We start from the raw sequence: 140,240 nt of genomic DNA, 5'->3' as shown, positions 1-140,240 counted from the left end.
GGCCGAGACCCTGCGAATTGGCTGTAGAGCCGCACACACATCGATTAATCACACACTTCCCACATCATGCCTGTAATGGCAAGTAAAGAGTAATGGCAGATGATTTGCTGGTGCCCTGAGTCCTGCTATTTGCGGAGAGAAGGTCTTGGAGGGTTTTCCTCCCGATGAGCTGGCCCTGGCAGAGCCTCTCCTGACAGAGCGAGACGCAGCTTTAATTAGGAGAGCTTTCTCTGGCACGTCAGTGGGGACATTTTAAAGTTCAGCCTGCGTGTGGAACAGAGCTTCCTCTGTTCAGCTCCGGCCTCAATTAAATCCTCATGTTGCTCTTCCCCAGACTGGGAAGGGGCGGAAATCAGGAAGACAGGGAAGCTGTGGAGAGGGAGGGATTCGTAGTTGGTGTGAAATCTGGTAGCAGTACTCATCAGCTCATGAGCCCTCTTCACGAAAACTGTGTCTCGTGTTTATAAAAAGATAGCAGGCTGTGTGACATCGTAGGATTTGGCAGTCGAGGCCTGCTGTTGAAAAACTTTTGGGTGGGGATTCTGATCAATTCCAGAGTTTCCTCCGTGTCTCTTTTTGATTGCAAGTGTGACTCTCAACAGCGAGAGTTTCTCCATTTGGTCTTTTTTCAATCCATCGTCTCTTATTCCCTTCCAGGCCTATTTCTGACAAAGTGTCCCTCTAGGGCCCGTGAGATACCTTGTCCTGTTTATTCTTCCCAGATTCCCAGGTGGCTCTGTGGCTCAGGATCTGCGCCTGTGGCTGGAAAGTTGCCAGTTCGTATCCCGCGGCCGGCAGAGGAATCCTACTCTGTTGGGCCCCTGAGCAAGGCCCTTAACCCCAACTGCTCCAGGGGCGCTGTACAATGGCTGACCCTGCGCTCTGACCCCAAGCTTCTCTCCCTGTCTGTGTGTCTCATGGAGAGCAAGCTGGGGTCTGTGGAAAGACAAATTCCTAATGCAGGAAATTGTATATGGCCAATAAAGTGATCTTATTCTTGTCCTGACTTGACAGGGCCTTTGTGTCATGAGTGTAATTTTGTGACTGGCTCACTGGTTACTTTTATCCATCAGCATGTATTTGAGCCATCGATTATGGTGTCATCTGGGGTCCTTCAGCCCTATTTTGGTCACACGCACAGGTCTGTGGGCCAAAAAAACGGTCAAGTGTCCCAGCAGGCCAGCAGTGGCTCCTTTACGGGCCGAAGGGTTGTGTCAATGTATGAACCCTTTCCTTTAAACACAGTTTTGAAATCTTTTGATTTTCTCTTGCTTTTCTGGACTCCACTGTAAGAGAAGGGAGAGTGAGGCCTGTGTAATGGACCGTACAGGGGGAATGCAAAGGGTGTGTTTCTTGCCTCTAGTGCTGGCCTTAATTCAATTAGCACTGGAGCCGTTTAAAAGGCCACTGATGGCAATGAATCAAAGAGCAACAGCCGTTTATCATCAGCCAATGAGTTTGTCGGGGAGATGGACTCTCGCCCCTTAGCAGTGTAAATATTTAATGTGGCTCCTTGCAAGCTGGGCTCCTTATTAATTCCTGAAAATGGCAAATCCCGAGCTAGGGCGGTGGGATGTGACAAGTGGTCATTAGCTGGTTATTCTTGCAGGTAATTTGGACAGCAGAAGTGACGCCGGATTTTTTTCCCCCTGGTTGCTGTGTTTCTCGTTAGGGCAGGCTGTCTGGGCAAATGACGGCCATGCAGCCTGAAACCGCTCAGATATTCTTGTTCTATCTCTCTCTCTCTCACACACACTCACTCTTCGGCCCCCTAGTGGCTGCTGGCTGTCCCTGCAGCGAGACTCCGGTCTCGTAGTCTCATTGGTCTCGTAGCATCAAGTCTGGGTCTTCAGCAAGTCACGAGGCTTTTGTTAATGGTTACAGTTACATCCCCGCATGCAGCGCAGCACGGGTTCGAGCCGCCAGCGCTGGCGTGTTGTCAGACATCTAAAGGCACTTTGCCTCCTAATAATCCCCATCTATGTATTGGCTTTACTTCTCTGCTCTCCTCCCCACTGATAGCTGGTGTGTGGTGAGCGTTCTGGCACACTATGGCTGCTGTCGCATCATCCAGGTGGGGCTGCACATTGGTGGTGGTGGAGGGGATCCCCATTACCTGTAAATGTACCTGTGTCTGTGTGTCTGCCCTGTGACAGACTGGCGTCCCATCCAGAGTATATCCTCCCTTGCAGTAAAAAATCCCACTCCCCTGCGATCCTGTATTGGATAAAGCCATTACACAGTGCATGGATTCTTAAAAATGGAATGTCTAGATATACAAGCTAATGCATTCCTTTCAGAAATGTGTGGGCTGCTTTTAGTCTTGTCATCAGGGTCATACATATACGTGCAGGGTTTGCACAACTGCTTGGCCAATCCATCCACGTATCTATTTTTGAAGTGCACTCTGGGTAAGTTATTAGCAGTGGTTAAGTGGATTCTGTGGGCTTCGTGCTTCAGAGCATTTCAGCAAATGCGGTCACAAGATCCTATTGGAAAGGGCGTTTCCACTGACTTACATTTCATGCCTGCTGTAATATATTCTATACAGAGCACCATCACACATCTGCAACCTCCAGCACGGTGCTGTCAAGGACAGAATGATTTTTGCTTTTCAGGGGGCTGTTATTTCCAAAACTGTGGAGCCCCGGAAATCCGGCACCGCAGAACCTCGGCAGGCTGTCCCACCAGCGCTCTGCTCTGCTCTGCTCGCTGGAGGGGGTGATGCTCGGAGGCTGAGTGTGTGGAGAGAGCTGTCAGAGTGGAGCGGAGGGGTGGTAATTGGGCCTGTCAGCCTATTTCAAGCAGCCAGGAGAGATATTAAACAATCTGACCTCTTCACAGTGCAGTCACAGAGCATTAGCCGAGACTGAGATGTTTTAAACTCACACACAAGAATATAAGAAGAGCCAGCAAGACAGATGCCTGCCAGTTAAAGGGAAATAAATGGCTCTTTTGTTTAAACCATCATTTACTTAGCAATCTAGAGGCCCACCAGGCTTAGAAGAGCCAAATGGCTTCTTGGATTTTGTGCCTTTTCTTGTGTTTTTCTCTGCTTTTCTTTCCCTGGCAGACGAGAGTGGACTAGACTAGCCAGAAGCCATATCACCCCGCAGCTCACAGCTCACAGCTCACAACTGGCAGCCCACTGGAGCTCAGCAGGTGTGAGCCTGGCCAGCACCTGGATGGGAGACCTCCTGGGAAAAACTAAGGTTGCTGCTGGAAGAGGTGTTAGTGGGGCCAGCAAGGGGTGCTCCCCCTGCGGTCCATGTGGGTCCTTATGCCCCAGTATAGTGATGAGATGTAAAACCGAGGTCCTGACTCTCTGTGGTCATTAAAAATCCCAGGACGTTTCTCGAAAAGAGTAGGGGTGTAACTCTGGCGTCCTGGCCAAAATTCCCATTGGCCCTTAGCAATCATGGCCTCTTAATAATCCCCATCTCTGAATTGGCTTCATCAATCTGCTCTCCTCCCCACTGAGAGCTGGTGTGTGGGGAGCGTTCTGGCGCACTATGGCTGCCGTCGCATCATCCAGGTGAAAGCTGCACATTGGTGGTGGTGGAGTGGTGTCCCCGCTTTGAGTGGAGTGTCCAGAAAAGTGCTATATAAGTGTTAGCAATTATTATTATTATTATTATTATTATTATTATTATTATTAGACAGAGCAGAGGTTGCTGGGACAAGAAAGGCTGCTTCTCAGCAGGGAGCAGCGAATCCGTTACTCTGAGCAAGAGAGGCACACTTGCTAATTGCAAGAATTTCAGAAGCAGCACATTCTTATTCATACAGAGCACTAACAAATAAAAAAATAATCTGAAATGAAATTTAAGAAAACATCTCACTGCTTTTTAAACTCTGCGAAGGTTGAGCCTCTGGTTCCGGTTCGTGGTGTGTTATTAACTGACCTGCGACGGGGGTTCCCCATATCCAGGCTTCAGAGGGTCAGGCATGTTGCCCGTTTGAGTGCTTCACACACCGGGGGTCTGGATCCTCTTAGCTCTGCCGTTGTGGGGCTCACACTGTGGACAGGAGAGCTCAGTGAGGTGGGGTGCATCTCGGGCGTCACCTCCCTGCAGGCACAAGAGAGGCAAGGGTGAACCACACAGCCCCTTGAGAACTGTCGATGCCAAATTTGAGAGAAAAAAAAATATTCTAATTTTATAGGAAACAATTACGCAATACACACCTCCCCCTACACTCTGCAAAGGGGCGTGCAAGCTGTTGTGTGTGTGGAAATCCTATTTTAGTGGTAAAAATCGTTGTTTTTTGACTGAAGTCACATCACATCCCACGTTCTATATCAGTCTTGGCCCGAATGTAACTTCCTCTTTAGCAAAACATCTACCTGGAATTCGTAATATTTGGAATATTAATGCTTTTGTTGCCTCTTACAAATGCTTTTTTCTGCAACCCGTATGTACGCTGGTTGACCTTCCTTACTAAAGGAGAATATTTTCTGAATTGTGTTTGTTCTATGGGTTTTTTGTTTGAGTTAAAGAGAAAGGCTGCACTGTAGCTTCTGTGCCAGAAGAGTCCTTTAAGAAGTCTGATGGTGACTGATCTCATTCAGCTGAATCTTAGGTATCCATGTCAAAAGCTTGTTCCAGACCCCTGCCTCCCTGTGTGTAGAAGCTTTCATGGAGAAATGACACCTCCGTTCTGCAGCACTGCGGGTCACTGCAGGGCCGAGAGGTCAGTCTTGAGATCAGGGATAGAAGAGATTCTGACCTCCCAGATCCAGAAATCACCCCTGCTGGCCTGGTTACTGTGCCTTCGGAGAGCAGTGGGCGGGTTCTCCAGCTGGCAGGGATCTGCATGCGGAGGAGTCCTGGGCCTGATCTCAAGGCAGTTTGTCTCCAAACACTCCCCCTTCCCTGGGCGACGTATTAATAGCCTGTCCTCCTACAGAACAGATGACCTGAAAGCAGCATTCTCTGCAGTCTCTCCTGGCAGCAGCGAAGCCCCTTCTGGGTGACCGCGCAGGGCGGTCCTGTGGAGAACTGACTCGGAGTTGGGAGAAATACGGAGAGCATACAAGATACTGTGCAATCATAATTGCTCTGTTATGTTTTCGAGATGCTGTGCTTGCCATCTTAGTCTCTGAAACCTCACACTTATCCTGTCCGCTTGCCTTGTGGAAACTTTCGGCAGACTTATTAGCTGAATTCTGCAGACGAACAGCCCTAATACATCTGAGACTTCCAAGACGTTTTTACACATTCATTTTTTTTTGGCATTTTGAAATTCCCATTAAGCTGCCCACCATTCATGTATGATTCAGTGATAATTCTGCAAATGAGAAAGGCATTCTCTGAAGGGAGTGCATTTTTAAAAGGGTACAACTTATCAGAATTGCTCAGGTCCACATATTGTCTATGCTGCTTTGTCTGAAGGATTAACTTGTCATTTTCTTAGCCCTTCAGAACCATGTAGAACTGTAATACTTTCTAGTCCGTGTTAATCCATTTGAACTTTTTCTGAACACGAAATATCTGTCTTAAACACCTTTAGCATGATTTTGTAAAACCTTTCCATCCCTGGGAAGGCTCACTGTGTATGCATACTGTTGTAGCAAAACAGCCTAAATGCCAATACCTTTGCAAACAGAGCTAGTTTCACGTTTCTGGAAGATAATGTTCTGATTCATAGAGAAGAAACTAATGAGCAGGGCCGTCCGGCACAGAGTCGCTTGGCACAGGTCTCAGTTTGTGTGTTAAAGGTTATGTACAGTAGGTGCAGAGTGTGGTTGTAGACCTTGACTCTATTATCCTTGGTTCGTCCCTCTCTCTCCCACCCCTCTGTCTGCCACAGTCCTGTCTCTGTTCCCCCTGTTCCTCCTCATCCACTCTCTCCTCTTTTCCTGCCTCTCTATCCACCTTCCTGTACTGCTGCCCAGAAAATAAAATCAGCGATGTGGAGCCACAGCCGCTGGGATTGGATTTGAGACTGCAGCACTGCGGGGGTTAAAAAAAATTTTTTTTTTGCCTGCTGCAGTTCAGCAGGGCTGAAAACTCCCCTGGGAATGACTGCGAATCCAATTCGCCTCCATGATGAGGAAGCGGAGAGAGCGGAGATGTAAAAGCAGAGGAAAAAAAATGTTTCCGAACGGAAAAGAAAGACAAAAATGCCCTTCAGAGTCTGTGTTGCAAGCCACATCGGGAGAAACACAGACAGCAATTTGTCCGTCTGTGAACCTCGTTTGAAATAAATGCAATGGTGGGGACTATTATAATGCCATCTGCCAAGTCATTTAATATGATTCCTCCTTGTGATTCAACTAATGCTAAAAACATGAAACATGTCTGCTTCACACCATGAAAAGCTGGCCTGGGCTTCAATGATCTGCTGTGAGCTGCAAGATCTAACACTTACACTATCCCAAAATGGAGATTTCAGACCTCCGGGAGAATCTTTGAGTCACCCCAGCTGAACGACGAATTCATTCCCACAGAGAGGTGTTTACCTGGCTGACTGGGCGCATCTACAGATGCTCAGATGGGCTTGGCAGATACCTGGGAGTGAGACGCTGCTGTGCAGGGCTGCAGTGTCTTGTCAGGGCTGAGAGGGAGGGGGGCTGCATGTGTGACGAGTGCATTAGAAACTCTGACGTTACACTGACACAAGAGAACAGCTGGAGGGGACGGTAAGAGCCTGTTTGGCTCATCCTGATACCTTAATTACTTGGAGCGAATTAATCCAAGGATCTCTTCGGCTGTCTGCTGAAATCCAGTGGACTGAGGCACGGGCTGGGCAGCTTCTTCCCAGCGCCCAAGACTCTTCATGAAGTTTGTAAAGTGGAACTGGGTGCATAAAGTGTGCTGGCTGCAGGGACGGAGTGGTGGCTCTGTGGCTAAGGATCTGCGCCTGTAGCTGGAAGGTTGCCGGTTCAAATCCCGTAGCCGGCAGAGGAATCCTCTGGGCTCCTGAGCAAATGGCCCTTAACCCCAACTGCTCCAGGGGCACTGTACAATGGTTGACCCTGTGCTCTGACCCCCAGCTTCTCTCTCCCTGTCTGTGTGTCTCATGGAGAGCAAGCTGGGGTCTGCGAAAAGACAAATTCCTAATGCAATAAATTGTATTGGGTTAATAAAGTGATGTTATAAAGAACTGAAAATAAAACAGAGAAATTGTGAATAACCAGGCCAGCAGTTATACCCTTCACTCTTGAATCCATCAGAATTCTTGAATCAATTAGTGCTTGGCAGCCAAATGAACGTACAAAATGTACAAATGTACAAAATGCTCTTATATTGTTTATCATCGATTCTTATATTATTATACTCGGCAATGTAAGTTATTGAATAGTTGTGAACTGCACCGTGGTATCACTTTTACGGTGTAATAATTTTACAAAGTGTTAATGTTAACTTTGGGAATTTCTTGCAGTTAAAAGTGGTTCTTTCTGGTGCACAGCATATAAAACTGTTTATACTTTGAGTAACAACAAAATTACCTCTACACACCACTGATTATGGAAATATTATCACAGAGAAACACTAATTGCTAGTATTATTAAAGCATACTCAACAAAGTGCAGCAGGGAATTAGCTTCTGTGCAGCGGTAACCCGCTTGTATTGTTTGTTTTCAGCACTGTTTTGTCTTTCCTCTCGCACACCTGAGGCAATACAATCATCCACAGTGCAAGTATCGAAGAAGTTCACACAGGCAGCTGCGTCAGCATGTGTAGGCTGCAGATGAACAAGTAAAGGTTTATTCCATGCTGAAAAGAAAAGAGACACAATGGTTTGGCTGTGGAGCCTTCTTCAGGTGTGGGGGAGAGAGGAAAACCGGCAGCTGATAAAGCAGGGGAGAACAAAAGCCAGGAGAGGAGAGGAGGCGGGAGCAGGAGAGAAGCAGTATCGACACTCAAGTGGTGTGAAGTTGAGAGAGGTGAAGAGAGGTGTGAAGTCAAAACCTGCAAGTGAATAGAGAGGATTAGAAGGAAACGAGTCTGTCGTTGAGAGAAGGGGGAAGGTGTGATCCTAGTTTCAGAATAATTTTGGTTTCGGATGCCTTTCTGCAATAGGAGTTACAAAACCCCTCTGTGAGAACGCAGACAGAGAGATCAGTGTGATCGTGGCCTATAGAGGTGAAATGAGAAACTATGGACGTGAAGAGACCTTGATCCTCACAGCCCTGAAGTGTTCCTGAAATGGTCTCCCAGTCTCCTTACTGTCTCACTAATGCAGATAGCTGGGTATTTCCTGCAAGAGATGCAGTAGATAAGGTTGCTGGAAATACAAGATGTCACCTGAGTGATCTGGAATTGTCTAGAGGGGCCTGTATTTGCAGGTGATGCAGCGAGTTCTGTTGCAGGGGAAAGTGCCTGGCTTGGATGATTGCAGAGGGTGGTCAAGGGAGCTGTGAACAAAAAGGTTAAGCAGATGAGGTGGTCGGCAATACGAGATGATGGGGCAGTCAGAAAAAAGGGTACCAGTTGAAGGATCATCCTGTAAGATGGGGAAGTTGCCATTAATGGTCCTGGGGATAGGAAGGGTTTTAGGGTGGTAATTTTGTTTTGAATATCCTGGGGCTATTTATAGCTCGGGAATAACGTGGGTGGGGTATCCTCTGTTGATGAAAAAAGACTTTGAGGGCTTGATTATGGAAGTCCATGTTGTCACTGCAAAGTTGTCGGAGGCTGAGGAACTGTGAAAAGGGGAGAGAGTTTTTAGTATGTGTGGGGTGCAAGAAGCTGTAATGGAGATAGGTGTGTGAATCTGCAGGTTTGTAATAGACAGAAGTAGAGAGTCGTGGATAGTTAATCGATAGGTTTATGTCCAGAAACAGAAGAGTAGTGAAAGATATGTTGACTGTATATTTGAGGGATGGATGGAAGTTGGTGAAGTCATGCAGGAAATGCGCTGGTCATTTGAGCATGTGGGGGCACCAATGCAGTCATCAATGTATCGTCTGTAGAGGACAGGGGCAAAGCGAGTGTTGGAGGTGAAGAGGCATTCTTCTACCCAGCCAACAAAAATATTGGCATAGCTAGGTCCCATCCTGGTGCCCGTGGTGACTCCACTAACCTGCTGATAAAAAAGGTTATTGAACGAGGAGGCACTCAGTGTGAGGACCAATTCCGCAAGACCTGGGGGCTTGTTCAGTGTGTGCTTGAGGGCTGTAAGACCATCCTTGTGGGGAGCGACGGTATATAAGGATGTGATGACCATGAGAAAAATGTTACATTCTAGGCCCTGAAACTGGAAACCGTTAAAAGGTTGGAGAGCATAGTGAGCATCCTTAATAGATGAAGGAAGCCCTTCAACCAGCGGTCTCATAAAGCTGCCGAGGAAGGCCGAGATGTGAGCTGTGGGACAGTAGCATGTCGCACACAAGAGAGCAACTTACCCAAGCGGTGACTGAATCCTAACTCCTTAAATTAACTTGAACCCAGCCTGATTCCTAACTTCATAAATTAGTTTAAACCCCAGCCTACATCTTTAAATGTTCTGGGCGAAAGCAAATTTGCCAGCAAAGTTCACTTGTGCCGTCTTAGAGATAATCTCTACTCAGCCTTTACTGAGACGCTAAAACATAAAAGCGTGAAAATCTATTATTTTCCCATCCGTGGTTTAAATGTTCCCCTGCTCGTGTTTAAATGCTCAGTGATTCAACTAGAGAACTACAGATGCATGCTTTTAACTTCAATGCTTAAAGTAGCAAAGTCTATCAAGATGATATTTTCCACAAGCGCCTTTATTAATTAAAGCGACTGCACATCCCCAAAAACCCTGTGCTGCGACCTCAGCCACAGAAAAAAACATGTATTGTGCGAGTTTTCGTTCTGTAAAAGATGGCTCCTTTCTTTGATTTGCCCTGTTTTTAATCTTAATGACCTACGATTGCACAAATAGTCTCCAGGTCGCAAGCTCGTTTTATTTAAGGGTGGCTCTGTCAAGGTGCACAGGAAGTAGCACGGTGTGGAATAGCAGTAGGAAAGCCATGTATCGCTAGTGGTCTGCGCCTATAAAATATAGATTCTGGCTCATTTTTCATTTTTTTTTTAATTCCTTCAACTGTACTTACAGGAAAACCATTCTCCATAGATGCCGAAGTGGAAGCAAGCTCAGTCCAGTATGATTTTGCTGTATATGTGACGAGATAAGGAATCAGTAACCGTAAACGTTTATAGGAGGGAAAAGGTTGCTTACCTACAGCCATCTGTCTCCACTTCTGCCTCTTTTTCCCAGAGCAAGAGGATTCATGTCCGCTCGGGGAATGGGTCAGTGTACATATACTGTTACACTCGCACTTGTAGGTGACTTGTAAAAAAATCAAACCATCTTGTGCCATTTTTACATCCCCTGATTGTTTTAGGACTGGGCCATTGACTCTTGTGATGCTTCTTTTCCAAAATTGCGAAGCTTCCCAGAAGATATCCCTAGAGTTCTCAGAAACCGGCTTGTTAATGCGCCCTGTGCTGCCATAGGGGGTCAGGGTGTTTCTGGACACCACTGTAAGCTGGTCAATGTTATGAGGGAGGCTGAGGAATCCCCAAAATCAGTCAGCCAGGCAAGCTTGTATTTCACAGAGTCATCTCTTCCTTCCTGACCTCCTTTTCACAAAGACCCTTGTCCCTGCAATGCTTTTAGAAACCCCCTGCCTTACGCAGTCTGGACGTACTGTAGTTTAGCTGTGTTAGTTATTGTAGAGGTTGTGCTGTTAGAATGTTTGGGGCTTTAATGCTGCAGACGACCAAATACCAAAATCTGACCACATACTGTTCTGTGAAGAGGAGCTGACTGGACTGGATTTCCACTGGAGGATGAGACACATCTCTCCGGGGGAGACCAGCCTCCAGAAGGCAGGCTGTTGTCGGTTGCATAATAGGGTAATAATCTTCTAGATTCTGTTTCCTCAAATTTTGCTTTTGAAAGAGCTCATGAGCCCCACTGAGCTCCTCTCTTTGATTCAGAAGAAATTCTAATTGAGTACCACTGGGGTTTTGTCACATAACATGAGATGAGTAAATACTTTTCTGTTTAAGTTTAGTGTGTGTGTGTCTGTCTCTGTGAGGGTGTTCAAAGATTTCTTAACTATAATATTAATGTTTCGTTTTCCCATTTCTTTTCAAAGGCTGTTAGTCGAATTTTAATACAGTGTAGAGTAAACACTGCTGGGGGTTCTTTACTGTTTGTCTGCTCTGCACCAGCTCAGCAAGATCTTAAACAGCCCCTTGGTACTTACTGTGGGCTGCAGGTGAGATTTGGAGCACATTTTATCTGAAAAGCCTTAATAAGCACCTTTTTTATTTGTGCTTTGCATGTGTTAATGGTTTGGTTTTTTGGGCTGTGTTGCCCCTCCAGCGATCTCCTAACTCAAGAGTTACAAACATGATTGACTGGCGCCAGTGTTTCCTCTGGGTCACGATCTGCTGGCATTTCTTGACTTTTAAAATATTCTACCTTTTCAACCAGACGGTTCCTTCTCTGGGAAGCCCATGCCCACAGTGTCAGAAGAGACAGAATTCATCTAATTAATTATTTCCTATATCACCATGGAACAAAGCTGAATGTTTCTAAATGATCATTTCTTTAACTACAAAATTATTTAAAATTATATTTTGGGGGCTGTTGAGAGGGTGGACATAATTTATGTCCAAGTTAATTTAACAGTTTGGACATTTCGTTGCAGGTATTGGTGAGATAACAAGAGCTGAAAAAAGAAACCTACATACAGGCTGAGTCAAGCTGTTTCGGTAGGTTAGTTTCATAGTCGAGTGAACACCCGAGTATTGTTTGGGAGTGTACTATTCCTAGACTTGAGACAGGGCTTGTTAAATGGTCACGTGAAACAAGAAGAAGACTTCCTTGTACTGTTTAGACAAAAGCAGAAACAAAAACCAGTGAGGTTTTCAGGTGTTTAGAATCAGGATCATTTCAACGCGCATCGTTTTCCCACGGGTGGGGGCAATGATGGATTGACGGTGCTTGTTGAAAGGTTAAAGGTCAAAGGCATAGTGCAGACAGCAATAGTCAGCAGTCAGCATTTCACCCCAAAAAGTTCGTTTGTCTACATTTCTTTTTTTTCCCCAGAACTGTAAGTATAGCCAGGCTGGAATATGGCTTCAGAAACGTGATAAAAACACATCCGCAGCTGTCAAAGTGAGTTTACCATCTCCCTGCGCGTAAACAGGTCGGTACCGCCGGGAGCGGAGGGGTTCACGGTCTCCCTGCGCGTAAACGGGTCGGTACCGCCGGGAGCGGAGGGGTTCACGGTCTCCCTGCGCGTAAACGGTTCCAGATGTTTTCAGTGCTCGGCTTCAGAGAGCGTTGGGTGATCGTTGCTTGAAACTGTAGGTTGAAATGCTTCAGTAAAGGGCGTTTGCTGTCCAGTTTGAGCTGCGCTTGGTGCGGGTCATTTTTGACTTTTCTGGCAGTTTTTAGGCGTTATATTCAATCAGTCCCAACTAGAAGTTCAGGAGAAATTTCACAGTATAGCCAAAAAAACTGGAGCCGTTTAAGTAATGTTATTTACTTGCTAAAGCACACATTTTTCTTTGATCAAACTGTCATAGTACACTAACCTTCGACTCCAGATACAGCTTTAGTACCCCAGATCAAAACCCGTATTAAAACCCCTGTTGGTTGATCCAACTTCTTACAGTGGTGTCCCTCAAGAGATTCCAACACCAAATTGGTTTGTTATAAAGTACTATAGCGCTACGCGCACACAAGGGTGGCTGAGAACAGCGCCTGGGGCCTCTTCCCTGTGTGTGTGTGTGTGTGTTAGTGAAGGTGCAGCGCTGTAACCCCTGTCCCTGTGTGTGTACCTTTCCCCGGTTCGAGTTCATAAATGTGTTTTTCAACCCCATTCCTTGAGTCCCATGCCTGCTCCATTCCGTACCGAAACCCGCGGTCGTTCCAGTACTATCTTCTAGTCTAGAAACAAATTTTAACTATGGGTGCTAGGGTTAGACCATAAAAATGTGAGTAAAACCTCTGTTTCAGGGGTGTCTGTTTTGAGTTAAGTTAGTAGTTTTGGTACGACAGCATTCTAGGGTGGTTATTCTTATCTGGTGCAATAATAATATGCAAGCCTGCACAAAAATCAATGGCAGGGACAAAAGTCTACTCAAACTGTATTTAAATGAGTGTTATCAATTTAAGTAAATGTATTTTATAGCATAGAAGTGGGGTTCTGGCCAAAATGGGAGTGTGTTGAGAGGGCATTGATCTGACTGGTGGAATTGGGCTGAGACAGGTTTAGGATGAGGGAAAGTATAAGGCTTGTTGTGTTTTACATCCTGGAATTAAGGGAGTGTGATGGCCCTTTTGAATGTTGCTTGTAGTTTTGCCATGAGTGCATTTTGGGGTGTTGCTATTACTAGGTATTATATAAATACAAGCCTGCACTGCACAAAACTCAAAATTTACAGACTGTACATGTATTTCAGTATGATTTTCTATCTTAAAAGTCAGTTTCTTAGAATAACGAAAGGGTATTAATTATCTGTTATGTGATACATCTATTATCTGATGTGCATTTGTATTGCAGAATGCACATATTACAGTTTGAAAACATTTTGAAAAGAAGGCAAAATTCTTTGTGTTTCCATCATAGCCAGTCATAGAGTTGCTGTTGTTTCAAAGCATGTAACCATAAATGAAGCTGCCTCAAACCCTAATACACTTTAATCAGATTTAATATTCTTTAAAATGTTATTTTCTGGAGATTGCCCTTCTGCAAGGTGATAGCTTTTTTTATACCCTAAAAATAGGTAAACCGGGCTGCAGTCACAGCTATAGTTTGCAGTATGGTTTTTTTTTTATCAAAGGTTATCTTTAAAGATCAGGAGATTTCCGACCCAACCACCAATACAGTTATCCTGTAAACTCTACTAAAATCAAATTTAATTCATTCACCAAAATTCTGTAAAAGAAAACTGCAATCGAATGCGATTGTCGTCCTGTGAAGAAGCTGCATCATATCTGCAACTGCTTCAGTTTTCCTTTCTGGGTTTTTTTTACGGGTTGTACCCTGGCAGCGTCTCGCGAAGTCCTGCCTTTCTCCTCCTTGTCTTTCCCTGCTGTGTTTTCCCCTTTGTCAATTGAAACGTCCTGCTCTGGGTTGAGTCGGTTGCTGCCTGTTTGTTGAGACAATCAAACTTTAGCCCTCTGCCGGAGTGGGTCTGTGATCCAGGCTCCAGGGCAGGTGCATCTTCACGGCCGCTCCAGGGCGGGCCTGAGACTTGATCATAGTCACGCGGATACCCTCTGCTACTAGTCTGTGCACTCAGCGGTCCTGCACGGTGAGTTAGCTGCGACAGCACCATCACACCTTACAGTTCTGCTTTTTATTGATGATCAGTACTAACAGCGTTGATTGTAATCATATAGTTCAGTGGGATTGTTTAATCCTGCTCCCTGGTGGGAAATAGACCCTCTGTTCTTGCCCCAGCCCCAGAGACTCGGCCCCCATGTGTGCCCCCCTCTCTGTGGTGCCCGCTGCAGATTCAGGCACCAGGAAAGAGTTGAGATGCGCCCCCTGGTGGGAGTTTGTTGGGGTGGGCTAGGAGTGTGGTGGACCTTCCGTAGCCTCAACTTGCAGTCTCATTCCTCTGAAGAAGGGCGGAAAACATACTCCTCTGATCATACATGAAAGCTGTGTGCTCAATCACGAGACCCACATGCCTGTGTTAGATATGAATTGTTTACATTAGCCGTGTGTTAAAGACGTTTTTTTATTTACAGACCCCTCTCTTAGCTCTTGATCAGCAGCAGGGTTTTAATTCGGTAGAGTCTTGGTGAGGCAAGGTGCTGGCAATTAAATTTAATTAGCATGTTCAAGACGCAAGGCCTAGCACAAGAAAGGAGATCTACAGGGGCTTCTTATCTGGAACAAGCATATTTGTCATTCAAACAATGGCTCTTGCAGCATGCCCGGGCCTTTATTTCTGCTGTAATGGCTGGCACACGCATTGAATCGCATTGTTTTACACAAGCACTTTGTACCTCCTCAGCCTGCTCTGAAACAGCCCTGGAATTTTAACTGTTTTCAAACAGGTGTTTCAAAAGTTCAACAACAAAGGCCTGGTAGGTGAAATGTCGAACGTGTAGCATGTTTTGAATTTCGCCGTAGCCTTTTAATAAATTATTGGCTAATTATTCTGCCCTGATTATCCCAGCCATGTTCAGAATGCAGACGCCAAGAAAGCAGGAAGCGAATTAACTGTCACACAGGGCTCTGAACCCTATTGATAAATGACTGAGCAAAGTCACTGCTTGTTTTCGTCTCCACCTCACGGGCTCCCTTTTTTTTCTTGCGGAGTAGAAAAGCTTTTTTTCCAGACTAAAAACAGCCGCAGGGAACCACGAAGGACACCAGCACTAGGACGAGTTGCAATTAGAAAGAAAAAAGGTGATATAAACTGCCCCTGTCATATCAAGGGACTGCAGTGGGCTGTGCATTACAAGATGATTCTACAGCTGTATCTGACCTTGAGGGTCAGTGGGTTCCTGTTCAGAGCTGACCGTAGTGCTTGAGACTTGTCACACTTAGTGCAGACCTGCTCCGGACCCTCAGGGGAGGCCAGGGCAGGAGGGTCCCAGAAGAGTGGTGATGAGGAAGGGCAGAGACACCGCGAGGTTCCAGAGATGGAAAGCTAGAGCAAAGAAAGACCTTGGAAAGCCTGCAGTGCAGAGAGTTCCTGAAAGTCACTCTTGATTTGGCTAATTACTCAGCACTGTAATTTGCTGATAAGCCCTGGCTGGGCCAGAGTGGTTACTGGCACTCTTAAGGACCGTGTGTATCAGCCTGAAGAAAGGTAATCGTATCCCCTCCTCCACTGGGTTGGTTGTGTGCTTTCTGATATACCACAGGTTTAAAAAAGTCTATAAACATCTCGCATCTGCAAAAAGCAGCACAGTTCTAAGGAAAACTTCTCTCGGAGAGGATCATAGGTTAGGAATTCAGCCTCCTTCGCAATCTTATCACTTGCTTCACAGGTCTCTCCTTCTTAGCTGTCAGGATTGTGCAGGTCGGGTAATGTTTTTGGAAAATATTTGGATGGCATCTTGGCCCGCATATTCCTTATTTTTCTCATCAAGCAAGTATAAAATTCAATAAAATGAAAAATGCATGCTGCAGACCGCGGCCGCAGTGCTACTTTAAAGGTTTTCAGGCAATTTCTCAAGGCATTGGAGAAGAAAGTATTGATTTCTACGTGCACAGCGATACGTTTTTGTGAGAAAATCTTATTAACCCCTGACAAAGTGGATGGTGGCATTATTAACCAGCATTTCCGGCAAACCGTGAAACAAGCGACGCAAGGCTATGGATGTGGCTTCCCTTTAAATTAAACTCGCTCTCAGATGGGAGTCTGCAAGATACGTTCAGCTTCACGTTTAAATAAATATGTGATGGTGTGTGAGAGAAATCGAGGAGAAACAGAGATTTGTCAGCTTTCTTTTTTAGAGAGGGATGTTGATCGTCTGCGTTACTCTTTGCTGACATTGGGTGTTTGAAAATGACAGCCCTGAAAGACACTACCATTCTTGAATACTACCACTGAAGCGTGTAACACAAAATTAGATGGAAGCGGTAAATGGCGAACTGGGTCGATATGTGTTGATAGACTGGGGCTGGAGGTTGGTTTGGGTTAGGGTTTGGCTAGCAATTGAGTTTGGCCTTTGATTCGGGGCTGGGATTAGGCCTGTTAGATTTAGAAGGTCTGTTGTATGGTGGCATTCTGGTTAAAGTTCATGTTGGAGTTTGACAGAGGACAAATGAATGGCTATGGTCAACCTTGGCCTAGGGCAGAGCCGTGCCTAAAGTTCGGGACAAAGTTGAAAAGGAGTTAAAAAGCAGAAGGCTTAGGTCAATGGGTTGAAATGATCCGAATCAGTCTTGAGCAGAAGGGCCTTCCAGGGGTCTGTTTCCTGAATCCTGAAATGCAGTGATGTGCTAAACCCTTTCCACAGTCTGTACTGAGCAAAGCAAGAACAAAGAGGCAGTTTTGCAAGGATTGAGAGCAGGAGGCAGCTTTTTACACAAAGAGCGGCGGGTGTCTGCTGCAAGCTGGCCAAAGCAGCTTGTTGAGGCCAGACCCGCGGATCGACCCATCTCTAGCAACCAAACAACCCCGGCCAGAGTAGTGGCTTCGGCAAAACACCTGGGCAGCTTGCTCCATACCCCTACCACCCTTTGTGTAAAGGAGGGTGGGTTGGACAGCTTCTGGGTCTTCGCTTTCCATGACTGTCACATTGAGGGGAGATTCTGGGGTGGCTGCTACTTGTTGCAATCAAACAGCTTTTGACAGCTTCAGTGAGAGAATTACACACAACAGCAGATTTCACAGTGTGGGAAGAAAGTATAAAAAAAGACATTTCACGATGACAGGAACTCCTTCACTCCTTATATGGCCTGAGGGAAAAATGCTCAATAACAGTCAAGCTTTTAAAAAACAATAAGCAGGAATTGATGGAAGGCTTTCGATGTTTATAGTTACCGTGGCAACTGCAGTGTAACGAGTAAAGTAGTGCACTGAAAGGCCGAACTGAAATCGGTGCCCAGTTTAATCATGGTAGAATCACTGCCACCACCTGCCGAAAAACCAGTGCGCTGATCTTTCAGCAGCTCGTGTTTGTGAGTTTGGGCAGAAAACACAGTAACCCGAATCTTTTGAACAGTCTTTACTCTCTTTACAGTTGTTTCACAGACGGTACTCAGACTTTGCCGTGCTAGATCTGAGAGAAATCTGTCAGGCGCAGTCGGCGTGGGTGTGTGGTTTTGCTTTTCTTGTGCGAAGAGTGGAGTGATTCGACTTTTGTTGAGCGGAGTAGTTGTTTGCACTCAATTCCTTGTGCATTGTGGATCACTGAGCCAGTAGGAGCAGCGATATATTCCTTGCAGCAGTACAGCTGTCCTGCTCATTTGATTGCAGGGGTAGGTGAGGGTGACCGGTTGTAAATGGCGTTCCTAAAATCAGCTGAGCCCTTCCTGTCAGTTCCCTCTATAGGATTTTATTTTCAGGCTGTCGCACTTTCAATTCATATAGCTTTGTTCTTTGGGATTTCCAGCTCCACGGAGCTTTGAAATACAATTACTGTATTGTAAAGTCACTAACCATTTTTTATCCCTCAGTGGAATTAGGTCAAGCTTGAAATGGTAACTGAAATGAATAAAAATGAAACCCCTAATGTCAGCTGGAAGAAATTTGATTCATGACTTCCAGTGTCACTCACGGTTGGGAAAATAGCCCCTTCTGTCGCGGCGGTGACAGTGATCCATTGTAAAAGGATTGAGTAGGTGGGCACACACACACACACCTACGTCGATTCACTTCACTTGCACGGTTCTAGCGCCTGATGCCCGAGTGTATATTAGTCTCTGACGAGACGAGCATCGTTCCTCTCGGAGTTCAGCATTTGGCATTTTTGCACAATTTTCCAAACGGCAAGCTCTGCGAGGTGGGAGCCGGCGCTCCCGGTGTCATTGGAACGGGCCGATGAGCTGGGTTGGAACCGGATCACTCGATTTCCATTGCCGTGAGGAGGGAGGCGTGAGGTTCTGGTGCCATCGCTTCTCCTGACTCCAGTGTCCAGAGGGCTGTGAAAACCGCTGCCCAGCACTTCGCTAGGTCTGCCAGTGCACAAGCATTCCCTGTGTGATGTGTGGACTCTCCGAACCGATCATTCCTATTTCGCACTGGGATGGTGCTGTGGAAGAAGCCGGGACGGTCCAGGAGTATTTTTCATATCATCTTCAGTTCTAAGCGTGCAGCTCTGACTGTGTTTGATGTGTTCAGGAGAGGAATGGTTCAAAGCACTGTTACACCAGGGCTTTACATCTGAGCACAGCAGTATTTGCAGTGTCGCGTCTTCTTACTAACCATGCTGTGCTTCAGAGAGCCCTCCTGCATTTGTCTGTTTTTGGGGAGGATTTGAAGTCTTGCTCCCTTGTGGTTAGAAACAATGTTCTCTTTCTTCGGGGCATTCAATCTTAGTGGACAGTCTTCTGATGCCTCAGCGTGGCTTGGCGCCACCTTAGGTGAAGATGTCTGATACCTGATACACTGCAGAACAGGATAATGGATTGAAGAAAAACTAAATTATGGGTATGGGCAGCTTAACGGGAAGAATTTCAATCTGTTATAAAATACACAGTGCTCTAGGACCTGATTTATAATATTGGGCACAGATTTGCTCAATGTGTTATGAGAGAGATATTGCTGCTATTTTGAATGAGTTCAGAAAAGAGCGACCACATACTATTCTGGACCGACAGGCTAAATGGATAGAGTCTTGATAACAGAGGACTGTTCATATGAAACAAGAATCAGGGGGCTCCAGCAGTATCTACAGCGAGGTGCTTCTTTACACTAAGGCTGGTAGGGGTGTGGAGCAAGCAGTTCAGCTTGGTTTGCGAAACCACTGCCTTGGCTAAATGGTTGTACCAGTTAATGGCTAGCAACCCAACAAGCACGATGGACAAAATGACCTCTCTTTCTGTGCGTCCTTTACATTTCTCGTTTCGATGTCTTCGCGAAAGGAGGTCACGTGCCCACACCGTTTGCGGCACATTCTGCCACATGAAGATCTTTGATGTGCTCAAAAGCAGCATTTTAAAAGAGCAAAAACCCAGAAAGGCCCCAGTCGCGTTGGCAATTAGAACAGAGATTAGAAAAGAGACCGTCGTGGTAATTTATGATGTCAGGTTCCAGGAGGGAGGGAGGGAGCACCCTTTGCATTAAGGGGTGGTGGAGGTGTGGAACAAATGACCATGTCACATCGCTGTCTCTGAGTCGGTGGATCAGGCAGCCAGAGGTTCTGAAATAAGCATGAGTAATATGGGTTCGTATGTCCTCCTAATCTTTTTACCTCTTCTCTCCCCCCGTTCTGACAGTGGGGTGGACGGCAGTGGGATCCTGTTCCCTGCGGGGAACAGCAGTAGGAAGGTAGTGTCCTCATTACTCCCGAGTCCGGCGGGTATCATAACTCTCTCATTTACTCAGATTATAGTGGCATCAGGTAATCTCTCTTGTGTCTCAGTGAGCCTTGTTTTTCTCACAATCTCCATAATAGCTGCTTATTTGTATTCTTTATGCCTGAGATGAGATGTAAATTCTATTATACGCAAACCTTCAGCGCTCCTTGAGAACTCCCGAAGGCAGGGAGATTCTGCGCATTTATTTTTTGCTGAAAGCTCTATTTTCCTTAGATGGTGCATAAAATTAGTCGTGTGTCTAGTCCTCCCCCAGCATCTCCCTAGCATGCGCGCACTCACTCCTCTCTCTACGTTTCTTCATTTCCTTCCAAGTATAGGGTGTTTTTTATCCCCGAAGATCGTGCAGCACTTTTCACAGACACCAAGCAGGTAGGACCTTAGTTTGATACTTCATCCAAAGGGAAACACCTCCTAAAGCAGAGTGTGCCTGGTCACCCTACTGGGGCATCGATTTGGATATTCTGGTATAGGAAGGGTGCCACCTACTGGTCGGCCAATGCCATTTGTAGCCGCAACCTGCTATTTTCCTTGTAGCTCTCCCATCCCGGTACCGACAGGGCCCAGCCTTGGTGTTTATAAGTAGACCTACTGGATTCTGGAACCTCAGGATCGAAATGGGAAATGTTTGGTTTGAAGCCACGTCACTCTGTACACAAAGGGTTGTGGGAGTGTGTAACAAAGTGGTTCTGGCTGGTTGGCTGGATGAGATCCTTGGATCAATTAGGCACTAATTAACTGCCAGATGGCCCAGAAGGGCTTCCTCTGGTTGGTAACCTTTCTTAAGTTCTTGTGATTTAATAAGCAATTGGCCGTTTGGAATCTGGTGGGTATAAAACAGGATAATTGGCAATTACAATTTCAAAAGAAAGTATAAGAGATTTGACTCGTCAGAGAAACTTTGTCGCAGATCAGCTCATACAGCTAGACAAGCAACCCACAGAGCTCACTGCAGAAGAGCAGGTTTCTCGTCCGGCTGGGAACGAGCGATGAGTTGAAGGTGGAGAGTGCGACCTGTTGAATAGTTAACGACTCAAATGAGATATTTCTGTCTCCGAGGAGAGGAAATTTCACGCTGCAATTTGTGAGATTTGGAAACTGGGGGAAAAAAAAAACCATAGCTTTCACGTGGGATGATGGCATTCAGCTCTTTTTCTTCAGATGTTTGTCTGAAGATTGATTGCTTTCTGCACTTGGCTTGTGAGGGCCTCTGTTTTGCATGCGGCAGGAAAGGTGTCTCTTGCTGGAGTCTTTCAGCTGCGCGGCGCAACACAGACGCTGGCGGAGAGGAGTCGCGGTCTTTTGTGCCGCTGGTAACCACAGAGCCTCTATTCACACATCTCCAAGCACCTTCCCCTGCCTCCGCTGCACGCTTCCTGCGCCTTTGTCACTCACAGTCCTCCTGCAATTAGCAGCTTTTAGGAATAGATAATTAACCGCTAATACTGCTTTTTGTCTTTGTATTCTGAAGACACGGTAAGGCTGATACCAGCAGAGAAGACTTCAGAGAAGGAACAACACAACCCCTCCCTCCCATCTTAAAAAGGAAGCTACTTTGTGTGCAACTTCTTTTTGTATATCAAGATTGACATACAGTATTCAGTATTTTTATTTCATTTTATGTAATACTTTAGCATGTCAGGAGCTACATTTTTAGTAAGGAGTTTCATGTTCTTGTTCAGAAAGGGATAAAACCATGAAGCTCTCTACCCAAAAGGGGTTGCTCCCTGCCCGTCAAGTGTGTTTTAGCCTGAGGGAGTAGTAGCCCCAGCCCGGGCTGTCCAGCAGCGTACACCGAGCAGAAAGTACTGTACAGGTGAAGCGCAAATACACAGCCAAATCAAAAAGGAAAAAATAGTGAAAATGCAGAATGCTGGTAAAAATTCAAAGGCGATCCTCTTCGCTCTCCTGAATAGAGCTCCGTTAGGGAATTGTGACATCTTAGTTTTCAATCTTGTACTGTGGCCAGCTCCCACTGCGAGCCGCACAGGGGAGCTGACGGAGCTCCCAGCCTGCTGTACGCAATTCCTGGTGCGTCGACATTTCCACTCTAAACTAGTGCGTCTGTGTCATGTGGAAGCTGCAGAGAGCAGCGTTGATTGCGCGTGTCCCAGGGAATAGCCAGATGAATGGTGCAGCAGGCTTTCCGTTTGTTAAGAGAAAGCTGAGCAGGGACCTTTCATCGGCTCAGATCTGTAATAAAAACATTGGCAGGGCACTTTTCCATTAGGAAGAAGGGCAGAGGTTCCAGGGTGGGTCAGCAGTTCAGTCCCCTACCCCACATCGCCCTCGTTTTGGAATTGGATTCAATAATAAGCCCGTTTTGAGCAAGCATTGCTCCCAGTTTGGTGCTGACGTGCAGAATATTACAGTAGCCATTGATCTCTCTTTAGAGGCACTTCCTCAGGAAACAACACATTTGCTACTGTTGGTTCGTAGCGCAAATGTTGAGATCTAATCAGCATCCGAGAGGTTTTTGAGAACATGGAGTCGCTTGTCATTTGAAGCACACTTTTCAGGTTGCTGTTCAACAGCCCATGCATTAATCTGTCTTTCTGTTCAGTTTTTGTATCCCAAAATAGCCAACAACTCTGTAAATCCAATTTCGATTTGAGCAGCCTCGGGGGTGGGCTCGGCTGGGGCCGAGAGCAGTTCATATTTCTTGATTTGCGCGCATTTGCAGGGGCAGGAGAAGGGAGGGCTGGATAAATGAAGAGTAATGTCACCTTCAGAGTCATCAGACAGGTAAATGGGCCCCAGTCTTGCGGCTGACAAACAGCCTAATTTACAGTCGCCGCTCCAGATCGGCAATCAGCCCCCGATTGTCATCCGCCGGCGCGATGAGAGAAAAAGCCTTTTGTTGGTGCCTCACTCCCCAGCCGTCTCCTGTTTCCGAACGAAGAAGAGAGGCAATCAAGGGAGTCCAATCAGCAACACTTGTGTTCTGGAATCGGGACTGGCGCGCACACCCGGGCCGGGCAGGCAGGAGAGCACTGGGGGCCACCAGGGAAGGCTACCCTCTTCCGACATCTCCCTGGGCCAGACTGCTCTGGTCATCTCTCATCCCCCCTCTGCTAACGGGCCGCGGTGCTCCTCTGCAGAGCTTTTGATCAGGGTTCGGAGGCGATGCGCCTGGGGCCCGGCGTTCAGCCGCTGTAGTGTTTCTCCAACAGAGCGGCGCTGTCCCACAGAAATCGGCAGCTCGGCGAGAGGGCGTCGCAGCGAGGTCCAACGACAGGTGCTTCTCTGCCGTGCGATGGAAGGTCCTGTCCTGCGGGGAGAGGATACGTGGGGAAACGTGGGGAAATGAAGATGCCGGCCGCTGCTGTCCCGATGAGGATGTGCGTCAAGGCGCTCGATAGACACAGCGGTGTCTCTCTCCCGGATCGATCCGCCCTGCCCCCCCGCTGTCCATGTGTCTCCGCTCCCGAATCCGCAGGAGTCAGCCGGCGAGAGAGAAGGGTGCTGTAATGCCGCCTGGCAGCGCGGTGCCCCCGAGCTTGATTGATCGCGCTCTTCTCCAGTCGTCTTCGGGCCCTCCATCACCGCCGCCGCGCCCCGGCTGTTCCAGAGCCACGCGCTCTTCATCATCTCTGACACGGCCCTCACGCACACCGGTCCCGCTGCCTTTCATAATATTGGATTGTTTTTTATTATTCCTCCCCCATCTGGCTGAGTGAGTCTGAACACGGGCCTCATAAATTCTCTTCCAAAAGGGAAAAACAAATAAAGGCCCCAGAGAGCCGTGGAGGGGGGACGGTGACTGAACGCATGCCAGGGACGTGAAATGCACCATCCTGTTGGAAGAGCAGCGCGGGGGATAGTCTCTGGGCTGCGCGGAAGGATGAAGCGATCTGAGCTTTGGAGTGGCGTTTGGGAACGCACTCGTCCCCTGCTTGGCGACTGTGGCAGGATTTGGCACACGAGGCTCTGACGAGGATGGTACAGCTGTACCCACGTCCCCCGGTAATGAAACTGGAAGGCCTGGGAACTTCAGAAAGCAAGGAAAAGCCTTTGAGCTTCGCTGATGCATCAGCTTAAGCGAGGAACCCGAAAGGCTTTGTGAGGCAGCAGGAGATGAAAGTGGACAGCTGGGCTTTCCCCCGACAGGAGGGCCGGAGGTCTCGACAGCAGCGGCCGTTTTCCGTCTTTGTGGTTTTGTTGTCGCCTTGCCGTTTCGGCGCCTGCAGTCCATCCGTCGCCACAGGCGTGTGCCTGTCCCACGCCCAGGTCTGCCTTACAATCTCGTGCCCAGCGGCCCCTTGATGCTTCCGGGATCGTGGGAGCCTGTGGGCGTGCGTGCATGCGTGTCCTTTTCTCGGCTGCCTCGGCCGGGTCGGAGCACTCCAAGCGCTCCCGACCGCGTTTAAGTCAGAACTTGCTTTCCGGATGAGGATTCGCAGACGTGTTCTAGCGAGGCCCGCGCACAACCGAACAAAGAGACAAAAGCATCGATATCCTCAAGTAGGATAACTTTGCTCTCGTCAGGTGGAGGATCAGAGAACATTGTGACCAGCTGATCAGAATCTTCCCCCAGCAGATGGGGGTTGCAGCCCGTGTGAAAGGCTTTGTGTGGTGTGAGGCCGTTCATCCCTTCCTGAAAGGGATCCCAGCAAATCGTCTGTTCCAGACACCCACCACCCTGTGTGTAAAGTAGTGCCTTTTGTCTTCATTTCTCAATGCCTTTATTTTCCTTTGTCTTCGTGTGTTTAATACACAAGAGATGAAAAAAACAGACAGGGCATAAGGTCAAAACTTTTTTGAAACCAAAATAATGAAACATTAGTGGGCTGTGGGAGTATGGAATACTCCGCGGATGTGCATTTATAATCGCGATCAGGAGGCACATCTTTACACAGAGGGTTGTGGGAGTACGGAACAAGTTACCCAACCATGTTGATAAGAATGGAATCATTCTAATAATAATAATAATAATAATAATAATAATTGCTTACACTTATATAGCGCTTTTCTGGACACTCCACTCAAAGCGCTTTACAGGTAATGGGGACTCCCCTCCACCACCAATGTGCAGCCCCACCTGGATGATGCGACGGCAGCCATAGTGCACCAGAACGCTCACCACACATCGGATATCAGTGGGGAGGAGAGCAGAGTGATGAAGCCAATTCATAGAGGGGGATTATTAGGAGGCCATGATTGGTAAGGGCCAATGGGAAATTTGGCCAGGACACTGGGGTTACACCCCTACTCTTTTCGAGAAGCACCCTGGGATTTTTAATGACCACAGAGAGTCAGGACCTCAGTTTTACGTCTCATCCGAAGGACGGCGCCTGTTTACAGTATAGTGTCCCCATCACTATACTGGGGCATTAGGACCCACATGGACCGCAGGGTGACCCCCTTCTGGCCCCACTAACACCTCTTCCAGCAGCAACCTTAGTTTTTCCCAGGAGGTCTCTCATCCAGGTACTGACCAGGCTCACACCTGCTTAGTTTCAGTGGGTTGCCAGTTGTGAGTTGCAGGGTGATATGGCTGCTGGCTAATAATTCTGTTGCACTTATCAAAGTGCTCTTTGAAATGTTTCTTGAAAGCTGGACTTTTAGCAGGGGAGATGGATGAGAGAGAGATGGAAGAAAAAGGCGTGCGAGGTGTGAACTTCTTTTCCTTTCACTTCATTAACTTGTCATCTTTACCTTTTAATTGGAAGTTATGGTGCTGCTGATTCGGACTTTCAGATAGCTTAAGTCCTGCCTTTGAGTAGAAAGCTTTAAGTGCCCCGATGTCAGTGATGCCACTAGAGTTGTCAAAGATGTTGTCTAACAGATATCGGGAAAGCCTGGGGAAAAAAAATCAGCCGCAGTTTATCTCATAGGCGCCCTGATTTCTGTCGCCTGGTAGGAAGGCGGCGGGGTCGGTGGTGCAGGCGCACGAGGAGAGGCGTGTCCGCAGCAGAGTGGGTGCAGTAGCAGGGCGTCCGGGGTTGGCCTTGAGATCAGAGCCGTGTCCCCCTCGGAGGGGAAGCGAGAGGGGGCTGCCTCCGGGGACGCCAGCGCTCCTGTCCATTTATTCCCAGGAATCTGCTAACAGTCGCCTGTCTCTTTATCCGTCCGCAGGGGTAAGCGCCACATGACCGTGTCTCTAAAAGCCCTCAGTGTGCTGGACAGTCCATCTCTTCCCTTGCCCCACGACCATAACCACGTCCCTGGAGCCGGCCCGGTGCCGCCGAGCTCATTCCCGCGAGCCGACACTCGGCCCGTCCCCGGTTCGAACCCGGGCGGTGTGATTGCACGGGACACGGGACACACAAACGATTCTTTAAGTCCAGTGTGTTCCTCATGGTCAGCTGCGTGATAGTTGCCCTGTCAATGATGGAGGTTCATCGGGCCGTGGCCTCAGGGCAGCCTGCCTGCTCTTGCTCTGGCTCAGGTGCGCGGGTCCCCGGCTCTCCGAGCATCCCGTCCTGTCCAGTGGGAATCGGGCCATCTGCTGATCTGCAGGCACGATTCCCACTGGACCTCGTCCCTGTCAGAGCATCGCAGGGAAGCAAGACCCGAGATCTTTCCGCTCAGATGGAGTTTCAGCTCAGGCACATGTGGGCAGGGGTCAGCGGCTTCATCTGATGAGTGTTCATCTCGCAGAAAGCAAGACAGAGGTCCAAACACAGCAACAAAGAGTCCAGATTGAAATGTCCTTTTCTCTCCCCTTAACTTCCGAGCAGTCCCATCTTTGAGGCAGCTGGGATTGGTGTTCCTTGGCCATGTCCCATGCCACAGTCGGTTCCCGATTGGTGTTAGGGAAAATTTAATCTCCAAAAAAGCACAGAGTTTTCTAGTAATGCATTCCTCAAAACGGGAATCAGTTGTAGGTTCTGTCTCCATAAGGTGCACGTTCAGTTCTCTGAAGCAGGGTCTGTCAGGAGTTTCAGGAGCAGGAAAACGATGTTGTTTGGAATAAGGCAGTTGTCAGGGTTCTGCTAAGATCTCACCCCCCTGAATATATCACTCAGCAGGCCATAAAGTGCAGTTCTCCTGTGTTTGTATCCGAAAGCAAGTTTCTCTCCTCTGATCCAGTCCTCTGCTCTCTGGGAACACGCAGTTTCTCTCAGAGGGTTCCTCCGAGCCGGAAGGCTTAACTGGGGAAAATCAGAAAGGACAATTCCAGGATCACCTCAGCACCACTGGAAGTTTGTCTTCCGATGTTTTTCCCCTCCACGCCTCACCGGGGCTGATAAGCAAGAGTAGGACGCAACGTCTTACTTGGCCTTGAAAGTAAATGAAGTCCTCTACGCGCAACTTGGAGCATGCAGATTGTCCTGACGGGTTTAAAAATAACTTGCTGCCTGGGCCCGAGAAACCTGCTAATTAGTTTAATGATCTGGCAGAATAGGAAGAATGTCTGAGGTTTCATCTAATAAGGGTAATTTCATCTTGCCTTAATGGCGGGTTGTCACACGATGAGCCATTGAGCGTCTCTCAGCCTAGGAGAGAGATGGTTCGGTGTCGAGGTCTGGGACAGCGCTCGGAGAGGCCGGGGGAGACCCGGAAAACGGCTGGGATATTGCATTACTGATTCAGTGGGTTTTGTTTTCCACTCTTGGCCGGCTCCTGGCTTTAAAACTGGGGATCTCCGTGTCTGCGGGAGGTGGGAAAATCCAGCGTGAAGGGCAAAGGTCAAGCATGAGATGGCATCGCCAGCTGCTGCGTTTCCCAGCTCCTGCGGGCCAGGGCGCAGGCTCGGGTCTGTGCACAAGACTGGTTCAGTCCGGAGCGGGCCAGGGCGCAGGCTCGGGTCTGTGCACAAGACTGGTTCAGTCCGGAGCGGGCCTGGGCACCAGAGCGAGCTCCTTCCCAGACAGAGGCTGCCCAGTCACAGGTTGAAAGAAAATGTTGTGGTTGTGGCTGTAATACTGCTTCCCAGGTGGAAAAGATAACGTACATTCTGCTGGAGCTTCAGACCTGCAGCTACTCTGTGGTGAGCATGAGGAACATATGAAAATGAACCTGGCGGTTAACCCATCTAAGGATCTCAAGCAGCTGTTTCTGGAAAGAAGCCTCCCACATACTCATACTCCCACAACCCTTTGTGTAAAGTAGTGCCTTCTGTTCTTAGTGTGTTTTTTAAAGTGTTTCATTTCTGTCTGGTTGTCTTTGGCAGTGTCTTTGAAGGTTTTGTATACTTGTATTATGTCTTCCTGTAGTGTTTACTATTGAAGATAGTTTCAGGGAAGGAGAGAATCTCCTGGAAGCAGGCGAGAGAGCACAGTGAAGCAGTGGTGATGTTTACATGTTGTTGACCAATTCTTGTCAGCTTACTCCCCTCCCTCACCCTCTGTCCTGCTCCTGTCTGCAATCCCTGACAAGAAACTGTAATCGTCTTTGACTTTCAAGTCATTTGGGTTTTTTTTTGCTCATGAAGAGAGGAGAATGAATCCTGAGCACGGAGTAAATGACTGCCGCCCATGTTCTGATCATGAATGCCGGTGATTCTTTTGTCAGCAGCAAAAGCAGGTTACTTACGGCTGCCATTGATCCATTTGTTAGAAGAGCCTGCAACTGTGAAATTGTTAAAAAAGCACCATCTGGCGTATGTGCAAATGTTTTGCCGCTAAAACCAGATCGAAGGTTAAGGGCAGCTTTTGTGAAAAGCTGCTGAGCTTTTATGGAAAGAAACTTCTTTACACAAAGGGTTGTGGGGGTATGGAACAAGGTGCCCAGCCACTGAATGCTTGGTTGGATGAGATTCTAGATTCAATTAGCTTCTAATGACCAAGCCAGTTAGACAGACAGGATGGCCTCTTGTTCATCACCTTTCAGTGTGCTGCTCTGGCATATTAAGGCATCACTAAACAAATTTGTTCATTTGCGTCTTGTTAATGACGAAGAAATGGAAAATAATTCACCTGCAAAATCTGGGGTAGAGTTTGTCTTGCCTCCCGCCTTCTAATGATGGAAAAAGAAGAAACTCTTTAAGGAGACAAGTTTAATTAAAAGGTGTATTTGAATTTAAAACCACCACTAAGCACAGTTTCTCAATACTTCAAAGGCACTGAAGTGAAAAAGGGATCAAAGATGCTCTGCAGAAAGGTTTACTCTTAATTAAACCAATTAAATTGGAAAAAGAGCTGTGAGTTTGATTTGAATTAACCAACTGTTTGGGGCAACAGAAGTAAAGTTGTTCAATTAGCGGTCGGTCACAGCCACAGCGTTTCTGAGTAACAGAATAATAGAACTCCGCACAATTACTGTACATCATCTGGGCGGGCCTGCAAAAGCCCTGTTCTTACGAGTGTGCTCTGCTGCTGTCCTGTGAGTCCGAGAGAGGAGTTGATCAGCATGACAGCAAGCAAAAGCTTGTGTCTGTGCTTATGTTCCTGTACCTAGTGCAGAAAACAGTTTGCGTGTCTTTAAACCAGTGCACTGCGCTGGAAGAAGATGTGGCTAACTTGCGTGCCCGACACTACTGAATTGTCCCTAATCCTGGGTCAGTGCCGTCAATTCTGTCCGTTTTGCAACGTAGCAGAATCTGATCCGTGAGTTGTCCGAGCTGCCTGTTTCTCCTACGTGAAGACTGCTGGTGACTTAGCTGTCTGAGAAGCAGGGTGTGACGGATGTATGATTCCTCTAATGTCTGGAGCACTGGGGTTTTGTCTTCCCGAGGGGGAGTCTGCACACAAGCGCCAGCGGAACATAGCCCCTGTCGCTTTGTTTTCAATTAAATTTTGATAACTTAATTTGTTCGATTTCCGGGTGGATGGATTTCTAAAGCGAGGCAGACAGGTCTGTAGCATTATTTTCAGGTGATTGTGCATGTTGCCAGGCAACCGAACGCCAAGCCCAGCGTTCGTGCTGAAGCGGGTTTGGGGGGCGACTGAGGAAGACAGTCGGGGTGAGTTGTGGCCCAGGCAGAGGGACTCGCGTAACCCCATGAAGAGATGAGGGGCGCGCTTTGCTCTGGGCGCGTGACGTCATATGGAGACGCTCCATCACATTGGATGGCTCACATGGATTATTCAGCAGTCCAGGCCCCTGAGTGTTCGAGCGGTACAGCGCGATTGCGTGATCGAAAGAGGCCAAATTCAGAAGCGGTTTCCAAAACGTTTCCTGAAAGTTGAGGTACGCAACCGAAGATCTGTATTCTTTCTCTGAACTAAATGTCACCAAGCAAAATCCTTCGCAAAGGCATGCAGCGATGAGACAGTGTTGGAAGCACAGTTTACAAACTGCTTCTGCCATCTCCTTTTTTTCTTCCTCTGTTGCTAACGGGGCTGTATAAAATGTCTTGCCACACACAGTCCGGTTGCACTACTTGAACGTCAGGCAGAGGGAGTGTCGTCAATGTGACCGGTTTATAAGAACAGTGCTCCCTCAACCCTTTATGTGAGGTAGCGTCTCTTGTTTTTGGAATTGAAAAGCACTAACATGCAGTTTTCAGTCGTGCCCAGTCAGTCAGTCCAGGATTGGGAATACATGTATCAGCTCTTCTCATGATCTCCTCTGCTGAAGACTGGAGAAATCTGGTTCTTTCAGACTGTCAGTGTAGGACATTCCTTCAAGGCCAGGAATGTGTTGATTGCTCTTCTGTGGACTGATTCCAGAGCAGCATTAAATATCTGTAATGAGGCGTTGATCTTTACCAGGCAGTGAGGAGGAACGTGATGTTACGTGAACGTTATGTAGAGACTTCACCATGACCTTTGGTTTGCATGAATTGGAAACCTTGGAGTTGTGAAGCTTGCTTCTTGCATCAGGCTGCTAATAAAGCACAGTGCACTAGTTTGAGTTCAGGAGACGTCTTCTCTGCAGTGATTAATGAAACCCGGGATTCTGCTGTGATTTGTGTAAAGGAACAGACATCATAATAGTTCTAACTTTTTTGTTTTTTGCCTCCGTGACCTTTGCCTTTGGGCTGTTTTTAATTCTTCCATAGGGCATCCTGGTTTTCGCTCCTGCGTTTTTTAATATATATGTTAATGTGGCCAAACCAAGGAGGAAAGCAGTGTGTGTGAAGGTCTCTCCTCTGGAACAGTCACACAGCACTGGGTTTCAGCACTCAGGGCCCGTTTCCCCTCGAGGGTAGCCAGACGGGACAGAGCTGTGGACGAAGTCGAAGAAGGCCGGGGGCTGTAGCCTCTCCCCATGGTCCCCCTGCAGCAGGGGTGTCCTCACAGCCGCTGTGCAACAGGGAAGCCAGCTGTCAGGCTGGCCGTACCTCTCCAGCCACCTCCTCCGTTCCGAGCCGCAGCTCGGGTGAGCGGAGGACTTCACTGTAGGGAGAAATCGGAGTGCTAAACACTCGCTCCCCCTTCCCTTTGCTCCTGGCGGTACAGCTGTCTGTGTGGAGGGAGGGAAGCAGTCGGGACGGGCGCAGATCACATCCGGCTTTGACTCGGGAGGCTCCAGAGACCGGCGTGCGTGTGCGCCTCGAGGGGCAGGCGGTATCCGGCTCTGATCACCCGCCGACGTGCCAGGAGAGCATCAGCGAGACAAAGGCGCTGCAGGAAGAACCTTTTTAATCAGTCTGGTGGCAAACTGTCTCGTAAGCTGCACGCCGAGCGCTCCAGAGTCCAGTCACGTACAGCATTTTCTCTACCTGTTGCCGCTGCACAGGGAATTCCACAGTCAGACAGTCTTTCTCCTCTTTCTGAAACTCTGCTGCTGCTAGTTGTTTTGTGGTTTCGAATAATCTGACCCTGGTTGTACTGCACAAGCCCTTGGCTTTGCCTCAGTTTCCCCCGAATTATACACCTTTCTGCACCCGTTGACTGCACCCAAGCCACCCAGGGGGACCGGCTGGCTTTGGAGCAGTGGTGAGGTCTCCAGTACTGTGTACATAAGCAATTGCCTTATTGGTAGAACACAGGAGTGTTGCAGAAAATGAAAGGGCAGCGGTGCAGCTGTGTAAGGAATAGGGCGTTCTCTACGAGCAGAAGCAGGTGGAAGCTCGTACCGGCTCGTGATGTAGCCTGCAGCCCGTTCCTCTCCTGGCCTGTGTGCCAGGGGAAACGCCAGAAGCAGGAGTGGCTCAGTCGGGCTCAGCGGGGCTCGGCAGGGCAGGCTGTCCAGACATCAGTCCATCCCTGGCACCCTCCTCTGCCACCGAGCAGCCCCCTGCCTCCAGGGCACAGGTTCAAGTATCGGCCAATGCCCCGGCTGCCTGTGCCCAGGGTGAGAGGGCGATCCTGGCACTAGGTCATGGAGGATGGAACCAGATCAGGGCCATCCAGCGAGGAAGGGTTTTGCATGTCCGTCTGTGAACGTGTAGGATGGCAGTTATTGTGTCTGTATTTGTAATTGCCGGTGTGTGGGAGGCTTTCTCCTTCAATTATATCCACTGCACCCTTGTGAATCTGTGTGCTTTTGCCTACATCTGCAGCTTAGCGTGCAGAGAATGTGTCCTTTTCTCCCCTCTTCCTTACGCCTGAGCCAGTAGATTTTGTGGGGAGTCACAGTATTTTGAACACAACAGGGGTATGGGTCCATATACGTCTGCTTTCTCGTTTCTCCAGCAATGAGACTTTAGAAATGTTTGAGTTGAAATGATTTAAATGATGGTCTAGATTGTGGAGTTTTCAGCAGAAGCCCCACGGAGGGGAATTATCTGGGGTGTGATCTCCATCCCTGGTCATGGAGAACCATAATCCTCTGCGTTTTCTGTGTGTCCCCAGGCATTGGCTGAAGATTGGCATAATCTTTGCTTATTAAGTCACTAATTGCTGTAATTACGCAACATAATCAGCTGCTGTGTTGGAATGAAAGCTTGAAGGCCCTGTAGCTAGGCGAGACGAGGAAGCATGTGGCGGAGGCTGTGACTTGTCTTCCTGTCGACAGCAAGGGAAAGATGGAGCCTTCGACAGTGTTGGGGGGAGTGGTACAGAAGGCTGTCGGTGTGTGTCCAGCGCCCCGGGGAACGCAGCTGTGACTCCGGGGAGCCGAGGCAGGTAGAGAGGGAGGGAGTCGGGACAGCAGGTAAGGGCCGGAAAGGTTGCAAAAGAGAGGAGACCCTTCCCTGACATCCCAAGTGACTCAGGGGTCTTTAACTCGTGTCCTGTGGTTCACATTTCACTGTTGGTGCCAAAGAAGCACCCGGTTTGGTGCCGAAGAAGCACCCGGTTTGATTTTCGGGGTGGCATTGGGGGATTTTGTGTACTTGAATGGGGTCCCTTTTGTAGTCGTCTCTTAAAGACTGAAGAGTTTATTGCTTTTAGCCGTTCAGAGCGGGTGATTGATTGAAGCCTGAGAGTGTATGGTTTCGTTTTTCTGTGGACTTTGTCCCAGAACAGCTGCAATGTGGTGACAGGCAAAATAGAGCTCGGGGCCCTGTGGCCGTTGGCCTGCGCAGGCTGCAGTTACGCAGGACAGCCACTAGAGGCTTCCTAGGAGTTACTCGGCAGGTTGACCTGTAGTCAGTCGTGGTGATTGTGGTGATCAGTGCACAGGTGGAGGCTTGAACATAATTGTGAGACACGGCGAGAGAGGGGTGACGAAAGCAGAGCAAGCCAGAGCGTGGCTGCAGAGGCAGAGAAGCTGTCCCAGATAGAGGGGAAAGGGTGTCATGGCTGTGGGTGGCGCGGGCAGAGCTGCCTGCTGCGCGGGTGCTGATGCTGTTTATTTGCATACCCGCCCAACTATAAACCCGTTTGACAGCAACACTGCCGTCCCTTCGGGCTGGCCCTGCGGGGGGGCCTGACGACACTGTGGATCTGGAGCGCTGGTAAGCGTTCCGGGACCAGACTGTACTCGGAATGCGAGTCCGGACGGAGGAATTCAGGGGATCCAAACATGAGATGACAGGAAGAGCTGTTGTTAGCTGTTAATCGTTCCTCGGGGTTTAAATGGTGTGTGAGGTTCTTGACGGGGTTGAGACGCCCGGCCTGATCTCGTTAGAGAGGGCCCTGACGAGCTCCTTGCACGTGTGGAATGCGCCGCGGTGATGTAGGAGCACTGGAGCACGTCGGGGCATTACAGCTGTCGCATGAGCTGTTTGCAGCAGCGGCAGGAGGGACGCAGCCCCCAGTCCCTGGCGCTGCTGGCTGAGCACAGACGAGAGAAGAGTCAGGCGTCTGACAGCAGACAGGCGGCAGGGACTGACAGCCCTGGAGATGGGCGCTTTGAAAGAAACGCGTTTGTGCTGCCGGCTCACCGCCCTGTCAGGCTTCCCAGGACAATCTATATTGATGTATTCATAAAGCAAGAGCAGGTGTAGAGAGATCTATTACAGCCAAGGCCGGCTACTGACGGCGGTGGCTGTGCAGTCAGCCGGGCTACAGTGCTCACGGTAAGCAGTAATGGGTGGAGGTGGAGAACATGCAAAGTCCACAAGAAGGTACTTCCATCAGGCTGTGAACAGGGTACATGAGAGCTGTGAGGCTGCAGTTGTTAGCACAGTGCCACTGCGCCACGCTCATCTGTGACCTAGAGATGGGCTTGTACCTGTACAGGTACAGCATGAAGACAGTGAGCATCCAGTCATCAGCCAGCACAGTTCTCACTGCTGCTCTGTTTGTTGGAACTCTGACGGTTCATTTGGTCTCGGGAGGGTGAAACTGTGATTGGAGTTGGAAACATGCCTTGGTTGATTGGAGTTGGAAACATGCCTTGGTTTGGGCAAAGAATGAGCTCATGGCCACAGTACCTCTTGTAGAAAAAAGGTTGTCTGTAATAGGTTGGGGTAGGCATGGGCTTTTCTCCCTCTTTCAAACAAACTTGGTCTTTTGAAGAGCTGTCTCTCACTTGACACATTTTTAATTGATGTCGGTCTGCAGCTCCATGCAGGTCCGTGTTTGTGTGCCTTGTCTGGTGTTCTCTGCAGTCTGTAGGATGTCATTGTAGCTCCGGTTTTCCCTTTAGGGCAGGGACGGCCTGCATTCTGTTGCCGATTCCCGGTGCTTTCTAACAGAGGGAGAAGCTCTGTGATCTTGAACTGGTTTCCAGTTAATTTTCACCTGCAATTAATTCTGCACCACTTCTGTTTCTTATTTCCCTGCTTTCTGTGCTGTCATAGATTATTGATTAAAATCTAATCTTGACCTCTCACGTGATCTTGCTTGTAAAACAGTTGATTAGGCCTCCTCTGCTCTGCCCATGAATAATGGATCCAGCCTTGACCTTGCTCAGTACTGTATCCCATTGCGTCTTCTTTCCCAGAACTCCAATCACGCGCTATAAATACATGCATATCGCCTGTCGGGAGCAGTTTCTCTTTTTTTTTTTTACCTCCACCGCTGTCACAGTTGTGGTGGGAACTTTGTTCTCAGTCACACTGAAGGATCTGCGATGAAAAGATAATGTGACAAGAAGCAAAGCCAGTGCTTTGTATTTATTTCGTTTTCACCACAGAGAACGTGCGTCCATCGCTGTTGTGCTCAGCTGTAATCCCTGGGGTGTAACAGAAAGCCAGACCCAGCTGTTGAACTTGTGAGCTGTGTAACCCTAGAGCCGATGGATGTATTATTATATTATCAGTGTATTATTTTCCTGCAGTTGAAGATTCTTTGGAAAAAGATATTATTCATATTTATAGGATGTGTATTGAATTTTTGCTGAAAGGTCAGAGGACGAGCAGTAAAAAGGGCAGGTTCTCGCAGGACATGGAGCCCACAGGTGACAGACCGCGCAGAAACATGTCAGGTACAAATGAATCAAGTCCAGTCCAGTGGGAGACAGCTGGCTCTTCCCAGGATGGGACGTCTCTGAGCAGTGCTGCGTGGAGATGGATCCCCTTGCTTTGCTCCTTTGCTGTTGCGCCCATTCAGACCTGACATGTCCCGGCCAGCAGCTGGGGTTCAGGACCCCCGGACTGCGAGGGGCTGGAGGTGGGGGGCAGCAGTCAGGGCGTTCAGGCCGCTCAGGTGAAATGTCCCACTAGAGAAGTAAGATAAGATAAGATCACTTTATTGGCTGTGTACAATTTCTTGCATTAGGAATCTGTCTTTTCACAGACCCCAGGTTGCTCTCCATGAGACACACAGACAGGGAGAGAAGCTGGGGGTCAGAGCGCAGGGTCAGTCATTGTACAGCACCCCTGGAGCAGCTGGGGTTCAGGGCTTTGCTCAGGGGCCCAACGGAGTAGGATTCCTCTGCCAGCCACGGGATACGAACCGGCAACCTTCCAGGCACAGGCGCAGATCCTGAGCCACAGAGCACCACCCCAAGTGGGTGGAATTCTGGGAAGCGCACACAGCCGAGCAGCTTGGAATGATGGGAAGGACGTGCAGCGTGTGTATGTGGGGGATTTCAGTGGACTGAGAGCAGCAGATGAGCATCGTCTGCGTCAGTACAGCACGGGGGAATGTTGCACCTTTTTTTCCTTTAATTAAAAAAGGACTCACAGAGGCCCAAAGTGGCTGAGTTTTTAAAGACACACGTACGGAAACGCTACTTTTCCAGTAAGGCTTTGTTCACCAGCTGGAACAAAAACAGATGACTCACTGTTAATTGCGTAGATATCATTCAATTAATGAAAGACTAAACACATTCAACAAATAATGATCGATAGCAGCCCCTTGATTTACTGGAATTGTAACGCTCAGTTTATTCTTAAAGAACGGTATTTTTAATAGCCCTTTGCGCCTCTAGATTTAATTTTTTCAGTTTTTCTTGGCACAAATGGGAAAGATAATATTTAATTTGAAGAACATTAGCTTGATGAAAAACCCCGCTCTGTTTTGCAGCGTGCTCCTTTCATTGCTGGTGTTAGTGTTAACTCTATTGTTCTCAAATAAGAATTTCTTGCCAAGTTTATTATCTTTCCCCATGGCAAGTAATTACACTGTTTTTTTTTGTCTCTGTTTTAGTCATAATTTTCTTATCTTGAAATTGGAATGAAGGTCAAACAGAAAAATAAGAAAGTGTAAGCATGCCTGAGCACAATTTGACTAGAGAATTGTATTAGCACGACCGATGTTTTTGGAATGGAAAACAAATGAATTGGTTTCTATTTGGAGTTCTAGTGTCTTTATAGGGAAGGAGGCTGATAAAGAGGGAAATTGAAGTCAATATATTTGGATAAGAGGAGAGAAAGAGCGATGGGGTATATGGACAGACAATAGTCATAAAAGATGTCGGGTTCTGTTGTGGGCGATGGGTTTCTCTAGCTGACACAATTATCCTGGGACAGGGCAAGTAAAACAGGAGACAGGGCTGTAATCTTTCTGCCTGCCCTTTCTGTGCTTTCACTGCAGTGACCGAGGCCTGGTGACCATTCTCTATGTCCGTGTCATTTATCGGCCTTGATCAGAGAGGGAGCGTCGCGCTGTGATCTGACTGCTGCTGTCGGGGGTTGTTTCATAGGAAAAAGAAGAACAAAGAAAAGAGAAGGCAAACGAGAAGGATTTATTTCCCCAGACGCTCGAAAATTGAAAATGTACGCCAGATGAAACCCCCTTCGCTCCTCATAATGGGGTTTTAATAGGGCTAAACCAATCTTGTCTTGTTCTGACACGAGCAACCCTGGTAGATGAAGAGTCTGAGCACACGTTCTTAGAAAACCATAAGAATGACAGATGATGCACCGTATGGGGTGAAGGCGTACAGATCATTTACTTGTCGCAAAATTGCACAAGACGGGGAAACGGGCTCATTTCCAAATGTGGCGTGGGTTTAAGGTATTGATTTTGGGACACTCCTCATCTCTTTGTGGTCATGTGATTTTCATTTTCAGTTTGCTTCTCATCTGCCATCCTGTGTGAGGACTGGATACCCAGCATCCTCTGGAGCCTGTTTTAGTGGTGCTCACCGCAGGAGCCTGGGTTGGCATGAGGGGACTCTGGGCTGGGATCTGGTGAAGGCCAGTGTCAAGTCTCTCTTTGGGAGTTTTGTAGCCTTTGTGGAAGTGAGTATTCCTGTGTATTAGAGAGAGAAATAAATGCATTGGTGTGTTGAGGGATGGAACAGACCCTACCATCTTTAGTTTTTCCTTGGACATGGTTTCAATGAGATTCGGCTGTAGCTCAGACAGATGCACTGAAGTGACTCTTTTTGACATCTTGAGGTGAGGAAGGGGAGCAGTTTATTCCAGCAGTACAGGTGGTACTGTGGGATATGCAGACTGTCTCGGAGGCTGCAGGGTCTCGTTACCTTGCTCATCTCGCTGGACAGTAAGTATGTCCTTTTGCTGTTAAGGCTGTCTGAGAGTATCGGCCAGAGTTGTTGGAACCTCACATGATTGGCCCAATCCAGAGAGTCGTGAGAGTACAGCACGTTGACGAGGCTTTCGTGTGGCTTTCCTCTCACAACAGCATCCTTGCCTTCCCGCCGGTCGGCGGAGAGAGACTTTGTGTAGCACTTCATACTTCCCCCCCCAAGAACAGTGGAGTCCAGGTTGTCTGGAAGAATGTGCTTCTTACCATGTCTAAGCTGTTACGTCCCAGTGTGTGATCTGTGTGTGTTTTTGTTGTTATGTTCCACACTGCTGACCTTTGATGGTTCTCCCTTCCCCATTGGCCCACCATTACACCACTGTTCCGTATGACATCATCATCAATCAGCCTCTCAGCCAATAGGAACACATCTTATTCAGCGTATAACATGGAGGTTTTCTGAAGGAAGAGGCCTTTCGTTTGACTTCGGTCCTGTTTGGTTTCGCTTCGCTTCGTTTCGCTTTTGGTTATTGCTTCGGCTTTGTTGTTTTGTTGGTTTTCTGTAAGTTTCTTTGTACTTCCGTTTGTTTGTGTGTTTATCCTTGCTTTGCCATTGCCTTGCCCTAACATGTTACATGTTCAACTTTTGTGTTCTTTTGTACCCTATTCCTGTTGATTACTCTTGTTTTCCCTTATTTGTATTCCTGGTTCACTTGTGTTTTTGTGTGAACTTTTGTGTATAAGGTTAGTTTAGGTTGTTGGGTACATTCTACACACTTAGTTGATTTTGTAATAGTAACACTAGTTTAGTACGGGTGAGTGCCGTTTGTCTTGTATGGTTTTGGGTAGTCAGTGGAGGTTAGCTAGGGTGTTGAAGACGCTGAAGACCGTGTGTTTCGGGTTTTCTTTTGCAGTCAGGTTAGCTTTCCCTCACTTTGCTAGCCAGCTCCATTTTGTTGTTATTTTCTTTTCTTTGGCACCACTCTAGTTCCCTTACCCTTGTTATCACACTTCCTAGTCCCTCATCAGAACCCACCTGCTTCCAAAAGAATTATCCTAAATGTTACACCCCTTTACCCCTCGTCACTTGGGGTAAAGAGCTGCTGTTAGAAGCACATGGAGCATTACCATGAGGGTGACATTGGGTCAATTGCAGTGAAACAGTGTGGCTAATACAGAGCTGTGTAGCAATGCGGGTGTGATTAATAGGTAATCTAGTACTCTCTGGGGATCCTCCCCAGCTGCCTGCTCAATTGCAGTGAAATTGAAGGGGACTGTGATTCGGAATATTTGAACAATGTGTACCAGTAAGCTAATACATGGGCTGGCTGTGTGACCATGTGTATACAATGGTTATGATATTGTAATCTCGGGTTTTACTAAACAAAGAAAAAAGTAGGTAAGGTAAAGTATTCCTGATGAAGCCACATAACATAGCTACGTGTTAGTCTAACATTCGGAAGGATCCAGGAACCAAGCAGCTGTCTGGGTTAGAACTGGACCACGTGGATTTTCACAGTGGGTTGAAGTTTCATTGTGGAAATGATACCGAGACACTTGAGATGGTCAGGAGAATACACACACCTCCTTTGGTTGTTTTGATTGGCTTAGGCAGTACAGATGTGTGCAAAAACCTGTCACGGTACACCTTAGACACTTTTATATGCTACATTTGTTGCACTTTATTTGAAAGCGTGTTTTCATTTCTGTCTGTGCATTTGGTCTCTTCAGAGTAACTGGGTTTCTGCGGCTCTGACAGTGAACAAAGCTTCTAGAAGGGAGTAGGCTATGGATTCAGCTGTGACCCAAAGTATCTTCCTTTTCCAGTATTGAAAAGACCACATTGTTCCCCCACCCCTGCTCCCCAGTTCCTCAGTGTCCTTGCTGCTGCCCTCAAAGAACCATCAGCGTGGGGCCCTCCCACCAGAATTAGCTGAACCAATACTATGTGACCCCCACATCAGTCACATCAGTTTGACGATATGCATTTGACTAGGTTTCAGTTGGCTTCCCTTCCCAGAATGCTGATCTCTAGAAATATGTCAGGAGTCAATATACAGACTCTACCGTACGCGCATCTGTATGTGTGACACAGATCCCACCTTCCTGCAAGGTTAGAGCCTGAGGTGGTGGTCTGGTTGGAATGCATTTGGAGTTGAAAAGTACAATTCATTTCACAGTGATTGATGCCAAAAATCATCACGTTACTGGTGTACCTATTTTCCTTATATGTAATCATGTAATCATTATCATGACTGCATTAAGAACTTTCTGACACAATGCAGTGTTCAGGTCCTAAAATGCTGAGTCTATAGCTAGAGGTTGTACTGACTGTGTTGTGCTGCAGTATCCACTAGAGGGCAGCAGCTGTGATGCTGTTTTTTTTTTGCAAAGGAGAAAGAAAGGTGTCAGTGTGGAGCGGGGGACTGCTTTCATCAGCCCAGGTTGTAGCAGTTGTTACCCAGCATACTAGATGTGCGCAGACAGCAGTGTACTAACAGAGAAGGGATCATCCCCAGTTATGATTCTGCGTTAGTTTGTTGCAGTTGACCAAGTGACTCTTTAGTTCAGGTGGGGAGCTGCGTCACCATGCATAGGCTGCAAAGGAACAAGTAATAGGTTTATTCCATGCTGAAAAAAAAGAAAACACATTGTTTCGGCCGTGGAGCCTTCTTCAGGTGGGACTCTTTGGCTAGGGTGTTGCTGTGATATCTGTAAATAAGAGTATAAACTGTTTACATATGTGTTTGTGTGTTTACAGTTGAGAAGTGCAATCTAGGGTATTTCAAAGTGTCGTTTGTACCTGTGTGACCCCCTGTAGCAACTTGTGTCCAATTGTGGTTACCATGTTATGGAAAAAGATCCTCTTCCGCTCTGGAACCAGTTCAGAGAAGAGCGCACAGGTACATTCTGGGACCTGAAGGAACTGCACCACTTCGGTTTGGTTTTGAATGCAAGCAGATGAATAGGACACCTGATGCAAGTGGTCAGAGGCAATCAGCAGTGTTCGATTCTGATTCTAATTCTGTGCAGCTCTCTTGCTTCTCGCCTGCTATGGGCTGCACCCTGGTGTGGGTTGATATCATTGTGGTGGCTAGGACAGCATGGAGAAGTGACATGTGGTCGAAGGTGTAGTAGTGTGTGGTGGAACAGCATGCTGCTTGTCCGTTTTTTGTGTCATGTTGTCTAGGAGCAGGAGTTGAGAATGAGCCCACACCGTCCCCCCAGTGAGAAAGAGGAAGACTGCATTCTCTCCTGTGCGAGAAAGGTGGGCCGTTAAACGTGCTGTCTTGAGCTCTGTCCAATGGAGTGTGGGGCTTGAGGTCCACGGACTAGTACAGGAAAGAAACCACCGAGATGTTAGTAAAGACTGCGAATTGAGCGGAGTGCGTGAACTGGAAAGCTGCGGGGCCTGTAGGTAGACATCTGTGCTGCTGCTGTTTTCAGCAATGCAGCGCGTTGTGGGGCAGCCTAGCAGGACTGGCTTGGACTGATGAAACAGGCGCAGGGGGACATCTAGTGGTCATGCACAGGAATGAGCTTGCATAAATGTCAGCAGTTAGTGCAACAGGAGGAAAGCAGAGTTGTTTCTGTAAAGGAAGGAGCAGGCTGTGCCTGTAGAAGAAGAGGAGGATTGTGTGGATTTATACATCTCCCATGCAGATGGGGAGAGTAGGTGCTAGATCTTGGCTGTAGGGATTTTTGCTCTGGGCAAGTTGAGTCTCTTTCAGCTTTTTCTGGGGGTGGAGTTCTTCTCACTTGGGACATACAGCTGCATCAGCCACTCTGTCCACCTGTGTGTCTTGGTGCCTTAGCTGACGGGGTCAAGTTAACGTGTGACAGTAATGCTGGTGGTAGTGCTTTGCCTCTGTGGGCATGTTTGGTGTTTTGGGAATGTCAAGGTCCTCCTCCTCCAGGCAATCTGAACCTACAGTAGTTGGCGCCTCCAGCAGTGCAACATCTTTGGGACAGCATGCCCAAGGGACAAATGTCTTTCACACTGACCCTCTCTCACCCCCTCCCCTGTCTTTTACACTTTCTCACTCTCTGTGGTTTTGTGTCGCAAGACAATCTGCAGGAACAGTGGGGGTTCCAAGCTTGCCAGTGGCATTGGTGGGGAAGTGTCCAAGGAAAAGCAAGGAATGTCCTGCTGCAGAGAAGGCAGCCCAGGAATTTCCCCTTTGCACAGCCCTCCTTTCTCACAAGCTGCTTCAAGGCTGGCGTCCTGGCCTCTTGTCTTCTCTCTCTCTCTCTTTGAGCTTCCTGCTGGTCTGTCCCCCCACCCTCTGTTTGTGTTCTCAATTACACCCCTCCACACCCACTTGAGCCATCAGCCTAACACACTGGCTTTTCAAAGCACATTCAACTACAATCAACCCACAGCTGACATCTTGATAACCAACCCATGCAGCGTTCATGTCATACTGTACCTTCTTCCAGGATCATGACCAACTGCACCTACTGTACCACTGCTTTTCCCTCGAGACAATCGTGTTGCCAGTGGGCCCCACCCACTTCCAAACACACTGCTTGGGGTGATGCCACCTCCTGACCTTCACTGAAGGACAATGACAACAGCCCAAACCTGTATCAAAGGTGTGTAGAAAAAGTGGAGCTTTGTCTTTGTCTCCCTTCTGAGGGACTTAACGATGCTGGAGTTGTCAATCTCAAACAAATAGAAATAACTGGACTCGACTAGACTGCAATCGTGAAGACTCCCTTCAACAAATAAAATCAGACACATTTGACAGAATCATCTGTCTTGGAATGTCTCAGCTGTTAAAGGACAACTGCAAACTTTCCTTGGTCGCAGATTGGAGAGGGTTGGTAGCAGTCAGTCAGTAACTTTTCTCTGTTTTCCCAGTCCATGGTACAAAGGGGAAAGCTGCATGCCATAAGTCCTGTCACACAAAAATCTTTCTGTGCAACAAAAAGCCAAGACGTCCAGACTCTTGAAGATGTGTGCTAAATTCAAACTATAGTGAGAGCAGTTGCAAGTATCTCCACTGACCCCTGCCTCATTTGTTCCAGCCACTACTTCCAACACAGACAACATTTTAAACACCCTCAGCCCACATGCTAATTAGAAGTGGCTTACAGTGATGGGAGAGGGAGTACATCTGCACATCAGCTTTGTGGATTCCTGGGGGTGCAGCACAAACATTAAGAACGGGGTTGATGTCTTCTGTTGCTGGTGAAATCTGTCATTGCATCTCTGCTTGTGTCGAACACAGTCTACTGAACATTTATTTATATATATTATATATATTTATTTATAATCTAAGGAACATCAGCCCTTCAACATGTGATGGGTTAACATTCCTATAGAAATAAGACTGACACCATGCCCTACATACAAAAATAACTCAACTCTTTTGACAACTGAGACACCACAATTACTGTTCCACTGCAATTTTATGACACCAATAAAACGCCAAAACTGCAATGTGTAGGAGAAGAAAGTGCACCCATTGATCAATGAATTTATGGCAAGCCCTGCAAAAGCAATCTCTTCTATTACAACTGATCTGTAACAGAGCAACGCGCTCTCTCGCTCACTTCACCTGCAATAAATCCCAGCCCACCCTTTCTCAGAACTGCCTCAACTCATCGCTCTTTGACATGTTTCTTTAAACTGAACTCTTCAGGTCCTACCAGGGTAGCTCAGTGGAGCAATGGCTAGGCCATTCCCAAATCCAGAGCCCCCTCTTCTTGCACCTGTCCATCATAGATAGATATTGATATTGACATAGATAGAGGTCATAGATATAGATAGTCATAGACATAGATATTGATCCCGTGAGGGACATTGCAGTACAACAACAGCTTAGCACAGTGTAACAAAATAATAAAACAATACAATACATACAGTACAATCAGTGAGAAGTGCACTAAAAAAATGTTGGAAAAACCAGATGTAGAAGAGAGTTTAATGTTTAGTCCAAAAACAGGTCATTGTCAATGTTGCCCCTGCCCTGCTTAGGGCACAGTCATAGACCTGCTTGTGCATTTAACAACTTTGACCTGCTGCATGATCCACTGTCAGTTCCACGTTCGCCATCTCAGTCTCACATTGTCTTCTTTCACACACTGACACAAAGCTGTATCCATCCACATCCCGAGGCAGCAAGGCAGTCCCAAACCAACACAGCAAACATCATGCTGAACAGTCAACATTCTTCCCAGACAGAGACAAGATTTCATATCCACCACATCTAACAACTGGCATTAATGCAAATCGACTCCAAATCTCGCTCATCCGTCTGCTGCACAGTCCCAGAAAGTCTAATTTTTCATTCAGGTACTGCTTTGTTCACAAACCCCGCAGCAATGTTCTTCTTGCACAGCAGAGGTTCTCTCTTGGCCACCCTTCCACAACAGCCACTCCCCTGCAATCTTTTCCTGGTTCTGGGTTCCCGAGCTCCGACATGTATGATAGAAAGAGAGATCTGAAAATCCCAGGTTGTAACTGTTGTAACAGACAAATAAATTCTGGATCCGTGGATGAAGTTTAAACAGATGAGTTTTATTGCATGCAAGGAATAATAATGCCGAAGTATTGTTGAAATACTGGTATGAAACTTCCAGTTTATATAGCCCTTTTCTGCCGCTTCTGACGTAGCTCGTTACCATGGTAATGGGGGGAGGTCACGGTGTCCGGAAAGTTCACGGACTTTGGTCACTCTTAATGGTCCGTGTTAGGTTTCCTTCCCTGGGGGGTCAGAACATCATTTCCCTATCGTCAGAACATCATTTGCACAGGTGCTGGTGCACCTGACTCTGCACACCCTCCTTCTCGGCATGGCAGTACTAAGGCTGCACCTACAGTGCCTTGCTACACAAAGATATTGAATGCTCAAGAAATTGAGTTTAAAGCAATGTATTGTTAGGGTGACAATTGCCTACTTATTTATGACTTCACCTTACTGTTTAGACTTCCTTCAGGATCAACTTTGTCTAACAAAAATTAAACCAAAAGTAGTTTGTTGGGGTTTTTTTCCAGCTACTTGAATGCACATCATATTTCCAAAGACATCAAAAACATAATTAGTCATATTATAAATCTCCAGATTACACTCATTGTGAACACACACACACAATCCCTCATTATTTTCCATGGAAAATGGTGACCATTTGGAGTGTCTAAATTTGTAGAGTACATGTTCATTGTTTTACCTGCATATTCTTTGATTCGATTCCAGCTGCACATTAATACTGTAACACCCTGCTCTGTTAACAATTAGCCTCCTTGAGCCCTACAGCTGCTTAAAATTACAGACTAAGCAGCCAGGCACATCACTTAGAAAATCCTGCAAAACCACACATAGATTCCAGGACATAACAGCAGATCACAACCTGCCTCTGCACTGCAAGCAACTATGCAAAAGGATCTAAGCAACTACTTCAAGAAAGCCCAGTTTGATCATCTTCACAGAGAACCATATACCACACCCAACATGTATACACACTACTGCACTGCATTCACAACCACTCCAACTCAACACAAAACACTAAACCACTTACAATATCACACACCATTTTCCTTCTGTTAACATAGAAGGACCACACGTCCTATGACCAATGGGGGAGTGCAAAAATCAAGAGCTCAGAACACCCAATCTGCTGCTCTGGGATCTCACCTCTGCCAGAGGTCTGTCCACCCAGCAGGGCGGCAAACAGGTGGCGATCCCGGCCAGACCGCAAGCAGGACGGCACCTTTCTGTGTTCGACGACCCTCTGGTTGACCCTCCTGTCTGCACCCGCAGGTCTCCAGAAACATCCATGCTCCGGGAAGGTCCGAGCCGGAAGTACCGAACACTCAGTGTTCGACGTTGAAAATCCGGGATAGAACGCATGACATTTGAAAGCAAAGGCGGTTCTTCTGAACCTGCCCGAGATGATCTACTGCAAGAGGAATACACAGAAATGAGAGTAAGAATGCCACCCCAGCCTGAAAGCAGTATGCAAGAGCTGTATACGGGCCTGCTCACACTGACAGGACCCAGAGCGGAGCACAGAATCAGGCTGGGTGGTCACAGGCCTTGACCCCCCAATTATTACAACAACATGAAATCAAACATCAACATAAAAGCCTTATGGAACCTTGAAAGCCATCGTCCTTAAAAACTCACTTGCCTCAGTCCACAGAAAGGCATTAACATTCATCACTGCTTCTCTGCTAAGGCAGAGGACCTGCCTGCCTGCAGTCCTGCTGCCTCACCAGGCCGTACAGGCGATGGCCTGTGGTGCCCTCACATGCGTGTCCTGCGTTAACGAGCACATCCACGAGTCTGAACTCCCACACTCTGAGCCCATGAGAGCTCTTTCCACACCCCACCTGATGGGAAACAGCCTCCTCTCGGCACAGTCCCGTCCCCTCCCCCCACCCTGAAGAAAGCAGCAGGGCTGCAGAGGAGAGGCAGACCACAATGTCATACTCTTGATAACTGTGTTCCAATTGAAGCCTCAAAGCATCTCGGTGATAAGATCTCAGGATCAGGGCAGAGAAACACAGAGCCAGAGAAGCCACATTGGAGCTGTTAGGAGTCTCTGCTGGCCAGATGCCTGGTGGACTGATAAGTCTGGTGGGACACCCCTGAAGACAGTGGGGTCATGGCAGCTGATGACAGTGGCGGCAGTGGAGCACAGTGGCAGTGGGCTGTTCCTTCATGGACGTGACAAGCTGTAAATCCGGTGGTCATGTGAGAACGAGTGCAAGAGTGACCCACTTTACACTGGTCCAGTCCCTTCCAACTCTCGTCATGGACAATGGCAGCTCCATACAGGAGGCCTGTCTTCGGGCCTAACTGATCCCAGGATATCATCGGCCCTTGGCTTCTCCCCAGCATCTCATGGGACGAGACCTCCCTCCTCGCTGCTGACAGCGAGGGGACTCTACTCAGAGCTCCAGTCCCTCAGCTGCAGGGAGAAGAGACCATACTCTCACTGCTCCGGGTGCCAGCACCTCCAGTCAGCCCTGCTCTGGCAGCTCACACTCTCCTGGTGGTGCCTACCTTGCTCTACACATCCCGCAGGCCTGGGAGGCAGCCGAACCCAAGACCGGGCCAGCTCTGTCTGCTCCCTGGCTGGAGCCCAGGCACCGCGTGGAGGAATAGGCCCAGGCCAGCAGCGCCGCAGCAGACAGGTGAGCTCCAGGCCCTTCCACCTTCTCATTTAGAAAATTACAATCATGGGTCCCCTAGAGAGAAGTCAGCTTCTCCAGGCAAGGGCAGAGACACTAAACCAGAGCAGACTCCTCTTTAGACGCTAGTGCTACTCAGAGAGTACACACGCATCACTGGGCACAGGGATCAGCTTTGTTTGTTAAGTTGAACAGGGCAGGAACTGGCTTTGAATTTAAGCCACATCTAACCAACAGATAATTCCCACTTCTAACAGAAATTAAAACATTGATTTTACACGTAACTGAGGGTGTTACATTTCGACCTTTTCTGGCAAAGAGCTTACAAACACCCAAAAACATTTGAGAATTCAGATAGACAAATTGCTATTTGTTTTTCAAATTTTAGAATCTCCATTTCTTACGTGCTGGTTTGTATCAAATTCCTCTAAATCTCTTAACATTCATCATAACAGACTCTGAAAAGGTTTATCAGCCCAGTGTTAAATAGAATTTCTTCTACACTATATCCCAGTCCCGAACTCCGCACATCCATCTCACAAATCAAGAATCTCCAGAAAGTGCCGAAATTTCATTGCACCAAATCAATCTGGTGAAGAATATGAGCCCTGCTTAAACTCGGCACCTGCTGGAAGCTTCAGTTTTCTTTCCTTGCTGCAGAAATACAAGCCCAGTCAAGACACACCCTATTTTCAAAAGTAACACATACCACAATCTCTATAAACGTCCTACTCACTTAACCAACCTCCCGGCAGTTAACTCTCTCTCATTTACTAACAAACTCTGCGTCCTCCCCATTTGGCTGCACTTAAAGTGTCATAGGAGAAGAGACCTGCCTAACCTGTGGAGCTGGTTTCAAAGGGAAGGGTTAGGAAAGGCACGTTACACCTTTTAACACACAACAAACAAAAATGAGCAAAAAAACAAACTGGTCTGAAGGAAGAACAGAAGCCTCCAATTGTTACATCGAAAGGCCTGCTGTTATCTCCAAGCTGGAAGGTCAAAGTGAAATGAAAGTTAACAGACAGCAGCTTCAGCTCCCTGAACGACAGGGAAACTGCCAAGCTTTCCAGCCAAATATTCAACGTAATAGGCTTCACGGCTATGAGTGGTTAAAAAAACTCGTCAGTCAGTACCTCCCCAACTGTGAAGCAGGTTAGTCTGATGACGTGTACAGTAGGTGTTCATGCCTCCAGGCCTAGAGCAAGCCTGCACTGTCCAGTCCACACAAACCCTTTATTACACTGTCCTTGAGAGACGGACACACTGCACATTTATTAATAGGTTTGTCATCTTTTAGAGAAAACCTTTACATGCTTATATTAAAGATCTAGCTTTGTGATGAAATTCAGAATGCAATAGATGGATACCAACGGCCAAATGTCCAGTGTGAAAGGCACCTCGTGTGAATATTTGCCCGTCACTATTCCTAGCACCTGGTGTGATCCAACATTAAACAGCTCACTCCAACACTGCTTATTAACCTTTAACCATACCGATGCTGGACTCTACTGGCAAAAAACAGGTATGGGAGCATCTTTTTTTTCAGTTAGTCTGTGCATCAAAAGGATGCCTTCTTCCCTTGATATGAGGCTGTAGCTGCATAGCATTGATTCTTCATGGCTCTCTCCTTCAATAAGAAAAAAGGTACAAACCACTACTCTCTCCTAAGCCAGGAGAGAAAAGTCACCAACAGTTCACACACGTACCATCACCCTTCTCCACATCATCCCAAAACAAACCTTCAGCTGGGTCAGCTCCACGCTCTCCAGGGAAAGAGATAAAGACAGTCAAAAGTGATGCATCTGTTTGCTGCACTACTTGAATATCCTCTCAGTGTGGTCAAAGTCACTGTAAAAGGTGTTTCCCTAGATGTGACTTCCAGCACTTGCAGACTGCTCAGAACAAATTCTCCTCACACTGCTTCTGAGCCAGAGAGCAATTACATACCCAACACCACGAGACATTTTAAACCCTGCTACTGCCCTCGTGGAACTTTAAGGCTTCAAATTTCTTCCTGGATCAGCAAGCAGCCTTAAGTGACAGAGCAGTAGCTCTTCCTTCTTTTCAGAAATTCAGGTCTCTCAGAAACGAAACCCTGGATTTTTAGTTTTAGATTGAAGTAGAGAGGTATCTTTTAACATCTTGGAATCATTTGTCCAACTTTTGCACCAACTCAAAGGCTCACCTTAAAGATGCATTTTCTATTACATGTCCGTTTCATTACCAATGACATATCCTAGCAACACCCTCGTGAAGGCTGAAAGTTTTGACGCGCGTTTAGAACAGATTGCCATCAGCGCAGGCCAGAAGGAGTGCAGAACTTTCACCCTGCTTGCCTGGAGAGCTGGTTTGAGAAGGCCTGAAACTACCGCGTTGTCAGTACCTCAAAGGCAATTCTCTGCAGCACACAGAATCCTTAATTCTTGCAGATCCCCAGCTTTCCCTGCACCCTCTACAGTTCCAGATACCCTCCCTCCTAAAACACAAGAAGTTTAGAACTAAAATTCAAGACGCTACCCTGTCCTCTGCCAAAACAGAACAGCCACACCACTCAGACACCACCCATCACTGTGCTCTCCAACAGGATAGCAAAAACCCACCTACACACCCACCCCACAGTCCCAAAACGAACCTGCCCCTCCTGCGATGTCAACTCCACCCTCACACACATCTGGACCCTCTGGATAGAGTCCCAGACATCAGGTCGCAGGCCAGAGATTTGCAGCGTCAGTTCCATCTCCTCTCAATAAGGAGTCAAACTCCCTGTCCAACAGCTAGAAAGTTATTCCTCTTTAAAGAGCCATAAGCTGAAGCTTGAGACCAAAAAAATGATTTTCTCCATGTGCTTGAACACTTGCTAGTAATAATATTTAATGCCCTACTGTGTGCAAGAATCACTTCCTTAAAGTCTCCACCTCTAGCCTCTGGAGGACTGTATTGCTTTTATGCCAGACTGCACAGTCTACTCCACACACAGACAAGCTGATCTCTTGTACTTACTACAGCTCATCCAAGCAGGTGCTGGGAAGAACAGGCGCAGTTCTTTTGGAGTCAAGGCAGCATGTCTCTCTGCTACCACCTGCTGTTCGAGCGCTGGTGCTGCAGGGAATGTGAGGTGTTGCAGCTGGCACAGCTCTAGTCTGAGAAGACCTGCACCTTTACTAACTGCACTTGCTAATAGTTACAGGCCACCCCGCATTTCACTCTGCACACCTGTTGTCACAATCAACCAGCTGCCAGCTGTAAACAGACAGCACTTAGCCTTTTCTGAAGAGACCTCGGGTAACTGAATAAAAGCAAAATAAGAACCCCAGGAGGATCTGCAGCGTTAGGGCACTTCTTCCCTTTGCCGAAGCTAAGCCCGATGTCAGCGATGGGCTTCTCACGCTCCTCTTCCAAGGGGCAAGGGGGCCCGTGGCACAGACAGGCCAACCACAAACACACACACACAAGCTTACTTGCTGACTAGCACACACCTGCGCGCACACACACACAGGTGCTCGCTGGATAACACACACCTGCACACACTCACTCATTACAGCACAGGTGTGGACCTCAGGTGCCCTGCAATCACGTCGCCTTGACTGCCTGCACCCCACCGGCAGAGTGTCTGCACACAGGGGCCACCTTCTACAACCCCCCTCCCACAGTTTGGGAACAGCGTCCAGAGCTGCTAATCGACATTGAGGGACCCATGGTGCTCTTCAGCAGCCTGGCTGAGGCTGCAGTCCCCCCATACAAGCTGTAGGGCTGCATAGGAGAGGCAGATGGGCGAGGACCTGCCTGAGGTGAGAATGATCAGAGCACAGTCTTTTATAAAAAACAAAACAAAAACACACGCATCACACAAAGACCTTGAGGCTGGATTGGATCCTGGTTCTTTGAGGTCTAGACTCGGCTCAGGATCAAGGTGGCACTCTACAGATGCCATATCGCCTGGTGGGCTGATCTGCAGGGGCTGAACCTGGCCCCACCTTGCACTGGGGCACCTCTGACGATGGTGGTGTGGGTGGGGCACTCCCCCAGCCAGACTGCAATCTCCACACCGCTGCCCCAGCCGGGCTGCCGGGGAAACGCCCCCAGCAGTGGGGCTGTTAGTTCATGCGCACGATGACGTACCGAGCTGGCCATGAGAGAACAAGCGCAGAGCAAGCCCACTTTAGTCCAGTCCCTTCCAGCTCTTGCCCTCCTGTCGGCAGGTAAGAAGCCAGCAGGTGCAGCCTCTCTGGAAAAATCCCACCCCGATGCTAACCGGTCCCAGGCTTGGGTCTGCCCTCGGCCCAGAAGCTGGAGAGAAGCTTCTTTCGAGAAACCAGTCACCCCAGAGCTCCGACTCTCAGCTGCAAGGAGAGGCGTCGCCCTCATGCCAGGCTGTACTCCAGCTGCTCTGGGTACCACCACCTCCAGTCTGCTCCCCTCCCTCTCACCATCCTCCACAACGCACCTCCTCCCCTGCAGAGCCTAGCACCCAAAATCTACAGGTGCCGCCTCCTGCTCTCCCCATGTCCCACAGGCCCAGCATGAGCTCGGCGTTTGGCCAGGTTGGAGCCCCGACAGACTTCACCCCCTTCTCCCCAATATGGGCGAACCGGCCCTGGCAGGCGGGCCTGGAGCTGGGAGGCGAGCCGGGACAAGTGGTGTACAGTTTCCCAGAAGCTGCCATCTTGACACAAGGCCCCACCGCCAGACCTGGGACCCTTTCCCCAAGCCAGCTCCTGCGAGAGACGCGGCTTCCATCTCAAGACGCTGTGCGGGACGTCAGGAACTACTCCAGCTCTCCTTCCAGCTCCTCCGACGAGTGCGACAGGACAGAGACGCAAACGCCTGTCCCGCGTCTCTCCCGTACTACAGGCTGCTGCCAGACCGGAACACACGGGGGGGGGAATGACTCAGACTCTCCCCCTGCCCCAGTTTTTAGGAAACTTTTATTTTGTCCTCCTTGTACATGCCTGCAGAACGCAAAGAGTGAGCAATCGGAACAAACTCAATTGGCATACAGGCAGAATACAAAAAATTAAATAGACGTCTCACCTTCAAGAAAAATTAGCTGTGTGGTTTATATATATATATAAAACAAGGAAAATATCATTTACACAGTTCCATTTACACCTAATCGGAAACGTATTCCGCTCCCCGAGAGGCGGGACAACAGATCCGCGAGCTCGGCGCCGAGGACGACAGGCGACGCGCGTGCGAGATCCGAACGGGACGCCTCTCGCAGCACAACCCAGGGGAAAAAAATAAATTAAACTCAGAAAACAAGAGAACCGACCCGTCGCCCTGCGCGTACCGCAAGTACAGTTAAAGTCGTCGAGCTGTAGTGTACAACCGAGCGCTTCCGGCGGGAGACGGCCCCTTCGGCTCCGGCCAGACAGAGCCAGGAACCCGCGGTCACTCTCGGCCACGAGTCTTCCTCCTGTCCAACCGCCCTGGGGGACCTCCTCAGCTGGGTCCGCCCTGTCCGATGCCTCGCTCGCTGGGCAGGGGGATCCAGCATGGCGGCGAGGCCCCAGTGTCGCCACCTGCTGCACAAGGTCGGAATTGGCGTCAACTGCTTTTCCAAATCTCCCACCATCGACCGCCTGGACTCTCTCTCCCGACACAACGGACCCTTTGAGTTCTCAGGGCCAAGACCGCCGAACGGCGATATTTTGTCTCTGAACCATTAACAGCCATTAACCTCTCGCCCGTCTCCTGCGCGACCTGCTTTTAAAAACGTACAAAAATACTTTAGCCCTCCAAAAATAGCTGTACGCACCCTATAAAAATAGTCATATGGCTTTCTCTTTCGTCGTCGTCTTTTGAATGATCTTTTATAAAATTAGCAATTTGTCTATATTCACAGCGGAGCTGAAACGGCACAGCGGCGCGCGCGCGTCTCGGGGAGAGAGGAAGCACGCCGGGGTCCGCCCGCCCGCTCGGAGCAGCTCCGATCCTGTTCCGAGCTCCCGTCGGCCCGCTCGGCAGCAACAGAGCCGGGCAGAAGCCGAGCCCCTGTACCCTGTTTTAGAAGCTTCTGCCAGGAATTAAAAGGGGGGGACGGGGGGAAGGGGGCTCAAGCACGGCGCATTCAGGGAGCTACGCCGCCGCCCGCGGGGCCCTCTGTGACCGCGAGGCCACGTGCGTCGAGAAGGAAAAGGAGGGAAGGACAGAGCGGCAGATTCTACCAATGTAGTGTTTCACCCCCGGAACCTGGAGCCCACCGACAGCGACCCACTCGAGCCCAGCCATGCTGGCGGCGTGCTCACGGCGACGGGGCCCCAAACTCTCGCGACAAGTGCCGAGCGGTCCGGGAGAGAGCGACGGGCACAGTGGACGAGGCCCGGATCTGGACAGCGGAGCCGGTTGTTTTCCGGGGCGGGGGGAGTTCATTCTCTAACGCAGCCAGGAAAGGCGCACCTGGACGTGAGCACCCGGAACGGACACCAGGCTGGTGAAAGCCTCACTGCTCCAAACAGGCCGAGCCGGAGAACTGGGCTAATTGTGGGGGTCTTCTGAACCGAGCTAGGGCCCGGCCGCGCCCCCTGGCGCAACACAAAGGCCGACTGAAGTTCCCGACTCTCCCAGCGGCATCCGAGCGGACAGCCCCGGGAAGAGTCGGATCTCACTCGACGCCCACGCCGTTAGTGTCACTGTCGAGTAGGAACACGCCACCCGCCGCGCCTCGGATCGGATCGGATCGGGAGTCCAGCGGGCCGGGCACCAACGCACGGCGGAGTGAGATGTACAAAAATGAAGACTAACCCAAATCGTGGTAGAAAAGCAATTAAAAAAATAACCTCAGTAATTAGAATAAAAAAACAATTATAATAATTATAATAACAACAACAACAACAATAATTAAAACTATTGAATTTTCAATTCGTTTCAGAGTTTTTAAGACTGACCCAATGTTACAGAGAAAAGTACCTGTTCTGCTCAAAGAAAGTGCTCCTGGCTCGGGGGGGCACCTGTGTGCCTGTAGTGAAAGGCGGCCCCCCCAGCCAGGTCAGCAAGGTCTCGACCGACAGAGAGGACTCGGGGGGCACCTCTCCTTTGGCATTTTCAGGTCTCCCCCCCTCCCCCCCAAACCCAGTCCGTCCAGGAGCTTCAGGGGAGATTCCCCGAGTAGCTGCACTGAGTACGAGGGTCTGAGCCGAGCCTCTCCGCCCCCGGTTGTTTCGGGGTGGGGGGGTGGGGGAGACCCCCGCCCGCCCGCTATTTGCGCTCCGCCGATCGGCCGAACATCTGGCTGAACTTCTTGAGCTGCTCGCTGGCCGTCTGGGACTCCTCCTGCAGCCGCTGGTTGTTCTCCCTCAGGTTGGCCACCTCGACCAGCAGAGCCACCTTGTCCTGCTTCTCCTGGCGAGACAGGGAGGGAGGGAGGGGGGGTTAATCCGGGCGACTCCGGGGGCCTGGAAAGGGATTGGGGCTCCAGTCTCCCCCTCACCTTTTCCAAGTCGCTGTTCAGCTGCCTCAGCATCACCTCCAGGTGATGGATCCTGCCCGACAGGTCGCTGGAGATGTCCTCGCTGAAAGCAAAGGCAGACGCCGTGTCAGGCCCGAGCTGGAACCGGCGCTGGGCCCGCAGCAAAGCTACACCTGTCTGAGCTACAACCGCCCTACTCCCCAACCCGCAACCTTCGCTCTTCTGATTCTGGGCTTCTGTCTGTCCCCCAAGCCCGTCTACACTCTAGGGCTGACGGGGCCTTCTCCTGCTGCAACCCAAAGCTCTGGAGCTCTATCCCCAGGGATATCAGAGAGTCACCTTCCCTAAACTCTTTCAAAATCTCGACTCAAAACCTTCTTCTTTACTTCTGTAAAGCACTTTGAGAAGCCACCTTTAAAGGCGCTATATAAAATAAAGTTTATTATTATTTCCACTAGGGGACACCAGAGGGCGCTGTTAAGTCTCTGGCTGTGCAAAGCTAGAAACAAACACCCCCTGGACAGGCCCCCCGATCCACTCCTAAAGGCGGCCTCCTGCGAGCGATCCCTTCGGAGCTGGCCTGGGGGACGTACCCGATGGTGGGGGTGGTCCGGGGCGTCGGTGGGGCCTGGAAGTGCACCGGGCTGGGGTCCGGGCGCAGGTCCGGCAGGGCCACCGGCTCGTTGAGGGAGAACAGCGACACGGCCTTCTGGACTGCAAGAGAAAGGGCGGCGTGTCACCGGGCGGACACGGGCGCCAGTTCACACCGGCAGAAGGACCGAGCTGGGTTCCGGGCGCCGCCAGGCTGGGCCGTGACCCGACCGACAGCGAGAGTGAAGGCGGGCCGTCCCGTCCGCTGGCAGGACAGCACTCTACCTTCAGGACAAGCCCACTCTTCACAAACCGCCCTGCAGTCGACGGGCTCAGGCAGATGCACTCGAGGGACCTTCCTTCCCAGTCCACTCCAGCACTGCTGAAGGGCGGGTCGGACCCCAGCGCCTGGCCCGTGAGGACCGCTGGGGTCCGGAGCAGAGTGTCTGTGGGGTCCCAGGAGTGTCAGGTCCCCAGGCTCAGAGCAGGACATTGCCAGTTCTCAGACAGACCCCCCCACTCTCCAAGTCCAGACTCTCACACAACCACACAACCACACACTGTCTGAAACACCAAGCACATCCACAGGTGCACTCAGGGACTTTGTCAGCCCTGGCTCACAATGGTGACATAACGACATAATTATGTCGCTTTTTATGGTGACATAAAAAGGCTACAGGTGATCTGGCCCGTTCTGGCGTCAGCAGCTAACCAATCCGAGAATCTTGTCCAGCTGTCCCTTACAGAGGTCAGGGTATCGGCTCGGGCAACATGTTCCATCCTCCCGCTACCCTAAGAGTATAAAATGCCTCCTGTTCTCAGTTTTAAATGCACTTGCGCTTTAAATGCGTCCTCTGCTTCGAGTTTAACTGTTGATGCCTTTTAGGATCAAATCAAGCCAGTTATCTCATCTGTTCATGGCCTAAGAGGTTCAGTGTCAAAGCATATATTCACCAAACACGAAACTCTAAACCCAGGTACTCTAAACCCAGACAGACAGAAGTAAAAGCACGAGCTATGGCAAGACTCGATCAATCGCATGCCTACCTTCATAGGCTTTGGCTGCGTTGACCAGGCTGGACCACTCCAGCCCGCAGGCCGTGTCGGGGAGGGGCATCATGCCGGGGTCCAGCCGGCGCAGGGAAGTCTTGTCCCGCGCCTCTGTCAGGGACAGCTCTGAGGCCGAGATGTTGGCTGCAGGAGAGAACAGAGACCAGTCAGCATCGCCCCACGCTGCAGCGCGCACGTAGCTCTGCAGCGTCAGCGACTGTCTGCCAAGGACACCCCCTGCAGGTCCCGTCAGCTACCCCCATTGGCTGAGCCACCTGCAGCCCTGGCATGAACCGGCCCCAGGCTGGCAGAAGGACCCTCCGAAAACACACCAGCCAAAGCACAGGAAGCCGTGAGGCGGGCAGCTGCAGCAGAGCCGCACGCCGCGCGGAACCCAGGACCGCCAGAGCGTGCTGCAAGCTTTCCCTGTGCAAAACACCAACCAAACGTGCAAAGGGTAAGTGAAGGACATGCACGACTGGTCCAATCCAAATTCTCACAGAGGACAGGAGCTGCAGCTACCGAGTCCCTGAAAGCCCCCTGCCACAACCTGTCCCTTTGGGGACACTCACACTTCTTGTCTGGCAGGTGGCTGGCGGGCTGGTGGGTGCGGCGCAGGGGCAGGGTGCTGCTGAAGAGCAGGTCGTTGGGGGCCGTGGACTCATAGAGCTGAGAGCTGGCGTAGCTGGGGTCCCGGCGCCCGCTGCAGATACTCTCGTCGGAGAAAGTGCGCTGGAGGCTCTTCCTGGGAGACTGAGGATTACAGACATACACAGTGAGGACATTCACATATACAATACTGTTACCACACCTTGTGACAGCTTGTCTATGCTTCCACAGCACTGTACTACAGTACACTGCAATATTCACCTGCTCAAGAGGGCCAGGCTACCCTTAGACTTTTTACAGGCTGAAAGGCAGCGAAGCGACTTGAGGAAAAGAAAGAGATGACTAAGCTCAATCGCCCTGTGAGCAATGAGGAAGTGTGAGTGAGCGTGTCTGTGCAAGGGCGTGCGTGAGTGTACGCGAGTGTGTGCGTGAGCGAGAGTGTGTGTGAGAGAGAGTGCGAGTGTGTAACTGCGCGAGTGTGAGTGTGCGTGAGTGTGAGTGTGAGTGTGAGCCTGTTTGCCAATGAGCGAGAGTGTGAGTGAGCGAGCGAGTGTGTGAGCAAGTTTGTGAGTGTGTGTGAGTGTGTGTGCGAGTGTGTGTACGCCAATGAGTGAGAGTGTGTGAGAGCGAGTGTGTGCATGAGCAAGTGTGTGTGTGTGTGCGAGAGAGAGCGAGTGTGTAACTGCGCAAGTGTGAGTGTGCATGAGTGTGAGCATGTTTGCCAATGAGTGAGTGTGAGTGAGCGAGCGAGTGTGTGAGCAAGTTTGTGAGTGTGTGTGCGAGTGTGTGTACGCCAATGAGTGAGAGTGTGTGAGAGCGAGTGTGTGCACGAGCGAGCGAGCTTGTGTGTGTATGAGCGAGTGTGAGCACGCGAGCCAGAGTGTGTGTGAGAGGCCCTCACCCCGTCCCTGTCCGTGGAGTCGGCACCCGGGTTGTCCATGATGATCAGTTTCTTCAGGTCGTCCTCGATGGTGGACTTGTGGGTCTTCCTCGGCGAGCGCAGGTCTCTCAGCGACGCCCGCAGCCTGGGCTGCCCAAACACGTTCTTGGAGTTCACGTCAATTTGCCTGGACCGCGGAGAAACACAGGAGAGCCGCCATGAAAAGTGACCCCAGCCAGTCGGCCCCTGGGGCCACGCCGAGCGTCCGAGTCTGCCCTTGACTTGACTCCTTCGCTGAACCGCGGGAGGCAGACAGCAGTGTCCAGTCCCCATTCTCCTGGAGCCCCACAAGGAGAACTGCTCTGCCCTACTGCATGACCACGCAGGGGGTGACAGGGGTCCCTCAGTTCGGCCCCACCCTCTACTGACCGAGAGTTCGAAGACCCTGCCAGTGGGCCGTCACGACGCAGGGGGGCGTCAGGGAAGGAGCAGAGCTGCTGTGTGCTTACTTCTTGCTGTCTGCAGCGCTGGCGGTGGTTGGGGGATTCGCGGGGGGGCCGGTCTCCTCCGTCCTCTTCCAGCTGCTGGCCTGGCTCCTGCTCTTGGAGTACAGGGACTTGGGGGCAGAGGTGGAGAGCTGGTAGGCGCCCGACTGGCCTGCTTTCGTCGGCCTGCCCATCTCGGCGCCGGGTGGCTTGTATCCCTGCGGAGTGTAGCAGGACCTGCGAGACAACATTGGAGAGCAGTCAGCTAGAGGAAGGGCCGGACAAACAGCCCGGAGCCAGGCCCCAAGAGACACAAAGCCCTTCCCCAGCTAAGACCATCAGGAAAGTTACAAAGGAGCCATTCAGGGCATCTGACCCGGCTAGAATTTAGTAGCTGATTGAATCCAGTATCTCATCCAACTATTTCTTGAAAGAAGCCAGAGTATCGGCTTTAGTGGCGTGGCTGGGCAGCTCGCTCCACACTCCCGCTACTCTTGGTGCAAGGAATTTCCTCCTTTTTCATTGTACTTCCATGTCGTTCCCCCTTGTGCCCTCTACTTTGCGTTTCACTGCTCATTTGAAAAACATCTGCTGCACAAACTGGGACTCTGGGCTCTGAACACTTGGATTAGGTCTCCACGTACTCTTCTGAGAACAAGACTAAAGAGATTCAGTTCCTGTGGTGTCAGCATAGGACATCCCCCCTTAAGCCCAGGAATACTACTGGCTGCTCTTCTGGGGACATATTCCCGGAGCAGCAGGGTCTGTTCTCTAACTGAGATGAACAAACCTGGACCCACTATGGGAAATGAGGCCTTACTCTCGGCGTTACGCCGTTTCAACACAACAGCCCTCGATTTCAGGTCTACACCGCCGTTCCATCTGCCCGCTCCTCTCCTCGCGCTCCTCCTCCTGCTGTCCCTCCCGGGGCCCGAGATCTTAGACGGGCCTGAGACCCCCAGACACCTCTGGAAACTCTGGAGCTCGGAGCTCACCTGGACTGGAAGGGGTCTCCGGGGGCGCTGGGCGGGGGGAAGGTCTTGGTGCGGTACCCCTTGGTCTGCACCCCCGAGGCGATGGCCGGAGAGGACTCCCTCCTGCGCTCCGCGGCGCGGCCGGCCAGCTCCTGCAGCCCGCTGTAGGTGGCGGAGCTGTGCAGAGCCTTCTGGGACATGCCGGGCACGGGGCGGCCCGGCTTCACGCCCGTGGAGTTGGGGCTGGGTGTGTAGAGCGTGGCGGCGTCAATGCCGCTGTCGCTGGAGCCCCCCTTGGCCAGGGGGTCCGGCTCCGCCTCGGCGGGGTCTCCCGGGTCGAACCAGCGCTCGTCGCTGTGGTTGCTGGAGGCGTTGCTGGACAGAGTGTTGCTGCTCGAGTGGCTGGAGTACTGCGCTTCGCCCTGCCAGAGAGAGAGAGACGCCCACTGGGTCAGAACCGGTCCTGCCGGCTGAATTGCACCTGCGGCATCGCCGGGGACAGGACTCCCGGTTTTAATAAACACTGAGCATAAAGTGGAGCATGCACAAACACAGCTGCAACCTGCAGTGATCGCTCGAATGCCTTTCATTATTCGCTACCAAAATCACTAGAAACCAGGCGATATGGGCTCTCCTCACTCTGTGGCTCGCTCTGCTGCTACATGATTCCCAGATCTTAGAATAATTAATAAATCCTCACACTTACAGAGCTCTTTTCTGGACACTCCGCTCAAAGTGCTTTACAGGTAATGTGGACTCCCCCCCACCACCACCAGTGTGCAGCCCCACCTGGATGATGCTCCAGTACTCTCCCCACACACCAGCTCTCAGTGGGGAGGAGAGCAGAGTGATGAAGCCAATTTGACCAGGACACCAGGGTTACACCCCTACTCTTTTTGAGAAAAGCCCTGGGATTTTTAATGACCACAGAAGTCAGGACCTCGGTTTTACGTCTCATCCGAAGGACGGCACCTTTTTACAGAATAGTGTCCCCGTCACTATACTGGGGCATTAGGACCCACACAGACTGCAGTGCCCCCTGCTGGCCCCAGTGACATCTCTTCCAGCAGCAACCTTAGCTCTCCCAGGAGCTAAGTACCTCCAGGTACTGGCCAGGCTCACGCCTGCTGAGCTCCAGTGGGCTGCCAGCTGGGAGTGGCAGGGTGATAGGGCTTATCTGGCTGCTCCTGACCCACAAACACCAGCATGCCGGCCTCAATATCCTGGCCAGGCCGCTGGCGCCACAATGCTCTGTGAAGTTTCATTTTCAACATCAAATCCTCCCCTCCATTCAGCACCGAAGGTCTCTTCTTCCTTTAACCTAAACTCCTCCGCCAAGCTTTGGGAAATGCAAGGATTCTGCTTGTTTCTCTTCCTTTTTTTTTTTTATTGAGCGCTGACGGGGTTTCTGGGATTGCCGGACAAAGCCTGTCCGAGCCTGCCGCTGAGCTGAGCGACCGGCTGGGCCTCTGCTCGAACCTGCTGCCGTGGGCTCCTGCAACACCAGCTCCCCGTGTGGAGGAGAGAAACACACGTCTGTCTTTCTAGCCCATGCGCACAAGAAATTACAAACAGGCTTCCCTTTACCACCTGCTCCCTTACGATTTGGAAATAAAAGTCAACGTTCTGCAAGACCCGCTCTGCGCTCGCAGGTGAACAGACACCACAGCCAGCGCCAGCAGCGGGGCGCCGGGCACAGGACTGCCTGCAGACTCAGACGAGCCACGAGCCACTTCTTAAAAAAGAGTCATTTAGGAGAAAGCACAGCAGCGGAAGGCTGCCCACTCCGTTCCCTCCGTGCGGCTGACTCCGGCATGAATCAGCCAGCGTGCGTGCCGGCTCCGGGCGTGAAACACGCACCGCAAATTCCACGAGCGTGACTCACTGGGGAATTTATCGTGAATCACAGAGCAGATCAAAGCCAACTGCCGTGGGGAGCTGGAGCCTTTCCTCAGAGCTATGAAGCAGGAACACAAGATGCTCCACATTACCTCTTCCTTACTTAACCGGTTCTGTTCTTCACCCCTCTGCTCCTACTGTATTCAGTACCCCCATCTACTGTCCCCTCTCATTGTGCATATCTTGTGTATTTTTTACTGATCTTGTTCTGTAAAGCGCTTTGAGAAGCCACCTTCAAAGGCGCTATATACAATAAAGTTTTTTATTATTATTATTTTCTGAGACACCAACCCCTCCCACCCTCCCATCACCAAACGCAAGATTTCTTTTCCATCCATTTCACATGTAAGCTCTGCTCCTGTCTCTTCCAGAGCTGTATTTACTGTGTGGCTGGCACGCAGACTGGCAGGGACACAGTCTCGGGACAGACGGGGCTCCGCGGTGCGGTGTGGAGGGCAATAGGCCCCACGACCTCTGACCTTGGAATGCCTGTTGGGAGAATCCCTGCTGGGTGCGTCCTGCCGGCTGGGCCTCTTCACCACGACGCCCGCCCCGGGCGTGGCAGGGGTCCGTGAGGAGGTGGGCACGTGCCACATCGGCTCTGCAAACACACACACACAGGCACACGACCTCCGTTAGTCCCGCACCGGAGACACCCACCTGAGCAGCACCCCGCTGTGCGGGCCTGAGAACGGACTCCCGTACCCTCAGGGTCCAGATCCCCGCATCGGAAACCCAATCTGTCGGGAGACGGTACCTGTCTTGACCCGCTCCATGGTGCTCTCCTGGCTGGTGAAGCCGGACGAGGACTCCCCGCTTGAGGTCAGGTCCAGGGGCGCGTGCGGATCGTAGGCCAGTGGGCGCTGGGGGGGACCGTACCTGTTCGCCGTTCCAGGGGGGCGACAAACACACAGGGACAGTCACACGGGGCAGCAGGGGCAGGCGGTCGGCGCGACCCGCTAACCCCAGCCTCGGCTCAGCCCTGCCCAGCGAGCGACACCGCGCCGCGAGAGAGGGGCTCCGCAGACCCCTGGCGGTGCCCAGCGACGCCCTGCCCAGACTGGAACCCGCTTCCAGGCACAGATCTCCGGGCCTCCGTTCCCGGGCTGGCGAAGCACGCAGAGGAGAACTCCGCCGCCCAGACTTGCCTGTTGGTCTCCCTCGACCAGGAAGACGAGCGAGCCGATCCAGTCAAACGAGACCAACACCCCACACCTGCAGCAGCGGCTGGAAAGAGCGCCCCATCAGGCGCCGGTGCAGGTTTTACCAGCTGCAGGCTCTTGTTTGTGGGGATTCCATTAGTGAACCAGCTTCTTCCTCGGTGCAGTCTGAACCGGAGCTGGCAGCCGCTGAAGCCCGGAACGGAACAGGCGGCGCTGTGCAATGGGAGTCTGGCCTCCGCCGGCGTGAGTTTAAGCTGCCCTGGACACCGCCCCCCCCACCCCGCTCCCAGTCCCAACCCCGGAGAGGCTGGCGGGCCCACCTGTCGGGGGAGGGCTTGAAGCGGCTGAAGGGCACCCCCAGGCCCGAGCCGGGGGTGGAGAAGCTGCCGGAGGAGTTGCGGTAGGGCACTGCCCGCTCAGCCCCTCCTGGAGAGATGCTGTAGGGGTTCTCCGGGAAGCTCACTGGCCTGCGGGAGAGAGGGGGTGTTCAGAGCAGCGCCCCCGTCTACCGAGGAGCGACTGGCTTAGCCTTTGCTTTCCAAACCTTCAGAAACGTTTCACTGGCTTCAAGGCAAAACACTTAGTCCTGCAGTCCCATATTCTCAGAGCGCAGAACTATTACAGAACGATCCCCCCGAAAAGGGTCTTGTTTCTGTCCCTTTCGGCCTGCGCTGTGTAACAGCTCTGCGCCTGCAGCAGCAAATGAAAAGGCGAGCAGATCACAAGCCCCCCCCCACCCCTGGACAGGACCCCTACCGCTTGCTGGGCACGTGCTGCGGCTCTCTGTAGGGAACTGGCACCACCACCTTCTGGGAGCGGGACAGGGGCTGGAGGCCCGGGGACGCCCACCGCTGGCCCTGGGGGGCGCTGTGGGTGGGGGGGCTGTCCCACCTCCAGGCGGGGCTCCTGTAGGGCGCCCTGTAGCCGGCGGGCACGGGCTCCGGCTCCGGTTTCTGCTCCATGGTCTTCATTTCGTACTCCTCCGTGCAGCCCCTGCCAAGGGACACGGAGAGGTCAGCCCTCGGACCCGGGACAGGGCGGCACGCCCGAGCTTCGCACACAGAGGAAGCAGAGCTCCCGTTCCCGAACGGAAGAGTCATCGCGTCTCTCTCGACTTCATCTAGCACGAAATCCATTCAGGGTGGAAACCACAACTCTCCTACGTTTTACCCCTGGCCAAGTACACAGTTCGCCTCTCTCGCTCGCTCACATTCCTGATGGCGATCCGTCCAACACTGTCTGTTCCCTGGCACTCTCAGAGCTTATTCTCTTTCCCAGAGACAGAGGTTTTGACCTCAGGGGTCTCTCGGAGGAGCAGGGAAGGAAACACAAACATCTGGGGGCTGGCAAGCTTGGCCCACCATGCCTCGGCCCTCCCTGCTGCCCCCCCGAACACACACAGCACAGCAGGACGACTCCAAGACTCTGATCCACCAAAACAAACCGCGGAGCTACAAAGCTGAGTGGCAGAGTTAAGACAGCAATTTCACGCCCTAATTGAGCTAAATAATGATATCCGGATGTCAGAACGCAGCGCTGCCGCCACTAGCGAACGGCAGATGGCCTCGTTCTGCATCTCAAAGAAAGTAAAGCAGATTTTTCAAGGTGTTGGAGGGGCAAAGAGCACCCCTTCATTTTCAACATCTCTTCTGTTCGCGGGGAACACAGGAAACAGTAATCCTCTCACGCAAAGCGTCCCAGAGTCCTGTGTTTCTTTCAACCGCCTCACAGGACAACTGGATCTCGAACCGATGGAGCTGGACGTGACCTGGGACCCACCTGGTAACCAGCCCTACACTGTCCCGCCCAGACTGCCTCGCCTCAGGCCAAAACCCGCATCAGATAGCCCAGCACGCTGGGATTAGCGCTGGATAGGCCTCTTTTATTGCTGCCCCAGGGCTGGATTTGCTCAGACACCCAGGCAGGGGATGCTGACGGAGCCCTCTTTGAAAGGCGCAAAGCCCTGCGTGAGAGCAGAACAATGCGTGTCAGGCAGGCCAGTGCGCGGTTTGCTTTTTTTAGGGACAAAGGACGACGGGAACGAGCCGTGCTGTCGCTGCAGATCAGCCTCCCGCCTTCGCTGGGGAGCAGCCGCGAGGAAATCTAGAGCGCCGCACGGCAGCTCTCTGAAGGCTTAAAATATCACCCAGCTCCCACGGGCCAGCGGAGAAGCAGGGCAGTCAAGACTGCAGTATCAAGAACCGTGGGGGAGCGCGTTCGATTTGACAAAACCCAATGGGAGCGAAGGATATAAATCTCTGCTCTTGAAAAATTACGGTTAAGGGCAACTGCACTCAGTTTGTTGCAGGGGGAGCTGTGTCTGAATAATAACACACATGCTTAAACCGGTGGGTTTAGACCGGGGCAGAGGTCGCCTGGATATAGCTCTGCTCTCCAGGACTCGGCAGCAACATCAGAGGCAACCCGGCAACGAGGGGGGAAGCCCACACGCATGTCCCCAGTCTCCCTCACTCACCCTCACAGCAGCGCTGGTGGAAACTGGGAGGTAAAAGGCGAAGACAAGAGGAGGTCACCGACATCGACCCCTCCCAATCCCATCCTGCCCCGGTGAATTAGCCTATCCCACACACCCCTGCCTCTCTGTCCAAAGAGGCCGCTCGGAAAGCAAAACTGCGACCGCGACTTCCTCTTGCGTCCTTGTTTCCCAGCGCAGCTTCCCTGCAGCCGGTGTTAACAGTGCAGCAGGCTTCTCCGGCCTCCAGTCAAGCAGCTCTGCAGCACAGACGGAGAGCAGCCAGCTTCCACCTCCTCCACCCCCTGCAGCCCGGTGCCCGCCCAGTTAAACCAGGCCCCTTTCAGCATCAAACCACTGGGACCCAAAGACAGTGCAACAGGCTGAAACAATTTCTCGCGACGCGTCTGTGAAAGAAAACTGACCGTCGGGAAGGCGCAACAGCTCCCACTTGTTTTAAAGTCCTCGTCAGGCAAAAGGCGCAGAGACCGGAAGTGGGAGCAAAGCTGGGGTCTATCAAAGGGGAACTGCAAGGCTATCTTCACATTCCAGGAATTAGAGAGAATCGGCGTTGATGGGTGCACTTCAAACCACAACAACAGGAAAATGTCCACAGTAAATCGTAAAACATCCAGGTGACATCACAAAATAGGCTAAATCTCCAGCTATGCGCAGCACCATACCTCACGGACAGGTCTGCCACTTTACTGGGCTGCGGGCAGAAAGAAACCCGGTCAGGTGGAGACACGGGTCTCTTTCGGGCCATCTGGAATGAAAAGAGCCGGGCTGAAAAAACGGTCCCGTGGCCCAGGACAGGCTGTCGGGCCGGAGAGGGGCTCCGCCGGGATTGAGGAGCGAAAGGCGGCCAGCACTGCCCGGTTCTGCCCAAAGCAGGGGCCTGGCCTTAAAGCGGTACTGTGCCAGGCTCGTCAACCGGGCTGCTGGACGGCCTTCCCTGCCAATCTGAAGACAGCCTGGGAAACGCCAGAGAGAGGGCTGCCTCCCTGTCCTCCTCCTCAAAATAAACAGCAGTAAACCTCCAGCCTGAACCCCCTCCCGCTGAACAAGCACGGGGACGGCAGGGCACCACTGTGTTACTGTCAATACTGAGCAAACGGGCACACCCGTCACCCCGGCAACCACACCATCCCTCTCCGCCCTCTCTACCGGCCCTGACCCCCGGCTGTGTTCACCACAGTCTGCAGTGGGGTGTCACCGGAACCCCGAGACCAGCCGAACCTCGGTCCCTCCTGCAAGCGCATCCCAAACCCTGCGGCCCGGAGACCAGCCAGCTCCGGCGCTCGCCTGCCGAGCCCAAAGGGTTAAAACCAGCCAACGCCAGGAAAACAAGCCGGCCCGAATCCCGAGTTCAGAGATTCGAAGGCTGCTCTCCTCCCACCCCGCGGCAGCGCACCGCGGAGAACATCACGCACAGACAGCGGGCGAGAGGAGACACAAACCTGCCGCTGACGAAGAGGAGAGAGGCGCTGCCCGCCCTCCGGCACAGCGCGCGGCTTTTATAGCAGCTGGGCACGGTCACGCAGGCTCCCCCCCGCCCCCCCACGCCGCAAACCGATCCAGCGCGCAACGCTCCAGCCCCGCGCAGGCTGCACCGAGATCTGGGGACGCAGAAACACCGCTCAGGCACGAGTGCTCCTGCTCTTCCCCCATTCCTCTGCCGGCAAACGTCAGAAGGAGACGCAGCTTTCTGTGCTAAGCAGCCAGGCGCACTCCCTCCTCCTCCTCCTTCTCCTCCAGCTGGAGAGAGAGAGAGAGGGGGAGATCTGACAACCCACCCACGGAGCCCACACCTCGGAAGAGTTCAGACATGTCTCCGGCGAGGAAAGCGCGGGGAGGCACAGAGCACAGCGGCCGGGGGTCCGTCACCCCCCCCCCGCCAGCGCCCTCCCGCCCCCGTCTCGCACACAGCGAGCTCGCGGAAAGCAGGAGCGTCTCATTAATCTCTTCTTCATGGCTTCTCTTCTCCTCCCAGCCCCATCTCCGGCAATCTGCTCTGGCACACTTTTGCATCGCGGAAAAAAAGAAAAAAAAACAAGCTAAGTGTCTAATTAAAAACCACTTCCCAACTGCTCAGCCTGCAATCACACGCTCGTGCTGGGAGCCTGTGTGTGTGTGTGTGTGTGTGTGAGAAAAAGTGCGAGAGAGTGTGTAAGATGATGAGTGGATCAGGTGTGAGATGATGAGTGTGAGAGAATGAGTGCGAGTGTGTGTGCGTGGAAGAGTGTGTTAGATGATGAGTGTGAGAGTGAGTGTGTGAGAGAATGAGTGCGAGTGTGAGTGCGTGGAAGAGTGTGTTAGATGATGAGTGTGAGAGTGAGTGTGTGAGAGAATGAGTGCGAGTGTGTGTGCGTGGAAGAGTGTGTTAGATGATGAGTGCGAGAGTGAGTGTGTGAGAGAATGAGTGCGAGTGTGTGTGCGTGGAAGAGTGTGTTAGATGATGAGTGCGAGAGTGAGTGTGTGAGAGAATGAGTGCGAGTGTGTGTGCGTGGAAGAGTGTGTTAGATGATGAGTGTGAGAGTGAGTGTGTGAGAGAATGAGTGCGAGTGTGTGTGCGTGGAAGAGTGTGTTAGATGATGAGTGTGATAGTGAGTGTGTGAGAGAATGAGTGCGAGTGTGTGTGCGTGGAAGAGTGTGTAAGATGATGAGTGTGAGAGTGAGTGTGTGAGAGAATGAGTGCGAGTGTGTGTGCGTGGAAGAGTGTGTTAGATGATGAGTGTGAGAGTGAGTGTGTGAGAGAATGAGTGCGAGTGTGTGTGCGTGGAAGAGTGTGTTAGATGATGAGTGCGAGAGTGAGTGTGTGAGAGAATGAGTGCGAGTGTGTGTGCGTGGAAGAGTGTGTTAGATGATGAGTGCGAGAGTGAGTGTGTGAGAGAATGAGTGCGAGTGTGTGTGCGTGGAAGAGTGTGTTAGATGATGAGTGTGAGAGTGAGTGTGTGAGAGAATGAGTGCGAGTGTGTGTGCGTGGAAGAGTGTGTTAGATGATGAGTGTGAGAGTGAGTGTGTGAGAGAATGAGTGCGAGTGTGTGTGCGTGGAAGAGTGTGTTAGATGATGAGTGTGAGAGTGAGTGTGTGAGAGAATGAGTGCGAGCGTGTGTGCGTGGAAGAGTGTGTTAGATGATGAGTGTGAGAGTGAGTGTGTGAGAGAATGAGTGCGAGTGTGTGTGCGTGGAAGAGTGTGTAAGATGATGAGTGTGAGAGTGAGTGTGTGAGAGAATGAGTGCGAGAGTGTGTGCGTGGAAGAGTGTGTTAGATGATGAGTGTGAGAGTGAGTGTGTGAGAGAATGAGTGCGAGTGTGTGTGCGTGGAAGAGTGTGTTAGATGATGAGTGTGAGAATGAGTGTGTGAGAGAATGAGTGCGAACGTGTGTGTGTGTACTAGTGGGTGTGTGCGTGAATGAGTCGGCTCATGTCTGCTCGTTATTACCTACAGCCCTCTGAGACATGCTCCCAGCCCCCCCCTCCGCCCATTCACCAGGAGCCCCTCGGCAGTGGAGACACACTGTCTCAGCGGTTTCGGCTCACGGCTGCACCTGGAGCAGGTGGGAGCAGACAGATCCTGCAGCCTTGGGTCTGGCCTCAGCCCCTCCAAGCTCTGCGGAGACGTGTCTGACGGGGGAGCGGCTCAGCTCTCCCCAGTAACGTGCTGATGTCCTGGGGACTGACTGGGACAGGTCCACAGATTCTCTGGACCCGACGGGTTGACGAGACCCGGCTCGCACTGCGCTGCCATCAGAACCTCTCAAGCTGCAGGATCGCACCCTTCACGCCAAACATCGGGCACGCACAGTCACAAACTTGGGATCGTTCAGCAATGGCAGGGGTATCGCAGCAGGCGAACCAGGAGTCTGCCCAAGTTCCCCACTGCTGAAGATCACTCTGTGGGCCACACGTCCACGGAAGACACTGGCTGGCCACAACAGACGGATTCCCAGGCAATGCACCGCTGCCTGCCCCAGCCCACAACATCTCCCCAGCACAGTCCTGCTGAACAGCCAGTCACACTGATGGATCGTTCACACGCTGTCACCTGCTGTTAGCCCTCATCACAGCCCAGCCACGCTAGAAGAGGCAGACCACAGGACTAGTTCAACCCGAGAAGTGAAACAAGGGCACAGAGTCACAACTGAAAACTGAAAAGAGAATCCCTTTAGGAAGAAGAAGAGGAAATGCTTCTTTACACAAAGAGAGGTGGGTGTCTGGACACAGGCCAACTTGCCTTGGTGGAGGCCCAAACTCGGGGCTCTTTTGAGAAACTGCTGGACAACCTTCTAGATTCACTCACACGCTAAACCACCAACCAGGCCAGAGGAGCCTAGCAGCCTCCTCTTGTTCTTTCGGATCTTCTTGAAACGGGACGCCTCCCACTGAAGCTGGACTTCCTACTCGGAAAAACCCTGGCCGTTCTTCTAGTTCGAGACCGGCAAATACGGACACAGACGTCCACTCGGAAAAAATCAACGGCAGCCCTCCTTTCCAAGACCACAGCGCCGACAGGAGAGCCAGTCAGAGCGCAGGGGTGCCCCTGAAACCGCTGGAGCGGATTTTAGGAAAACGCGCCCATGAAGTGATGCTGCACGATCGAGCCTGTACAGGCAACGCAGACAAACCTGCGGGGGCCGCCCTCGTCGTAGGGAGGGATGATGACCACCTTGACCGTCACCGAGGTGCGCAGGAGGTCGATCATCTGGTCGTGGGACAGCGTCACCACGGCGACCTTGCAGATCTCCACCAGCCGGCTGCCCTGCCGCAGCCCGGCCTGCCAGGCGAAGCCGTACTCCTCCACCTCGGCCACCGTGCCGTCGAACTTGACGTGGAAGCCCAGCTGGCCCAGGCCGTTCCGGCGCAGGGTCATGTCCACCGTCTCGCAGCCCACGGTCAGCACCTGGGGGGGGGGGGGGGCGGGGTCAGGGCTGAGAAACGGGCAGCGCCGCGCGGCGGAGCGAGAGAGAGGAACCGATCCAGGGGCCGGGAGCCCCTGCCGGCGGGGGACCGGGGGTCCGGCGGGCCGCTCCTCACCTTGAGCCTCTGCACCACCTCGCGGATGTCCTGGGCGCGGTCCTCGGCCACCCGGACGGAGACGTGGTCCCCGCGCCCGTAGAAGATCTTGAGGGCCAGCCGGTCGGGCGTCCAGCCGATGACGTCGGCGCAGAAGCAGTTGAAGACCACCTCCTTGGTGGCGCGGTCCACCAGCACCACGAACTCGTTGGAGACGGCCAGCACGCAGTCGATCTCGCCCGCCCGGCCGAAGTCCTGCGCGGCCACCCGCCAGCCCACGGCCCCCGCGCTGCCCAGCTCCGCCCCCTCCCGCGCCCGCGCCCTCTCCCGCTTCTTGGAGGCCAGCGACATGAGGTTGAACTTGCCGGCCGAGTCCAGGGGCGTGCCGGTGACGCAGTTCTCCGCCAGGTCCTTCAGGTACTCCTGCCGCGTGCGGGTGGCCATGGTGTGGAACTTGTCCGACTTGTGCGCCGCGTTCTCCGCGTTGATCACCTTGGCCAGCAGGAAGTCGCGGAAGGCCTCCGAGTTGCGGAAGGTCACCCCGCACGGGATGGGGGGCCCGAAGGGGGGCACGTCCTTCATCCGCGTCACCGCCACGCTGCGGAGACAACGGGAGCCGTCAGCCACCTGGACCGGCGCAGGAGGGACCCCGGCCCCCCTCACGCCCCGCCCTGCCGCCCGCAGTGACCCCCTCGCTCCCCACCCTGCCCGCCCAGGGTGACCCCTGCTCCCTGCCCACCCGCAGTGACCCCCACGCCCCGCCCTGCCCGCCCGCAGTGACCCCTTCGCGCCCCACCCTGACCGCCCACAGTGACCCCCACGCCCCACCCTGACCGCGCACAGTGACCCCCACGCCCCACCCTGACCGCCCACAGTGACCCCTACGCGCCCCACCCTGACCGCCCACAGTGACCCCTACGCGCCCCACCCTGACCGCCCACAGTGACCCCTTCGCGCCCCCACCCTGATTGCCCACAGTGACCCCTACGCGCCCCACCCTGACCGCCCACAGTGACCCCTACGCGCCCCACCCTGACCGCCCACAGTGACCCCTTCGCTCCCCACCCTGACCGCCCACAGTGACCCCCACGCCCCGCCCTGACCACCCACAGTGACCCCTACGCTCCCCACCCTGACCGCCCACAGTGACCCCTACGCGCCCCACCCTGACCGCCCACAGTGACCCCTACGCGCCCCACCCTGACCGCCCACAGTGACCCCTTCGCGCCCCGCCCTGACCGCCCACAGTGACCCCCCGCGCCCCGCCCTGACCGCCCACAGTGACCCCTACGCGCCCCACCCTGACCGCCCGCAGTGACCCCCGCGCCCCACCCTGACCGCCCACAGTGACCCCCCGCGCCCCGCCCTGACCGCCCACAGTGACCCCTACGCGCCCCACCCTGACCGCCCGCAGTGACCCCCGCGCCCCACCCTGACCGCCCACAGTGACCCCTTCGCGCCCCGCCCTGACCGCCCACAGTGACCCCTTCGCGCCCCACCCTGACCGCCCACAGTGACCCCTTCGCGCCCCGCCCTGACCGCCCACAGTGACCCCTTCGCGCCCCGCCCTGACCGCCCACAGTGACCCCCACGCCCCGCCCTGCCCGCCCGCAGTGACCCCTTCGCGCCCCACCCTGACCGCCCACAGTGACCCCTACGCGCCCCACCCTGACCGCGCACAGTGACCCCTTCGCGCCCCACCCTGACCGCCCACAGTGACCCCTACGCGCCCCACCCTGACCGCGCACAGTGACCCCTTCGCGCCCCGCCCTGACCGCCCACAGTGACCCCCGCGCCCCGCCCTGACCACCCACAGTGACCCCTTCGCGCCCCACCCTGACCGCCCACAGTGACCCCTACGCGCCCCACCCTGACCGCCCACAGTGACCCCTTCGCGCCCCGCCCTGACCGCCCACAGTGACCCCTTCGCGCCCCACCCTGACCGCCCACAGTGACCCCTTCGCGCCCCACCCTGACCGCCCACAGTGACCCCTTCGCGCCCCACCCTGACCGCCCACAGTGACCCCTTCGCGCCCCGCCCTGACCGCCCACAGTGACCCCCACGCCCCGCCCTGCCCGCCCGCAGTGACCCCTTCGCGCCCCACCCTGACCGCCCACAGTGACCCCTACGCGCCCCACCCTGACCGCCCACAGTGACCCCTACGCTCCCCACCCTGACCGCCCACAGTGACCCCCGCGCCCCGCCCTGACCGCCCACAGTGACCCCTTCGCGCCCCGCCCTGACCGCCCGCAGTGACCCCCGCGCCCCACCCTGACCGCCCACAGTGACCCCTTCGCGCCCCGCCCTGACCGCCCACAGTGACCCCTACGCGCCCCACCCTGACCGCCCACAGTGACCCCTACGCCCCACCCTGACCGCCCGCAGTGACCCCTACGCGCCCCACCCTGACCGCCCGCAGTGACCCCCGCGCCCCGCCCTGCCTGCCCGCAGTGACCCCCGCGCCCCGCCCTGCCCGCCCGCAGTGACCCCCGCGCCCAGCCCTGCTCCCCGCCCTGACCGCCCGCAGTGACCCCTACGCTCCCCACCCTGACCGCCCACAGTGACCCCCGCGCCCCGCCCTGACCGCCCACAGTGACCCCTACGCGCCCCACCCTGACCGCCCACAGTGACCCCTACGCCCCACCCTGACCGCCCGCAGTGACCCCTACGCGCCCCACCCTGACCGCCCGCAGTGACCCCCGCGCCCCGCCCTGCCTGCCCGCAGTGACCCCCGCGCCCCGCCCTGCCTGCCCGCAGTGACCCCCGCGCCCCGCCCTGCCTGCCCGCAGTGACCCCCGCGCCCCGCCCTGCCCGCCCGCAGTGACCCCCGCGCCCCGCCTACCTGTAGCAGACGCTCTCGGTGCCGGGGTTGTGCACGCGCACGATGATGAAGACGTGCTGGAAGTGGGAGCGGATGTTCTGGGGCGTGAAGGGCAGCGCCCCCGGCTCCTGGAAGACGATGGTCACGATGTCGTTTCCGATGTGCCTCTTGCGCAGCAGCTGCGAGAGGGGGGGGGGCGACACTCGTTACTACAGAAGTGGGCCGCCACCGAGTGTTGGGAAATCAAACAGAGAGCTGGTGTGTGGGCAGTGTACTGGCGCACTCTGGCTGGCGTTGCATCATCCAGGTGGGGCTGCACACTGCTGGTGGTATGGATGACTTATTCTTACTTATTACTATTCTTACTATTACTTATCCTACTTATTACTTCTTCCTTAAGCCCCACTCAAACCCGCATTACAGAGCCGTCCTGGGGCCTCACCTGCTGCGGGTTGTTGGGCATGTAGGGGAGCATCGTGGACACGTGGAACATGACCTCGTAGTCCTGGTAGCAGGTGTAGAGGGAGTGGGTGCCGGTGGAGTCCGCTGCAGAGAGAGCACACACACAGGTCACCACTGCACAGCGGACAGTCTCTACACCCTGCATCCTGATTCACCTCCTCCATCCACGGCAGACAGCAGACAACTGCAGCCTCACAAACTATTATAAAAAGTTCATGAATTAGTGGATAACATTTTCTCAGAATGAGGGTGTGAACTCTGCTCGTCTGAGGTGTTATGTTGCACAGGCCTACAGTATATATCACTTTCAATTATTTCCATTGATACTGCATTACAACATATGGGATACGATGCACACACGCTATTAGATCTCAAGCAGCAAGGGAGAAGGCAGGGTGTAAGGGGGTCAGGAGCATCTGGTCCAGCCGCATTGACACAACACCAAGCACAAAACGGAGCAGACACTAACACACTCGCTCGGCCTGGCCTGGTGCGTTACACAAGGCCCGTCAAAGGCGGGCACAAAGAAGGCTCGTAACAACAACCAAGCAAGCTGTGGGAGTGCTGCTGGGGGATCGGACAGCTCCATTGCACTGTTTTTTGGGAAGGAGGGTCATTGTTTTAATGCGGCGGGGCTGCATGCTGGACCTGACCGCAGGGCAGACAGCGAGAGTGGGCAGCAGTCCGGCAGGACTCCGGGCTGAGAGGAAGAGAGCCAGGGGCGGGGGTAGTGGCAGAGGCAGGAGCAGGGCCAGGAGCTCCCTTACTCTTTGTGTCCAGCTGGGCTGCGTACTTGCTGAAGCCCTTGAGGCAGACGCGGTCCCCCAGCAGCGAGAGGAAGGTCTGGAAGGCCGGGCTGGCCTCCTCGTTGTTGTACATCTCCTCCTCGGTGCTCTGGGCCGCCCGGCACAGCAAGATGCCCACCTTGTGCTTCTTGCTCAGCTGCAACCACAACAAAGTCAGAAGCGAGGATCAATTCCACTGATTGAACACAAAGACGGCATCCCTCACCGTTCCGCTTCAATGCATTAAGAGTGGCGGGTGTCTGCAACAAGGCACCAATCCTCATTTCAAAACTCATTCAGACGAGACTCCAGAGGTCAGTGACCACACCGCGCAAGTTTGACCCACTGGCCGCCTCATCTGGAGTTTCCTGTGTAGATTCTGACCCGCCGCTGCGGGCACAGGGGCCCGGCGGGCACTCACCCCCTGCTCGTCCAGCTTGATGAGCTGCTCGGTGACCTTGGCGGTGCTGAGCGCCAGCCGCAGGCAGTGGGCGTTGAGCTCGGGCACTACGTACTCCAGCACGTCCTTGAGGGGCAGCCCGCGCACCGTGCCGTGCTTGGTGGTGGAGGGGATGGTGTCTTCCAGGATGGAGCCTCGCAGGGTCACCAGCTGAACAAAACAGGAGAAGGGAGACACCACTCCAGGTGAGCTCTCCAGCGCGTCAGCTCACCAGGCTGGATCGGGCTCATCCTCCTGACGGTAGGAGAGCTACAGTGCGAAGATCAGGAGGATGAAGAACCGAAAAATCAAGCCTTGGGACAGAGCCCTCTGCCGTGTGAAACATCACAGCTAGAGGCACAACACCAAGCATAAAACAGAGCCACCGCAAAGACCTCCCAACCCTTGCGAACAGGTGGCTGACTACTGCTCGTGTCTGGCCTTTGCACTGCGACTGCTGCAGAAATCTCTTCGTTTCCGGGACGGCTGTCCTGCCGAGACAGGACAGGGCTAGAGAGCTGGCCCCGGGAGTCCCCAGCTCAAACAACACGCACCCCCCCCTTCAAACTCCTGCTGCCTTCGTCTCCTCGCCGCGCGCAGTGAAGGCTTTCAGCCTCCTCACCTCTTCGGGGTGCAACCCTGCCAAACCTGCTGCGCTCAGTCAGCAAACCTTCTCCTCCTCCGATTCGCCGGCTCGGGGAAAAGGGGGCGGCGGTACGCAGAGACGGTTGCCAGGTTACCTCACTGGTCCGGAAGATGATGCGATACTGGTACTGGTCCTTCAAATCTTTGGTATCCTCCAGCTTCTCCCTGTGGATGCTCACCGCCACGGGCCCCAGCTTCTCGTCCGTCCCAAAGTAGTTTGAGTGCTCTAGGGAGGGACAGGGAGGGAGTAGGCCATGGTGAGGATCACACAGTCCCAGAAAAAAGGAACAGAACGTTTCCAAACTACGTGCTGTTGTCAGGTAGTGCATCTCACAAACACTATGAATTAGCTCATCTATCAGCGTACTGTACTGCAGCAGGCGTGGCTGATCACACTGTCTCTTAATCTGTAACTCAGACACCCTGGGTTACTCAGCCCGCTGGCAGCGCCAGGGTATCACCCAGACCTGCGCTGTGCAATGTTTCCACTGTCGCTTATCGGCTGTGACATCAGAGATAAACAAGGGAGGGAAGTTCTTCCGGCCGCGCTGAGAGGAGAGCCCAGGCCTGACGCCCTGCGAGCCACTGCGCCCGCCCACACCAGCAGCTGGTCAGGGCCCGGACTTTGCCCTCCGGTTATCGCCCGGGCACCCGGACAGGCCTCGCCCCGCCCCGCCAGCTCCCTGTCGGCTCAGGCTGCTGCTTCCTGGTTCCACAACCCCACGTGCCCAGTCTCCGTGCTTTTAGAGCAGGACACCCGATCGGCTGGGAGAAGACTGCTGGTGAGGAAGCCCAGGCTTCACTTGCCAGCTGCAGTGCCACCTCGCCCGCGCGCTCCAAGCCGCGGGGAACAGAGCCCACACTGGCCTCACCTTTGCCGTGGAACCAGCTCTGGTAGTAGAGGGCGCCCATGTCGACGTGCTCGATGCTGTAGTGCTGGAGTCGCTCCAGGCGGGTGGTCTGCTGCTCGGCGGGCACCTCCAGCACCGAGACGCTGGCGTTGGTGCAGCGCGGGTGGGGGGCGGGCTCGAGGAAGCCCGCGGCGGCCCCGCCCTCCCCCGCGGCGGCGCCCGCGGACTTCTGGAAGCTGACGCTGCGCTCGCCCTCGCCCCCCACCTCGTTGCGGAAGTGCGGGCAGCTGAGCAGCAGCTGGTTGCTGGTGCTGTCGCCCGGGTCGGGCTCCAGGTTCTCCTTGCAGCTCAGCTCCTCCGTGCTGGCGAAGCCCGGCTCCAGCCCGCCCAGCGCCGCCGCCCGGGAGGCCGCCAGGGGCACGGCGGAGGCGGCGGAGGCGCCCGTGGCCGTGTTCCGGCGCTGCGCCACCGAGGCGCGGTTGGCGGCGGCCTCGTGCAGGTCGAACAGCAGGCTCTGCACGTCGTAGTGGGCGAAGCTCCGCGGGCACAGCCAGGGCTTGCCGGGCTCGGGGGGCCGGCCCTCCTCGGGCTCCGGCCCCGGCCCCCTGCCGCCCGGGCCGTCCACCTCGCCCCGGCTGCTGCTCCTCAGCTTGCGGAAGATGGAGGAGGAGGAGGAGGAGGAGGAGGAGTCGTGGCCCCCGCTCTTCTTGCGCGCCCGCGCAGAGAGGCCCAGCGGGGCGCCGGGGGGCTGGGGCTTGCCGTCCGCCCGCAGGAGGTCCCCCAGCTGCTCGGGCGCGGCGCTGCGCTGGTCGGGCAGCTCCTGGCGGAACTCGTTGAGCATGTCGAAGAAGCTCTTGTCGGGGACGCCCTGCACGTCGATGGAGGAGGTGCTGCCGTACTCGCGGAAGAGCGCGCCGCCCTGCAGGCGGGCCTCCGGCGGCTCGCCGTCGTGCTCGCTCAGCGTGACCTCGCTGCTGCTGCGGTAGCGCAGGGGGGCGAAGCCGCGGCCGGCGGGCGAGCGGGGCACCCCGTCGTGGAACTCCACGTCCTTGGATCGCCGCCGGGGCAGCCTGGCCAGCACCGCCCGGGCGCCTGGGCCCCGGCACGCCGGCCCGTTCTCCGGGGCGCAATCCCGCGACAGGAGGGACTCCCGCGAGGGGTCCCTGCGGGGGGGCCAGTCGGCGATGCGGGCCCGGACGCCCATCTTGGGCACCGCCGGCGGGGGGCCCGAGAGGCGGGGGGGGTCGTGGGGGGCCGCCGTGCCGTTGGCGAGCCGGAACGGGGCGCCGGGGGGGGCGCCGGGCGGGGAGCAGCACCCGGGACCCCCCGCGTCCATGGCGAGCTCATGGTGAGACGCTCGGTAGCTGGTCATAGTCCGCGCGGGGGCCGGGCCGGTGCCAGGAACGGGGCGCGCATCTCTGTCCGGTTCTGGCAGCTGGAAGACGAGCTGGAGGGTGCGGGGTGGCGCTGTGCTCAGAGCCTCTTCCTACTGCACCCCGCCAGCATGCTCGTGGCGGGCCCCTCTCTACTCCTCCGCGCAGCGCCTTGGCGTCTCCGTCTGCCCTCCTGCTGGGAACGAGAGAGCGGCACGGGGGCCCAGTGAGCTGAACCCCACACACACTCCTGCTGTCGGCCGTGGGCTCACCCTTCCGAGCCGCCCGGCGTCCCCTGACTCTGACTGAGCTCAGGCAGGAGGAGGCATGCAGACAGCGAGACAGCAGGGGCCTCAGCCAGCCTCACCCAGCGGCAAGCACAAACCCCCAGCCTCTCTCCCTCGCACCCCGGGGGTGTAGGGCGAAAACCCCTCTCTGACTGCAACTGCAGATCCCCCTTTCCTGCGAGACTCGCCTCTGTGCAACTGCGGCTTTTCCGCCCCTCTGCCTCTTGTCCTCATTTCCCCCTGCTCTGCTGTTTTCTCTCCTTAATCCCCTTCTCGCTATTCCCAGTGGTTCAGGGGCTGTTTTTTTAAGAAACTTCCAGGGCAGCCCCGAGAGAGAGCAGGCAGGGCAGACAGGACAAGCAGACAGACAAACAGGGCAAGCAGACAGGGCAGACGGGCAAGCAGAGCAGGACAAGCACAAAATTGTCAGTAGGCTCTTGGAGCACTGGGAGGAATGTCCTGACATGTTCAGTTTCAGCTTCAATGGTGGTGGAAAAAATAAAAGAATCAAATGGAGGCAAGGAAACTGTTGGGATCCTGACAAAAACACACAGAGCCTAGCAGACAGCTGGCACTCAGTTCCCAGATCTGAGACACCCAACGGGCAGACCGTCAGGGCAGAGACAGGCCTTTCACTGCACAGCACACAGCAGTGCAGTCTATCACTGCGCAGCACACAGCAGTACAGTGCAGTCTATCACTGCGCAGCACACAGCAGTACAGTGCAGTCTATCACTGCGCAGCACACAGCAGTACAGTGTAGTCTATCACTGCGCAGCACACAGCAGTACAGTGCAGTCTATCACTGCGCAGCACACAGCAGTACAGTGCAGTCTATCACTGCGCAGCACACAGCAGTACAGTCTATCACTGCGCAGCACACAGCAGTACAGTACAGTCTATCACTGCGCAGCACACTGCAGTACAGTGCAGTCTATCACTGCGCAGCACACAGCAGTACAGTGCAGTCTATCACTGCGCAGCACACAGCAGTACAGTGCAGTCTATCACTGCGCAGCACACAGCAGTACAGTGCAGTCTATCACTGCGCAGCACACAGCAGTACAGTGCAGTCTATCACTGCGCAGCACACAGCAGTACAGTGCAGTCTATCACTGCGCAGCACACAGCAGTACAGTGCAGTCTATCACTGCGCAGCACACAGCAGTACAGTGCAGTCTATCACTGCACAGCACACAGCAGTACAGTGCAGTCTATCACTGCGCAGCACACAGCAGTACAGTGCAGTCTATCACTGAGCAGCACACAGCAGTACAGTGCAGTCTATCACTGCGCAGCACACAGCAGTACAGTGCAGTCTATCACTGCGCAGCACACAGCAGTACAGTGCAGTCTATCACTGCGCAGCACACAGCAGTACAGTGCAGTCTATCACTGAGCAGCACACAGCAGTACAGTGCAGTCTATCACTGCGCAGCACACAGCAGTACAGTGCAGTCTATCACTGCGCAGCACACAGCAGTACAGTGCAGTCTATCACTGCGCAGCACACAGCAGTACAGTCTATCACTGCGCAGCACACAGCAGTACAGTGCAGTCTATCACTGCGCAGCACACAGCAGTACAGTGCAGTCTATCACTGAGCAGCACACAGCAGTACAGTGCAGTCTATCACTGCGCAGCACACAGCAGTACAGTGCAGTCTATCACTGCGCAGCACACAGCAGTACAGTGCAGTCTATCACTGCGCAGCACACAGCAGTACAGTGGAGTCTATCACTGCGCAGCACACAGCAGTGCAGTGCAGTCTTTCACTCCGCAGCACACTGCAGTACAGTGTAGTCTATACTTCTGTGCCAAAGGAAAAAAAATGCTGACCGATGGTACTTTCTCTTACCCTTTACGCACTTTGACACCTTAATGCTCCCATGAGCGTATCTGTGTTGTGTCCAGCACAGACACCCGAATTAACAGAGCATCTGTGGTCAGGATCAGATTGCCCCATCCTCCAGGCTGCCTGGCTGCTGTGGTTTACACTATTGATCACAAGCATTTTGTTTGCTACTGGGGACCTAATAAGATTTAAAGCATAAAAAATGTCTTCCAGGGCTACCCTCACATATCCACACTGTGCACGCAATATGAGGAAATGTGTCACCTGAAGAGACAGCAGGCTGGGAAGTGTGTCTCTGCTTGTTTTGCAGCTCTACCGAGGAGCAGGGCAAAACTGGAAAGCAAACCTGCCCCCAGTCTGTCAGAGCACAGTAGGTGTTTGTGCCTGCTCCATTTTGTGCCAGATTATCACGGCTGAAATGAAGTCCAGGCTGCTTGTTTATGTAAGGCAGGGCTGTGACATTTCATTATTTCAACCATTATTCCAAAACATATTTTTTATAAGCATCACAAAAGAGGCTTAAAATTGAGAACAAGTGCTGTCTGACAGCAAGGCTGCTAACGCATTATTTTTTGTTTTTTTTAACTGATGCCTCTGTCATCAGGCGAAATAATGCTGGAGGGCACCAGCTCCTACAGACAGCCAGGCTATACCAGCTTAGCCCTGAACACGGGAGGGGGCACAGGCTGTTGCCACAGGGTGCTCAGTCAGCCATCAGCAGGATGGGGAAGATCTGATGAGATGTGAAGGCTTTCAAAAAGTTGCTAACAAGCTAGAGAGAAGCAGGGAGGTCATGTGTACAACTCATGTGTCTTGTGTAACTGTAACCTGTCTGCCGCGTGCCAACTCTGGGATATTCGGGAAGGGCACGCTGCCCTTTGTCTTGAACCGACCTAAACTCGGACACGAGCATCACCCCGTTAATGTTTGTCAAGTCCTCAGAGCCGGAGTACAGCCACAGCGTGCCCGCGGGAGCAATGAGGCACAGCGCTGGCACAGAGTTCCAGTCGACAGCCAGAAGCAAGTGCACTCCGAGCTGACGGCCAGGAGCTGACAGCGCAGACACAATCACACAACCGCCCAGCAACGCAGGAAAGAGCCGAGCCACCGTGTCTCTCTGGATCAGCCTCGTCTACCAGACCCTCATCTCCGCAGGGTCTGAAATCGGCACACCCACGCACTTTAACAAATTTAAAACTGCCTCTGCTACCGCATCTTAAATCAACAGCTATCTATCTCTCACGTAGGCCAACATATTGGCGTGGATTCACTGTGAAAGCTTCTCTTTTCACCTAAAAAGTGAGAAAGCATCGCTTTTGTTTAGAATCCATTTCACATTACAGCCTCTTTCGCTGCGCTTCGAAAACAGCTTTCGGCCTCCCCAGGCCTGGCTCTGGCTCCACAGCCTCCCCGGCGAGTTATAAAACCCAGACTGCAGCTACACCCATGTCTCCCTCGGCACTGGGCGCAGCTGCAGATCTGCGGACTCGTGTGTCTGGTGTTTAAGGTGCACGGGCTCCACCCTGCCGCCCGGTGGCCCCAGCACGCTCCTGCACAGACGAGCACGCGAGAGCAGCATCGTGGCGCAGTCCGCGCCGTGACGGCACGGACAGGAAGGATCACAGGAACAGGCTGAATGACAGATCGGGGCAAACAGCTCTACTCTCAACAGGAGCGGAGGCTCAGAGCTGCTCTCCCAATGCACCGCAACGGCACTCACCCCCAACTGTGAGGAGACAGCAGCACCTAAAACAGACATCCACTGCCAGGCACAAGCATTGAAGCTGACGCATCTGGGCGAGAAAACACCTTTCTGCTACCATCGTGTCTGCTTTGTTAATACCAGTGTGCCCAGACGATGCCCCCTGACTGTGACGCGGGGGGGGCGCAGAGGTATAATGCATCACTCTGAGGTTGAAGCTGCAGAATAAGCCAGGGTGATGCTTCAGACAGTGATCTCGCCAAACCCTGGGGCCCTGGCTCAAGCTCAAGCTGAGGACTGCTACATTCAATTCGGGATCCCCCTGGAGTTTAAATGGCTCAGTCATTTCTTGCTTCTCCACCTGCAAGTGAAGAACCCCTCCACTGTTCAGATAAGACATAAATACAAGTTATTAACACTTAACAGTACCACCACTGTCACAGATCCCAAACAGAACTGAGCCTCAGAAAGAGCACAGGCCCAGCAGCTTTACAACAGGTACTTGATTTCAACAGAACAAAGCAAAAAAGTATCAGATGACCTACGCCTTTAGACACAATCGGGGTTCCTCTGGGAAAGACGACCAGAGTCACAGACTCTCTGCTCATTTTTCTCTTTCGGAGTAATTTGGGACACAGACCAGGTGGCCCACAGCACACCTGTTGGCCACCCACAATAGAGGGGAGCGCAGCACAGAACAAGCCCTGGAATCTTACCCTTCTGGTCTGCAGCAGCAGAGAGCCGTGTCCTTCCTCTGCCTGCGCCCTGGACCCACAGCGTCTTCTCCGCGCCCTGAGAAAGGCACACACGGGACACGTGAACAACTGGTTCTCTCCTCCTCTCCCACCCCGCTCGTCTCGCACGGAACCTGCCCCCCCACCCCGAAATCCGCCGATTCCCGGGAAGCTCAGCCAGCGGGAAGGCTGTCAGTGAGAAATCGCCGGCTTGCTGGCGTGGCCGAATTATGAAAGCATGCCCTGGAGGGAGGGGAGGGGAATTTGGGGGAAACGACAGGGATTTTCTTGGGAATGAAAACAAGGGTTTTTAGCATGTGGCCAGTTTTGTACGCTCGTACACTCTAACTTACTCAATACGACACAGTTACACCGTGGTGGCAAAGGTGACCTCATAGCCCCCCCCCCCCTGCTGGAGCAGCTCTTTAATTACTGAGACAAACAGTGCAGGAGGGTTAATCATGCAAATGAAGCTGAATTAGCAGACACACCTACGGACTCTCTCCTCCTGATGCCAGCGAGATGCCCAAGGCAGCCTGGAAGAAACCTGCTGTTGTGACGAGACACGCCCCCCCCCACCCTGCCACAGCTCTCCGTCTTAACTGAGTAACCCCCTCCCACCGCATTAAAAACCCTCTCCCTCAGCTGGGTTTCTCTCGGGGCTGTTTGTAGAAAAAAAAAACATGAATGAAATAAACTTGATCAATTCTACCTTTCGGAACTGTTAACCCTGTTGCCCCAGGTTCGAACCCTACTCCTGTGCAGAGAACCGTTGGTGGACTTCCCAGCACCCTGTCACAGTGTGCACACACCGGCGCGCGCACACACACGGCTCTGTCCCGACACACGGTCGCCGGCCCAGCTCAGCGGTAGAGGGAAGCCTACCGCCTTCATCAAGACCCCCCGGGGCGCCCACCGCAGACCCCAGCGTGACACGGAGAGCAGCTGGCGCAGGCTCTGGGTGAGCCCTTGGCAGTCTACTCAACAGAATCTGCCCGGGGCCGAGCTGCCCCCCTCAGCTCTCTCTCCCAGTGAAGCCGACCTGGCTGCCCACATACAAACAGGGCTGCAAACAGACACGCCCGGCAGAGACTGCGTTCCACCTGCCTCCGGCCGCCCAGGGCGACGTGGCGCAACCCCACGAGAGAGACCGCGGCCCTTTGTCCTCAGACGAGCCGGATCAGCAGCAGGGAACAAAGCCGCAAGAAAAACACGCCGCTCCCGCAGGCGGCTTCTCTCCGCCAACAGCAACAGCGGGATCGCGCCGCCAAACCCGCGGGCGATCCCAAGGGGGCGCGCCCCGGCACGCTCACGGGTCCCGGAGAACAGACCGATCGGCCCCTCCTGTCCGGCCGGTTGGCGGAAGCTCATCGACCCCACCCTGGCACACGGGGCGGGGAGTCAGGCCAGCGTGGCAGGGAGTGGAGGACAGGAGTGGAAGTGTCCTGGCCAGGGGGACTCGGGAGGGGAGTGCCAGGGCTGACAGAGGCGCGCAGCAGGACTCTGATGTGGGAAGGGAGGAGGCTCGGGCCTGCCTGAAGGGCCATCGCATACAGCCCTATCACCCCACTCACAGCCAGCAGCCCACTGGAGCTCAGCAGTGTGAGCCTGGCCAGCACCTGGATGGGAGACCTCCTGGGAAAAACTAAGATCGCTGCTGGAAGAGGTGTTGGTGGGATCAGTAGGGGGCGCTCACCCTGCAGTCTGTGTGGGTCCTCATGCCCCAATATAGTGACGGGGACACTAGACTGTAAACAGGCGCCGTCCTTCGGATGAGACTCAAAACCGGGGTCCTGACTCTCTGTGGTCATTCAAAATCTCAGGGCGTTTCTCGAAAAGAGTAGGGGTGTAACCCCGGTGTCCTGGCCAAATCTCCCCCTGGCCTCCTAATAACCCCCCTCTCTGAACTGGCTTCATCACTCTGCTCTCCTCCCCACTGAGAGCTGGTGTGTGGGGAGAGTACTGGAGCATCATCCAGGTGGGGCTGCACACTGGTGGGGGTGGAGGGGATCCCCATGACCTGTAAAGAGCTTTGAGTGGAGTGTCCAGAACAGAGCTGTACAAGTGTAATGAAGTATTACTATCAGCGGTCTCCTGTCCTTGTGGTCTTTCACTGATGCCCTGCACTGCTGTGCTGCTGGTGCTGCTGCTGCCGGAGGGCCTGTGTGTCACGTTCATTAGTCGTCGGGGCAGACAGACCAGAGTATCTCCTGCGGAGGAGCTGTGAAAGCCAGGGAGGTGGCGTGTCAGCCTCCAGGGCGCCCCCCAGCCAGGCTGTCCTGCAGCGAACGTGGGAACTCGGAGCTTTCCCTCACAAAGGCACGTTGTTCAAACAGGCCCCCCTGCACTGTGAGCCGATTACAAAAGAGAAGAAGGACCTGGTCACTGTTTGCTGACAAACCGGTTGAGCGACATAACGAGGAACTTACGAACGCAGCCCTGACGGAGCTCCGCTCCAAACTCCCTGCTCACACAGCCACTACTGCCACCCCCAGCCTGCCCCGGGGCACACAGCCCTGCCTAGCGCCCCCTAGGGGTGTCCCACGCAGCACTGCTCCCTCTGACGCCCTGTAAAGAGGGGATCAGCATGAAGCCCAACCCCTCCCATCGTGTGCAGTGAAACGCTCCACCTTCCACAACGAGAGAGGCCTGGGGGCAGAAATCTGACACAATATGGGGGGGGGGGGGGCAGAATGAGGAAATTCAGACATGGAAGCAGCAGAGGACAGCGGAAATTCAAGTGTACCAACACTTCTCTCAAATCCAGACAGAGGACACCGCGGCGCAGAGCTCCGCACGAGTGCTAAACGGTTCAAGCTGTGTCACTATCACAACAGAAAAACAAGATCCTAAAATTCCTAGCAAGAAAAAACTTATTTTAGAACTGCCTAAGGCTGACAAAGAAACTATTGCTTACACTTATATAGCACTTTTCTGGACACTCCACTCAAAGTGCTTTACAGGTCATGGGGATCCCCTCCACCACCACCAGTGTGCAGCCCCACCTGGATGATGCTCCAGTCTGCTCCCCACACACCAGCTCTCAGTGGGAGGAGAGCAGAGTGATGAAGCCAGTTCAGAGAGGGGGATTATTAGGAGGCCATGGCTGGTAAGGGCCAGGGGGAAATGTGGCCTAATGGGAAATTACAGATCTTCAAATCCATACATCACCAGGACCAGATGATATTTTCCACCAGGACCCAAAGAAACACAAAATCGTATTTATAAACGATCAGCGAGCATCGTGCAGGAGGCACGAAACATTAAACCAGAGTTTTACCCAGCAATTGGAAAACTGGGAACAGCTGACCTGTGCACAAAAAGATCAGCCTGACACTCGGCTACACAAGAAGTATAGGAGAGATTCATTACAGTGAAACCGAAAGAGTTTCTGTATGGTATTCACCTCTGGGGACAGTCAACAGGATCTGCCTTTTCCTTGCCGTGTCACCAACAGCTGGGACACATACTGTAAAACCAGAACTTCCAATATAACAGGTTCAACAACAGTCTTGCAGAAGGCGAAGGCGCCCAGTGAAATCTTTCATGAAAGGTGGATTCCTGATCTAGGAATTGATCCGATTGCTGCAGTACCATCAGAGATCAGAATGACAGCTCTTTCTGGCAGACGTCTGTGATGGTGACTCTGGCACACTTAGGAAACTCATGCAGTTAGCAGACTACCCCGAAAGAGGAGGTGTAGTAAAATATTGACATGAACAGACTTCGTGTTCAAGACACCTAGCTCACGAGCTGCACAGTCTGCTGTAGACCCCACTGATGTAGCCACACAATGCTGGGGTATTTCGTTAAGAGTGTAGTACTGAAACCAAAGGAAGTAACACCGAGTTTATACAAAGCACTAGCTAGATTACGGTGCACAATTCAGGGCTCCACCTCAGCCTGCAATCATCAGCTGTAGCCTCACATTAGGGGTGACTTCAAACACCGCTAGTCCTAACTCCCTGAACTGATCAAACTCACTGAACGTTCACAGCAATAAGGATCCCAGGGTACTCGCTGGTCAAGTGCAACAAAGCCCCTTCTCTGGAATACCAGGCTCGCGGTGACACAGACTTCGCCAAGCTTCCACCACGACAGCAGGGGCTCTGTGGGGACAAAGCCGCCAGCCCCTCCCCGAGCGGCACTCACGCACACACAGAGGCACCATGGGAACGAGCCGCAGGAGTGCTGGGGGTGGGGCTGAAAGAAACTCCCTGCAGAACAAAGGGGACTCACAGGCTCCGGCTCCTGCCCGGCTCTCTGCCTCCTCAATGGCACCATTGAAAACCGGCCGTCTGGTAGAGGGCTCACCCTGCGCCCCGCGCCCCCGCTGCAGTCACACACACCCCCCACCGCCTGCCCCCGGCCTGCATGCACCACCGAGGGCATCGGACACCAGGCCAGCCCAGCAGAACTAAGGAACGCGGACGGCCCGCCGCACGGGGCCACCCTACAGAAGCGCACCTCTCCCGGACGCTCCGATTCGACACGCCCCGCCGGCGAGACGGAGGAGGGCCTGGCAGGCGAACCCCAGCCGGCCTGGCAGCACGAGAAGGAAGGTGGGCACGGAGGAGATGAGGAGGGAGCACTCAGAAATCGGCATGCAGGTGGAGTGAATAAATGCTGAACACAGGTGATTCTACAGACAGGAGTCCACAAGGGGAAAAAACCACGGGATTCTTTCCAAAAAAGCAAGGATCCACCCCCAAAGAATACTCTTTCTCTGGGAAACACAGCACCACTATCTCTCCCCCCCCTCCTCTGTCCCCCCTCTCTCCCCCCCCCCAGTGCAGAGACTTGGCTGGCATAACCAGCAACAAGAAAACCACTTCTAACTGCAGGGAGCTCTGGGAATATAAGCCTCTCTTCATACCCTGCCTTTGTCCCGGGGAAACGTGATCTGGAGCCTCTCAGGGGCTGGGCTGCGCGGCTCGCTGGGAAGTGAGGTGCTGTAATCGGGGACCTCCGGCAGGGGAATGGGGGCGCGCACTGCCGCAGAGCTGCTAGCAGCAGCCCCCACGCTCTTCGATCGCTCCCCAAGGGGCTTGCCGTGTCGAGCAGAGGGCCCAGAGGCCAGCCGGCCCCAAGGAACGAGAAATAAAAGCTAAGGGAAAAGAGACCATAGTGACACATTACTCTTCATGAGAGGAACCTCTGCAAAGACCTCCTCCCTGCAGCATCCGTGGAAGTCCCTGCTTGTGCACGAGCCCAGCATAGACACGGCGGAGTTTCTGCCCACTGAGTTCCTCGCTGGGGCCTGTACTGGAGACAGACAGCACTTTCCCATCTGCCTCGCCCCCTGGTCACTGGGCACGCTCACCGACAAGGTCAAAGTGCACCCACGCGTGTATGGGGGGGCCACAGGCTGGGATTCATCCCTGGGACGAGCGCCCACCGCGCCCTGCCCCTCGGACGGGCTCGCTCACGCACAGCGTGCCCACGTGTCAGCAGGAGCTCGTCACACACATGAACTCCTCCCGCCCCATTCCCTGATCATCGCGTGAGGGGACAGCTCCCCAGAGAAGGAACAGGGCAGCACAGGTGGCAGAACAGAGAAGTGTCCTGCAGGCCACTGGGCACGGCCAGCTGGGAGAGGGGCCCGTGGCTTTAGGAGGTTAGAGACCGGGGAACGAATCTAGAGGAATCGCCCCTTCCTTCAGTCTGCCCTGATCACAGCCTGTCCACACAGGACAAATCGTTCAACTGCGTCTGGAGACAACAATCACAGGAAACAGCTGCCTCCCCGAAACATCTGCCGGCTGATCATCCAGAGGAGGGCCGGAGCGCTCAGCGCCGCTCCATCCTGATTAACTTCGGAAAAGGACAGAACTGCAGGGTCTTCTCCAGCGCAGACTTGGAACGGTCCCTCCTGTTCTCGCAAGGCCCAGCTCCCCGCCGGAGTCTGCTGCGCTCGCTGGCTCCCAGGCCTTGTTCCCAGCCCCCTCCGGGACGCCTGCACCACGAAGAATGCGGTTTAAAAATAAATGCGTGGCGCATTGTGCTACAGAGAAAAGGAAGGGGGCACTGGAAAAAGCTGAAACACACAGTCCTTTCAGACCGCTCTCTGCTGCCGCTCCAGCGCTGCGCCTGTCCAGCCCAGAGAGACAGGAAGCCACAGCTTCCACAAGAAGAATGTGCTGCTGTCATTTGTGTGCCGGGCGAGCTCCTCCTGCGGTCTTCCTGTGGCTTTGAGGCTCGCTCGGGACTCCGCCACAGCGCGCAGATTTGCCTGAGTCGGCAACTCCGGGCCGAGACGGCGGAGCGGAGCTGCCGAGCCCCTCGGCGCGCCAGCGACCCTGGCTGCCGCGCCCCCCTTCCCAGCTGGGGGCCGAGAGAGAGACGGGGCGCGCGGCCCCACCAGGCAAGACACAGAGAGGAGACTCGACCAGCACGCCCTGCCCTCCCGAGTGCAAACCTCCTTCTCCGACTAAACACTTTCCAAACGCAGGAGAAGAGCGCAGCAGAGGAGAAGTCCGGCCCTTTGTGGTTTGGATTCAGACACATCCTCCCTGGAGAAGAGAGCAGGGAGCAGGGAGGCTGCAGCTTCAGAGCTGCTGGAGCAGCACGCTCCCCGAGAAGGAAACTCTCCTATTCCGGGCACGACGTGCGCCCGCATGTCGGAGGGGTCCACCTCACCACCTCCCCTGCGCCCGGCGAGAGAAGCCCCGTGGGACGATGAAACAACCGACAGCGGCCGGATTCCAGCTGGACAGACACCGGGGCGCGGGTTCAGGCACCCCCAGGATCATGAGTCACCCCACAGGTCCACGAAGAGACCGGCGCCGCCAGCCCCACACACTCTGTAGCCCCTGGGTGGGGGAGGGGGGATAAGGGGGCGATTTCCTCCAGGAGGACGAACACAGAGTGATCCCCAAACACTGGCTCCCGCGCGGGGATGAAACCCAAAAGACAACACAGAAGGAAATCAAAGCCCAGTTCCCCGTCTGCTCTTCCACGGCTGAAACACTCCGTCAGGTGACGCTCCAGAAGATCCCGGCGCAGGAGGATTAGGAATAAGGGGTTTCCAAGCCCAGAGGCCTGACCCGACCCGACCCAGCCGGGCATCAGTACAGCAACGCCAGCTACTACCCTGGCATCCGAGCCATCCCTGCCACACGAGCAACCAGGACTCAAACAAAACTCTGCCTTTCCTTCTTCCAGGACACGACACACAGGATTTCATTTTAATGTCGAAAGGACACTCTGTCCCTGTGCCCTCAGAGATCTTTTAACAGACGCCCCCTTCACTTTCTGGTCAAACAGAAAACATGAAAAGCTCCCACATGTCTCACACACGCCTTAAGAATTCAATTAGGGACCTTTTCTGGTTTTGTGAGCCTCAAAACCGGGGAGAAACTGAACTAAACTCCTCCAGCTCACAGTCTCCTTCAGTTTCCCCACAAGTGTTCCTGGAGCTGCAAAGTGGGGGCTCAGCGCACCGATGCCAACCCCAGCTCAGGGACAGAGACCCGCCAGTGGAGAGCAGTGTCCCATCTCACAGCGCCATCGCCGCTTGCCAGCCGTGGGAGTGTGTGAGTGTGTGCAGAGGCCAGCGCTGGTGTTTACCTGCCAGTCGGCAGACATGAGCCAGGCAGCCACCCACAGCACACCTGCTCAGCGCGCTAACGCAGCACAGCGCATCGCTCCCAGCGCTCGGCATGCTGCCCAGAGCACACAGCACGCTGCACAGAGCACAGAACAAACCACTACGCCGAGCTCATAGGACAGAGCTCTCTGCACAAAGCACACAAGGCAGAACAGCACAGCGCTCACAGCACAGAGAACAGAGCGCACATCAGATTTCATAGCTAGGACCACAGCGAGGAGCTCCTGGTACACCTGCCCAGCTCACTCTCACACTACAACGCTCTGCAGAAACTACACTGCCCCCCCCCACACTACACCATACGAGAAAAGCCCTCAATCCGAACCCTACCCCACTCCAAGCCTGACACCCCCTGCCTGCCCCAGCCTGCAGACACTGCTGTGCTCTACACCAGATTAAAACTCAATAGAGGTCCCCGTTCATAAGTCATGTCAAAACGACATTTGAATACTGATCCGATCCAACCAGTTCAGCCCCTTTACTCACCTGAAGTCAAACCCTGTTCACTTCGGGCCTGCGAGAGCCCAAAGAGCATCGGTTCAAATGAAACTGCAACTTCAGCAAGAAGGTGAGCCCAGCAACACTGCAGACCCCAGCCCATTAAAACGTGTTCAGGTTACAAGAGCCTTTTGGCCAACTGGACTTCTAATCACCTGAGACAGTGTCAGAGCACAAACTGACCCAGGGATTTGATACAGGAATATACAAAATCTGGAAGAGAACAGGCATCCAGACCCCAGCCTCTAGTAACGCTCATTGTCACAAAGCACTTTGGCTTCTTTTCTGCAAACCGGAGAGGTGCGGATGGGGATGCAATCACACCGAGCATCAGCCCAGCACACTAGTTCTGGGCAGAGCAAGGGAGTCCAACGTCCAACATATAACCTTGGGGCTATATTCGATTCTGGCTTAACATCCAACCCACATGCGCAGCATATTGTCAAAACATCTTTTTTTTCACCTCAGAAATATCGCTAGACTACGCCCTGTGCTATCACTAACTGTGGCTGAAAAGCTGATCAACACATTTGTGTTCTCTCGAATTGACTACTGTAATGCTCTACTCGCTGGGGTATCTAAATCTACTCTGAACAAACTGTAGTACTGTATGTCCAAAATTCAGCAGGCAGAATCCTGACCAGGTCTAGTGCAAGTGTTCACATTACTCCAGTCCTGGAGTCCTTGCACTGGCTTCCGGTCAAATTCCGTGTAGACTTTAAAATCCTCATGCTCACCTATAAGGCTCTGCATGCCTTGGCACCTCAGTACCTGTCTGAACTATTATCGCCCTACTCCCACCTCTTTTAACTCTGCTCTCCTTACTGTCCCCCAAGCCCGTCTACATTGTATGGGTGACAGGCCCTTCTCCTGTTATGTCCCCAAGTTCTGGAACTCTCTCCCCAAGGATATCAGAGAGCCACCTTCTCTAAACTCCTTCAAATCCAGACTCAAAACCCTCTTCTTTAGAAAAGCCTTTACTTCACTGGTTCCATTCTTCACCCCTCTGCTTCTCTTAGTACCACCATCCACGGTCTCCTCTATATATTGTAATTGTGTTTCATCTTGTGTATTCTTTTTATTTATTGTTGTTGTCATTCTGTAAAGCGCTCTGAGAAGCCACCTTTAAAGGCACTATATAACAAAGTTTTTTTATTATTATTATTAACATGACCGCAGGCTCCCTGCTCCCTTCCGCTCCGTCCAGGAAAGGTCCAGGAGGAATGCCTTCCAGGCAGCTGGCTTCTTACTCAGCGCTGAGCAATCTGTCCCGCGTGGCGCATGACGCGCTCTGTCGGCAGGCCTTCCCCAAGCAGGACTGTGACCTGGGGAAGCTCCTCTTCCTCTGGGAGATTCTCCGATCAGAGAGGCAGACAGGCTGAAGACACGCAGCTTCCCGCAGCTCTCGTGAGAACCCGCTGTGGGGGCCCCTGGGGCCCCGGCTGACTCGCGAGAGCGCAGCTGTGACGCTAACGACTAGACAAGCCCCGGGACAGCTGGTTCTGCCGCCCTGCGGCCCAGGGCAAGGGCTGGAGCGGCTCCGGAGCCGGCGGGTTTGGAGCGCAGCAGAGCCGCGATGACTTCGAGTCAACCGCGGGCGAGGGCCAGGCGGGAAGAGAAGCGAATTGTGGGGGTTCTTCTCGCATCTCGCCTGGAGCCTCCAGTGTGAAGGGCAAACTGGCTTCCCTCTGCTGAGCACTTCCGGTGGATCATGACTGACTGACCCCCGAAATCCTCTTGGTGAGCCCTCCTCCCGCAACGAGGATGCCACAGCTTCCCAGGAGCCATTCCCAGAGGGAGCACAGGGAGCACAGGGACCCGGGACGCGGGTCCTATTTAGAGACGCCAGGGAACTCCACCGCCGGTTAGCCAAAATGACTCCGAGGTAGAAGGATTCTGGAGCGCCAGGAGAAAACACACGGAGAACCAGGGAGGGCACACAAACTCCACACAGGAGGTACCCCGGGCTGGAATTGAACCCGGGACTGAGCTGTGAGGAAGCAGCACTAACAGGCTGACCACAGAGATCACCATCATCATTATTCCTGCATGTTCAAGAGCTCTGAAGCAGATGCTTTGACATCTGAATATATACTCCACAGAGCTCTCAGGTCCCACATTGCCCTGAGCCCCCAGACACTGAGCCTCTGGTCCAGCTCATGCATCTCTGCTTTCCCCAGTCTCAGCACGGGATCCAGAGTCGCACTCCGACAGCCGGACTGGGACTCTAGGTGAGCAGCCGACGTGCTCCTTCCTCCAAACGGCTTGCAGACAGAGCCGCAGTGAGATGTGCAAACCACCCAGAAGCAACAGGCTCGGAAAGCTAACCAGGCGCTGGGGGGGCGGTGCAGACAGGGGGGCAGGGCAGGCAGAGGAGCCAGGATCCCGCGGGGATGGCTGGAGACACTAGGTGCCGGCACGTGGTCAGAATCAGATCGGAAGAAGCTCCCAGTCTTAGGGTGCGTGACAACCCTAAGAGCCGCACAGGCAGGGACTGGGCCTGCAGAATTCGAGCCCAAACCCTAGAGAAGCTGCAGTGTCACATGGCTTGAAAATAAAAAAATAACAGAGTTGCTGACTCAACTGGTACAGCTCCGCCCTACCTGTCAGATCTAATCCCTGATCTAATCAGATAATCAGATCCCTGATGCAAACCAGCTCTATGGAGACACTGCTCTCTGATGCAGACAGAGCTCTCTGGTCACTGGCTCTAGGGAGACACTCTGCTCCCTGATGCAGACAGAGCTCTTTGGTCACTGGCTCTAGGGAGACACTGTGCTCCCTGATGCAGACAGAGCTCTCTGGTCACTGGCTCTAGGGAGACACTCTGCTCCCTGATGCAGACAAAGCTCTCTGGTCACTGGCTCTAGGGAGACACTGTGCTCCCTGATGCAGACAGAGCTCTCTGGTCACTGGCTCTAGGGAGACACTGTGCTCCCTGATGCAGACAGAACTCTCTGGTCACTGGCTCTAGGGAGACACTGTGCTCCCTGATGCAGACAGAGCTCTCTGGTCACTGGCTCTAGGGAGACACTGTGCTCCCTGATGCAGACAGAGCTCTCAGGTCACTGGCTCTAGGGAGATCACTATGCATCCTCACCCCGAGCCAGACAGTGCTCTTTCTTGATTTGTTTAGCAGCTTTTCTATTCCTGGAACAGTTCTTCAGGTGATGCTTGTGGAAGATGTATGAAACAAGCTTTAAGATTGCCATTGCCAAACAATTTAATTGGATTTAAAGACTCCTGGAGGGTGTTCATTCAACAACGTCTAGGGTCTCCCTGTGCTCTTCTGTACGCAGGTTCAGTTCAGTTTTGCTTCAAGTCTCTCTGGTGAAAAACAACATGAAACCTACTGCATATTTAACGTGAGCTGTGTGCACAACAAATATCACATTACAGGACTGTGCCCTGAAATAAAAAACGACACCAAATGCCTGTTCAAGAGCCGGCCCTGCCAGATGGCGTTTTCCAGCCGGACGAGCCCACGCTCTCAGGAACAATGCCCGGCGTCAGGCCGGCCGCCAGCGACACCCGGCCCCGCAGCCGGAGAAGGAGGCCGTGTGCCAGCGCCGGTGCCAGCCGGCGGTGAAAGAGCAGCCCTGCGGGCGCCAACCGGAGAGCTGCGGTTCCACCGGCGGCTCAGCCACCTCGGTCCCCGGCCTGGTCAGCTCTCAGCCGGGCTCAGCGGGGAGAGGCAGCGCTGGAGAGTCAAGACCAGCAGGTGGCGCCCTGCCTTCCCTGCACACTGGACCCTCCAGCCTGAGGCCCTCGCGTGATGGCAGAGGGAGCTCTGGCGGATGAGGCGTGGGCAGGTACCCTCCCCTGTGAGGACAGCCTGCCGCGGGAAGGAAGTCCAGGTCCCCCCTGGCACACGACTGGCCTTCAGAATCGCACCCCACCTGGTGGATCACATCAGCTCATTGCTCAGAGAGGCTTTCCTCTCGTCCTGCTGCCTCCGAAGCTCCACGAAAGAATGCGCCGATCAAGGCAAAGACTAAATAACCTTTCTCGGGCGCGGGGATCCCCAGATGAGGGGGCAGGAGGGCGACTCGAAACGTGATTGCCCGTCCGGCGTTTCCCGAGGTGAAACACGCCTGCCGTTCCCAGCAGGACCAAAGCGCCAGGAAGTGGCGGACAGGTGACGCTCGACTACGCGTGGGGCCGCACGAGTCCCCGGACACGAGACGGGCGCCAAGAGGCCACGTCAAACCCAGCCGCGGCAGCCAGAAGCCCCCCATCCGAGAGAAACTGCCTGCAGACCCCTGTGTCTTTAACGCAGGGGGACCCCGGAGTCTGGCTCGGTGACGGGGGTGCAACAGCCTGGGCGCCCCGGGGGTCATGGAGGGTGGACAGGAGGGCTGTGCCGTGCCGCGGTGGGAGGGCGGGCACTGGATTCACCTTCCGGGATGCAGGCCTCTCTGATTCCCGGCGCACCACGACCCGGGTCTATTCATCCCTGCCACCCAGCAAGACCGGGTCTCCTCTCGGTGCCACGCAGCATCAGCAGGCATCTTGAGGACGACTCCCCTTTTAACAGGGAACTGTCAGAAACTGTTTACAGACAACATCTCCCTCCGCAAAATAAACAGGCAAGAGCCGCTCGTCCACACAGATCCAGCAGGCACACGCCACCTCCAGCAGGCTAACAGGAAGAGACAGGCCCTCCGCCCGCAGCGCACATCAGGACAGCGTCTCTTGACACCGCACAAAATCTGAATTTCCCATACAAGAGAAAAGGCAATGAAAAAAAGAATCATCTTAAAGACATCCCAACTGGAAAAAAGGGATGATGATCAAGCAACTGGACATTTGCCTTTTTTTTTTTCCTGAGCGGAAAATAAATGTAACTGGACAACAGGAGATCAAAATATCTGAAACATCCTTTTTCACCAAGCAAGGTTTTAGATTCAATGCTAGATTTGGGCTTAGTTCCCGTCACCTGACTTCTGACTTTCTTTTGCCTCTGATTTCCCTGTTTGATCCTCTTTGAGCTCCTGCCCGGCCGACCTGCAGCTGCAGATCCTCTGTCTCCTTAAATGAATTAGTGCTCAAAGCATTTTTTCCAGAGGTCTTCCTAGCGGACTAAGAATGAGGCACCCAAAGACAACTGGTTAGGAAACCATACAGACAGAGAGCACAAACAAAGCCAGCCGAACTGTGGAAGTGCTGGCTGAGGCCGACAGGACACCCCCTTAACTCCTGTTCACTGCTCAAGAAGGTGTGAGCTTCCGACTTCAAAAAGGAGGACCTTTACACAGAGGGTGGCGGGAGCCTGGAACAAGATTCCAAGGGGAGGTGCCAAAGCCCAGTCCTAGATGTCCTTCAAGAAACAGCCAGGCAAGAACCTAGGAACAACAACCTGGCGCCCAGACAACTGGCACGATGGCCCGCTCCTGTTCCTAACCTGACTTATGATCTTATCAGCAAGGTAAATACGATAAGCAGAGATCTCAGGGGTCCAGAGAAGCCAAAATCCTTGCACAGCTCTTGTGCGTCTAAGGGACACATTCCATAGCCCTTGCCTTGTCTTATTGGAAAGCGTTCGGAAATGGGTTCACAAAAGGCACAACACTGGAATACTCTGACTGTTGTTGTTATTATTAGCCCAGCTCAGGCGAGCAGGCGAGCCCGAGCGCGCCGCTGCGTTAAACGCGTTCCCTTTCACTGCGAGTTCAAATGAAAAAGTCAACAGAAAAAAAAAACTCTGGGCGAAACTACAGAGCGCAGCTGAGCTGGAGGCTTAGCAGTAACCTACCAACTCTGGCTGCCGGCCAGCTGCCTTCCCCTGGCAGTGGGTTAAAGTCCACCCATGTCTTTTAATCTGCAGCTCGCTCCCTCTCTCTCCCCGCGAAGGCTGGCTCATCAAAGGAGCCCTTTGTAGGATGGAAGTCAGACAGATCGAGCAGTTTTACAAGCAGCGCTGCGAGGCGAGAGCCCTCTCTCCTGCCCCCCAGCCTGGCTCTTCCTCTTCCCCCACCTCCCTGTCGCACGAGAGGAGCAGGGCTGCTTGTCAGGCTCCGCGGCGCACACACGCCTGCCATCAGAGGAGTCCTGAGGAAGAGCAGCTCGTGTCTGAGAGCTCAGGAGACACTCTCTCTCTCGCCCCAGCAGAAGCAGTACTGATCCGGGACACCCCGCCCGAGCAGAACCGGTACTGCAGGCAGGACAGGTGCCAGGCTGGGAGGCCCTGGCTGAACGGGGGGCTGGCGTCCGACAGGCAGGGCGCCAGGCACCGATTAACCCCCCCAACCTTTCCAACAGCCCTCAGCTGCCCATCTCCTCCCCTCGGGCCATGCCGTGCCCTCGCCCTGCTGGTCTGCACCAGTGCCCGGCTGGACCAGCCCAGCACTTCGCACAGAACCCCGACCCGCAGCTAGGAACCCCAGGAAAGGAGCGACAGAGACAGGCTGCGCTCCAGGGCTGCAGACGGGCCAGAACTTTCAGGGCTCGGGCTGGATCCCCATCGTGGAGCGCAGCTGAGAGGGGTCTGGCGCTGAACACAGACAACGGGGCAGCACTGTATTTACTTAAGACTCTGCCTGGCTTCCTGGAGAACTTCCTGGAGAAGTTCTGAACAAACTCGGAGTCGGAGCGCAACAGCGAGCGCTACACACAGAGATTGGCACTGCAGCGCAGATCAGACGCCCCGAACTACAACACCACAGGACGGGTCACTGTCGGCCGCAAACGCAGAAGAGACCTCTGGAAGAAGCAAGTCCTGAACCTCTTCCCTTTCAGCATCAGAAGCCCCCTGACCCTTGACCCTTGCTAGAAAACAGTCCCCCCATCATGACTGTGGAGTGGACTGGCCTCGCCTCCTGGACAGACAGGGTGGATGAGCCACATTAAGCAGCGTCAGAAATAAACTCCCCGACCTGTTTTTCCACACTTGCTGGGGCAACAAGCACTTTCTGTGAGAAAAGTCACGCTTCCAAAACACAAGCGCGGGTGACCTCTGACCTCCCCGCCCCAGAGCTATGAAGGCTCTATTAGAAGCTTCCAGATCATTAAATTCTTGTTAGTTGACATTCGTCTCCCATGGAAAACTGGGGAAAAAAACCCAAAACAGTAGAAACAGCCCTGCAGGGGTACACCCTTCAGGCGAAATTCCAAAGACTAATTAACCGTCTCTTCCTGAAGGAAAACAAACCAGCCAACAGCCAGAAGGACAATCCGGATCGAACACGCGGCTGGAGACTCAGGAGTGCCGCTTCAGGTTCTCCTTCCTCTGACGTCTCACCACCTGTCCGCCTCCTCCTCTTCCTCCCTCGCGGCTTCAAGCCGGTTCTGCTGGCCGGTTCTGCCCGCGTTCTGCCGGGCCGCAGGAAGGGGGTAAGAGGGGCAGGCGGGCCAGCCGACGGGGAACCCAGCTGAGGGGTTTCTCCCTGCAGCAGCACCAGGGGGGCCGAACGGGAGGCAGCAGAGGAAAGAGCCTCCGAGCTCTGCCCCCGGCCCGGGTACCAGGACGGGCCCGCATCTGGGGGCCCAGTTTCCTCCGAGCTTGCATGAGGCAGGGGGGGCGGCATCCGGCGGCGCCGAGCCCGCGGGTCTCTGTAGACCCCCTTCACCTACAGAGCCGAGCGGAGCCAGGTCCTCCGGCCCGGTCAGGACAGAACCAGCTGAGGGGAGAACCAGAGGGAACGGCACCGCAGCGGGCCCCATTCAGAGCCACAGGGGACTGAGCGTGAGGGGGCCTTTCTTATCGAGAGTGGTGCTGAGTGCCTCTCTAACCCATCTCCAGTCCCTGCGCCGCGCCACGCCGCCCCAGCACAACCGAAGGACCCTCTTGGATTTGAACCCGAGTTGCGCCGAGCCGCTGGGCCCTTTGGGAAGCTGCTGCGGTGTTTGTGCCCCCTGGGTTCCGTGCTTGGTGCTGTGCCCTGCGCAGCTCATCGCGTGCCCAGCGGGGCCGCTCGGCGCGATACACCAGGCCTGGCATCTGTGTTACCCCCTCCGCAGCTGGACAGCTGGACACTGGCCGCAGTGCCCGGACAGTCCCGGGAACCTGCGCTCAACCAGGGCAGCGAGGAAAGAGCTCCTGCATTTCTATGTGCTGTTTGTGCCATTTTGCCCCACAGGTTGCTTAACTAATCACCGAACTCCTCTCGCCCACAGTAACCTTTCTGAACTGTTCTCCAGTGTCCGTTTTAAGTTTAACACTAAAGCGTTTCCGAGGGGCTCACCATGCGAGGCGCTGAGTCTCCTGATGCTGCAATTATGGTATTTTGACAGAGGAGTCGGATTTTCGCGTAGCGTGAAATGAAAATGGAGAAGACCACGGATCACAACCACAAGAAACAAACGCCTTAAAAACAAAAAAAAAACTAAAACGCTGGAATCGGTCTCCGAGCGAAAAGTATGGCAAAGCTGGCGCGATTGCTAGTGACAAATGCACTTAATGTTCAAGTTCTCCTGCCGGACCTCCAGCGTATTATCAGATAGGACCTATTTTAGGATGTGGCGTGTTATTTCCTCGAGGTGAAGGTCGGAAGTCGGGGGGGCTCAGCGTGACAAATGCAGAGCGACACGCCGGCACAGACAGCACTCCCGGCGTTATCTCCTCGCCGCTCTTCCCAGGACCGGCTCGCCAGCCCGCCCGCCACAAGCCCCGGCGGCGAACCGGGACCTCTGGGCGAGTCCCGGGCTCCCGTGGCGTGGCGAGCCCTGTTCACGCGCCTGGTCCAACCCCACCCCACCCCACACACACCTTCCTCCCGCGCCGCCTGACAGGTAGTCGGATCGCGCGCCTTGCCCTTGCCCGCCCCCTCCTCTTCCTCCTTCTTCACAGCCTGCAGAACCGAGCCCGGACCCGGCGCGGGCGAGGCGGTTCGGAACTCCGAGCCCAGCCCGGCGACACGAGCTAGTCACGGCACCGTGCCGGCCGGCCGCCCCGGGCCCCGCATTTGTGTCATTAGCCCAGCGGTTTGCATGTCAGCCGCAGGCGGTGGCAGCGAGGGGGCTATCCCGTGAGAAAGCTACCGACACGTTTCAGGTCAGGCAACCCACACACTCCTGCGAAATCCACTGAATGTTTACGCTCAGTTCCACATCTTCATACGCGTTAGCGAAACTTTGTTCTCTTCAAGCCTCGTTAAACACGCACTCCGCCACATACACTCCTTCACTTCCGACCGTCCTTACTTTACCAATGATTGAAAACTCGCTATTTACATTGCCAAGTAGAAATGACATATGGCAAGCGCAGCAGCACTGTCCCATGGGATGTGTAGTTCGACGAAGCGGAAGCACCCGTTGCCAAGACAATGAAACCGGGCGGTCAAAAACTACAAGCCCCAGGATGCCAAAATACACAGCGCCTGCTCAATGCTATCGAACAGATCAGGAAGGACCAGTATAATAAAATAGGGAAAAAAAGGCATTTTAAAAGAACAGACTATTGAAAGGAGGAAACGAAATAAGTGCAAAGTTACACAGAAACGCCCAGTCATGTTGATCGATAAGGTGGAACTGAAAAAAGAATGAACATATCATAAAGTTCGACAAATACCTAGTAAGAAAAAACCTAACGAACTGAGAGTGTGCGCTTGAGTTTGTTCACACTGCTGCTACTATCACAGTTCAGAAAAGAATACATTATCCCAACTTAAAGCACGCCCGATGTCTGCAAGCTTACCGTCAAAGCTCCCCTCGGTCCTTAAACGTGTAATCCAGTTAAAAATCTGTCAGCCCGTCAGGTAGAAATTCCAGTTTGCTCGTGTTATCGCGGCTTGAAACACAGACCAGCCGCTCCGTAACCAGAGAGCCTTCTCCCTCTCCAGCGAGTCTGCACTGCGCCTGTGCGCACCAGAGCCACCGGCCTGCAGTACACCGGACCTCCGCTAGAGGGCACCCATTCTCTTGCCTCCCTATAGCTGCATGACTACAGCATTTCCAAAAAGTTTAAGGGCAGTTAATCCGTATTCTCCACCCATCTCTATCCATTTTCTAACCAGTTCATCCAGCTCAGGGTCGCGGGAGAAGCCGGAGCCTATCCCAACAAGAAATGGGCACAAGGCAGGGTGCAACTTGGATGGGTCCCCATTCCATCACAGGGCAGACACAGACACACTAACACCTGCTGGTCCGTATTTGAACTGCTGGAGGAAACTGCGGAGCCAGAAGGAAACCCTTGTGAACAGAACAAGCCAGCAGCCATATCTCCCACTGGGAGCTCAGCAGGTGTGGGCCTGGCCAGCACCTGGATGGGAGACCTCCTGGGAAAAACTAAGGGTTCTGCTGGAAGAGGTGTTAGTGGAACCTGTAGGGGAATCTCGCCCTGCAGTCTGTGTGGGCTCAGCATAGCGATGAGGACACTATACTGTAAGAAAAAAGGTGCCATCCATCAGATGAAAAGAGTAGGGGTGTTATCCCAGTGTCCTGGCCAAATTTCCCCCTCGCCCTTACCAGCCTTGGCCTCCTAATAATCCCCATCTCTGAACTGGCTCCATCACTCTGCTCTCCTCCCCACTGAGAGCTGGTGTGTGGGGAGTGGACTGGAGCATCATCCAGGTGGATGCTGCACACTGGTGGTGGTGGAGGGGAGTCCCCATTACCCGTAAAGCGCTTTGAGTGGAGTGTCCAGAAAAGCGCTATATAAGTGTAAGCAATTATTTAAAGATCATTACAACAAGACCATAACCAGCCAGGTACCACCTGTCACTAGACTGCAAACCTTCTGTACACAGAGCTCCTGACTGGCAAGTGTCTCTCACTGAGGCTGCACTGCTGACTCACTGCCACCCTGTCTGCTGGTCCCGGGACAGACCCTCGCCTTGGAGACCGTCCGGCAGGGAGCAGGCGGCTGCCCGAACAGCGCGCCGTCTCCCCTCACCCGACCTGCTGCCATCGCACGTGTCCTAGCCCCTGCACAGGGCACCGCAATTACAGGGAGCAGAGCATCATGGGCCAGTCACGGTAAAGGATTAGGATTCAGGAGTGTAAAACGGCGAGCACGCAGCAATTAAAAAAAGTCAATAAACAGCTGCTTAAAGTCTGATCTGGGGCAGGGAGCGACGTCGGAGCGCTGATGACAGAGGCAGAGAGAGGTTGTGCTGTTGTTCTTCCTGGGTGTGTCAGAAGGGATGAGTGCGCTCGTCTCAAGAACAACGCTATATTTACAAGCCGCTCACCTGCCAACAGTTCCGTTGCCCCCGCAGGGCCGTTTCCCTCGGGTGTGAAGGTCACAGGCTCGGGGTAGGCCAGTCGCCCTGACCGCCAGCACAGCCGCCAGGGTGCCTCAGCTGCGGCGATCGACTCCAGGCTGACCTGCAGGTCCGAGCGCGCTGAGGGTGAGCCCGGTTTCGGAATCAGCGCCGAGTGGCCCTGTTGCCCAGGAGCTGGGAGGGTGGGTCGTGCGAGTGGGGGGGGGTGAGCGGGCAGACAGTCCGTGTCCCGGAGCTCCGGTCCGGCCCGCTCCCTGCTGATGTCTGTGTCTGCCGGATTAGCCTCCCTGTCCGGACGCATCAGTTCAGAGGGCTGTCAGCCCACCCGCCTCCCCGTGCTCAGTCATGTACACTTGCAAATTCCCACCGAGCTGTCAGCCGGAAATAACCCTGCTGCCCTGGGCCGGTGTGGGGGGGGCAGCTTTGCCAGGACGGGAGAAGGCCCCCCCACCAGCCAGAGCCATGCCACCCTGGGGCTCAGGCACGTACACACGAGGACCAGCTGAGCAAAGCAAAAGCCCCTCACAGGCTGCCGCCTGGCCTGAAGACAGAAGCCATTCACCCAGGCCTCCACTGCATCCCTGAGCGGCCCTTCGTTAAAACTGTCTTTTAAAATAAAAACACCTTGAGCACAGTCCGTGCTGCACCAACAGGACAGCGCTGCGCCGGGCACAGTGAGGACCAGAGCAGTACTCGTCTCTCGTCCTGCATGGGGAAAGAGAACCGCGCACGCGGGCAAGTCAGCGGTCCAGCGTCTTAACGGGAATTAACGGGTCAGTGAGCACACTCTGAGCAATGCTCTCCTCCTGATACAGCTGGGCCTTCGTGCCCAGAGCCCCGATCTGGAGAAACAACTGCCCCAGGGCAGCACAAAACAGATGGCTCACTGCAGACCCCCGTACGGATGGTTCAGTGCAGAAACTGTTTTCATCTTCTGCAGACCGCAGGGGAGCAATCAGAGAAGCAAACAGGACATTAGGGTCCAGAGATAATAACACAGATAACATCATCAAACATCATCAGCAAGACTTCATTTAGAACAGGGTCCAATCTAGGTCATCAGGTTCCAGGACGTTTCTGAGGACCCACACTGACAGGCTCTTTCCATCCCATCCCTCTTCCTCTTCTCCACGTGCAGCCATGTGCAACCTTGAACCCACATGTGCTCAGGTGAAAAACACAAGCATGGTGCTGTTTCTTCAGAAGAGACTGGAAAGCGTAAAGCACAAAAAGTGTGTGAGAGCAGGACTCTTCCAGGTGTGTCTGCTGAAGCAGGACTCTTCCAGGTATGTCTTCAGGAGCAGACTCTTCCAGGTGTTTCTTCAGGAGCAGACTCAGGTATGTACAGGAGCAGACTCGTCCAAGTGTCTACAGGAGCAGGACTCTTCCAGGTGTCTTCAGGAGCAGACTCTTCCAGGTGTGTCTTCAGGAGCAGGACTCTTCCAGGTGTGTCTACTGAAGCAGGACTCTTCCAGGTGTTTCTTCAGGAGCAGACTCGTCCAAGTGTCTACAAGAGCAGGACTCTTCCAGGTGTGTCTTCAGGAGCAGACTCTGAAACGTCATTGTACAATGATTGCAAACATTCCACGAGTAAATCGTGTAAATGTTGACACAAGTAAATGATGACATATATAGCATATAAAAGCGAGAGTGTATTGATTCTAATACGATATAGTTATTCCATACAGGACATATAATGAATGAAACACGGGTCCTGCAGTGGACTGTAATTAATTACTGGATCGGCCTGTGGGCCCTCAGCTTCTGCTCCTGGTCCACTGCGCCCTCGCGTGGCACCTGTGCAGCATTAAAATACTGAGCCGTGAAAAATCACGGGGGGAATCAGCGGAACACAGCGTGGACTCGCGGAGAGAGAAAAAAAACACCGCGCCGGTCTTCTGTTTCCGAATTAATTAAAAAGGTGCATTTTTCAAAAGCAGTTCTTGTCGTTGTGTTATTGTGACGAACTCGGTTCGCCCACGGCGGATTCCAGAGATCAGCGCGACAGAGCGCAGAGCCTCGGAGCTGTTATCTCGGGTGGGGTGGCCAACATGAAGAGAATCGTCCCCGAGTGGAAATCGCTCTTTCCGCAGATAAAACAGAAGATACAGGCGTCTCGGGTAAGGCTGGGGATCCACGCGTGACAGACGGGTGCGGAAACGGGGTAACCGCTAGCTGCCTTGCCAGGCCGATCTCCATGCGCGTCTCAACGCGCTTCTGATCCCCCACGAAGCGACCTGCCCTGCAGCCACGGCTGTCACGAGTGTGAATTTTACACAACCCCGAGCGCAGACCCCGCGAAGCGACGCGGGTTTGCGGCGCGAGAGAGTGCCCCAGGTTTGAGTGCTTGTACCCCCGACAGGCGCGCGACACCTCGGGGTGGCCGGACGAGGAGGAGGAGGAGGAGGAGGAGGCGGTGTTCCTGGACGCCAGCCCGGCGATGACGTTCCGCGGCAGCTGCGCCCCGGGCTACCTGCGCTGCCTGGCCGTGCACAGCTCCAGCTACAGCCGCGTGGCCGTGGGCTTCCTGTGGGGGCACGCGCTGGAGCAGCACCGGGTAAGCGCGCGCTGCCGCTGGAACACGGGGTATAATTAACCAGGTCAGCTCTCCGTGTTGAGCAGGGCCTACTACAAGAAACAGGTGTTTGAGTGTGCTCTGTCTTGGGCTCAGGGTTGTGTGGCGGACGTGGTACTGGTAGACAGTGTCCGTTGTGCAGGCAGAGAGTTTTTACTCTCTCGGTAAAGAAATACACACTTAATACACACGTCCGTCACAGCTGGAGAGCTGCCCAGTGTCACGGACGTCCAAAGGGACCAACCGTGGGGAGCAGGAGAGCGGAAAAAGACCCATATGCGTAGCGGCGAGACGGGAAAAAGGCCTGGGCTCATTAGTGCAAAGAGTTCAGGAATGCCCTATAGAAACCTATGTCCTCAGGGAGCGGACGTGGGGCGCCCTGGTGCTAGGCAGGTCTCAGGACATCCGAACATCAATGCTGAGCCAGGACAGAGTGCAAGACCCGGAAATATATAGCCCAAGGGAAAGAGAGGGACAGGAAGGACAGCAGACCGGAAACTAGGGACAGGACAGAGAAGGAGCGCCCTCTGGCTGCAGAGGGCGTGACACCCAGGGGCCTTCGCCGTCTGTGTCCTGTTCACCCCAACACAAGACAGGAGGTGCTCCTCCCTGCCGTTCTCGCCTGCCGACGCTGGTGCGTCTCCCTGCACCGAGAGACGAGGTCTCGCCTCCGGCCCTGACCGCGGGGCAGGAAGGGGTGCTCTCCGATTCTCCTCTTGTAGCACAGGGGTAGGAAATAGAGAAACTGTCTCTCAGCAGCTCCACCCTCCTGCAGCCTCATCTCAGCTGTCGGACTGGGCGGAGGGATGTGAGAGCTGGGGGGGAGACCAGGCGGCCGCTTTGCGTGGTGCAGGTGGACCAGCAGGTGGCGCTCCTTCCTCGGGAGCAGCAGGAAGGTCACAGGGGGACACTGTCCTGTAGGAGGCGCTGTCCTTCAGATGGGGTGTTAAACTGGGGTCCTGACTGCTTGGTCAGAGCAGTAATGAGTAAAGAATCCCTAAAGTTACTCCTAAATTCTTTCCTCCCCTAATCTCAAGTGCTCTGAGATCCTTCGAGATGACAAGCCCTGTATCAACAAATGCAATTATTATTATTATTATTATTATTATTATTATTATTATTATTATTATCATGATTATAATTATTATTATTGAATCATCCAGACACAGCATATATCCTGGGACTCCTGCACCTGCAGATTGCAGTTATGACACAATCTCATCTTCACCCCTTTGAAATCCGTTAATCGTCTGTCAACTAGAAACACCTCATTTACTCTCGAAGAAACATCCCACTAGCTGGTGAAAAAACAGTCATCCCATATCCCATCGACAAGACACCTTGGAACGATGGCGCTTGCTTTGCACAACACCAAGCCCACGACGGAGCCGGCTCAAACACAGCAGCGCCCGGCAGCTGGGCCCTGACACACGACCCGCGCGGGGGCGAGGCAGCTGCTACCTGCAACCCCCTGCACGCCTGTCGGTCTGCTGCAGATGGAGGCCTGGGTGGAGACCGAGGAGAGGGAGATGTCGCGGTTCGGCAGCTTCCCGCTGGAGGGGGGCTACCTGGTGGAGCGGCTGCTGTTCGTGCCCGGCCAGCGGCTGTTTGTGGGGTACTGCAGCGACGTGGCGCTGCGCCTGTACGGAGACCTCAAGCAGCAGGTGGGGCTCCTGCAACGGGTGGCCTGCCCTGGCTCCGTCACCAGCATGCACTACAGCCAGGAGACGGGCGAGGTCGTCACCGGCGGCGTGGGGCTCATCGCCTTCTGGGGCTTCTGGCCCCGCCCGCAGCAGCCGATCGGGGTGACGCGCCTGCTGGACTGGAGCTGCTGCTCCCTGCGGCGGGACACCTTCGTCCGCGGCCTGGCCACCGAGGGGCAGTCTCTCTCGCTGTTCGCCCTCTGCGGCGCCGCCGTCCGGGCCTTCGACTGCCTCACCAAGCAGGAGACGCGGGCCTTCGCGGGCGCCAGCCGCGGCACCCTGCTGTGCTGCGCCCCCTGCGCGGCCCAGCGGCACCTGTACACCGGGGACTCGGCCGGCTGCGTGCAGGTGTGGAGCTGGGACACGCGCGGCCTGCTGCAGGAGTTCCGCGCGCACGCCCGCGCCGTGACCGGCCTGCTGCTGCCCGCCGCCGCCGGCACCTGCCTCACGGCCTCGGCGGACGGCTGGGTCAGGGAGTGGAGCCGCGCCGGCGAGCTGCTGCGCCAGCTGCTGGCCGAGCCGGCCGGCGTGGCGCAGATGCTGCCCCTGGGCGAGGACCGCTTCGTGTGCGCCTCCCCCTGCGCCTTCTCCGTCTGGAGCCTGCCGGGCATCTGCCGCCTCTTCAACGCCACCGGCTGCCCGCTGCGGCGGATCTCCCGGGTGCAGTGCGGGCCGGGGCGCGCCCGGCTGCTGGCGGTCACCCAGGACGGCGGCATCCGGCTCCTGTGTCCCGTCACCGGGCAGATGGTCCTCCTCTCCTGGCCCTTCCTGCTGCTGGAGGAGGCCCTGGACTACGCCTACGACCCCGGTCGGGAAGAGCTGTTCGTGGCGACGGGCTCGGCCGATGTCCTGGTGCTGGACACCACGAGGTGCCCGTGCCCGGCCAAGCACTTCCTGTCCACGTCCGGGGAGCGCGAGGACGGGGTGCTGTGCCTGGAGGCGGTGACCTCGCCCGGCGAGCCCTGCCTGGTCTTCGGCGGGCACAGGAACGGCAGGGTCTCGCTGCTGTCGCCCCCCCGGCGCCACGCCCTGGCGCGGAAGGCCCACGACGGCGCCGTGGTGCAGATGAGCAGCCTGCCGGGGGGGCGGCAGGCCCAGCTGTGCTGCTACGGCACGGACCACCTGCTCAGCCTGTGGCGGGTCAGCTGGGGGCGGCGCCGCGCGGACCTCCTCCCGCTGGCGCGGATCCGCTGCTCGCGCCCGCTCCTCTACACCCGGCTGCTGCCGGGGCAGGTCTGCGCGGTGACCCGGGACCACGCCCTGCTGTTCCTCGGGCCGACGGGCCGGGCCGTGGAGCCGGAGCGGGCCGGCGCCCCCCCGATCGCCTCGCTGGACTACTGCGCGGCCCTGGGGCTGGTGGTGACGGCGGGGCCGGAGGGCACCGTCGAGCTGTGGGACTCGGCCGCCACCCTCCTGGCCGAAATCACCCTGGGGGCGCGGCTGAGCCAGGTGTGCTTTGCCAACCCCAGGGGCGACCTGCTGGCCAACGTCAACGGCAACACCTACCTCCTCCCCAGCCTCCGCTTCCTGCCCCCCCGCTACCTGGGCGCCCTGCTGGGGCAGGAGGGGCAGGACGACGCCGTGGAAGACCCCCTGCCCTTCCGCCCCGTCCCCCTTGAGGACGCCCAGGTGACCGTCCTGCCCAGGTACCACCTCGAATCCCTGGGGGGCGACGCGGCGCCCCGGCCCGGTGCGGAGCCGGCGCCTGTCGGCCCTGGCATCAGCAGCAAGCCGGAAAGGCCCCGGAAGAGATCCAGGATCAGCCTGCAGAGGCAGACGGAAGCGCAGGCGTCGCCGAAGACTGGCACTGCCCGGGAGCCGGACTCCAGACCAGGTTTGTCCCGTTACCTTTACTGCCCCCCCTCCCTCCAGGCCTTAACCCCCCTTTGGCACAGCCGGGGGGCGGCTTTGTTTGTCGAGATGTTTCACGACATGTTTCAAAACAAACCCCAGCCCAGCTTTCGATTCGTGCTTCAACTCAGCAAAAACGAACAATTTCCTTTTTCCTCACCTGTGCCATCTACTACTAGAGCCACATCTTTACCTTATCACAACGACAACACAGGAGGAAAAAGCTCTGAAGGCTGTTCACGGGTTTCCTCTCCTCTAGCTGCCCCACAGCGCCCCCTGCCTCTCTCTTTCAGGAGTCGTCCCAGAGCCAGCTGGGCAGGCCCCGGTCGGGGAGGAGGCTGTACTGGGGAGCATCGTGCTGCCAACCAGCCAACCCCAGCCCCAGACTCCCTGCATGACCCCCGTTCTCCCAGACTGGCCCATCGCCCCAGATGGCTTCATCCCCAACTCGGTGATCCGGGGCTGGGGCCGTCGAGACGGGGACGCCCCTGACCCGGACAGGGAGGAGTCCAGGTCCTTCCTCAGGCACCTGCAGGATCTCCGGGAGACCCGCTCTGAGTCCTCGGACACCCTGCTCCTGGGTGACAGCAAGAGGAAGAGGAGAGAGCAGGCTCTGAAGGGGAGGAAGGGCGCCAGGCCAGGCCCGGGGATCGAGGTCCAGGGACTGGAACTGGAGCTTCCAGTGGAGGAAGACCTGCTGACTCAGATCGCCAACAGTCCCTGGCTGTCCACGAAGCCCCAGGTGATCGATCTGGAGAGCGTCGTCGGCGCTCTGCTGCGCTGCATGGCTCAGTCCTGCGTCTCCGTGTACCAGAGGTGCGCCTCGGCCCTGCTGAGGCTCTGCCAGGCCTACGCCATCCCCCCGCACCTGCGGGACCGCGTGCAGGCCAGCCTGCTGGGCCACACCCAGCTGGAGGAGCCCGACTGGCGGCGCCTGGAGGGCTGGAGGAGCCTGGACCTGCTCTCCTTGCTCTCTGCCAGCGTCCTGCCTCACCAGGCCCGGGCCCTGCTGGACCCCCAGGCGGCCGTGCGCGCGCTGGTCAGGCAGCTCCTGAGCAAGGCAGCCATGATCTCAGAGAAGACCGTGCTGCTGAGGAGGCTGGAGACCATGCGGACTGCGCTGTAAGTGCAGCAGGCTCACCTGTCGCAGGGCCAGTTCCTGTTTTACAGGCTTGCAGGCTGCAGGAAGGAGAACAGCCTTTCTGTTTAGCACTGCACACACGTTAACGCTACAAAACATGCAAATGTATTCAAAGCCCGAATTCCCGGAACGAGAGGTGCAGATCCTGCAGCCTGGCCCAGATGAAACCACGGTGTCTCTTGGCCACACATGCACACCTCCACCAACCTTAAAGGGGAACTGCTACTATAATATTTCAGGGTTGGGAAGAATCAGCATTGATAAGGGCATTTCATACCACACTAAAAGTAAAACGTCATCATCAAGTAATTTGTAAAACCTCCAATTTACATCATGAAATAGCCAACATTTTCCAGGTACGCGCAGCACCATGTTCCGCAATTCAGAACGTGGCACTATTACACTGTAAACAAGCAGGCTTGAGAATGCATCTTTTAATCCAATAGAAATTCTGCTCTCTAATTCAAGATCGTTTTTGCCGACAAACACTGCGTACCTTGTTAACTCTCATGCTATCACGATGGAACATTTCTGCAGTGAAATGTCTGCTGTACTACTCGCTCGTACTTCGCATCTTCATTAGTCATGACAGTGACTAGCGAGCAGGAAGGGCTTCTTGCGATCTCTCCCAGCGGTTTGCAACAACATGGCGGCTTACAGTACTTTCACAGAGTCCATGATTTTGTGGCTAATTCAAAATGTGTTAATTTTTGTTCTATGCTGTCAATGACTTGATTTTGTTACGGAGACGTTGGGGACGGCAGGTCCCCTTTAAGACAAGAGAAGCGAAGACGAGCTGGGGCCGGACGGGATTAGATCCCTGGTTTAGCGGCGGAGGAAAACAGCCGGCGCCCCTCTCATGAAGGCCCACTCTGCCCACTCCATCCCCACAGACCCCCGTTCCCCTCCCAGCTGCTGCAGCAGGTCCGGGACAACCTGACGGAGCAGCTGGAGCTGGCAGTGCCCCAGGACGCTGGCCTCGCGCCCTCGGAGCGGGCAGCCTCACCCACAGATGCCCCGGATCGGACCTCCAGCCGAATCCTCTCAGGTACCCCGGTCCCCCCTCACTCCGCCAGCGCCCCGACATGCCTGAAATGAGTTAGTGCACCACATGGTAGAGATTAGCTCACATGGTAAAGCGCTTGCTTAGCAGGCGAGAGGCAGCAGGATCAATGCCCACATCCCCCAAGTGCGAATCTGAGCTTTGTGTGCCTCTCCTTTAGCCTGAGACCTCTCTCATGTGATCACACCTTCCATAGAGGACGTCATGCAATTGATAAGCGTTCAACGGCCCTGACTTGGGGCTGGACGGGGGCTTGTAAACTGAGGTGATTAGCACTGGCAAAAGAGTATGCCTTCACCTCCAGAGTCTACCACTTCCTTTAAAGGAGCAGTCCCTTGAGACAGACGTGTTGTTTTGCCTGTCATCATCAGGCATCATGGGACACGAGGGCAAGCAGGCAAGCCGAGAGGCGGGCAGAAGCAGTGAGATTCTGGGGAGGGCAGGGGGCGGTGTTGAGCCCCGCCGCATGTTGCTATGAGGTGGAAATGGGCTGCATTCACAAACCCGTGAATCTCTGTGCTCATCTTACAGTGGACGTCCCCGGAGACACGACGAGCGTCCCCAGAGAGGAGCAAGGTACAGCGCCAGCCTTCTTCCTCCTTTGTCAGTTGAGCTGACCGCCAGCTCTGCTCCACAGCCCGGTCACACGCTGCAGGAATGACACGTTAAGACTCCTGTTTCACGGCAGTCTGATCCACTTCAGGATTTGCTGGCAGCTGGGTTCTTGTGCCAGATTCTATCAATGAAAACACGTCTGCCTACACAATTCTGCCACAGGTAGCCTGTAAGATCTGAAGTGGATCACATTGCTGCAGAGGCGGAGCCTCCTTTTACTCCTTGCTTAACCTTTAAAACCAAAGCAGACTGGGCTCCCTGAAACACCCGTTCTCCTACAACTAAAAAAAAAGGTAACCTAATTGTTTTGCCCTGATTACAGGAGTTGGCAGTGCCAGCTCCTGCATTTAGAAACACAGCAGCTGCCAGTTTGTTTCTGAACACAGGTAGTGAGGGGACGCTCAGAGCCCAAGGCCTGCGTGTCTGTATTTCTAGAGCAGGGGGGGAAAAAGACGAGCTGCGCTTGTGGCAGGAATCCCTCGTCTGTAAAGGGAAGTCCCAGAGAGGTCCTGTGAGGAGGACCACGGAGGAAAAAGACCCGGAATTGTAATGGGAGCAAGGGGAAGAGAGTGGAACTGTCCCGAGAGACAGCTCGGAATTCAGCTTGAAGCCGGAGAGCCATCACACACGGCCCCTCTGTCCCTGCGTGAGTGAAGGAGAAGTGCTCTCTGCCAGCTGACCCGTGAGGCGCTGTGACTGCAGTCGCTCTGTTCGCTGCGGTCTGGGCCGTGTTGGCCGAGTGGCGCTGGAGGGAGAGGGATAAGGCACGTCTCTCCTTCCCTGCACAGCGGCCTGGGATCCTTCCGATGGGAAGAGTGCAGCAGATCGGAAAACAATGCTGTTGTTTTTAATGAATTAATTCCTCACACTTACATAGCAGTGTTCTGGACACTCCACTCAAAGCACTTTACAGGTAATGGGGATCCCCTCCACCCCCACCAGTGCGCAGCCCCACCTGGATGATGTGATTTTTAATGACCTCAGGGAGTCAGGACCTCGGTTTTATGTCTCATCCGAAGGATAGCACCTTTTTATAGTCTAGTGTCCCCGTCACTATACTGGAGCATCAGGACCCACACAGACCACAGCGTGAGCGCCCCCTGCTGGCCCCACTAACACCTCTTCCAGCAGCAGCCTTAGCTTTCCCAGGAGTCTCCCATCCAGGTACTGGCCAGGCTCACCCTGCGGAGCTGTAGGGTGACAGGGCTGTAACTGTCTGCTTCCTCTCTCTTCGCCTCAGGACGAGCAGACTCGGGCGCAGGCTGGAAGGCTGCCCCACAGCCGGTCCGGACGGCACCCAGGGGCCGGACAGTGACTAAAGATGACACCTCGACTCGGGTTAAGAGTCCTGCCCGCACCCAGAGGCGCGGGCGCAGGAGGGAGGAGGGCGTCCGGGAGGCTCGTGCTGGGCCGGCCCCCCTGCCCTGCCAGGGCGGCCTGGGCGACGACCCCACGGCGCTGCGCGTCTACGTCACCAGGGTGCGGTCCCGGCGGCGGCGGGCCCTGCCGTCCCCACGGGAGGAGGGCGAGGAAGAGGAGGGCGGGAGGGTGAAGGCTGCCCCGCCGCCCACCCCGTGCGACGCAGCCTGGCCCCAGGGCAGCCGGGCCGGGCCCTCGTGTCTCAGCTTGGGGGGTCAGGAGGGGGACCCCGAGACCTGGAGGGACAGCTTGTACAGACTCATCTCCCGCTACGGCTTCCGCTCCCCGAAAGTGCAGAAAGGGGCAGGCTGGTCTTTGGACTCGGTGCCCACAGTCTCCCGCGCCCCCCCAAGGCCGCCCCCTCTCCGGCCGCCGGCTCGGGACCCCACGCCGGGGCAGAGGGTCCTGTGGAAGGTGGGCCTGCGAGACCCCCGGGAGAGACCCCCGGCCCGCTTCCAGCACGAGCTGCCCCTGCCCTGGCGCCTCAGCGCCCTCACCCTGGACCCCGAGGGGGAGAGTGACTACGGCCGCCTGGAGCTGGACTGGGCGACCGGGCAGGGCGGGGCGCTGCAGGACCTGCCCCCGCTGCGGCTGCCCCCCCTCACGCCCGCGCCGCGCCGCGCGGTAGGGACCCCCCAGAGTGCTTTATGTACACCAGAGCAGAGGAGATGAGCCTTACTTACCTGAGCAGAATAAAGAAAAAGGTCGAGACGCAGATGACGCGGGTGATTGGGTTGAAGATCATAAGATCCTCCATCGGGTGGAGCTGCTGACCCCAGCGGGGCAGAGGCGGGGTTTCAGCAGACATGGGCCTGGGGCAAATAGCCGTTTCTCCTCCTCCTCCTCACCTAGCACCACGCAGAGCAGAGGGCAAGAGCCCCTGTGATGTAACTGCCGAGGACAGGGTAGGAACTGGGGCAGGAAGGCATGATGATGATGATGATGAGGGTGGTGGTCGTGGTGCTTAGTGAAGGTGAGACAGACTGCAGCGGGGCCTCGGCACCCAGCGGTGCCTCCCTTTCACCTCCCTCTCCAGGCCCGGCGCACTGCTGGCCAGGTCCTCTCCCGGCCGCCGGGGCTCTATCTCGGTGAAACTGGGCCCTTTTTAATCAGAAACAAGGGGGACAAACACACCCGAATCACTTCACGGGCTTCAGGGGGAGGAAGAGGAAGAGGGGAGCACCATGACTGCAGATAAATACAATCTCGCCTAGCCCTGGAATGCCACTTTTCTGCTAAGCTCTTGAGAGATAAGACAAGACCACTTTATTGGCCATATATAATTGTATTAGGAATCTGTCTTTTCACAGACCCCAGCTCTCTCTCCATGAGACACACAGACAGGAGGAGAAGCTGGGGGTCAGAGCGCAGGGTCAGCCATTTATACGGCGCCCCTGGAGCAGCTGGGGTTAAGGGCCTTGCTCCTCTCTCTCTCTCTCCCCCCTTCTCCTCTCTCCCCTCTCCCTCCTCCTCTCTCCTCTCTCTCCTCTCCCTTCCTCTCCTCCATCTCCTCTCCCTCTCTCTCCCCCGTGCTGTGCTGTGTCTTTGTGTTCTCCCAGCAGCTCGGCCCACCTCCCTCTGTGCAGTGCCTCTCTCCACACCTGTCCGCCGCAGGAGAGAGAGAGAGAAAGAGAGACCACCCCCCGCCAGCTGTCCTTGGCGCCTTGCGCGCAAGCCGGGCACCTGCTTGGCAACCCACAGACAATAGCCTGCCTCCGACACCCTGACACCCCCTCCTCCATGGCAGATGGGCTGCAGGGGCTCACTGCTCACTGCCCCCTCCCCATCCCAACCCCAGCCGCAGCCCTCCAGTGACCCAGCTCCCCCCAAAACCCAGCTGCACCTTCTTCTTCACTCCTTTCTCCTGTACAGAAATTCTGGGGAGCTTGAAACCTGGGGGCTGTGGGAGCCTCTGGCAGGGCCCCTGTAGAGCCTGTCCCAGTGTCTGAAGCAGTGAGGAACTGCGGACAACAGGACTGTCCCAGGAGGAACACTATAGTCCAGCGAAGCATGACCTCCCTCTGAATAAAGCAGCTGCCCGTTACACAGCTGGGCTGGCCACAGCAATCACACTACCTGATGCCAGCCCACACTGCGCGCACAGGTCCTGCGTGCCCCACCAGCCTGCCATAGCTGGGATTCGTTTCAAGAATGAGTCCTACCGGCAGGTATCAGAAGTCACACCTGTGCTGACACGTACATGAGGACACATGAAAACAACTAGTAAGAAACACGAGCTCAGTGTTGCATGAAAATCGCAGGAACTGGGTGAGCAGAGCATTTAACACACTCAACAGAACTGAACAAGAATCTGGAACAAGGTTAACACAGCCAATCCACTGACTGCTCGCAAGAAACAGCTTTCATCCTCAGATCAAGTACCAACTAGCAACTAAACAAACTAAATGGTCTGAATGGCCAAACTCTGGTTTTTAAGTTTCCTTGCCTCTTATAGCTAATGCCTCTTAGCTACAGCTCTGGCATGGGAGAGCACATGCCCACAGTCCTAGAGTTACACATGAGAAGAGATCTGGAGGAACAGCTCCTTGTCAAGCAGGCTGGGTGGGAGTCTGGCTCAGGTCAGGGTGTGACTTGGACAGTGGGAAACACAGGCTACTAACCCAGTCCCCCACCCTCACTCGCTGGGAATGATGTCAGCCCTCGCTCTGTTGTTGCCTCTCGGTGCACAGAGTCCTGGCTCAGACGTTTACCGGGGTACAGACAGCAGCACTGTGCGGCCGCCGCTGGCAGGGGCACAAGGCCAGGCTAGCGGCTTCAAATGCATCGGGGTGACAGCTGTCGAATCCGCTCATTTTAAAAAGGCCGGGCTCCGTTTGGACCCGCCGGGCCGGTGCGCTGTGCAAGCAGTTTCGCTGCTGTAGCATTACGTCCCATTCAATCAGCACAGCCGCGGCGCGAGCGAACGTGGCCAGAAACCAGCGGCACGCCGGAATGGTGAATCAGACGTGCTCAGGTTGCGCCACAGAGCCTCCAGGGTTGTGCACCTGGAAGACTGCCGCTGCGGAGTCCCGGACGGGATTCGTCCCGCTGACCAGCCCCTCTTCAGCGGCTGGCAGCTGTGTTCCCGACCCAGCTCTGCACAGAAACCCCGAACCGCGTCCCTTCCCTGCGCCGTCCTGTGCCGCTTCAGATACAGCAGGAAGTCTTCTGTATACGGCAGACAGATGTGTGTAGCCTCTCAGAACACGCACTTTGATTTAGTTTGTGTCTCACAACGCCTTTCCTCTCCCCTTTACAAGTAAGATCACAGGAACTCGATACCTTCAGTCCTGAAGAGGCTTGACAAGCACCCGGACAAAGGCAGTCCCTCAGACCATTGGACCAGGCCCCGGGGCGCACAGGCCAATGAAGAGGCAGTGTGTCCAGGGTGCGAGCGGGAAGCTCTTGGATACAGACAGGCTGCACGCTGCCCAGCTCCCTTTTTCAGGTTAATTACTGGGTGGCCATCCGTATCCTGTATCCCACAGGAGCCCAGAGTGCTTCCAACACAGGGGACCCCCGTTCTCCCCCACTGGGCTGCAGCCCCACTGCACAGCAGGTCGGGGGGGGGACCAGGTGAATTAAGAGGGTACCCGAGGGAGGACAGGTGGAACGCCCTCAGTCTCAGACATGGCAGTGCCGCTGACCCCAGGGCCCTGCGAAGCGCGGCACCCCTTGTCACCTTCCCGGTGTGGAATGTCCACGACGGGGAAAGAGCGCCCCCCACTGGTGCCCCCGCACTACTGACAGCCGCCAGCTGTCTTCCCTCGAGGTGGAGGCCCCCCGTCCCAGAGCGGACCGGGCCCGGCCCGGCCGTGCTGAGCTTCCGAGCTGTGATGAGGCCGGGCTACAGGCTGGCCATGACTAGCCATCACCGTCCTCGCCCTGTCGCAGCGCCTGCGGGCTCCGTGGGGCTCTCTGGCTCTCTGCACACCCGGAAGTGCTCTGTCTGCCCCCCGACAGATACACCCCGAACACTGAGCAGGACAGGAGCTGCTTTCACAGCCCTGACCACCCTGCTCTCTGTCAGATTAATATTTATATATAAGCGCTTTGAGAAGCCACCTTTAAAGGCGCTAAATAGAAGATTTGTATTATTATTATTATTATTATTATTATTATTATTATTATTATTATTATTATGCTTGCAGGGCATAATAAATAAAACATAAAATCTAGTTGCAAAGTATCAAATAGAGGTTTATCCCATGCTGAAAACCGAAGAAAAGAAACACAACGTTTCGGCTGTAGAGCCTTCTTCTCGTGATTTTTTTTAGATGATTGCCATACGTTTCAGGTATCCGAGTTATCTATAACTTAGGGTGTCCCGAAATGAGAATCACCGTTCTGGTAAAATCGACACGTTTCCGCGCGGGTACACGCCGCCTCTCGCGCGTGTGCGCGCGCACGCGACAGAATTTCCTCCCCGCCCTGAAGACTGAGCCCCCCCCCCACTATCACCTGCCCTCCGGTCTCCTGTCAATCAACACTACTCACCAATAGGCGAGCTCTCCGGGAGGCGCGATCAGCCAATCCGGAGACAGTGCTGCCTTAGAAACCGGTGAGGCTCCACCAACCGGAGACAGCATCCCCTTGGAAACCGGGAAAGGAGGAGACAGGAGGACACCCAACCCCCCCCCCCCGCCCCCCCGGTACAGGTCGGAGTGCAGGGCGGCTGAATGAAACAGAGTGAAGCTGACAGGTCTTGCTCGGGGCGAGCAATACACATTGTGACCTCATCGGAACAAAAAAGACCAAAGGCAAAGCAGAGCGCGGAGCTGAGCCGCACCTTTGCAGGGCGATGGCCCCGGGGGGGGTTGTTTTGAAGGTGGACCTTGGACACGAATCCCCGCTAGAGGCGACACCCGGAAGCCGCAGCAGGAAGTGAGCGGCGGGGAGGGGGCGGCACAGGTGTCTCTCCACCTGCAGAGACGCGCTCGGTCTTCCCATCGGATAGCACCGCCGGGGAAGAGGACGCCTTCACCCCGGGGAAACAAACAGGGCGCGCCTTCAGCACCGTCACTGAAGGAAAACAAACAAGCACCGTGTTCTTTTCCCCATTACTCATCATACTTATCATTTTTTTCTCCGAATGCGAGTGCTGTATCCGGGCAGAGTTACCGAGTGGCCGTACTGCGGTTTGTTGACTACACTTCCCAGAACTCCCCGCGCCTCTCCACCCCCCCCGTGTACAATGTCAGCCGGAGCAGCTGACAGCTGAATGGGGGACATCGCCACAGCCGTGAGCCGCTGGATAAACCGACAGCCGTGCGTTTCACACGCCAGCGGGGCACGGGGGAAGAACCGCTTTGCATTGTCCGCAAGCCGGGCGAGATGGGAATAAATCTCTTCCGAGAGAGAGGGGACAGCTGAGACGCACGCCCGTGCACCGAGGGACGCTAGGAGGATTTCATTCACCTTCTTGTCGATATCGACCATCTGAGATGCGGGGACCAAGCCGACTGGGAACCCCAGAAGCGACTGAGGCTCCCGGTGTATAATCAGAGTCACCTTTTGCGAGAGTTGGTGGACCGGCTTCTCTCGGAGCGGTTATTATAATAAGGGATAAACAAGCCAGTGAAAAGAGGATATTGGGCTATTTCCTAATTTTTCCAAGGCATCAGCAAACAAGACGGACTCCGGGTTTGGCTGCAGTCAGCGCCGGGCTGGGACAAGCGGGCGGCAGTGGATGCGGACGAGGGGCTCGGCGGAGCCCACTGGATGTTACCTGGCGTGATCTGATCGCCGTCGCGGGGGAAAACCGTGTATGCTCGCTTCGTGTGGGGGACGAAATATTCTATAAGTGACTATTGATGCCGATGATAGTAAGGTTTTGGTTCAAAAGGCGACAAACACGGGGTGGGGTGGAGGGAAAGCTGAATGCCGTAAGGCGGTGTTTCTGTGCCGGAGTGCTCACCTCTCCGTGTGCGGCCGGTGCCGACCGGACTGCCGGCTGTCTATCTCCGTGTATGCGCACACGCACACAAGCCGCACGGAAAAACACGTTCATGCCCTCTGGCACTGTAGCATGAAGGAAAGCCAGTCGCAGCGCGAGGTTTCTCCGTAAATACCACCCCTAAACTGGACGGGTGGCTCTGAGTGCGTGTAGCGCCACGGCAAGCAGGGCGATCCGAGCCGGTCGGTCAGGCGGGCCGGGGCCCGCGCCCCGCGAGATGCTGCCGCAGGTGATCGCCTGGGTGTCCGGGACACTGGAAGAGGCTCCTGCATCAGCAGCGCGTTTACATTCCGGAACCGGAACCGGTGCTGCTGCGGCCGTTCGGAACCGCTAGCCCCCTGTATACTCGCACGTTCACACGCGCCGAACAGGATCCTGAGGAGAGGAAGCAGGCGCTCCGTGCCCGTGCCAAGCCTGAGTCGGGCCCGGAAGACCAGGCTTTCCCGAGAGGGACCGGATCGCCCCCCCCTCCCCGGTAACTGGGACACGGGGACACCGCTGGCACTTCGAAGACAGAACCGCTTCCGGTCCGGTCCTGTAGCCCGGAGTTGGTCCCGCTCCTTCCCAGCAGTGCCAGGGCTGTCCTGCTGGCCGCGCCACATGGCCCCCCTGCGGAAGAAAGGCTGAGCGCGGCCCACCCCCCCACCGGCCCCGCGGCGCCGCGCCCGAGCGATGGACCCGACCTGAGCGCCCGCGCCCCCCTCCCCAGCGCAGCCCAGAGCGGAGCGACCCGACCCCACACAGGCGGCCCGCGCGGCGCCGATGCCCCCCGCCTCGGCGCCATGAGCGGCGGCGGCCCCGCGGCGAACGGCGGCCGGGCCCTGTGGACCGCCGTGTTCGACTACGAGGCGGCGGCGGAGGAGGAGCTGACCCTGCGGCGCGGCGACGTGCTGGAGGTGCTCTCCAAGGACTCCACGGTCTCGGGCGACGAGGGCTGGTGGACCGGCCAGATCCAGGACAAGGTGGGGGTCTTCCCCAGCAACTACGTCACCTGCGGCCCCCACTACAGCCAGCTGCAGGGCAGCCTGGGGCCGGAGCGCGCCCGGCCGCTGGAGGTGGACTTCTCCGAGCTGCAGCTGGAGGAGGTCATCGGCGCCGGCGGCTTCGGCAAGGTGTACAAGGGCCTGTGGCGCGGCGAGGAGGTGGCGGTCAAGGCGGCCCGCCAGGACCCCGACGAGGACATCAGCGTGACCGCGGAGAGCGTGCGGCAGGAGGCGCGGCTCTTCTGGATGCTGCGGCACCCCAACATCATCGCGCTGAAGGGGGTGTGCCCCAAGGAGCCCAACCTCTGCCTGGTGATGGAGTACGCCCGCGGGGGCGCCCTGAACCGCGCGCTGGCCGGCCGGAAGGTGGCGCCCCGCGTGCTGGTGAACTGGGCCGTGCAGATCGCCACCGGCATGAACTACCTGCACGACCAGGCCATCGTGCCCATCATCCACCGGGACCTCAAGTCCAGCAACAGTGAGTACCCCGCGGGCCCGGGCCCGAGCCGGGGTCTGACCCGGGTGGTGGTGGGGGTGAGGGAGCACTCTGGGCCCGATTGCCCACAGTCTGTTGAGTGCCGAGTCGGGAGAGCGGGCGATCTTCGTTACTAGCTGGGGCCAAACGCTGCCGAGGAGCGAGGCTGGGGGTGGGTGGGTTTTGGGGTGTCCCCCAGGACTGTGGGGTTTTCCGTCCAGTCTTCGCGGATCTTTCCCGTGGGGAGGGTGGCATCCCCCCCCACCTTTAAAGAGTGGGAACGCGTGGAAGTCTGCCAGCAGCTCTGGCCTCAAGGGCGGAAAGGTATCCGGGTTCGGAGCGGTATTCCGTTCCAGTGACTTCAGTTGGACCAGTCGGGTGCAGCCGAACTCTTCCAGGTCTTTGGAAATTGACGGTTTAGGAGCTGTCAGTCAACCCGGCCAGACTGGGTCTGCTCTCTGGTGCCGGGTCCGAGAGCAGCAGTGCAGGCAGGGGCTCGGGACACAGGCTCCGGGCGTGCTGGTCCGGTTCCGGCTGAGGTCCAAAATAAATATGAGCGTTCTCTACCAGCGCCACAGATTGAGCAGAACGGGGCCCCCGCTGTGAGCTGAGAGCCGTGGCCCGTTCTGAGCTCCACCCATGCCATTACTTCGCTTCTGCAGGCTGGATTCTCTGCTCTCGGCGGGGCGCTGTTCTGTCCTGTTGTGTTCGTTGGTGCCCGAGCAGCAGGGGGCACGCACGGGATACGCCAGGGTGCTCCGGTGGAAAGCTGAGGGCCCGGAAAAGCTGGGAGAAAATGGGAGGGGGGGGGGAAATCTCATCTGAAGCCTTCAGTCACATCTGGGCTTTTCTGAATGAAATCGCAGCCACTTAATTAGACAAACAAGCTGCAGCCTCTGCAGAAATTCCTCGCCCTGGTAAGGTGGCGGGGAGGGGGGGGAGAAACTGCAGGGGCACTGCTGGGGGGGGCTGGGTAAGGGCTGGCCCTCAGAGGGGTGCTGGTGACGTGGCGAGCAGGCTCCTGAGTCGGGGGGGGCGCTAGGGGAGGCTTGTAGGTGATCCCTGCTCTTGGATCAAGGAGAGCTGAGGTGGTCAGAGATTGGACTTTGTTATCTGGTGCGTTCCCTCGATGGCGACTCCTTGTGCTGCAGGGCAGGACCTTCTGAAGATTTCTCACCTCCTAGATCTCAGCCAGTTCGGCCAGTCCCAGCTGTGGGGTGGATGCTGGGGAGAAAGGACAGCTGGGGTTCGGATCCCTGGCCAGTCAGAGCGGATGTCATTGCCAGGGTGTGTGGGTAACTGATATTCCCGACACCGGTTACTGTGTTGTTTCAGGGAGCTACAGGGTGGTTTTCGGTCGGGATCTGAGCCTTCACTGAAGCGTGTAGATGCTGCTGTGTGGATCTTTCTTAAAGCAGGACCTCAGTAAAGATGCTGACGGCTTCATTCAGTCTCCCGCTGTGCTGAATTTTCCCAGAGGGCAGAGGAGACTTTTCTCTGCACGAGTAAAACCAGCCTCAGCGTCCTTCCTGCAGACTGTAGACAGGTGTAGCTGCACCTGTCCTCCTGTCTCACTGCCTCTCAGGGGTGTTCAGGGAAACTATCCTGGAGCCACAAGCAGCGTCCAGGAAAGGCCCAGGGACAGGGACAGGCAGCACAGGGGCAGTAGTATAGCGCACCCTATCGGAGAGGGACTAGAGCAATCTGCAAACACCCCCCTGTGCAGCTGGGTGTTACTGAGTATCGGGGTTCTGGATGCCCCCTGTAATCATGTCTTGAGGATTTGTATCCTCGAGGAAGGCGGCTCGCCACTCTGAACTGGGTGTCCTTTCCCCCAGGAATCATGGCCATGACTCTCAGGGGTCCCTGCTGCCCGCCGGTCCAGCTCCCCCGTCACTCGCTGTTCGCAAGGCGCTCTTACCTTCCCTTGCAGACTGAGGCGCCCCCCAGTCCCCCCAGCGTGACCGAGACCAGTCACCCCCGTCCCGCCCCTGGCCCGAGATGAGGCGCGATCCGGCTCGGTGCTCTCTCCGTGATCCCCCCCCCCGTCTGGAGCGGGAAGCCCGGTGTGCTCAGCGGTGTGCTCCCGGGCCGGGATGCAGGTCGTCGCTCTGGACCGCGGCGCTGACAGAAGCTCATGTGTCGTACGCTGACGTGCGTGTCTGCTGCCAGTGCTGGAGTTCACACAGCCGCAGGCAAGCAGACAGCACAGTGACTGATGGCTCAGGGGTCCCAGATCCCAATCCAGGGGATCTCTTCGGGGGCTCGGGCTTCCCATCACCTCCCCAGAACACGCGCTGGAGACTCTATACTGAATCAAACTGATAGCTACATCGGAGGCTAATGTCACCTTGCCTGGCCTGACAGGCTTGTTGCTCTGTGTACCCCTATGCAGCTCAAAGTCTGTTTGCATTTTTCACTGCAGATCCTCAATTACTCCTTCAAATTCTTTGTTCTGTCAGCATCTTTCTTACTCACTAATCTGTGCGAGGCGGGGGCACAGACAGCCCTTTTTCCTTGTGAGCAGTGACACAAGGCAGTTTGGCTCTCTTCATCGGCCGCGGAGCTCGGAGGTTGCGCAGGCATGTTTTGCCTCTTGTCAGATTATCTTGATTGAATCTGCCAACACGTGGTTAAGGCGGGTACTCAGGACAGAGGTAAACACATAAAACTGCTGGTCTTCTACATCTTAAATGGCGGGATGCTGGCAAGTCAAAGGAGCAGGAAGAGAGAGGGCTTCCCAGATCCCCCCGCCTGTCAGGCTGCCTGCAGCGCAGCTGCCCCCCAGAGCAAGCACACCGACAAACGAGCGCTAGTCTCCGGAGTCTAACGTTACACACAGGCTCATTGTCCTGGTGGATTGGTTTCAGGTGTCCTTTTCAACTGCAGCCAAGTTCCACCTTCTCAGAAAGGCAACAATAAGATGTCACTCTTCTTACTGTTTCAAATGACAGCCCCCCCACAATCAGTTCCCGGAAAGACCCGTCCCTCCCCAGTCGCAGTTCCCCCAGTGGAGCGGGGGGGTGTGGCGTGGCTGCGGCCCAGGGCGAGTGAAGGGCATGCTGGGATTGGGTTTCAGCAGCACTGTGAGCTCAGCGTTGAGCTGCTAAAGGAGCAGCCTCTCCGCAGGCTGGCAGGAGAAAGGAGTGTCATGGACGCAGATACAGGGAGGTGGACGCAGATACAGGGAAGTGGAGACAGAGGGAGGTGGATGCAGATACAGGGAAGTGTACGCAGATACAGGGAGGAGGATACAGATACAGGGAGGTGGACGCAGTTACAGGGAAGTGGAGACAGAGGGAGGTGGATGCAGAGACAGAGGGAGGTGGATGCAGAGACAGAGGGAGGTGGATGCAGAGACAGAGGGAGGTGGATGCAGAGACAGGGAAGTGGAGACAGAGACAGAGACAGGGAAGTGGAGACAGAGACAGAGACAGGGAAGTGGAGACAGAGACAGAGACAGGGAAGTGGAGACAGAGACAGAGACAGGGAAGTGGAGACAGAGACAGAGACAGGGAAGTGGAGACAGAGACAGGGAGGAGGACGCAGATGCAGAGAAGTGGAGACAGATAGAATGAGGTGGATGCAGATGCAGAGAAGTGGAGACAGATACAGGGAGGAGGACGCAGATGCAGAGAAGTGGAGACAGATACAGGGAGGAGGACGCAGATACAGGGAGGTGGACGCAATTACAGGGAGGTGGACCTTAGTTGTGGATCTGTGCGGCGCCCTCACAATGCTGGTCCAGGCAGCGGGTCCTGTGGAAGTAAAGAGTCAGTCAGAGATTACAGCAAGGGAGAACCTTGCTTCTTGCTCCCTAATACTCTTGAGCCCAGGTTTCACAAGCAGCGGTGCAGTTCTCCCAGAGAGCAGCCTGAGACATCCGTGGGGTCAGCGAGCTTTAATAAATCAGCCCGATTCCCACGCGCAGTGAGGCCCAGCACGTCGCTGCAGCAGGTGCCTGCCAGTCAACAGCAGCCAGTCCCTTCCCTCACGAGAAAACTGCACTGGTACAAGAAGGACAAGTCAGGAGGAGCAGCAGCACGCAGCAGGGTTAGGCAGGGCTAAGAGCACGAGGCAGATGAGACCAGGAGGGGTAGTAAGTAATTAATTCATGCCAGGATCTCTTCCAGCCATTTCTCAAAAGAAGGCAGGGTATAGGCTTCAGCAAAACGGCTGGGTAGTTTGTCCCACTCTCCCACAACCCTTTGTGTAAAGTGGTGCCTCCTGTTCAGTTTGATTCTTTCAACTATATGAACCTTTTGCCTTTTTATTGCTAGAGCCTAGAAAATATAAATAATGGTTATGTTTTTTAAACATCGACATGTTGTCCAGTGGAGGTGCCCTTCGCTGCGCTGTATTTAACTGGGATGAAAAGTACTGAGGGTGGGGGCCTCCCTAACGGCCAAAGCAGACACGTTCAGGAGCTCCATTCCACTTAGTTCCATGACGGGACTTAATGCCCGCCGCCTTCTCTCAACTCACTGACCCTGGTGCTGGAGGTCACATAAAGGTCAAATGACAACCCGACAGAAAAAGTTTATGCAACAGTACTTGTGTATCCTGTGCAGCTTTTGCGATATGCTGTGTGGGTCACAGTTCCGAAGGATTTTTGATTGCACCGACGCTCCCGTCTGGAGTAGTCTAAGGCTTTGTGTTGCTCCCCAGAGATGTCAGTAAAACGTGCAGCCACCTGCTGTCGTGTCCATGTGACGACACACCTGACTGAAGATCGTCTCGACTTGGGCTTGCACAGCCTTCACAAGGGCGGCCTGCGCTGCAGGAGGTCGCCGAAGCCACATGGGATGTGAGGGTAACGCACACGGATGGAGGTGCCATGTGCCGTGTGCCAGGCAGCGTCCAGGCAGAGCAGTGTCCGTACCCCGGCGCCACGTGACCCGAGCCTGATGGGCCCCGCAGGGCAGCAGCGCCGGCCCAGGGCCTCGGGGACAATGCCTCCTTTATAGTGGGCCCGGGCGAACAACGACCTCTGTCAGGGGAGACGGCTGTCTGGGCTGGCCGCTGACGCACGCAGGCAGGCCTGCAGACCTTGCACTGGGTGTCCCTGGCTCCACGCACAGCCAGCCGAGGCAAACAAACAAGTGTGGAGGCGAAGCGCAGTCGCACAAGGGGCGAGACGCACTGGGCACGGCGCCTCGCTGCCGCCTGCTTCTGGAGGTGCCTGTTCTTGCTGCTGAGTTTCCTGCAGCTGTCTTGAGGTGCAGCCCGGACTTAACTCAAACAGGGCCCTCCCTTGCACAGAAGTCCCACCTTCTGTCTCCTGGCCAGAGGAGATCAGCCTCCGGGCACCAGGTTTGAAATATCCCTGTACGACGTCTGGAAGATTTCAGTCCATTTAGTTCCCTGGTGTAGAAAAGCATCCTGAGAGCAGAGCTGAGCGGCACTTTGATGAAGTTCTTGCAGCCACTCTGCACACAGATCAGGGGAGACCTGCGGGAGAACTTCAGGGAGGCCAAAGTGGAATTTATACAGGACAATGGGGCTAACACCCCCAAGTGCCCTGGGGTTCTTAGAGTACGCAGGTACTTGTTTTAACACCTCACCTGAATGATGACACCTCAAAAAGCACAGTGGCATTGGTTTGGAGATTGTGGGCCAGAGAGACAAACGCCACCTACTGGTCCACTATCAGTACTTACAATGCAGCCTGGGGTTCGCTGGCGTTCTCCCGTGCCAGTACTTGCTATCCGTTTTCTCCGTCACGATCAGGGTTATGCTCGGTCGTTAAGTTCTAAATCTTACCATTGTTAATTTAAGAGCTTGCTGAAGTCGGGCCGTTCTGTGCTGCACAGATCCACAGATCCTGGAAAACGCCTGCCTCTCAAACGTGATGAACGCAGGAAGGGCGACAGACCTGAGCTCGGTTCGCCATGGTGAGAAATCAGCTCATAGAAAAACAGACTCCACTAGCTCATGTGGCTATACAGGCCACTAGACAAATCTACAGTACATCGCCCACCGCCAACTCCTACACCTGCACTGTTCCACTCAGAGGCCCTTTTAGTGCATTCGCCACTCAATTAATTAATTGTTAACTGATCCTGCTAATTGCTAATTAATGTAGGGGGTGGTTTCAGGGCAGTAGTCCCAGCACACATGCTCACACACTCGCTGTAACGCGGCTGGGCGCCCACCTGCGTCTCGGATGACTCCTTAAGCTCCTGTTTCGTTCTGGCTCTGTGCGGCTCCCGTCCTTTATTCAAGTCCTGGAAGCAGACGGTGGCAGCACTGTGAACGACAAACGGGGGAGGACAACTTCCCGGGCCTGAAGCTGTGGGGCGTGGGTGGGGGGGGCCTGTTGTTTACAGATAATAATCGCTCCTCCAGCTCAGATCTAGAGTCCTCCTGTTTCAGATCCTGAATTGATATAAAAAAAACAGGGTGGGGCGCTTACAGCGAAAGAGGCAAAAGTGAAATATTATACCAAAATCATCCTGTGTACACCCCCAAAAAAAGTACTGACCCCCCCCCCCCCCGGCGCTGGGCCTGCGATGCCCCTGCCAACCAGGACACACGGATGGCATCGGGGCGTCCTGCGCTCTTGCAGCACACAGGCAGACAGCCCGGGGTGCCGCAGGGAGGGCCGAGACAGCTGTCCCTCACGGTGACAGGGAGCCGCAGACGGAACAATGGCTCATTCTGTCTGCGCGGGCGGCCTGCTCTCCTCCCAGCCCCGCGCGGGGCAGCCGGGACAGGGCACCGCGGACTGGCCAGAGGGGTTCAGCCCTCGAGCGGTGCCTCTTCCAGAGCGAAAGGAGGGGCGTGCAGACAGATGAAAGCAGCGGTTGAGGTGAAATCTCCCGCTGAACAAACAAAGGCCGCTCTGACCTGCTTTTGCATAAACTGTACGATAAGCAAAGCAGGCACATGCCCTCCCCAAACACCGGGCCTGTTTACAGTCCAAATAGGCCGGCTGGCTCTACTCCAGCTCCTAGACGCCTGTCTGGCTCCGGCTCCACCTGCAGGTCGGGCCCGGGGCCGCATCCGCTTCGGCCTGACCTCTGACCTGTTGGGAAACCTGCACTTTCCCCTGTGCGCTGCTTCGTCCGAGCGACGAAGGCCAGAGGCCCGCAGGACTGATCTGTCCTTCCGCCTCCTACGTGTCAGAGGGAATTGACTGTGAACTGTTTGGGCAGAGCGCACACGCACACGCCATGCTGTGAGCTCAGTGTATGTTCTGTCTTCCTGCAGAAAGTTGTAGACTGTAGTCTTGGTTGCCATGTCAATACTTGAAGAGCCACAACTGCTGGTGAGCCACATCACTGCAGTCTCAGATTTCTACTCCTGCATGTTTTCTTTGCAATTAGAACTCCTCTTGAGTTCCCCTGTTTTATTTTACTTTGTAAAGGCAGCTTTTTGGATTCGTATCCCCCTACCGCCTACTGTGTCATCCAGAGTCACTTTAGCTGAGCTGTTGGTGCTGCACGTTTCAGTCAACTGAACGCAAAGCAGCTGAAAACAAAAGCGCTGAGCTTCACGGCTCATCCCCGTGGGCAAGGGCACCGCGCACGTCTAGCGGGACGATGACGTTTCTTTAGGATGGAAGAAACGGCACGATCGGGGGAGCGAGAAAGAGACAGCAGGCGGGGGTAGGGGCCGCTCGCACGCACGCGGTTTAGAACGGGGAGCTGAAAGATTTTTAAAGTTTGAACCCGGTCTCTCTTAAAGAATGGGCCCGCCGGGTCAGCAGGTTGGCTTATAGCTCTGCGGCACGCCACGCAGTGCCGCTGACTCGGACGCTGCCCGCTGCCCACAGCTGGCACGGTGCAGGTCTGCCACGCTGGTCAAATGTTTAAACCGGCCCTTCCTGAGAGTGCTGGTGGTGCACCTGTCTCCCCGCAGCAGTCACCCTCCGCAAGGGGGCAGGGGTGATCTTCCCACCGCCTCCCGGCTGGCAACGATGGTGCCGTCGTCCCCGCCGACGGAGCGGTCTGCTGTCCTGATCGCCAGGGGGTGTGCGCCTGCCTGTGGCTCGGCTAACGGATGCCCCCTCCCCCCCCCCCCCCTCTCCTGCAGTCTTGATTCTCGAGCGGGTGGAGCACGACGACCTGTCCTGCAAGACCCTGAAGATCACGGACTTCGGGCTGGCGCGGGAGTGGCACAAGACCACCAAGATGAGCGCAGCGGGCACCTACGCCTGGATGGCCCCCGAGGTCATCAAGCTGTCTCTCTTCTCCAAGAGCAGCGATGTGTGGAGGTGAGAGACTCGGGCCGCCGTCCAACCAGCTTCCACAGATACCCGTCCCCCGTTAGAAAATCGCTCGGCGAAGGGACACGGCGTCCCCAACAGCTCCAAGGTCCATCTCTTTCAGAAACGGAGCAGCGAACTCACCAGAGGGTGGGTGGTGAAGACTTGAGACTGGCCAGCGGGGTCAGGCTTAAAACGGGTCACCCCCAGGGGAGGAGTAGGGCTCAGAGTCGGGGTTGCCCAGGGTGGAGGCGTTTTCAGGGTGTTCAGTGCCTGTGTTCTGTGCTGCCGCAGTTTTGGGGTGCTGCTGTGGGAGCTGTTGACCGGGGAGGTACCGTACCGCGAGATCGACGCGCTGGCCGTGGCGTACGGAGTGGCCATGAACAAACTGACCCTGCCCATCCCGTCCACCTGCCCCGAGCCCTTCGCCAAGCTGCTGGAAGGTAGGACTGGGGCGGGGCCAGTGCGATCCAGGAGTACTGGTACTGATGCTCGCTCAGTTGCACAGACAAGCAGAAGTGAAGCAAAGCCTCTCTCTTATGCAGACCATGGCAGTTAGTGCATCTGCCTCTCTGTGTGGAGTTTGCAAGTTCTCCCCAGGTCTGTGTGGGTTGCTCTCCCTACCCAGATACACATGGCACAGGTGCGTCTGGCTACTGTGAACTGGTCCTCGAAGGGCAAGCAGGAGTGGCTCAGGTACCTGTGCCCTGTGCACACAATAGAGTGGAGACTGCATCAATAGTTCCCACACATTAAATGCTGTATTAAACTAGACACCTTTGTCAGTGATTCTGAATTACATCTTCTGAGTACGAACACTACCAAAACTTACATCAATTAGGTGGATATAAGCTCTGTCCTTGGTGATTATCAACTTCCCAACACTTAGCATAGTAATCCACCACAGTGAGCAAGGACCCCTAGGCAGCCAGTTCCACAGGTCAGCCGATGAACACTTCACACCCAGGGGAACTATAACAGACAAACGTCAACACACACAGTCACGCCATGCTGCACACACCTTATGGACACACACACACAGAAAGCAGCGGTTGCCCTCTTCCTGTTCTCAGAGAGCCTCTGCACAGCGGATGGGTCCTGACTCACTCAGGCCATTCAGCTGCGGGTCCTGCAGAGAAGACAGGCAGGACTCGGGCCGGTCCGACTGCATTCTTTCCCTGTCCGCTCTGGGAGCTTCCCTTTGAGTAAACTCCCAGCTGTTGACAATGTGTTGTATTTACCTGTATCCTATCGCCCTGCTGTCACACACAGACCCGCCAAGAGCTTCTGTTTACTAAGGTCTCCATGGCAGTGTGAGAAACACCCTTCGGCTTCATACCAAGTAGCAGAGATCTCTTCATGACACTTTGCCACGTGCTGGAAGTGTCTGTTCTTGGTCAGCGGTCAGCGTGATAAAAAGCCGCCCCACTCATTATTTCAGAAGGCGTAGCAGGAACATAGGGATTAGGCCTGCACAACAACACAAAGCACCAAACAGAGTAGGCACAAACATCATGCTGAAAAGAGAAGAAAAGAAAACACAGCACTATAAAGCAGCTAATAAAAAAGCTTTATTAGCTGCTGACTTTCCTCTCTTTCTCATGTGAAGAAGGCTCCACGGCCGAAATGTTGTGTTTCTTTTCTTCTCTTTTCAGCATGGAATAAACCTTTACTTGTTCCTTTGCAGCCTACGCATGCTGACGCAGCTCCCCACCTGAACTACTTCAGACACAAACACTACCCCTTGGCCTTGCGCTACACATCCCACATTCCTAAAACCTGGGCTTAATTCTCTGGCCTACCCGTCCTCAGCTCCAGTGAGTTGCTCTGCGACCCTGGGGCCTGGCCCGCGTGTATGTGCCTGTGCAGCCAGAGGGCGCTATCGAGAGCCGCGGGGCCCCATACCCGCGTGCTCGGTGACCGTCTCCTTCCCCCGCCTGCCTTCCAGAGTGCTGGAACCCCAGTCCGCACAGCCGGCCCCCGTTCGGCACCATCCTGGCGCAGCTGCAGGCCATCGAGCAGTCGGCCATGTTCCAGATGCCCCTGGAGTCCTTCCACTCGCTGCAGGAGGACTGGAAGCTGGAGATCCAGCAGATGTTCGACGAGCTGCGGACCAAGGAGAAGGTGCGAGCCGAGCGCCGGCCTGCCCCGCCTGTCCCCGCGGGCGCGCGGGCCCGGCCTGAGCGCTCTCTGTGCCCCCCCCCCCCCCCCCGCAGGAGCTGCGCTCGTGGGAGGAGGAGCTGGCCCGGGCGGCGGAGGAGCAGCGCGAGCAGGAGGAGCTGCTGCGCCGCCGGGAGCAGGAGCTGGCCGAGCGCGAGATCGACATCGTGGAGCGCGAGCTCAACATCATCATCCACCAGATGTACCAGGAGAAGCCCAAGGTGAAGAAGCGCAAGGGCCACTTCAAGAAGAGCCGGCTCAGGCTGGGCAAGGACGGCAACCGCATCAGCCTGCCCTCAGGTAGGGCCCGCCGGGCGCCCCGACGCAGTGCCGGAGCCGTCCACCGGGGGGCGACGCCGAACCCCGCGCAGGAGCGCGCCCTGGCTTGACCGCCGCCCCTCCCTGCCCTGTCTGTCTCTCCGCAGGGTTTGAACACAAGATCACGGTGCAGGCCTCGCCCAGCGTGGACAAAAGGAAGGGACAGGGGGGGTCAGACGGCACCACCCCTCCTGGCAGCCCCGTCGTCATCCCCCGTCTCCGAGCCATCCGCTGTGAGTGACACCGCCACACACGCGGAGTGGACACGCACACACACGCAGAGTGGACACGCACACACACGCAGAGTGGACACGCACACCCTCTTGAACTTGAACTTTATTGCCGTGTGGAACCGGTCCGTGTACTGGTGCAATGGAATTCTTACAGAAAGTCTCTCGATTGTTAGAACGAGTGTAAAAACACAAAGTGCAGACAGTGCAGCAAGACAATATACAAAAAAAACAGTAGACAAGGTACAAGTAAACAGTTTGAATGTAAACAATGCAGACGTGTCAACAATGACTGCAGATGTGCAATAAATACGAAATCGTAATGAGGTAGGTGGTGTAGGTGTGGTCCGAGGGGCATGGCCAGATGTGTTCGCCAATCGCACTGCTTGTGGGTAGGAGCTGTTGAGGAATCTGGTGGTCAGTGTCTGTATGCTCTTGTATCTCCTGCCTGAGGGCAGTGGGGTAAAGAGCTCATGCCCGGGGTGGTGACTGAGCTCTTCATCCCACTGCCCACAGGCAGGGGATACAAAAGCATACGGACACTTACCACTAGATTACACACTCACACACAGACACAGTGTGACCTGCTCACGCACACACACGCACACACACACGCACGCACACACACACACACACACGCTCACACACACACATACAGAGCAGACGGCTCAGGCACACATGCTCACACAAAGCGGACTGCTCTCACACACACGCTCAGACAGACACACAAAGCAGACTGCTCGCGCACACACACTCACACAGACACACAGAGCAGACGGCTCAGGTACACATGCTCACACAAAGCGGACTGCTCTCACACACACGCTCAGACAGACACACAAAGCAGACTGCTCGCGCACACACACTCACACAGACACACAGAGCAGACTGCTCGCGCACACACACTCACAGACACACAGAGCAGACTCCTCTCGCACACACACTCACAGACACACAGAGCAGACTCCTCTCGCACACACACGCACAGACACTCACAGGAAACGGCCTGCTCACTCCCAGCGCTCTCCTGCTCGTTAGTCGGTGTGATGATGCCCACTCCCACACCGCAGGATTCAAGGGTCTGTTTTCTGTCCTTCCCCAGTGACCCCCAGCGACGGGAGCAAGACGTGGGGCCGGAGCGCAGTCTGCAAGAAGGAGGAGCTGGCTGCCAACAAGAAGAAGGGCCGGACCTGGGGGCCGAGCTCCACGCACCAGCGAGAGAGGCTGGGAGGCGAGGACAGGTACCGAGCCATCGGGGGCTCACAGGGAGCCATGCACACATCGCACGAGCAAACAGTCTGCCCTGGAGAGCCGGGGAAAACACCAAGCCCAAAACAGAGCATGCACAAACATCCTTCTCTAGTACAGCTGTAGTCTCGTGCATTTACCTTTGCAGGGCAAGGTGAATAAAGTCCCACAGAGACCCTGTATTTGCAGGTATTGGAGAACAAAACACAGGGGAAATAAAGGCAGCGTCTCTGGGGTGGTCATGTCAATGTGCATGTTAATAATTGAATCGCATGTTGCAGTTCTGTATGTAGTCTAACAGACCTGTGCCCATGTCTCCTGCTTGTCTGCGTATTCAGGTTGAAGTCCCTGGGCGAGGGGTGTAAGCAGTGGTCCTCCAGCGCCCCTAATCTGGGGAAGTCTCCCAAGCACATGCCCATGACCGGGGGGTTCGCCAGTCTGAACGAGATGGGTAAGACACTGGGGGAGGAGGGGTGGAAGAGAATCAGCGCGGAGTGTCGCCTGTCTCAGCCTGTCCCCCTGACCCGGGCCTGTCTCTGTCTCTGTCCCTGTCTCCGCCTGCTGCTGTCCAGAGGAGCACTGTGAGCCCCAGAGCCCACTGTCCCGTCTCTCCCTGCCCCCCGGAGAAGCTGGCAGCAACGGGGTGCTGGACGACAGCGTGGCTCCGCCCTGCAGCGCCGGCTGCGGGACGCCCACGGACTCGGCCCGCCGCTGCGCCCAGCGCAAGAGGAGCGACCTGCTGCTGCTGGGCTGCGCGTCACTGCTGGCCTCCATCGGCCTGGGCCAGGACCTGCTGCAGCTCGGCCGCCAGCAGGTACAGCGCGCGGGATTACCGCAGGCCCCTCGCTTGCACGCTCAGAGGTGCAGGGCAGGGCATCCTGGGAAGGCACGAAGAACGGACCTTCCGATGCTGCTGCCCTGTCAGGGGCAAACACAGCGACCCCCTGCGCCATTTCCTCCCAGAAAACCTGCAACAGTGAAGCTGCTGGAGTGATCTGCTGCCACAGCCGTGGGCTCTGGGGGGTTCTGCTGCATGAGTGGGGCTTGAAACCTTCAGTGTTTATTGACCAGTAACACGCTTCGCTTCAAACTGTGATTAATGCTTTATCAGCCGTGTCTGGCTCTGGGTTTGTGTATTGAGCCACGTCAGCACATTTCGGCTGCAAAAGAACAGGTGCAGGTTTATTCCACTGCACGTTTCTGCACACCTGAACGCCTCCACAGCCGGAACGTTGCGTCTCTTTTCTCTTCCTTTCAGCGTGGAACAAACCTTCACCTGTTCCTGCTTCAGAGAGGCTGACAGCACCGAGACTCCGCGTTTTAGACGAGGGCGTCTCGTACCAAATCGTTAAAATGTTATTCGCTGCAGTTCCGTCTGTGGAGCAGCCTACGTGGAGATTGTAGGCAGAGATAATCCTCTCTCGTGCACCACGTGGTGCAGACAAAGCGCGAAGAGACACCGGGTCAGGATCGGGTTACAGAAAGCGAAACGAGACGCGGGGCTCGACTCTGACAGATGCACCATCGGCGCTCCAGGCGGGACGTGGCTGTGAAGACAAGCCAGCCTTGTTCTGTAGTTATCCGAGAGAGCAGCTCGGTCTAGGCTTGCAGGAGTGCCACGCGATCTAACGCCAACAGGCCCGCGGGCGTGGCCCCAGGGAGGCCGGTGTGTCCGCAGGTGTCCCCGGAGCCCTGCTGGACAGCCGGTGACGGTGCCGTCTCTCCCGCAGGCGGCCCAGGACGAGCAGGAGGCCCCGGAGGAGCGCAGGAAGAAGGAGGGCCTGTTCCAGCGCGCGGGGCGGTTCCGGCGCAGCACCAGCCCGCCCAGCCGCACGCTGTCCCAGGGCCGCGCGGACTCGGTGCTGCCCTCCCTGGACCCCTCGCCCTCCGTCACCCTGCTCTCCCTGTCCTCCCTCTCCGACTGCAACTCCACCAAATCCCTGCTGCCCTCCGACCCCGACGACCCCCCCGCGGCCGCCCCCCCCGCCGTCAACCCCCTGCTGGACCTGCGGGCCGAGAGCTTCAAGAGGGACCCCAACCAGTCACTCACGCCCACCCACGTGTCGGCCGCCATGGCCGTGTCCCGCGGGCACCGGCGCACGCCTTCCGACGGCGCCATCCGGCCCCGGGCGCAGACCGCCGGGCACCGCCGCACCCCGTCCGACGGCAGCTCCCCGTTGCCCACCGCCGATGCAGGTACCCCTCAGACCCGAGCCCTCCGCCCAGCCACAGCGCAGAGTCAGATTGAGGGTGGCGGGCAGCCTGCAGCCTGTTGGCGCAGCAGTAAAGAGGCCCCTGCCTGCAGGGGTGCTCCACTCCCCCCAGAGTCCACACAAGCTCTTAATGGGCTTTCAGAAGCTAATTGGCTTAACAGGACAGGTTTAATGCTTTTCCAAGGTCTTCAGCTGAAACCTAAACAATGAGATAAGCAGGGCTGTACTCCAAGGTCCCACACAGATCTCCGCCACTGACTCCCCGCCCTGTCTCTCCTGCAGGTTGCCGGGACCCACTGGAGTTCCCCCGGCTACCGGACCCCTCCTCGGTCTTCCCGGCGGTCCCGCGGCGTAAGCCCCCACCAGCTGACCGGGATGGAGGCGCTTTGGAGCGGCCCAAAACCCTGGAGTTCGCCCCCCGGCCGAGGCCCACGGTCGCCCGGCCCCGTATAGACCCCTGGAAGCTGGTGGCGCTGGGGCGCACGCACAGCTCCTCGCCCGGCAGCAGCTGCGACAGCCCCCTGGGCTCGGGGGAGGGCGGCACCGCCGCCCAGCAGACGCTGCTGGACATGGACATGGAGGGGCAGAGCCAGGACAGCACGGTGCCCCTCTGCGGGCAGCACGCCTCGCTTTGCGAGCACCACTTTTCGTAGCCGCCCCACCACCCCGTCCTCCCCCTCAGGGAACCACACCAGGCAGCTGTGAGCACGTCTGCACATTCCAGCCCCACCCGTCACTGCAGGCCTGCGCACCTTTGAGCCCCGCGCGCGTAGACTGCTTGTCCGGCAGCTCCCACAGGATGGGCATTAACACCTCGACTGCTCACCACGGACACTTTAGTTCTGGAATCCTGCTCCCCCTCCCCGCCCCTCTCTGTCAGGACAGCCACGCCTCGTCACGCCCCTCTCTGTAACAGGACAGCCACGCCCCGCCCCGCCCCTCTCTGTCAGGACAGCCACGCCCCGCCCCGCCCCTCTCTGTCAGGACAGCCACGCCCCGCCCCGCCCCTCTCTGTCAGGACAGCCACGCCCCGCCCCGCCCCTCTCTGTCAGGACAGCCACGCCTTGCCCCGCCCCTCTCTGTCAGGACAGCCCCGCCCCGCCCGCCCCTCTCTGTGACAGGACAGCCACACCTCGCCCCGCCCCTCTCTGTCAGGACAGCCACGCCTCGCCCCGCCCCTCTCTGTGACAGGACAGCCACGCCTCGCCCCGCCCCTCTCTGTCAGGACAGCCACGCCTCGCCCCGCCCCTCTCTGTCAGGACAGCCACGCCTTGCCCCCCTCCCATTCTAACCTGTTGCCATAGGGATTCAGCTCACCTGACTTAAACCCACCAAGCCAACTCACTCTCCGCTTTGCCCAGATTTTCTCTGTCTCCTCCCGAAACAAAACTGGCTCCCATGGGCAATTGGACAACCTCTATTCCTGAAAAATGGTCCAGAAGACCCACTACCTCTCCACATCCAACAGGATGGGGGCAGAGGGGCAGAGCCAGTGCGCAAGCCCGGGACAGGGGGTTAGAGGTCACAGTCTGTCCATCCATCTCTCTACAACACACTGGCCGCGATGATCAACTCGTGAGCACCTCAGCTCCGGACTGGAGAGAACCTGACTGCCACACAATGTCCTCCTGTACGACAGGAGCAGAAGCAGAAGAAAAAAGATGTGTATTGCAGTGTGTGTGTGTATATGCGATAAGATGTGATACATTGTGAGCACAAGAGCCCACAGACGGGGCCGTGAAATTCCGTTTTAAGGTACAGGGCTGTGAGAGAGGGGTGAACGCATGGCAGGGAACAAGTATGCACGTGTCTGTGTGTGAGTGTGTGTATATGTGAGTGTGTTTCTCTGTGTGTTGTCCGAGCGAAGCAGATTTCCGTCGGGCGCTGGGGGGATCGCTCACAGGCCCGGCGTGTAATCTGTTCCCATTCCGTTGACTCCCGGAAATCTCACTCCGCATCCCGCCCGGCCCTTGCTCTCCCTGCTGATGGAAGCGCGCGCCCTGTCGCGGGATCTGGGATCTGCGCCCCGGCTGAGCCGCAGGGACTGCCGCTGTGAGGCACGTTCCGAGCCGGGAGTCACGAGCCCCCCGGACCTCACGGCCTGGGTGGAGGATGGGCAAGGGTGCAGGGCTCCTGGACTCACGTGACCTCTGACCCATCGGCTCCCCTCTTCCCTTCCTGCCCAGGGAGGAAGTGTTCTGGCTTGCCGTCTCCTCTCGCTGTCTTTAGGGATCAGGATTGTGCCCCCAGCGCCGGCGCCGAGACTTCTGAACCAGAGCTGTGGCAGATGCCCAAGGGGAGGGAGAGCCCGGAGGCTTGGGCTGCCCGGTCTCGCCTCAGCTCCAGCTCCCTGCGGAGAGCACCAGCTCCTCCGCTGTCTTCAACACGGAGCCCACCCTGGCTGCCCAGCACTGTTCCCAGAATGCACCAGGCCGTGACAATCCCCCCGCCCCCCCGCACCACCACCACCACCACCACTACCATCGGACAGAACGGGCAAACGGGAAGAGCCAGAAACGGCAGGCAGCGCTCGCATGCCAGCCTCCTCTTCATCCCCCGCAGGGCGCACCGTGGGCAGCGGCGCTTTGCTGCAGAGCCGTCCCAGAGTGCCCGGGGGCGACACTAGGGAGCGGGCACAGCTCACTCCGCCCGGAACCAGCGCCTCCCGCTCAGATTGCCTGGCTGGGCTCCGGACACAACACTGGAACACTGACAGGGTCTGGAAGAAGAGACCCCTCCCCCCTCCCTCCCCCTCCCCCAGACGTCCTCCCCACCCCGCTTATTTATTATCTCCCTCCCCCCCGCGCCCCTCTGCTCCCCCACAGGGGTCTCTGTACATATCTGTAGATACGTCGCTGAAGAAGAACCCGTTTGACGGAGAAGCTGATTTTAAAGGATGACTTGTTATTTTAAATGATATTGTCTGGGAAATGGCGAAACCAATTAACGCCCAGCTGTACAGAGGAGTAAGCGTACGAATAAACAGACACCCAGAGGTCGGCTCGCCTGGTCTCTTTCCTCGCGATCCCTCGGTGGAGCTGGGCAGAAGCCACAAGCCACGTCTGAGCCACAAGAACACAAGACAGGTCACAGACCTGAGGAGGTGTTTGGCCCATCAGGCCTGCTTGGTAGTTAGTAGTTAATTAGTTAATTGATCCCAGGGTCTCGCCTGGGTTTATCTTTAAAGATGCCGAGGTGAAGGCTTCAACAACATGGCCAGGTAGCCTGTCCCCTGCTCCTACAACTCTTTGCGTAAAGGCTCACTTGTTTGTGTTCCATTGCTTATTCTGAAGAATTCCACTGGGCTGACTTTGTCAGTGCCTTTAAGGAAATTGATTTCTTGAATCTGGTCACCTCGTAATCCTCTCTGCTCAGAAAACAGGTTCGGGTCGTATAGCCCGGTGGTGAACGTGAGCCCATTCCCTTTAGTCCCAGAATGCAGCTGGTCCTTTTTCTCAGGGCAGCTACATCAATTTTCATACATGCGGTCCACAATATTCTAAACGAGGTCTTCCCGGTGCACCACACGGTTTTCTGTTCTCCTGCACTGTTCCGGTTGCTTAGCTGAGGTAGTTCCCGATTCCCAGGAAACAGACCGACACTGTTACAGTATTCCCGCAGAGGGGGAGCGAGAGACGCTTCAGAGGCACAAGGTCGCTTGAATAAAGAGCCAGATGAGCCACACTCGTCTTCCTCATGACCCCCAGGGTGGAAAGAGTCTCGGACCCGGAGCCGGGAAGGGGTTAATGGTCTTGTGCCGGGTGGAACGAATCGCACTTTTTTCCAGTGATCAGCTGCCAGTGGGAGACCAGACTCCCAGACATCACTGTGTGTCTCGCCGAGAGCACGGGCAGGCCGGGGGAGCTGGCGGAGAGCTCGCTTTGGCATGAACCCCATAAGCCCCCGTGCCCTGGGACAGACACAGGCGCAGCCCTGTCCGGCGTGGACCCCAGAGCGTCCCAGGGCCGCCGCTAAAGACAGGCGCGAGTCTGCTCCAGGGAGACCCTGCCCGCGCCCGTCCCAGCGCGCTGCGCTTCATTACGAAACACGTGTAGTTACTCGCTTTAGCCACTAGGTGGGACAAAGCCACTCTGCTCCAATTTACGCGCTGTCCAAGCTTTGGCGACCCTTCCCGAGATCGCAGCATACTAAAATAAAATGACCCCTAAGCCAAATTAGTCAAATGCTAAATATCGTTTTCCAAGATCTTTAGCGCGGTTAAAGCACAGTCAGTGTAATAAAGCATGGAATAAATCGTATACTCAGATAATCCCCATTACTAAGGAAACTGGGTATCTCTGGAGCAGACTGTCTTGATGATGAGGATCAGCGCCGGGCCTTTCCTTCGGGATCTGCAGCAGCACAAGGGCTGGGGACCGCGGGGGATATCGGCGGTAAATCACAGTGGGAAAACAGTAAAAACCAGGAAGGTGAGGGGAACGCTGGCAGACGTACGGTAACGCACGTCATTGGAGTGCAAGCAAGAGGGGAGGGAGAAGGGAGACTTCTGGGAAAGCTGAGGCTGCTGCTGGAAGAGGTGTTAGTGGGGCCAGCAGGGGGCGCTCACCCTGCGGTCTGTGTGGGTCCTGTTGCCCCAGTATAGCGACGGGGACACTAGACTGTAAAAAGGCGCCATCCTTCAGATGAGATGTAAAACCGAGGTCCTGATTCTCTGTGGTCATTAAAAATCCCAGGGCGTTTCTTGAAAAGAGTAGGGGTGTAACCCCAGTGTCCTGGCCAAATTTCCCCCTGGCCTTTACCCATCATGGCCTCCTAATAACCCCCCTCTCTGAACTGGCTTCATCACTCTGTTCTCCTCCCCACTGAGAGCTGGTGTGTGGGGAGCGTACTGGAGCATCATCCAGGTGGGGCTGCACACTGGTGGTGGTGGAGGGGATCCCCATTACCTGTAAAGCGCTTTGAGTGGAGTGTCCAGAAACAGCTATAGAACTGTTAGCAATTATTATATTACTTACATTTTGTCCCCGGCAAAATCGCGTATTTGTCCACCGACACATACTGCGATCTTGACAAAATATTACACAGTACATATTGCTCAGTGTGCCGGTATTTCCAAAGCTGACTCCGTACTAGTTTGATGAAATAGGAACTCCAGAACGACCTCTAGCGAAGAAGAGCGAACAGCTTTTTGGGTTGTAACTGTGACTCAGGCTCGGTTCAGTCGGGTTGGTACAAACCAGTCCACAGAATGTACCAAGTTTGCTCTGTTCTTGAATTAAACCTGTATTTTTCACACTGGAGTGTTGTTTTCCACGTTGGACGCTGGAGAGTTGCGGGTTTTCAAGTGAGATATCTGCTCTCTGTTCACGAGCATATCGAACATCCCGCGCACCCGGCCATCGGTCACAATATAATGACACGATAAACCTCCCGTGACCGTCATTCGCTGGGTACAGTCACGGAGCTGCACAGCCACTTGAATAAATAAACATTTTGGGAAAAAGACAACATCTGCCTGGACTGGTCCCCCGAGCACCGTGCGCCGTTGTCACAAGTCCCACTGGAAACACGCGTTTCACAGTGACAAACAGGAAAAAAAATGTTAAAAGCAAGAACCATTCGCTCCCTTGAAATGTCATGGCAACCATGGAGACAAATACGCTGAAATGCTTCTTTAGAAACCTATTTTCCGTGATTAAAGTTGACTTCTACCAAACCAGCATCTCAAAGCAATTAAAAGCACCACCTGTGAGCGCGGATTCACGGTTTGTCGGTCCCGGTGCTTCGCTGCTGCTGGGCTCTGGGCTCTGGGCTCTGGGCTCGGTTCCGCTCGGCCTGGGTCCGGGAGTTTTCCCTCCGGCTGCCCCCGGTTCCGGTCCCGTCGAGGCCCGAGTCCTTTTTTAACTTCTTTCTCTGTTCGTATCATTGTGGGAGTGCACGGGATTTTTTTTAGAAACATTTTTGGGAAGAGTTCTTGGGAACAGCGCCCGAGCTGCTGCAGTTTTCTAACCCCGATCCCAACAGCCCCCAGCAGGCGGCGCCAAAGGCCACTTCATCGGCCACAAACTGTTTCCTAAAAAGATTTACAGGGGCACGCTTTTTAGGTGCGGGAAGATGCAGGGAAACCACGGACTCAGTGCTGTTTCTGCAGCAGGACCCCAGGGAAATTCTGAAAACAACGTGCAAATTTACAGCGATGAACCAGCATTTGGCACACCAGTGTTGAGGCTCTGGACTGGCTAGCAGGCCCTGCAGGGTAATTGTGCTCCCCACTACGGACTGCCGCCAGAGTCTGTGCAGGTCAGGAATGTCCCCAGAAAACCGGGAGGTTGAGCCCCAGCCTGGAGTGGGGTGACGAGGCGAGGGGCGGCCCCGGTCATCTGGCCAGGCACACAGCGTTAGACCCCAGACGAGACAAACCGCTGACGATGTCACACTAACAGAGACAGGAGCCCCTTTTAAAGGGTTTCCTGGTTAATGAGAAACTCAGCGAGATGGCCCAGCAGCCTCATCCAACCAGATGATTAGCTCAGTCGCCTGGGGTCTGTTAATTAGAGTCCAGTAGGAGAGGATGCTGTGTCACAGCCTGCCGATTCTCTTGTCCTGTTTCCTGGTCTCAGAGTATGCAGATGGCTGTTTGGTTGCCCTGACCATATTACTGCAAACCGCCATACTGTACTGGGCATTCGTCCTGCAACTTGTCCCCTTGCGTTGACACAGGCCAGCACGAGGCAAGCTATCCAAGAGCATGGCGAGTGCGCGCCTCGGAAGAAGAATTAACCGTAGAAGCAGTTAGCAGTCTTTCTGGATCAAAACACCTTGCTGGTCATGAGCGTGTCAAACTGCAGCAGGCAGAGAAGGACCATCATGTCTGTTTGCAGGAAGGGCAAGGCTGTGGGGACCTACGATGAACAGGAAGTCCCTTTGGCCCAGCCAGGAGACTCTCTCTTCTTCCTCTCCCGCCGTTCTGTTCAAGTCACCCTGCCCTTGTCCCGTTCGGAATCCCCTTCCGTCCCTCTCCACCCATCCTGTCCTTTTTCCCGTCTCCTCATCCGGCTCTCGATTCCCCCCCCCCAGCCTGTCTGCTCGAACAGGCCGCTCTCCCTCGTCAGCCTGTGGCACTGGGAGCCATTAAGCAGCGCAGTCAATAGTGACGGAGAAATGATTACCTTCAGAGTGAAGGCAGGCGTCATGCAGAGAGCAGGAAGAGGCAGC

At 54.9% G+C, this 140,240-nt stretch overlaps 3 protein-coding genes across 14 annotated transcripts; 2 read left to right on the top strand and 1 right to left on the bottom strand.

Moving 5' to 3' along the window:
- Positions 1-52,040: 52,040 nt before the first annotated feature.
- Positions 52,041-100,892, bottom strand: sipa1l3 (signal-induced proliferation-associated 1 like 3). Of its 12 annotated transcripts, none has more exons than XM_088627585.1 (22): positions 100,873-100,892; positions 81,619-81,694; positions 75,707-77,254; positions 74,930-75,060; positions 74,172-74,360; positions 73,733-73,907; positions 72,946-73,049; positions 72,525-72,682; positions 69,703-70,279; positions 69,294-69,568; positions 62,950-63,186; positions 62,514-62,660; positions 61,788-61,909; positions 61,510-61,631; positions 59,153-59,553; positions 58,182-58,394; positions 57,694-57,859; positions 56,756-56,936; positions 56,181-56,327; positions 55,136-55,256; positions 54,564-54,645; positions 52,041-54,475 (listed from the first exon to the last, which is right to left on the bottom strand). In XM_088627585.1, the coding sequence occupies exons 3-22, from the start codon at positions 77,055-77,057 to the stop codon at positions 54,332-54,334; spliced, it is 5,043 nt and encodes a 1,680-aa protein (XP_088483711.1). In that variant the 5' UTR covers positions 77,058-77,254; positions 81,619-81,694; positions 100,873-100,892; the 3' UTR covers positions 52,041-54,331. The 12 variants fall into 12 exon arrangements, with proteins under 12 accessions (XP_088483711.1, XP_088483714.1, XP_088483706.1 ...); XM_088627588.1 differs by having other exon boundaries at positions 75,707-77,251; positions 100,873-100,891; XM_088627580.1 differs by lacking the exon at positions 100,873-100,892 and adding an exon at positions 99,378-99,537.
- Positions 100,893-102,931: 2,039 nt separating this feature from the next.
- Positions 102,932-111,989, top strand: LOC148672138 (WD repeat-containing protein 87-like). Its single transcript, XM_088627594.1, has 7 exons — positions 102,932-103,025; positions 103,268-103,462; positions 104,977-107,017; positions 107,328-108,156; positions 109,069-109,223; positions 109,770-109,814; positions 111,094-111,989. The coding sequence occupies exons 1-7, from the start codon at positions 102,957-102,959 to the stop codon at positions 111,942-111,944; spliced, it is 4,185 nt and encodes a 1,394-aa protein (XP_088483720.1). The 5' UTR covers positions 102,932-102,956; the 3' UTR covers positions 111,945-111,989.
- A 3,945-nt stretch (positions 111,990-115,934) lies between these two features.
- map3k10 (mitogen-activated protein kinase kinase kinase 10) lies at positions 115,935-134,404 on the top strand. The gene is made up of 11 exons (XM_088627595.1): positions 115,935-118,689; positions 126,724-126,904; positions 127,190-127,338; positions 128,844-129,019; positions 129,112-129,355; positions 129,481-129,606; positions 130,706-130,844; positions 131,190-131,302; positions 131,424-131,665; positions 132,582-133,047; positions 133,347-134,404. Exons 1-11 carry the CDS (start codon positions 118,011-118,013, stop codon positions 133,715-133,717), a joined length of 2,886 nt encoding a protein of 961 aa, XP_088483721.1. The 5' UTR covers positions 115,935-118,010; the 3' UTR covers positions 133,718-134,404.
- Positions 134,405-140,240: the final 5,836 nt, after the last annotated feature.

The sequence above is a fragment of the Lepisosteus platostomus genome, chromosome 4 (assembly GCF_059453375.1).
Source record: "Lepisosteus platostomus isolate fLepPlt1 chromosome 4, fLepPlt1.hap1, whole genome shotgun sequence".
Taxonomy (NCBI): domain Eukaryota; kingdom Metazoa; phylum Chordata; class Actinopteri; order Semionotiformes; family Lepisosteidae; genus Lepisosteus; species Lepisosteus platostomus.
Note: the sequence above shows the minus strand (reverse complement) of the source record. Positions and strands in the feature narration are given on the sequence as shown.

What these genes read in the sequence shown, in the direction of transcription:
- sipa1l3 (XM_088627585.1), bottom strand. Translation starts at nt 77,057, where the DNA reads ATGACCAGCTACCGAGCGTCTCACCATGAGCTCGCCATGGACGCGGGG. An exon ending in CAGCACGTGCCCAGCAAGCG is followed by an intron (nt 62,661 to 62,949) that starts GTAGGGGTCCTG and finishes TCTCTCCCGCAG; the next exon opens with GCCAGTGAGCTTCCCGGAGA. An exon ending in AGCGCTGCAGACAGCAAGAA is followed by an intron (nt 57,860 to 58,181) that starts GTAAGCACACAG and finishes TCCGCGGTCCAG; the next exon opens with GCAAATTGACGTGAACTCCA.
- LOC148672138 (XM_088627594.1), top strand. Translation starts at nt 102,957, where the DNA reads ATGAAGAGAATCGTCCCCGAGTGGAAATCGCTCTTTCCGCAGATAAAA. An exon ending in GGAGCCGGACTCCAGACCAG is followed by an intron (nt 107,018 to 107,327) that starts GTTTGTCCCGTT and finishes TCTCTCTTTCAG; the next exon opens with GAGTCGTCCCAGAGCCAGCT. An exon ending in CGTCCCCAGAGAGGAGCAAG is followed by an intron (nt 109,815 to 111,093) that starts GTACAGCGCCAG and finishes TCTTCGCCTCAG; the next exon opens with GACGAGCAGACTCGGGCGCA.
- map3k10 (XM_088627595.1), top strand. Translation starts at nt 118,011, where the DNA reads ATGAGCGGCGGCGGCCCCGCGGCGAACGGCGGCCGGGCCCTGTGGACC. An exon ending in AGCTGCGGACCAAGGAGAAG is followed by an intron (nt 129,020 to 129,111) that starts GTGCGAGCCGAG and finishes CCCCCCCCGCAG; the next exon opens with GAGCTGCGCTCGTGGGAGGA. An exon ending in CCGCATCAGCCTGCCCTCAG is followed by an intron (nt 129,356 to 129,480) that starts GTAGGGCCCGCC and finishes GTCTCTCCGCAG; the next exon opens with GGTTTGAACACAAGATCACG.